Source organism: Apostichopus japonicus, chromosome 5 (genome assembly GCF_037975245.1).
Source record: "Apostichopus japonicus isolate 1M-3 chromosome 5, ASM3797524v1, whole genome shotgun sequence".
Classification (NCBI taxonomy): Eukaryota; Metazoa; Echinodermata; class Holothuroidea; order Aspidochirotida; family Stichopodidae; genus Apostichopus; species Apostichopus japonicus.
This window is the reverse complement of record NC_092565.1, coordinates 7,905,009-8,020,281: the sequence shown is the minus strand read 5'-3', so window position 1 is coordinate 8,020,281 and position 115,273 is coordinate 7,905,009. Positions and strand designations below refer to the sequence as shown.

The 115,273-nt window shown below is 36.9% G+C and overlaps 4 protein-coding genes and 2 long non-coding RNA genes across 9 annotated transcripts; 2 read left to right on the top strand and 4 right to left on the bottom strand.

Moving 5' to 3' along the window:
* The first annotated feature begins 963 nt into the window (after nucleotides 1-963).
* LOC139967503 (uncharacterized) lies at nucleotides 964-3,926 on the top strand. The gene is made up of 2 exons (XR_011793021.1): nucleotides 964-1,853; nucleotides 2,309-3,926. It is a non-coding gene; the product is annotated as an uncharacterized lncRNA (long non-coding RNA).
* LOC139967502 (ornithine aminotransferase, mitochondrial-like) lies at nucleotides 3,635-18,667 on the bottom strand. 2 transcript variants are annotated; one of them, XM_071971382.1, is made up of 9 exons: nucleotides 18,483-18,667; nucleotides 16,155-16,343; nucleotides 15,577-15,801; nucleotides 14,309-14,532; nucleotides 11,708-11,830; nucleotides 9,729-9,857; nucleotides 8,845-8,958; nucleotides 7,024-7,168; nucleotides 3,635-5,828 (listed from the first exon to the last, which is right to left on the bottom strand). In XM_071971382.1, exons 2-9 carry the CDS (start codon nucleotides 16,333-16,335, stop codon nucleotides 5,665-5,667), a joined length of 1,305 nt encoding a protein of 434 aa, XP_071827483.1. In that variant the 5' UTR covers nucleotides 16,336-16,343; nucleotides 18,483-18,667; the 3' UTR covers nucleotides 3,635-5,664. The 2 variants fall into 2 exon arrangements, with proteins under 2 accessions (XP_071827483.1, XP_071827482.1); XM_071971381.1 differs by having other exon boundaries at nucleotides 18,467-18,666.
* A 2,298-nt stretch (nucleotides 18,668-20,965) lies between these two features.
* LOC139967500 (uncharacterized) lies at nucleotides 20,966-34,882 on the top strand. The gene is made up of 19 exons (XM_071971380.1): nucleotides 20,966-21,123; nucleotides 22,045-22,234; nucleotides 22,579-22,667; nucleotides 23,360-23,469; nucleotides 23,950-24,176; nucleotides 24,636-24,852; nucleotides 25,185-25,310; nucleotides 25,821-25,965; nucleotides 26,312-26,472; nucleotides 26,797-26,907; nucleotides 27,319-27,409; nucleotides 27,537-27,691; nucleotides 27,885-27,986; nucleotides 28,260-28,376; nucleotides 28,913-29,007; nucleotides 29,676-29,835; nucleotides 29,983-30,124; nucleotides 30,499-30,620; nucleotides 31,086-34,882. Exons 1-19 carry the CDS (start codon nucleotides 21,102-21,104, stop codon nucleotides 31,275-31,277), a joined length of 2,574 nt encoding a protein of 857 aa, XP_071827481.1. The 5' UTR covers nucleotides 20,966-21,101; the 3' UTR covers nucleotides 31,278-34,882.
* Nucleotides 23,482-29,802, bottom strand: LOC139967501 (uncharacterized). The gene is made up of 3 exons (XR_011793019.1): nucleotides 29,667-29,802; nucleotides 24,268-24,291; nucleotides 23,482-24,016 (listed from the first exon to the last, which is right to left on the bottom strand). It is a non-coding gene; the product is annotated as an uncharacterized lncRNA (long non-coding RNA).
* LOC139967499 (cilia- and flagella-associated protein 43-like) lies at nucleotides 34,005-61,715 on the bottom strand. 2 transcript variants are annotated; one of them, XM_071971378.1, is made up of 35 exons: nucleotides 61,545-61,715; nucleotides 60,485-60,738; nucleotides 59,500-59,596; nucleotides 59,062-59,229; nucleotides 57,492-57,794; nucleotides 56,186-56,247; nucleotides 55,463-55,698; nucleotides 54,597-54,713; nucleotides 54,296-54,376; nucleotides 53,437-53,689; nucleotides 52,694-52,843; nucleotides 52,148-52,332; nucleotides 51,166-51,443; nucleotides 49,056-49,236; nucleotides 48,230-48,334; nucleotides 48,008-48,085; nucleotides 47,097-47,222; nucleotides 46,733-46,837; nucleotides 46,113-46,229; nucleotides 45,513-45,551; nucleotides 45,116-45,292; nucleotides 44,700-44,906; nucleotides 43,852-44,022; nucleotides 43,377-43,505; nucleotides 42,890-43,009; nucleotides 42,145-42,252; nucleotides 41,353-41,528; nucleotides 40,574-40,805; nucleotides 40,042-40,154; nucleotides 39,350-39,509; nucleotides 38,796-38,869; nucleotides 37,993-38,083; nucleotides 37,484-37,564; nucleotides 36,938-37,091; nucleotides 34,005-35,375 (listed from the first exon to the last, which is right to left on the bottom strand). In XM_071971378.1, the coding sequence occupies exons 1-35, from the start codon at nucleotides 61,580-61,582 to the stop codon at nucleotides 35,206-35,208; spliced, it is 5,136 nt and encodes a 1,711-aa protein (XP_071827479.1). In that variant the 5' UTR covers nucleotides 61,583-61,715; the 3' UTR covers nucleotides 34,005-35,205. The 2 variants fall into 2 exon arrangements, with proteins under 2 accessions (XP_071827479.1, XP_071827480.1); XM_071971379.1 differs by lacking the exons at nucleotides 57,492-57,794; nucleotides 59,062-59,229; nucleotides 59,500-59,596; nucleotides 60,485-60,738; nucleotides 61,545-61,715 and adding an exon at nucleotides 56,625-56,822.
* Nucleotides 61,716-63,346: 1,631 nt separating this feature from the next.
* Nucleotides 63,347-112,283, bottom strand: LOC139967498 (E3 ubiquitin-protein ligase RNF38-like). 2 transcript variants are annotated; one of them, XM_071971376.1, is made up of 11 exons: nucleotides 111,985-112,283; nucleotides 109,486-109,996; nucleotides 97,830-97,912; nucleotides 80,579-80,793; nucleotides 77,688-77,907; nucleotides 76,684-77,070; nucleotides 76,072-76,227; nucleotides 75,213-75,349; nucleotides 74,470-74,670; nucleotides 73,768-74,015; nucleotides 63,347-72,042 (listed from the first exon to the last, which is right to left on the bottom strand). In XM_071971376.1, the coding sequence occupies exons 2-10, from the start codon at nucleotides 109,916-109,918 to the stop codon at nucleotides 73,856-73,858; spliced, it is 1,992 nt and encodes a 663-aa protein (XP_071827477.1). In that variant the 5' UTR covers nucleotides 109,919-109,996; nucleotides 111,985-112,283; the 3' UTR covers nucleotides 63,347-72,042; nucleotides 73,768-73,855. The 2 variants fall into 2 exon arrangements, with proteins under 2 accessions (XP_071827477.1, XP_071827478.1); XM_071971377.1 differs by lacking the exons at nucleotides 109,486-109,996; nucleotides 111,985-112,283 and adding an exon at nucleotides 106,188-107,269.
* Nucleotides 112,284-115,273: the final 2,990 nt, after the last annotated feature.

Here is a 115,273-nt window from a genome sequence, read left to right as displayed (position 1 = left end):
TAAAATGAGTCGTGGGGTAGAAGACACCCTTGTCTTTGTTATACACCAATTTCGTGTAATTATCTGACCGGGAAAGGCCTTTTTCGCTCAGTTTGCAACTTAAGAGGAACAATAGAAAAGCGAAAAACTTTTCTGGACAACAAAAGGTTTAAGCCCTTTGTTCGTCGTAAAAGTTTTTCGCTCTTCATTTTTCTTGATCGAGGTGAAAAAAATTGTTGTCGCAAAAGCGATAAATGTGTATATTTTCTGGTAGTTCGCGACATGCTGATTACGAATCTGAAGTTTATTTTGGAATTGGGTGTTGTGTGGAGGCGTAGGAGGCAAAAAACCTGATTTTGACCTTTTTTTTGCCAAACCTGTTTTTGCCAAAATTTACCCAAAATCGACCGAAAATCGATTTCGCCCAAAATGACGTGACCGGGGATAAACGATGCTCAGGAGCCCAAATCTGCAACTCCCAGGTCCATATCTACTTCCGTTAGGGAGATACGTGGTTCCAAAGGACCCGATAGAAATACGTGTTCTTTATAAGTGCAAAATTTGGAAAACCCCCTCTTTTCAGCCCCCTCTCATGTTCTCTCTGAAACACCCATCGACATTAAAATGAGTCGTGGGGTAGAAGACACCCTTGTCTTTGTTATCCACCAATTTCGTGTAATTATCTGACCGGGAAAGGCTTTTTTCGCTCAGTTTGCAACTTAAGAGGAACAATAGAAAAGCGAAAAACTTTTCTGGACAACAAAAGGTTTAAGCCCTTTGTTCGTCGTAAAAGTTTTTCGCTCTTCATTTTTCTTGATCGAGGTGAAAAAAATTGTTGTCGCAAAAGCGATAAATGTATATATTTTCTGGTAGTTCGCGACATGCTGATTACGAATCTGAAGTTTATTTTGGAATTGGGTGTTGTGTGGAGGCGTAGGAGGCAAAAAACCTGATTTTGACCTTTTTTTTGCCAAACCTGTTTTTGCCAAAATTTACCCAAAATCGACCGAAAATCAATTTCGCCCAAATGACGTGACCGGGGGAAACCGATGCTCAGGAGCCCAAATATGCAACTTTCAGGTCCATATCTACTTCCGTTAGTGAGATACGTGGTCCCAAAGGACCCGATAGAAATACGTGTTCTTTATAAGTGCAAAATTTGGAAAACCCCCTCTTTTCAGCCCCCTCTCATGTTCTCTCTGAAACACCCATCGACATTAAAATGAGACGTGGAGTAGAAGACACTCTTGTCTTTGTAATACACCAATTTCGTGTAATTATCTTACCGGAAAAGGCTTTTTGTTTATATGATTTCTATGTTTTTTATAGTTCAGAGGAACAATAGAAAACCAAAAAACTTTTCGGGACAACAAACGGTTTTAAACCCTTGTTCGTCGTATAAGTTTTTCGGTCCTAATTTTTTTGAGATGAGAAAACTTTTTTGTCGCTGTCAGGGGGTCGATCAAAATAGCACTCTTAGTTGTACTACTTAAGGAATCTCTAATTATGTAACCGCAGTATCTCATTTGCATAAATGTGTGTGTAACAATAGACTTAATACTAGTAGTCATACCTTTAAATTCTTTGGGCGGTTTTTGGAATGTTGCCTCTGTGGAAAATTAGGCATAGAGATACTCACTTCGCTCACTGACGTCCCGCTGTAGAGATTGGGAGACGATTTGGTCGGAGACCAGCACAGTGAAAATGTTGTAATTTTTGAAAGTGAAGTCAACGTATTGTGAAAGTCAACGTATTGTGAAAGTCAACGTATTGTGAAAGTCAACTTATTGTGAAAGTCAACGTATTGTGAACGTCAACGTATTGTAAAAGACAACGTATTGCGTGAAGCAGGTTTTGGATTGGAGCCGTGACCTGTAAGTTTGTTTAAAAGATTATTATACTAAGTCACGGGGAATTAGAATTCGTGGATATCAATTTGCCGGGGATTAAATATTTCGGGTTTATTAATTCAAGGGAAATTAAAATTTGCGTTAATTGCTTTATGAGAAAATAAATTTGTGTACGAAAAGTACGGGACAAATTTACAAGTAATTGGCTTCTTTCACATAAAATGTGTATAATGTTATTTAAATTCTTGACATGTGTAAATTCAAGTTATTAGAAATTAACGAGTTTAAAATCTGTCGTTAAACAGGTGATTTAATTTTGGGAAGTCATTCGGCAACAGAAATTTTGCGATATGTATTTATGTTTCAATCATCTCCAAAAAGAATGTGCTGTAATGCGTATTACTATATGAAAATGTTAATACTGGAATATGGTTCAAAGGAATTAGATATTAGACAAATTCTTTCTTTTTAATTCATAGGGTGGTAGCTTGTAACCTGAGAATTAGGTCAGACATTGGCTGAGAGGCGACATGCGATGTTCCTTTCGACTGCTTGAGAGGCATAGATAGCTTTGAGACTTTATCCTGGAACTGGAGAGAAAGCCGTGTCGAGCCTAACCTGTATTATTCGTATTATTATTCATTTGTATTCTAAGTAGGCTATTATTGTAGGAGGCCTAAAGTAACTGATGGTTTCGTTTAATAAAGTAAATTTTTGTGTTTAAAACTCGTATCGCTTCTTTAATCGATTTTATGTGTCAGACCTGCACCTGTTCCAAGGACCTTGTAACAGTCGCAAAGGCGACAAATGTGTATCTTTTCTGGTAGTTCGCGACACGCTGATTACGAATCTGAAGTTTATTTTGGAATTGGGTGTTTTGTGGGGGGCAAAAAACCTGATTTGCAGTTTTTGCCAAACTTGGCCCCAAATCGATTTCGCCCAAATGACGTAACAGGGAGTAATCGATGCTCAGGAGCACAAATCTGCAGCTCCCACATATATATCTGCTTCCGTTTGGGAGATGCGTGGTCCCAAAGGACCCGATGGAAATAAGTCTACAATTTGGAAAACCCCCTCTTTTCAGCCCCTCTTGTCCTCTCTGAAACACCCATCGACAATAAAATTAGAAGAAACCCTTGTTTTTGTTATACACCAATTTCGTCTAATTATCTGACCGGGGAAGGCTCTTTGTCTATGTGATTTCTAATTTTTTCATTAATCATAAATCAGGTTTTTGCCCCCCCCCCCCACACCCCACCCAACACCCTATTCCAAAATTCCCAATTCTAAAACGTTATTTTGCTGCCCAGCTTTCTTCTGCCATATGGATGATGTATTTCCAATCAATGCATTGATAGTCACATACAGACTGCAGTATTAGATGTATCTTACACAGATCATTATATTGATTTTTGTTTCTTGTTTTTAATTCATTCATAAATTCACATCCATTGTTGTTTGTTGATCTACTTCAATAATTAAAAGATCTTTTTAAAGAGTTAGAACAGAATGACGGGGCCGTTTTCTATGCATCTTTATTCGTGTGCTGCTGTCAATATTAAACATGTTGGTCTTTTTTATCCAGATATGATGCATTTGCTTTTAAATTTTTTTATATACAAAACTGTATCAACATAGGCAAGTTACAACATTTTCAGGAACACTGTCATAAGTTTGAGATGCATGCCATGGCAGGAATGGGAGTAGAGGGTGGGGTGGGGGGATGGGTGGGGGGAGGAGGAGATAGATATATGTGTCATAAAGACACATCCCAGACATGGACAACAAACATAAGAAAGCAAAACTTGTTTGAAGTAAATCACTGTATTTCAAGACAAAGCTAAGCTGTTATATCAGGAAGGATGAACAAATATTTAAGGTATTGGAAGACAAAAGAACCCCCCACACAATTAATCATGATAATCATGCCTGTGATATGCTCAATAAAGAGTCCAATAAAGCATACGCTCACTGTAAAATTACTCAAAGCCCTGCAAAGTTGTATCCGACAATGTGTTCCACAACCTTCTGCTGCAAAGACTGTCAGCTGTCATTTTAGCAAGTCTATGCATCAATTTGATAAGAGAATAAAACAAATATGCTCCAAGGAAAACAAACCAAAAGGAATAGCATGTTTGCAAAAAGATAGGAAAATGGTGAAACAAGGTATGTTTTAATCCAATGATTGGGTAATAACGATGAAGAACAAAACATTACACTTAAAAGAAATATCAGTTTTAGTTTTCAGCCTCATATAAATGCATAAGCAGTTTCCATTCTCTCCCCCCCCCCCCACTTTCATTTCTATAGCGACATACTAAAATGTTGTCTAGATGAGCTCTACTTATGACACTTCAATTTGTTTTTATTGACACTTGTTATTTCGACAGGTTATAGTTGAATTAGCGAACAACATTATTAGTCTACTTCAGAAGGCAAAGATTGTTTGGCGCGAGGAATAATATTACATGAAAGTAAAAGTTATTTTGACATTGGTGCATGTAAATATAGTAACTGGCTTAAAAACACATTCATAGAATGTAATTTACATAAAGAACTTAGCATGCTATTATGATGAACTTATTATGATGAACTTATTATGATGAACTTATTATGATGAAGCTTAACAAATCACACCGACGTAGTTCCATTCCTTTTGCTAATAATTTCGACTGCAGGCATCACTACGACTCATCGATATGCTAACAGCCAGGTAATCTCAAAGTCGGTGATTTCCTTCACAATCTGAAACTTCGCTTCACCAGTTGTTTAATTTAGAAGAGGCTTTTCCAGATCAAGATAAATTCGTGCAGATTGCTAAACCAACAACAGATCAAGTTTAGATGTGTATACCTTATTATTATTATTTTTTTTTGGTCAAAATTACCAAGCCACTACAGAGAGCAGATATCAGATGTTGAAATTTTTTATAGAAACACAGTGATTTTCCTTCATCTTTACGAAAGCAAATTTAAATGGTATCCAGAAAGAAAAATGATTATTTCAGGATAAAGTTCTTTACAGGTGTTGCTATGGGACCAATTAACAGTGCTGCAAAGCATTATTTTTCTGTCCGTGCTCTGATGACATTCAAAAGGGGGAGAGTGCACCCTAATCTCAAATTACGTGATCCAAGAGATGTATTTCTCTTGCACAACTGTCAGTCAAATGGTTCGAACTGCTGTACTTTCAGGTCTCATAGCAGAAGTTCACCTACACTTACGAATGTATTATCTTTTTATAGATCTGAATAAAAAAATAAAATAAAGAAAACTGCAATTCAAGTCCGTAAGAACAATTCTGATCCAGAGTTATTGAGTTCATAAACAATGTAGATCGCCTGTTCTGTGAGAAGAATAAAAGCTGACCTAGATAAATTCAAGGCTATCGGTATATTAGTAGGGTATTTAGAATTAAAAATTTTTTAAATTCCATGGTTACTATAAACCACATGAGCAAGTTTGTAAAGATATCACAGCATCACTATTTTGCCAGACACCGAAGTTGACCCTCCAATGAAAGTTAAAGTTAAACTGCTTTAAAGCAATACTGATCTTGACATAAAAATCACCTGCTACTTAACAGTTGACAAAATAACTTGCATGCAATCTATTAACGATCACAGCAAGAGTAATTCATCACAGATACTTGCTCATGCGTATCAATCGCCTCACAAGGATCTTACGTTTACATTACAATGCCTGGCCGGGACTAGAGAGAATTTATTACTTGGGAATTTACCCGCGCATCCGATAGCAGACGTCCAATTAGAAGGAAAGCAGCCGAGACTTACATTAAACCCCATTATGTGACCTTGCATGCTTCGCAAACTCGCTCAAAGGAATGACTCCACTGATCTCTTGATGATGTCTGCGCTCTCGTATATTTCTTCCTCGGTGATGCACAGCGGTGGCGCAAATCTAATGATGTCACCGTGAGTAGGCTTGGCTAGCAGGCCGTTGTCCCTTAACTTCATACACATCTTCCAAGCATCGTAATCTGTTCAATAGAGAGGGAGAAGCAGCCAAACTTTATACACATCTCTTACCTAAAGATATATAGGGCTGGATGATCTAGAAAGGACACTCCCATGTGAACATTTTTATTTACTGCCTGATGAAAGTGGAACAAAATTCTAGGCATTCCTGTGAGATAATCCAACAATGATTTGATAAGGGGAAAAAGAAATCATTTGATCTCAGTATCTAACTTAAATGACAGACATCACACCTGTTTGCTCAAGTTCACTTATGACCAGTAACATTTCAATTAACTCAAACAAGTTGATGTAAAAATTGCATCCAAAATCTCACCGAGATGATTTAGTGTATGCTCTCCTTTTCATTCAGTTCTTTTAACCATACTTTTAAGGACTGAACCAGTGCTTATAAAGTATGTCAATTGCAATATGTGACCTTAGTTGATGGAAAAATTGGTAAATGTTTCAGTTTACTGCAAAAGCTACATGGTCAATTTTTATTTCAGCGAGTCTACTGGTTGAGCCTGCGACAACCTGGACTTTAAAGCAGCTTTAATGTCTGTGGCTTAAGTTTCCAATTTCTGTAATCATTTGAGTAAAGTATTAAAACAAGATTGCAAACAATCAAAGTAGGATGACCTGACATTAGGCCTTTTGTGCTTCCACCACCTATTATTTCCATCTACAGATATTTCCATCTACAAATATTTCCATCTACAAAATAGAACTGACAACTGTTAAGGAAGCTTGTATTACCCAGAACAACTGCAACTGCAAGTACAAATGCAATGTCCCATGGTATGAGTACCAGTAACACAGCTCCAAGCCCGAGTACTAGAATTTATATAGCACTGTTGTCTCTACAGTAGATTTACAAAATGCCCAAGTATGCATACAAGTACCAATCCATGATTGTGACAGGTAAATGTAACTATGCTAGAATATGGCTACCAGTATGGGACTCAATACAAGCCTGCTGCCTTATGGTATGAGTACACATACGAGTACCACACAGTGTGAGTACCATAACTACATATATAGCATTATAATCTCTAGATTTAAAGAAATGCCCAAGGACACATACAATTACAGATCCACGACCACAAGGTACCAATACCACTAACTATACTAGAGCAAGGGTACGAGGACTTGCGTTAAGTCGGTTGTTAAGTATGGCTCATGTTACTGACAGCGTTGATGCAAGTAGATCTTTACCTTTGGTTTCCTTGATGACAATCGCATTTAGTAAACCTTTTCCTCTGACCAATGTAACAATATCTTTATCCAGCTTCAGTAATTCACTTCTCAATATCTCTCCCATCTTCTGGGCATTCTCTGTCATATTTTCTTCAAGTAAGACCTGTCCAAGGAAGTAAAAAAAATATATATATATATATATATAGAAACACTTATATTAATCTGAATATTTTTGAAGTACTGCAGTTATGAAAACCCTAAACTTAATGGTAGCAATTGGTACTGACCAATAGGGAACAATAAAAGTGTCCATCAAAAAAATCGGATAATAAGATTACAAGCATTGCACAACAACATGACACGATCCGATATATATATATATATATATATATATGCAACATATACTGTGGGTGAATAGAACTTGACTTGTAGAATTTCTGGTGATTAAATTACTTGGTTCAAAAGGCACCAGGTGAAGAAAAATCCCAAAATGCACATATCCAGTATGTAGTACAGAAATATGAAATTTAACCAAATCTGGAAACAGCGAGGAGATACTTGATTTAAAAAATAAACAAAAGCTGTCACAACTTTATAGGGGATAGTTAAAGGCCATCAGCTTTGTTCTTTCTCAAAATTGCTTTAGTGACTTTTATTAAAGAGAGTAAAATTAATTACAATATTAGAACAAGTGAATGAAATTAACGTTCTACCTGAAAGTTACCAATACGACCAATTAATTGTTAGTTATCAATTAAATAATCAGGTCTTCTGTTGTTCCACTTCACTGTGCTTGCAAGAGCACATAACTAAAGAACAGATTTAACATACACAGAATGAGAAATGACAGAGCAACAAACACACACAAAAGGAATAAATAATTTACACCTTACAGAACAGGGTACAGCTGGAATGTATATCAAAGTACAGCAATGAGATAATACCTACCACACATGGCCAAAAATAACTAGTCTTAATGTCCACAAGGCAAGAGACATGTTAAGGAAAGTCTCGGCATAAAAAAAAAAACTGTCTATAAGACAGGATACTTTTAAAGAAAAGGCATCCAAGATAAAGCCTGGAAGAAAAACCAAAACAACAGACAAGGTACCTCAATTAACTGTACAGTCACTAATTAATAGGCTTCCAGTACACAGAGAATACATGCTTTCTCTAAGAAGGTATTCAAAAGACAAAGTTTAACAATCACAATTAACAACAGGTGTAAGAGCACAGAGAAAATCACAGCCACAAAGTCTGGCTATCAAAAGTCTATTGATATTCAATGAACTCTCAATGCAAGGAATGTATGAATAGTCATTAGCTGTCATGCCTACCTATGAATAGTCATGAACAATCACCAGTAATCGCCTTATTATCAGTTATCTGTGCATAAGGCTATATCCTACAAAATGTGCATGCCATGAACAAAATAACACACTTCATACACATATGTCCTTCACAAAAAGGAACATTTCCGATGGATCCTGCCAAAAAGGATGTGGTTAATCGAGTGAACTATTCACTCAAAATTGGGACAATTTTCTATAAATTGAACGTTCGTATCCTGCTTCAAAGCAATTGTACAGGCAGTATGTACAATATGAATATCATGTGTTCTATCAGACAAATTATACTAACCTGTTCATGCTGTCAGAAGGAGTGCTTTGAAGCAAGTTTACAGTACTTGTGAGATATATGTTTCCACCATTGACAGACTCATTTAGTACTCATAAATGGTCCAAATTTAAGAATGACAAGTACTCAACATGACATATAAAAAATATATGGTTCTAAGTTTAATTTATCTCCTTTATTGATGCCCCTACATAACTTTACCTCTAAGGCCACCTTTGCAACTCTACACGCGATGGGATTACCACCGTACGTGGATCCATGCTCTCCTGGTTTAATGGTTAACATCACCTCATCATTGGCTAGTACTGCTGAAACCTACAAACAGAAGAATAATAAATGTCACATTCAAATCTCAACAGGAAAACAATGAAGTATCAAGCTGAGCTTTCAAAATTTGGTGCAGCTTTCATGATTATTTGCAATGAGAGCTTAGCCCTCATTGTATTGTATAAAAACCTACAATATTGTTCTAGATATTAGCAAACGGTGTTTCACAAGAGTCCCAGAATGATACAAAAATGTTGAAAGAGGAAGGCCTGTTGGTTCGACGCGGAACCACACTGGTGACCTCTCAATATACATGCTTCGGGCTGTAACAACGGAGATATTATTTATGTATGTATGTATGTATTTCAGATCCTCCTGCAAGCAGGAACCCGCGAAGAAGCCTCACTGGCTTATCAAAGCTGCAAGCTGACCGAAGTCAGTCTCTTAAATTCATATTTAACGTCCATGATTATGAATTTTCAATTGTCAACAACTCTGTAATTGGATGACATACATTAATCTTGGAGTGACTCGAACTGATTAAGCCCTACTAGTTGAGTGGCAATCTTTATCAACAATTTCAAGTAACATAATAACCAGAAGCAAAAGTACCTTCCATAACATGTGTCCAGCAAACGGACCAGTTTGATTTGATACAATGCAGAAATTTATAAACCAAAAATATTTACGTTTAACAGGCACACTAACAAATGGATTCACACAGTAACTGTTAAGAGCATTTATGCCACAGCTGGGAGCAAATATGCATATTTTCATAATTTCAAAAATAAATATTAGTGGCTTAACTAGAGACGTACCGGGTACATGCCTCCGGAAAGGGCTTTTCCCAGGATCAACATATCTGGCTTGACATTCTCGTGGTCCACGCAAAGGAACTTTCCTGTCCTTGCTAGCCCAGTCTGTATCTCGTCAGCGATAAATAAAACCTGTGCAAGCAAGAATTAAGATGAACAAAAAATGAAGATAAAAAAAAGATGAAATTTGAGGTAGCTGGTTGCTTTCATGACAAATTTCACCTCCCAAAAGTTTGTAGTGTAATCATTTAAAAAAAAAATCTATGCAGTTTGTAGTGCAGTAATTTATACAACCTTTATCAACAGTTTCCCTTCTCTTCCCAAAAAGGTGCACCAGCAGCATTGTTATGAATGCAGGATTCTGCGCCCAGGATGCAGTGATTAAGCCAGGGACGAAATATATTCAAGCTGCTAGCGTCCGATGGAAGCAACCATATGTTTTTGAGAAACAAACCACAAGTGACCACACTCACAACTAGGCCTATGCCAATCGGAACTAAACACATTGTGAATGAACATCTTTCTTTCTTTTCAACAAACAACCACTTCTTCTAAAAAAAAAATGAAATTTCTTCCAACCCTACAGATAATTGTTTAAAAACAAATAAAATCATAATGAATCAACTGCGCGTTGGTTCGGTGCAGTGCTAACATTTTCTATTACTGAGATTTCATGCTAAAATAACCCAATGATGGTTTTCCATATTTCTCGTGAATTGATTGGCTTATAGTCCCTTACCCATTGTCGTGTGTAAACTACTGGATTCCATGCATCGTCAAAAGTAGCCATTGAAGTTTGAGATATCGACAGTGCGTAAAGAGTTTTTCATTCATACTTAGTAAAGATTCCTAAATCCTATTGGTCCATTCAGGTCAGCTGACCGTGGTTAATCCTGTGAGTAACGCACGGTAAAATTACGGGGCACCACTTTAATAAAATCTTTGGTTATATGTAACCAAAACTGTTTTGTTTTAAGATTTTTCCTCCACACAAATGGTAGTGTATGAATGAATGGGGTTAATCAATGGTGTAGCATGCGTTACTCACATGATTAATGCACTCCGGGTGTTAATGCTATCGCTGGATGCACTCGGGCTCCGCCCTCGTGCATCGCTTGCATTATCCCCCGATCGTACATTAATCCTGTGAGTAACGCACGCTAGACCGTTGATTAACCCCTTATTCACATACTATAATTTATAATTTAGTTGGTTGTTTGGAAATACTGCAAAGCATCCAGGGTGAATGATGGTTCTACTTGAATACCGACATTCACAGCGTATATGCACACAGCATTTGAAGGGCTCAGTTAAATTAGTTAAAAATTTAATTTATTAGTATGCTGGCATTTTTTGACTAGACACTGGTTTAATTTGATTCCCGACAATCACAGCCTACAACATAACCATAGACTCTTTGCATTGGAGTTGTATACCGTACAGCAGTGTGCATTGCATGCCATCCAGGCCTGCACATATGGTATCTAGTCTACAGCCAAAATTTGTACTCACATGCCCGCGTATTATCAGGGTCATAATAACTAAGTATTGTGTGTTCCTACAGAGGTATTTTAAGGGTATGTTTTCATGGAGGACATCAGGCCTAGACGCAAGTTTTCACTGAGCCTACCCAAACAATTTTAAGATGCCTCATCTCGTGGACGCAGGTATTAAAATCCCAGTGACAAATACTGCACTAGACTTCAAAATGAAACAGATCATACAAACATGATTATCTCTGTTCAACATTTGTTGAGACATCAATGCAACAAACTGAAGTTACATTGTGAATTGTCTAAGCTGGAAGGGAGACACAAACCAACCATCCCTACTGGTCTATGTGCGAGATAACAGTCACAAACTCCTCCCATCCCCCCACCCCTCCCTTGCTGAATAAAAACTATTGAACCTCCTAACATGAACCAATGATAGCGTTGGTTTCGGTAGCAACACTGTTGACCGATAAACAGTTGTATACTTACATTATGCTTGGTGCAGATGTCCCTGACGCCCTTCATGTACCCCTCATGGGGAACGTAAACTCCAGCCTCTCCCTGTATGGGCTCTATCATAAAAGCTACAACATTTGGGTCTTGGCACGCTTTCTAGAAATAGAAACATTTCAAACCAAACATATTATTGTTAACAACAAGTAGCAATGCTCAAGGGATGGTCCACATTCTCTAAATTGATACATGGTACCAACTTGCAGAAAAAAAGAAAATATCACATGCCAAGGCAAATTTTTAAACGGTGGTCATCCAAGACATCCATACTTTTATTCAGAGGACCAAAGTTCCTTTCGAGGCCGTCCCTCGAACAAGTGGCCATGTCTTTTGTTAGAATGTGAATTTTGGTGTGAAATATCTAAATTTACACGGCTTGTTTGAACAAGACATTTGGGCACAATGTTTGACCAACTACACATAAATATTTTAATTAACATGGTGCAGATTGAACACAGTTATCTGACAATTTGTGCTATTTCTTTTGGGCTTCATGGGTCAGTGTTAAGTCAAACTAGTTTCAGTTCATTCTTATGTAATTGCAAAGTCGAAAGAAATGAGAATAGAACAGTTATTGGTACTTAATTACTCAGGGTTGGGTAGTAAAAAACCTTTAGGTGTGGTCACTGTTCTGCAAGGCATCTTTGCAATCAAGTCGTATAGCCATTAGTAGTAGGTATATAGTAGTTTTAAAACGCAGTTACTGAAGTTAACCATGGGGGTCAATGATCTCTTTACTGTACTCTTAGGGGGTTTATAGAATACTTCTTTGTTCAATCCACACAACTGCATCGGGAGTGTGTCTCCATTTGGATGCTGCTGGTTTGAGAGAGGTGGGCAATACTTCAGCATTACTGGGCTTGTCAGACAGACAACAAGCTTTTCAGACAGTCAACCATGCATATTCACTTGGATGAGTTTAACATGTTAATTATTATAAAGTTGGAGAAGCATAAATTAAAGAGATGTCAACTTCAAGTTAAACAGTCAGACATTTGAACACAATAAAACAGGTACTACCCATATTACAACTGAACGTCATAATATATTTGTGATATCATACGGACTGGGATTTCAACATACTAGTAAAAAGGAAATGTCGAACATTCTAAAGTGAGTTTACCATATAAGATAAGAGGGCCCCAAATTACACTCCACAAATGGTTTGTGAGCAAATACTAAACAGGATGGCTATTTGGAACAAGTTCTCCTGCTAAATGCTAAATGTTTCATTAATTAGATGACCTGCTAATTCCTTACCAATGTGCTCTGCAGCCTGTAATAAATTTTAAATTTGGATCATAGTAACCTCTTTGTGCAAACGGAACAACAACAAAAATGAGGGTATATTCATTTAACCGTTCAAAAGTGATGCAGTTTCCTGATAAATACTAGAATTGCTTATTACATTTATTGCAAATTAAATTTCATACAGTTATGAATAAACAGGGTTGGTTGTCATGTACACTCTAGTCGCATCTTATGTAGAAAATCATAATTATTTTCTGTTCTTTTTCTGTTAATGTGCCATACAATTCTTAACCAGTCAATATGATACATGGTAACTGCTAATTACTCATTGTCATTGAGGTTTTCATTAGACAATATTTGATGTGATATCATATATGTTTATTTTTTTATGTTCAAACCATTGCATTTCATGTATTAAAGATGTAAAATTGATAGACCAATATTACAGACTGGTTGTACAATATGTTACCTTACCTGTCATTATTTTTTTGTTGTCCAAAGTTTGGTGGATGCAACCTAAAAAACTTTTGGGCCTATGTGCCATTATTAACTATTAACTAATTATTAAATATTAACTATTAACTATTTACTATTAATTATAAATTATTAACTATTAACTAATTAACTATTAACTAATTATTAACTATTTACATTCTTGCACATGTGTGTTTCTACTTTACACAGTACAGGACACAACCTATAAGTCAATTCTTTTTAAGGAAACTCATTCAGTTTTATTCCAAACCTACCAGGTCATATAAGATTGGTATTCATTTTCAAAGGCTAAACTTAGTAAGCAAGCAACTGTATAGACTGGCTGCTATATGAATGTTACTGTGGTAACAGGGAGTGCCACATGTTACCAATTTTGAGATTGTGATTACAGAGGGACAAACTACTTGACTTTTTACATAAGTTTACTATCATACCAGGTCAGAGTCAAAGTACTATCACCTGAGAAAAAGTTCACATGCCATAACTATGTTCATTTTGTTTAACAAAGGAGAAAAACAAACTTACTTGGGAGCTATATTAAGCAGTAAACTCACCCACCTTTACAATTGTTTATTAAACTCAGACATGTTACATTGGAGGGATTGTAAAAGGATCAGCTCTTTGTTATATGTAATAGACTACTCCCTGCCTGAAGAGGAGAGTGGTTTATGCTTGAAGCTTCCCCTGTGCATACATTATATGTTTGTGTTTGTATTGTAAATGGCATGTGGAGACAACCTAAGGATGGATCAAAGTAAGATATTTAACTTCCCTCTCCCCATGCCACTTTTACTCCTCCTCCTTCCTCCATTTATCTTTTAAGATACTCACTTCCAAGGCATTGAGATCGCTGTATGGAATAATTTCAAAGCCAGGAATGAATGGACCGAACCCCTCATAACAATCTGGATCGGTCGAGCTGGAACAAGCGGCAAGAGTACGACCCCAGAAGTTCCCCTCTGCAACGATGATCTTCGCTTGATTTTTGGGAACACCCTTAACATTATATCCCCACTTCCTGGCCAGTTTACAAGCAGTCTCCCCGCCTTCAACACCTGACAAAATAAACAACAGATATATACTTTTGGTTACCCTGTTTGTGAAATAATTCGGCAAAAATTATTACCATCAGATGGAACAAAGTATGAGTTTTTATTTGTACTCTCATTTATTGTATATAGTTTACCTGTGTTTCACAAAATAGTTTGTCCAGTGTCCAACTATCCATTCTTATGTACTTACATGCAGTAATATGATGATAATGTCGAAGTTCAACCACACTCATCCTCAGTGCTCAACCATTACCCTCTCTTTTTAAACTTGAAGGGTTGCCCTATTCCAATATCATGGAATAGTGGGGAACCCCCAATTTCTGTTTGTGTACGGATTACAAGTTTAATCCATGTGCGAATGTGTTAATCTAATATTGTACGTCAAGTATGAATAAAGGATGGTGTGGGATGCTTTTTTCAAAGGTTTGTGCTTTTCTTTTTTAAAGTGTACGTTAAAAAACAAAAGCCCTAATATAGCGTGTTATATTTTTATATATTTTTTATAACCGTGCGTGTAAGAGTATGTACATAGCCTAGGCTATGCATATTGAATGTATGACATTGACAGTCTTGTAACTAAGTGCTTTTAACAGTAGATGAAAGTTGAGGAAAATCCCGGTTGTAGTTAAGATACCAGGATTCATGTTGCAACACTACCGGTTGTGTGAAATTGCACTACAGCACAACACTAGTTGCATTAGATACTTTAAATAAAGTGTTTACTATGTTAAAGATCTTGATATACATGCCTTTTATCTTATTGTGATATAGCCCCATCGTAACTTTTAGTTCGCAATGTCAGAGCTGTATGTCTCACCCTGACGATATCTACAAAAACTTCTCCACAAGTCACAAAAGATCTGATGCACAAATGCAAACAGAGCTGGCATCTCCATTTTGGACAGTTTTGCAATTTTCAATATTAACAGTCCATGAACAATTTTGATGGGGTTATAAGTTAGAGACACAGACAAAGCGATGCTCATTTCCTTAAATGGAAAGTAGGTCAGTACAAAATTTGAAATATCCATGGCAACTAATACTTACCCGTGTTCATTGGAAGAAGCTTATCAAAGCCACACAGCTTGGTGACATACTCTTCATATTCTCCAAGCTGGTCATTGTAGAATGCCCTTGAGGTAAGACAGAGTGTCTCTGCCTGATCCTGTAACGCTTGGACAATCTTTGGATGGCAATGACCTTGGTTGACAGCACTGTATGCACTGAGAAAGTCAAAATACCTCTTGCCCTCAACATCCCATAGAAAAACACCTACAGAAACAAAACAAAAAAAACAGGAAACTACAACATTTGTATTTAAGTCTAGTAATCTGCTCCGGACTCTGGAAGGATAAAAATAATGAGCTGGAAATCAAAGGAGGGGAACAGGAGGGGGATGGGAGGGTGAGGAGGGGGGGTAGAGGTATCATCAAAGGTCTACTAAAACTTGGTTGATACTGCTAGTAGATGAAATAGTGTTATTGTAGAGGGAGACATTTAACAGAGGAGAGTAATATAATATCAAGTTTTATGACTGAAAGGCTTTCTAGAAATGTTATGCAATATCACCTTCTTCATTTCATGTCCCTTTCGGATCAATGTAAGCTGTTGGTTATGGTATTTACCTTTTCCTTTGGCCAGTGCTACAGGCAGGGGGTGGTAGTTATGCGCACCGTATTTGTCCTCACGTGCATAAATCTGATCAGGGGTCAGTTTCAGTGAGGGCGCTGCAGCAGTTGCAGTACTGCGATGGCGAGCAGATGAGCTTCCCCACCTTACAAGTTGTGTTGAGAATCTTGATAACATGATTTCACCTGGAGAAAATAACATACAATAAAACATTGTAGGATTGTTGAAACCTCCCTATCAACATCACTTTGAGTATCCAGACAGTCTTTTGTAAACATTTACGGTTAAAGTAAACACTCTTCTCTGAGTTCTGTTTAATACCCTTTGGCTATGTAAATGTATGTCTAAAGTCAACAAAATCTTAAAATATGACATGAAATATTGCAATAGACTAAAAATTATTGTTATTGAGGGGATTGTCACATACAAGAGAGATGGAAAAGATAACTAAATGTTCCACACTGTCTGGTTGTATATTTGAACAAAGATATGAGCGCATCAGGGTCATAGAAATGATAAATCAATTGAAGTAATTTGTTATCAACCAAACAGATGCAAACTGCTGGTTAAGTATCAGAAATAATTTAAGACAATAACAATTCTGCTTCAATAAGCAAGTTTGCAGTTTGCACCATGGAGGAGTATTGTACAATAGGTCAAAAGGTCAATCCGTATCAGTACAAAACTATTAATCAATGGTTATCCTATACTCTCTATACCGCTCTGGATGAACCTGCTACTCAGGTTGCCAGGGCGATTTCAAAATGCAAATCAATCAATGAGCATGATCTAGAATCAGTTTAGCAAAGCTTACTGGAGGCTTTTTAGTACAGACAGGTCTTAATAGGTCATCAGTATTGATCCAAACAAAGCTAAAATTTACAAAAAAAGGTCACTCATGTCAAACCTAATCTTCCTAACATACCCATCCCTCTCTGAGACATTTCATCATCTAAGTTTGAACTACTAAATGACAAGACCAAATACAGAGAGTCAGAAAGTTTCAGAGAAATCCATCCCTGCAATCTTTATGCTGTAGGTACTGTACAATACAGTAGCATAATAAGAAATGGATTCACTGTTGAATGACCTTTAACATTTTGATGTTCAAACAATAAAGAACACAATGTATGCAACAGGGATATAGGTAACGCCACAGTTGTCTGTATACTTTAGACACAGCCGAACTGAACATCACAGGAGATGAAACTGCCACGATCAATAAAGGATTTAAATTTGTTAAATATTTATTACTTAACATCTTGGATTGCATTAGAAAAAAAGCTTCCTTTCAGTTACCACTTAAATTAATGGTGTTTGAAAGTATTTGAAGGCATTCCCTATTGCCTCCAACCTTTATGAGACTGAAAGGTTCTGACGATACTTTGAAGTTTGCACCTCATTTTATTCATATAACATTATTCAACTGATTAATAGTAAAGTGATAAAATATCAATATCAATAAAGAAGGGCACCTTTAGTGACATGAGTAGTACGTATTAATGGGGAATAGAATCATACTTAGTCATTAAACTACAGCTCAAAAACAAATTGTGACTTTCCAGTAAAGATAAGATCAGTGGCGAGTGTAAGTTCCAAGGAAAAGCTTGTATTTCCAGTAGGATATGTTTAACAAAGATGAGAGATGTCAAATCAACATCTTTATCTCAGGGAGGTACGTGGAAAAGTGGTTTAGAATTCCCTTTCTCGGAAATCCTAAAAACAAAGGCCTGGTTATTCATGACTCAGACTGAGGAGTACACTGGAAGTACCACGAAAAGTGAGGGCTCACTATTGAAAGAGCGAAAACTATCGTGATTGTATTGCATGCATCACTACATACCCAAGACAGTTGAAGAGTGCTGTGGACTTGGCAGATAAACCTTCTTGAATTTCAAATGACATACAATAACAGGATTTGGAATTAGAGGGCCAAAGAGTTAGGACTTAACTTCCCTACAGTAAAAATGGACCCCAAAGACCCAACACCTGAGAGATACCACATAATCAAATATTGTTGATGTAGGGGCAGTGGGGGGGGGGAGTTGATCATTGAAGGTTGAATTTGATGTGGAACAGTCCAAGGCTATGCTAGCCTAAGGCCTAAGCTATGCCAATACATTCAGCTACAACTTACTAACATTCATTAGGCCTAGGTTTTTACTAGGTTAGGCGTAGGTTCTGAATTATGACTTGGCTTAAAGGTCAGGCTTAGCCTAATTCGACTATGCCTGCCAACTGTAGTCTAGCCTATGGTCTGGATTGCATACAGGCCTAGGCTAGGCCTAGTTTTTAAATATGTTCTTACCTCAATTCGCATTCACCTCAAGTTACTATCAGCTTGATATTGCAGCACTTTCTGTTTGCAACTTCCAGATCGCTGATATGAATATGGCGACGAATAAAATATTGACAGCGAAGCAAGCTTTGATTCAGGTCACCTCTTCAGCGCGGATAACAACAGTTATTGCATGATATGAGTTGACATGTGTGATATGCATTATGCTGTGTGCTTGCATCATGGATGAATTTGATTGGAGGATAAGGACACACCGACAATCATGCAACAAAATACCGGCACATTTTTTGGCCCAGAGCCAGATGGCTCATCAACTGTTTGGCCATATCAAAGAATGGAACAATAGATTTATTCCGGAAGACAATCACTGGCGGATCCAGTGCCTTTGTTTGGGAGAGGCCAAAGTGGCATTAGAGTGATATGGGGGAGGGGTCTAAGGGGAGGGGTTTCCCCCTCCCCTTTGGAAAATTTTCTATTGCTGAATGCCCTCAGATGCAATTTGGTGCGACAAAAGTGTACAATGGTGATGTTAATTTACTTCTAAAAAAAATGTTTCCCAGGTGTAATTTTCTAAAATATTTATAAAACAAAGTTGGGATCATGCATCTTTCTCAAGAAATTTTATTTCTCATAGGTTATACATTTCTTACAACCAGCCTGTAACTGCAAAATGGTGTTAAATTGTAAATCCTCATGCTCATACATTAAAATAGCTCACAACTCTTGAGAAGGCAAATGCTGGTCCATGCCTACGAATCGCCGTCCTGGGGGAGGGGTATAAGGGGAGGGGGTGTCCCCCTCCCCATTTGAATTTTTTTGAATCCTGGTGATGCCTACATGTAAAATGGTGGCACTTAGAAAGGCTTTTTCTGAGAAATATGCATTTTTTTTGTGTGTAACATCAATAAATTGAATAGTAGGTGATAATTCATTCTTTCCCGTGGCATGAAAATGTTCGCTGCTCGCCCCAATGAAAGAATTATAGGCTAATTTGAGGTTCAAATGATGATGTAAAGGAGGTTTTATACTCTATTATGCCGCTAAATGCTAAAGAAATGATGGTTGCTAAGTCAAAATTTGATGCAAATTTTTTATGTATACTTGACAATTACAATGCGGTTTTTTCGGACGCTTGTGCGGGTCAGCGGGTTTGTGTGTTAGAATGCGGGTCTAATTCCCGCGAATTGCGGGTCAGTTGGGAGCTCTGCATTTAATTTTAAACCAGAAAACGAAAAGGTTTAGACTAGTCTACCACTGCTATTCCTCTCGATTTTTTTAATTTCCAATCATATGATTTAGCGGATGTTCGGAAACACTTTTTGGCTCACCTTTGGGGGGGGGGCCTGGCCCCCCTTGGCCCCCCTTGGATCCGCCAGTGCCGGAAGTCATAGTTCCATAACTGTCCATAACAACTCCAAGGTTCCATGCTGATGATGATCACACAGTCAGTATCGATACAACTTACAAGGGGGCTGCCATGGGGTTGAGAGCGGATCAGCCTCAGTTGGTTGTTTGGTTTTTCGTACCCATGGGTTCTTTCCTGGGTGACTTTAAGTTTCTTAAAATATACCATGCTACCCGGGCCAGTCAGTGGCAGCTCCCTGCATGGTTCAAGGTGTACTATTCTCTTTTTTTTCAGAAAACTGTTATGCATGTTTTTGTCAGAGAATCATTCAAGCTGACATTCAACACCAACGTAAAGTGGGAAACTCATATGCCTTGTAACTTGTAACGATTTTCAAGTTTGCGCACATGATGTGGTGGCACAGTTGGGGAGGGGTGCTGTATATAGTCTGTATGAGAGGGAGATACGGCCCTGTGCCCCACCATACGGGCCTGCACTTAACTATATACTGCCCTAAAATCCAGTTATGTGCAGTGCGGCTGCTGAAAGACGTCTGATGGAGGACCTCTGACTTTTCCTTTATCATAGTAATTGTAATGGGTATAGTGGGTACATATTTCGGTGGGGAAGACGTTTAATATCTCAAAGTACGAAGGTACCATATCATAGTGTATCACCAATCTAAGGAGGGGCATGCATCACATCCCTACAATCCCTATGCCGGTACGGTGTTACGTTTCTTTTCCCGGCTTCGTTTATTGGAAAGGTGGTTGGGTGGGAGAGGTTTATTTCGTCAAAGTACAAAGGTAGTGGTATATGATCGGTAAGAGATTCTCAAAGCAGACTTCAAGCTGGTATATGCTATAGGTTACACCAGGTGATGATTCGTCTGTTTCTAAGTTGTGTTGTTTCACAATCAGAGAAAGCAAAATATGGACAGGGTGCTATCATGTAAAAATTATTCAAAGGCTGTAGGCGACTGAGTACAAGAAGGGATATTATGTGTGAAATAATTGGGTGGGGTGGAGGATATGGCCCCCGTCCCCGCACAGTTTCGGGTTGGGTTCTGGAAAAGAGTGACAACTGTTTGTATGGTTACCTGCCTAAATGTGCAAATTGCTATACACATACAATCAAATATATTCTTTGATAGCAGATACGCTAGACTATTTCTGGTCATCTCTATAATGGTTGGACGGGAATCTTAATGCTAGATTTTCTGCGAAACGTTCCTTAAATAGTCAAATATAAATCTGCAAAGTTACAGACCAAATATTGAATCTGATTATGTGACGAATCATGGCGACAGATCCTTTGACTGGTAAGTCTGTAAAATAAAGTCACTGCCTTGCAGTTCGTTTTATGTTAGGCCGAGGTTTGGTCTACTAAGTTACATCTCCGAACGGTGAACGTCATACTGCATTCTACTTCTACTTTCTAGGCTAGTCTAACGTTATTAGTATTTCGCACAATAGGGTCAAATACTGCTGACATATTTAAACTCAGATACTTCAAAAAATAGAGAACATTATTAGCGCACATCAGTGTGTACAGTAATTTAACACTATTTCTTAGAATGACTAGGGCTACTCTGTGTTTATACCACAGGCGTAGCAGTAGCATGTCATCTGATCATTTTAAGCCTAATATTAAAAATGCTTATTCTGACTCATCAACTACTTACTACTACTGGTACTGGGTATCCAGTCAAAACGTCCCTTTACCAAAACGTCCCCGCTTTTTTAAGACCAAAACGTCCCCGCTTTTTACCAAAATGTCCCTGCAGTCAAAACGTCCCCATGAGTCCGAAACGTTTCCGCTTTTATAATCAGTTGGAATGCAAGTGTGGATGTTTTTCGTTCAATTCAAAGAGTAAGGATAAGTATAGTTTAGGTTGAAAACACAGTTTTTTTTTTGTTTTCCTTAATTCGTTAATTCACTGAAAAACAAAATATAATTAAACGATATAGTCCTTCATGATTTATTTAGCGCCTGTAATCCAACTTGCATGCCGATAACTTAGCCAAATTATATAAAACTTAAAATTAATATATATTCACAACTGTGAATGAATGTGATAGACGGGGACGTTTTGACTTACGAGGACGTTTTGACCAACATTAGGCCAATATATAATACATCATATTTGAAGCAATTTTAAAAGTAAAACTGTCCTAAAGAATTATGTTCCTTTACTTATTTCCATAACCTCAATTTTCTACGTTTTTATATCTCCACATAGAAACGTCAGTGTTTGGTATCAGTCTTAAGGCTGAGACTCTTCCAGGTTCACCATCACCAAAGCAAGATACAATACTTGGCTCTGTTGTAATACCTTTTCACACTGGGAAACCTGTAGTTGTTCTAAGAGATCGACTGCAGGAGCAAATTGACACATTACCCACTTCATACAGATTTTTAACAAAACAAAGGTAAGTGTTTTAAATGTTGAAAAAGTTTGTGAAGCATGCCCTCTTTATGTATCTCAGGCCCTGTTGTTTACTTTCTAAAGCACAGTTCATCTACATACTGTATACATCCTATAAACAATTTGACTATGTTTTAGAAGTTTCAGAGCTGTGCATGACTTACCTAACCATTCAAATATTACATGACATGTAGTAGTGTTAAATTAAACTAAGTCAAGTAATTAATGAAGTGAATTTTGTTAAGGCTTGCATTTCCTGTGTAAAATTGTCCATATTGTGGAATTGATATTTGAACTTTTCTTTTCACTGACAATATGGTGACAAGTGATTCCTTTATATCATCATAGGTGGCCATTACAGCTGAATCAGGAGGAATACCTCCCATTCAAGCATTTGATCAACAATGAAGGGGTGATATGCATCCAACATCACCACGGTATATAAACCCATTTCAAGTTTGTTTTTTAAAAGTTGTTAATAAGCAGAAATCAAGGGTTGGTTTAATGTTGCAAACCAAGCTAAGTAAGTGTATGCAACAATAGCAGTATCAATCAACACTTTTGTGAAGACCAAAAAATTGCAAAATGAGTGAAAAAGTTGAGAAAAACAGAGCTATTCAATGAAATATCCATTATGAAGGCAGAGGTTGTAGTTTCTCTCTTCAAACAGTTCTTTGAAATGTACCAATTCTGTTGAATGATACATTTCATGAATGTTAGATGGTCTTTAATGTCACTAATGAGCTACTCATGTGTGATCTTACATCTAATCATTTGACAATATTTTGGTTCTTTTGTTTTTGATGCAGACTTAATTGTGTGTTACTGTAAAGTTTGATGAAGTTGATAAGTTGGATTACACGCAGCATTCACAAATGTGTTAACCTTCATACTGTAGAGAGCTAGCTGTTTTGCTGTTTTAAAAGCAAAACTTTCACTGTATGATCTTTGTGGATGAATGGAAACAATCCAAGTATTGTCTTGCCTCTCATGAGATACTAACAAACTGACCACATGTGGCACACAATAAATGATTTCAAACTAATGTTGTCTGCATCATTGAAATTTCTTTTATTTCAAATTCAATAAAAGTTTATCACCAATATTATTTCTTCTCTCTCTCGCCTAGATAACAAGAGAGTCGGGATCATTACAACAGAGGGCAGGGCTTTGGGATTTGTATTCTTGTCAGATCTGAATCTTAAAGTCAGCCATTTGCGAAAAGCAATCAACTTCCAGGTACACAAGTTTCATCTGCAAACAGAATATGTACTGCTTCCTTTCATTTTCGATATTTCTTTTTCTTTCTTAAAGACCTTGTTCATTTCATTCCAAAAAAACAAGTCAGTTGATTTATGTCACATGATATATGATGTAAAGTACATTTTGCACAGTAGTTTCTTTTAATGTAGTCCTTTTTTATGCTGGTGGGGTGGGGGAGGGGGGATGACCTAGGGTAGAAGCGGTGTCGCAATGCTAAACTTATGTGTGAGGCTGACAGTCTGGATACCGCATCATCATAATGTGTAGCAACTGAAACTGACACTCCTCCCATTGTCAAACTGTGGCCTTCTTTGTCAAGCAAGAATGGTCATGTGAAACGTAGGACCCCTTCCCCTGCCAAGACTTTCCTTGACCACTTCACATAACATCTCCAGTCTTGCAGTACCAGTTTCAACCATTCCCGATAATCAAATTCATTCCATTGTTGTCTCATAGCTTACTGATGTTCAGGAGTTTTGGAACAACTCGTGGGTCTTTCTGGACAACAATTCATGGCCGCTGTCTACCAAACAAGAGGAAGATATCACAGTATTAGAGGTCCTCTACAACTCTCAAGTACAGGTACAATTTGGAAGACGGGGAGGCTCACCAAAACACAAAGTTGCAACTCACATCTTGAAGAAGGACAACAGTTTCTCCCCTCCAGCCAAGATACAAAAAGTGTACGTTTGACCAAAATGCCCACAGAATTTGTCGTTAATGATACATTTCTTCATTCTTTCTTAATGAATGAAGAAGATGGGTAGGACTTACCTACATATAATAATTTCAGTAGTCCTGAGAGGGAGAGAGAGACAGACATGACACAATAGTGCTTGGCATAGTGATTGCATACATGACGTAGTTCAGAAAATGCCTCATGTACAGTTAGGAATGGAATGGTTTGGTTTCATTCAAAACATAACAAATGGGACACCATTAGTTTGGTTCAAATGTTTCATACGCTTCATCTTTGCAAATGGGCCAAACTTTTGGCAAAAAGAGTACACCGTCATGATTTTTATTTTAGTAAACAAAACCAAATGGAGATTGTTTGTACTGTCAAGATTGAATGCATAATGAGGGTACAAGTTATTGTTGTTTTCCTGATTGGTAATGGTGGCAGTATTCATTAATTATAGGCAATCATCAGGTTCTTCAAGTAGCGAAGATGCCATCTGCTATACCCAACCTCACACGATGGCGCCATTACAATCCATCACCGAAGCAGACTCTCCGACCAAGACTAATTCTCAAAGCGCCAAACAGATCCTGATCAGCTATGTTAGAGCTGAAGCTTCGGAATACGCCTTAGATCTCAAGGCTGAGCTGGAGAATCTTAACCTCAGTGTTTATCTGGTGAGTGGCTTAGTTTACTAGTTGTACTACAATTAATATGATAAGTCACAAGTTGTTACATGACAGGATAGCTTGAGCTATTAATGTTGAGAACACTAATTGTATGTAAAACAAACAACCATTGGATTGAACAATAAATCCATCTGAAATTGATCCAGAGGGGTGGAAAAGAAGGAAGGAGGGTACAGAAGTGGGTAAAGGGAATGGTGGAGCAGGGGGGGGGGGGTGTAGGCAGATGAGGTGACCTGTCTTGGTATGCAACAGTAACCGGTTGTGGGTTGAAGATTGAATTTTCCTGTTTCTTGATTTTCTTTGCCTTTGTCTCTTTACAGGACGTCCATGAGATATTTTGTGGCAGTGACTGGCAGGACAGCTTAAATTACGCTGTCAGTAATTGTGAGGTCTTTGTGCCATTGGTGACTCCGAGATACGGAGAGACACAGTGGACCAATAGAGAGGTATGAGATACAGAAGTAAGGTGTTAGGAATAATATCCCAGTTAGCAGTAACTAGTTTCATATCATTTGTTAATTGCAATTATCCAGTGCTATGCGAATCACACCGAACTGTCTCACGGAGGATTTGAAGCATAATTGAGGGCAGGTAGTAGCACCACTCAACATCCGCATGTCTGTTGGTCTGTGCATTAGTCGGTTACAAATGTCAACATTTTCCAAAGTTCTATTTAGGTACTCAGTTTTGTAGGTTTATGTTAAATAATAACAGGGCTGATACCCAAGGCAAGAAACAACAGGTATAGTCAATTTTGAACAAAAAATGCATATTTTGGTTAAAAGTAAGAAATAAACTGCTGTAGTTTGTTTTGTATCATATTTTGACTTCATGTTCCATTGTTAAGCTTGAACTGTATTTTTGTTTTCAGTGCTCAAGTATTATCTCCTATTGTGTACCAGATTTCAATGTTGACATTGCCATCCTACTACTCTTATAATATTTGTTCTTTGCAGATAAAGTTGGCCGATGTTCTTAATAAGTATATTGTTCCTGTGTCATTCCTCAAGTACTGGCCACCTAGATGTCTTGCCATTCAGTTCGCTACAACGCAGTTTATTAATTGGAAGCTGGCCTCTTCCACGTCCTATGCTGCTCATGGTAACTTTATCTCATTGCTTCAAAGCATATATATGTATTTTTCTCCCAAAAATATTATCCAAACCTCTGGGAGCATTTTTATTCCATCCTCAAAGCTGTTTTCCTCATGTTTTGAGTCATAAAACAGTCAAGTTGAATGCTTGCCATGGCTCTAATTTTGGAGCTTTGGAACCCTCCAGGAGAATGGGGTAGAATCTTCAAGAGAGAAATTCCAAGGTTTAGATACCTACGATTACATATGATATCCATCCAGAGTATATTTACAAAACCATTATAACACAGCAGAGAAATGGAGGTCGGCAACTATTTTCATCTCTCCGCTTGTTTTAATTGTGTCCTGCTTTAGGTGCCAGTGACATGATCAACGGATTGGACAGTGTTGATGGCTGCTTCTCGTGGGACAGACCTGATGTGGCAGCGGTTTCCAAAGAGATCGTTAAGCGTTGCAAGAGGGAAGCAAAGAGAAACAAGAAGAATGCCAATGTGAAGGCAGTGCAGATTAGCATGGTAAGGTATATTAACATACAATGTGAGAGCAGTAAAGATGAGTGTGGTAGGAACTGTGCACACCAATACAAAAGTGTAGCAAAAGTGCATGCCAGTGTGAAGAAGCTGTGCAGGGGAATTGGGTAAGAGGCTGATAAGCAATGTGTCATGCCATTGTGAATGCAATGCAGACGAACATGGGGATAAAAGTTCACGCCAGCTTGAAGGGCAGTGCCTGTACAAGTGGAATATAATCAGGGGACTACCTGGGTATGGTTGCTGTGGAGGATTACAAGGAGAAGACAGTTTTTTTCAATTTATGATTTAATTTTGTCATCCTCACAGATGCGCCGAGGCTTCTCCACCCGCTTAGCCATCAGCGGTGACCAATCAGATGGTTTAAGACAGAGACCTTCGCTAGTCATCATCTCTGTCCACCCAGATCAGGAAAAGTTTGTAAGTCAGGATCTTGTGACTTCAAAAACTATTGGGAGGAAGTGGGACTAGTTGGAAGCAATCGTTTGCCAAATGTGTATTTATGTTCAAATTCTTCGTTGTAATTTGTGCTATTATTGTGTAATGTAGTTAAAGATTGGCTTGATGATTTTGTCTTTTGAAGATTTCAGGTTGTTTGTGAATATGCATTAGCATTTGAATATTTCATCTGTAAATGTTTTCTTTGCTTTCATTGTGTTTTTCCATGATGGGAGGTATACAAATTCGAAAAAATTTGTTCATATTATGAAACTGACCACTGCTTTATATTCCAAAGTTGCAATAAAATATATATACCCTTTGTATCCTCTTTGTATGAATATGCTGGTCAATATGTTTTAGTGTCACCAGGAATGTTTACCTTTTTTCTAGGCCAACGAGCTGCAAGTGATGTTTGAGAAAGAAGATCTTCATGTTTGGACAACATTAGAGCTGAATACAATGAATGGTCATGATGCATCTGGTGAGTTTAAGACTAATTTTGTAGAGGGGTTTAATATTTTAGCTCACACTGGATAACTCGGATTCTGATGTTCTCATTAGTATCCTATTTGTACTGAGAAGTTAAACTTGTTTTGTTGGTTTTCCAGACGATACTGATATATTGGACAGTGAACAAGATATTATCGGAACCTCATCTCAGTATAACAGAGAACTGACTTTCCAGCAAAAAGTAGAAGACGCCGGGGTCATCGTCTTTGTTTTGTCAAAAGCATTCGCAGAGTCTGGAACTTGTAAACAACAGGTAAATCAACATATCTTGTCATCAACTTTTTTTTTTATTTTAAAGTGATTTTTTGAACGATCATTTGAATTTGATTAATGGTTACTTTTGTTGTGTGTGGTCAAAGAAGTTGAAAAATAACTATTGTAAATTACATTGTTGATTTTAAGAGATAATTTAACATTGTTTTTTAATAATCCTTTCCCTTCTTCAGGTGTACTACTGTGAACAGAGGAAGCTGGTGGTTCCATTAAAGTATGAGGCTTTTGAAATGCCAGGATGGATGAGCTTGCTCATTGGAACTAATACTTTTGAGGTTAGGAGATACAAACATATGATTAATTCAGTTTTTAATGGGTAATGGAAGCTCAAGATAAATTTTGATATATTGCTTGCTTTGAAATGTACATTTGACCTTTTGTTGACCTTGACCATGATTTTAACCACACCTTTTGGAAGTATTGGACATATCTATCGTACCTGTGAAGGTTGAAAATCACTTCAAGGTTTCTCCTTGGTATTATAATAAAAAAAATCACTGGGACTGGACAATTGAATTCATGTGTTGATTTCCTCATCATACCTACAGGATGTGCAGAGAGCCAACTATCAAAGTACACTGTTAAACAGAGTCACGAGAGCTGTTAAGTCAGACACTGTTGAGGACACCTCAGAGTATGCCAAGGAAGCTCAGATTGGTGCTTGTGTGAGTATATATGAATATTCAGATAGTTGTAATTGAATATGCATGTCTAGAACATATATTGCCCCATATTATCAGTTTTGCCTAAAACTGAGTGTTAATCGAAAGGAAAAGTGCCTTTGTAGAAACAAGGGAATGTGTTCCGTTGATACATATCATGTACAAACGAGAACATTTCATATAGGTACTGTTAGCAATGATGAGGAATCTTGGATGGATGTTGGTACTACTTTGTTGGTTGTCCAGGAGACAATATAGATCTAATTTAAAGGTTTTCTGGAGAGCAAAGTCTGTGATCTAATAAGGTTAATGTATCAATTGAATTTATGGTTCAGTGCTTCTACAGTGAAATAAACAAATCATGTGACTATTTTTTATATCAGCAGTCCTTATCTCAGACCATTTTCAATATTTCTTTAACGATTTCACAACAATTCTCTTGAATGGTAAGCAGCGGAAGATTTGTCATGGTCAGATATTTTCAGATCTTGCAGTGTAATGCTAAAATTATCCGGTAATGATTTTTTTTCTTTCACCAGGTGCAATTTGTGTGCCAGAAGTTACCCTCTGCTGGATGTGTCTATATTGCCGGAGGCACCAAATTCTTCTATGAAAAATCTGAAGAAATATGCAAGTAAGAAGCCATTGCAAACTTGTGTTATTTGATGAGACTTTCTGTATCCCTCACCAACTGGATTGTTAATTTTAAGCATAAACCGAGGTGTGATATGAACGAAACTTTGTGTGGTAACCAATCCTACAGAAATATACTACATTTGTTGCCATATATATAATGGAAAAGAAGAAAATGTCTTCATAACAACACAAAATCTCATAAATATAAACATGTAATTTGTATGAGATGAAATTGGAAGGTTAGAGGATGGATTAGTGAGAAGAAGAGGCAGGGATTTTGCCTCTGAACTCTCATGACATTAATGCAAGTGATGCAAAAATACTAAGAGATAGGTTTCAGAGCAGCTGGTAAATTTAAGACCTCATACAATTGAAACAGATTGTCTTAATATGGGAGAGGTTTTAACCACAGCACCAATTCCAATTTAATAGTTGGCATGGTTACTTACCTTTGATTAAAATATTTCAATACAGCTTCGAAATAAAAATTTGGAAAGCAGGCTTTGTGACTGCAAATTTTTTTTTCGACTGCTGAAAACTAAAACACTGGGGTAATGATGGAATAATAAATCTTTAAATATTACGTTCAGAAACAAAGTGAGATCAATAACAAATCTTCTAATAAAAAAATTATGTTACAGCAATCTGTGATTTTACCTTTTGCAGGGCTATAGGTCATTCTCTAGCAGATTTGAGTAATGTAGCGGTAGTCACCGGGGGCTTCTTTGGCGTCGGTGAGACCATTTCCTACAGCTTCTATGAAACTCGGAAAAGCAAACGCTTGGAACCCAATGTGTGGCACATTTTACCCATACGAGATGAACAGGTACGTCAGACTTCACTCATGTTATCTGAACAGTCCATCAAAAGAGGTGAAGATGTTGAATGTGAGAAAAACAGAGGGGAAAAAAACAAAAATTATCTTGCATGTTTTGATTTAAAAAGAATTTTTTTTTACTTTACAATTTTCTAGGACCGCAGTGCCCAGACTCGTCAAAACTCTGACAAGACTTTTCCTCAGGTTCCGTTTGGACAGACCATCTACTGTGGAGAGTCGGTCAGACAGAGGGAGACTATCGTGTCAAGGGTCTTTGACATCTGCATCTTAGTCGAAGGTTACTACTGATACTTTTTGTCATTCAACACGTGTAGCTTATTTTTACAATTACAAGTCTTTTCATCTTTTCCATTTCAACTGGTTTTGTACAGAGATCTCTTACTCTGAGTGATGTTTTCCAAACTTCCAACAAAGTTAGAAACTTATTCTGGTCAGTCTTATTCTGGGTTATTTTGTTCATACTATGTATTCATTTCATACTCACCTGCCTACTTTCATACTTACCTTTGTTTCCACTCACAGACATATGTGTGTGTGGAGTTAAGGATGGAGGCACATAAAAATTGTATTCAAGTAAAATAGGGCCAGTATTATTCACTAAGTATTCTGGTATTTTATCAGTCCTTTCTCTTCACTGTTCCTCGTTTTTAGGTGGTCCTGGGGCTGCCCATGAGGCGGAGGAATTTACCTGGAGTGACCACACAGTAGTCCCTATAATGTGCACAGGGGGTGCAGCTGGGGGAAAGTTTAAAGTTCCAGAGAAAATATTTGAGGTAGGTATAGGATTCTCAAGAGATGGAAGTGAGTAGGGCTTGTAGTATATTTATACAATTAAATGCTCATTTCGAAAAAAAGACATGAAAAGCTTTGGCGAAATGCAACTTTTATAATGCAAGAAATACAAGCTGTTCAGTTCCAGTTTCTTGAACTAGATTATAATAGTTTATCTTGTCATTAGCCTCAGAAAGTAGATATTTCAGCTAGTTTCAGTATGACGTGCATCGTCATTGAAAGTTGCTGGAAAATAGGCATGATTTATGTTGTTCTGTGCTTTGGACTCGGATTACAATGACTGTAGACAATCCACCTTGGGACTGGGTTAAGGTGGACTCGACTACAACCAGGCTACAACACTGCATGTTGATTAGCTGTATTTATTCTTCTGTGTAAGTCAAATGTTTTGAGTCTTATGTTCCAGCATTGTGTATTCAAATTAACATTCTGTAAATTCTCTTCAGGTTCCTCCTGGGGTGGACCCATCCGATTGGACCTGTCTCGGAGACAAGGAAACCTCCCCTCGGGAGATTGGTAAAGCCGTCAGAAACATCACCGCATCTCTACTCAAAGGCGCTGCTTCGCAAGTCACTTGCCAAACGTCATTCTACAAGAGGCCATCTATTGCCAGGACTCGTAGCTTGTCAACATCTTAAATGCTGACAAATGTTAAAGACAACAAATGGTTGAATATTGTAATGTTTTAACCTCTAAATTGAAGTAACTGGTAACTAATCAAAATTTAAAATTTAATTAATAAAATCATTGAAGTATCTGGCAAACTCCTACAAGTAAGAAAGAAATTAATTGTTCCAGGAATACTTTCCTTTTCCTTTCAGTAGTAACCATTGTCTACAGATTGTCAGTCTGACAACGATGGTGTCATAGTCGATAGCCATTACATTCAAACCAACATCACAATAAGTGCACAAATAATAATGTGCTCAGTGCACAGTAATAATGTGCACAAATAATAATAATGTTGGTATCTACTTGTTCTTTTCCCCTTGTAGGCCATTGGTTAGGTACTAAGAAGCAGATATTGTGTTCTTTCAGTCTTTATTGTTTTTTTTTCATTTGTTTTTTTTAACCTTGTCGTTGTTTGCTCTGTCTAAACCCTTTCTTGATAATCTTCCTCATACTAAGGTATGGTAGGCGAGTGCAATGTGATGCTTTTAGAATTTCATGTATGTTACAATATGCTTGTCTATTTTGATGTGGCAAATGTAGACCGGGTTACACTTCTGCTATTCATTTGTATCACCATAATGGGTTAAATTTAGCCTAGCTGATACCTTTACCTATGTCTGAGTTTCTCCATGAGGCATGCTATCATGTACAACTGTCAATTGTATTGAAATCATAGTCTTGAATCTTCCAATTGTATTCTCAGCTATAAGTTGGTTTTTCAGTCTTCTCAGCTGATAACCTCCTCTTACCTGTTTTATACCTCAAATGATATCTTGTCAAGTGTTTGTGTAGTTTGCCAAAATATTTTAGTATTGTGTGTTTTCATCTCACTTTTATGTTATTGCTGCTTGCCTTTAATATTTACAGACTTCACTGCTGTAATGATGAGTGTTTGCCAAAAGCATCGTTACAACTAAATTGCCACTTTTTGCCACAAAGAAAGACACATTAATGTTGTCAAGCATTTGTGTAGTCTGTCAAAAACTTTAAGTATGTGTTTTGTCATATTACATGATGCTGCTTGCTTTTAATATACCAAAATATAAAGTTAATTTGTCATTTGTAGAGGTGTTAGATAACTTCTAACTTTAAGTCAGTGTTTAAGCTTTCCTTGTCACTTATATGTGGGAATTAGTTCCCATCAGACATTGTGTGTGCTCATAACAGTTGGCAGAGATTCAGTGTTTTTAAAACAGCAAATGAAAGCTTTTTATTATACATGGAAAAATGCTAGCAACTGATGAAATGATTTACTTTCTTTAGAGGAGGGAGAACATTGCTGATAAGATGTCTTGATTGTTATGATGATGGTGAGTCGGCTGGTAGCCAGGGTCTTTCGTTGACAGTTTGAAGGTATTTGTTTATTACACAATCAGACATCTAACTAAACTTGTTAGCAGTAAGGCAGCATTTATGACTGTTTATAGATGAAAGTAGTGTCAAAATCAATTCCTTAATTTTATTCTTTTAAAGTATTTTTTTTTATTACAGATTATAAATGAATCATATTATCAGTTAAATGTGTGCCCACATATTCCTGACATGTATTATGCGGTATTTAGCACAATATTCCTTGCTCATTTCTTTCTTCCTTCCATTTTTACTGCCAACATGAAACCGTTTTTGTTACCTTGAGTGTAAATCTATGCAAGTACTGTAAGACCTGTTTTCTGTTGCTTTTATTTTAAAAATTTACTTTCCATTTTGTCATTTTTCTTTAACCTTTACAAGAGTCATATCTTGGGCTGTCACATAAGAACTTCAGTTCAGACAGTCACATTAGAACTGCCATGTTAGAAGAAACTCATTTAGAAGTATTCATAGGACGGTTAAAAAAGTACAAAATAAGGCAGTAACTTTAGTAGAAAGGTGTCTGGAATTGAAAGAATAGAATTGTGTATAGTTTAGGTGCCATGTGTTAATTTTTTATCTAATATATTACATTCTCAAATAATTATAATGTAAAGATGAGTGGGTTGGTGGAGCAGGTCTGTGTGAAGGGGCTTTTTGAGTGAAGTCTTGCTCTAAACAATTCCCTCTGCAATGTTTAACAACTTGAAAATGGATACAAAATTATTATGACCTGTAACGATTTGTTTTTGCTGCAAAGACATTCATCAGCAAAAATAGTGAATGAATATTGGTGAAGTGCTTAAAACAGTAATAATTTCCCCCCCATACTCATAGGCCATGTTCGATTCGTCCAATATTACAAATACCTCCAAAATAAAGTAAATTAGAAACTCTTAATTGAATCTGATCTTGTATGAAAATATAAAGTTCCTAGTGCTGCTGCACAGTTGGTTTGCAAGTCATCTGTCTTTTTGTTCCAATCAGAAGAAACTGTGTCAGTCAGGCTTTGTACTCGAGAAATTTTGTATATATATTGTTTACAATTGTGTATGATATAATAGTCAAATATAATAGTTAAATTTTCAATATTTGATATGATGTGCAGTATTAATAAATCGTCTGTGATTAGTGAATATTAATGTAAAAATTAGAAATCTGTCCATCCCGTGCTGCATTGAAGGAAGACTTTGCTGCATTAAAAAGTATTTCTTGCGTTAGAAATCGAACAAAACCATGTACGAAAAAATAAACTTTAAATCAACTCGCTGAGTTGCACAAAATGCAGAAAACTGAGAAAGAAAAAAAAACAGGAAAAGAAAACAAACAAAAAAACAAAACAATTTGTTTACAGATTTGGAATCATTTTTCAGGCATTGAGAAAGGGACAAATTTGAACATAGCATACTTTATGGAAAAATTCAGAGAAAGTGACAAAAATATTAATTAATGATTTACAAGCAGAGTACTTTCATGAAACATTGCCAGATCTTGAGAATGACCAACCGTCTTCTCGTGTTCATGCTATAATCCCACCTTGCCGCCATTTTGTCTGTATTTTACCGACGGGCTTCTCTTTATCACAGAGTATATAATGTTTAAAACAATTTTGTTAGGGTGTTTTCCTTCTTTTGTAATCTCAGGGCATTTACATGAGCTTACCAGAGTGGTTGCGCTTAACATGAATTACAAAGGCATTTTTTTTCATGTTTGTGGTTATCCGTGAGAATGTATAGTACTAACAAATTTCAACACTAAAAGTTTGTCGTGAGAATATTTGAACGACTGGTCATTCAAGAAACTTTGTTTTTAAATTTTTAGTGGTTCAGCTAAGAGTCCAAACGCTAGGATAGGTTATGTTAAAATGAACGTCGCCTGTCAATAACCAGTGGGTATTATGACAATAATATCCTGTAGTAGTCTTTAGTATCTTTCATGCATTATCATGGGTTTCGAATTTCTGACATCGTTGAATGAATTATTTTCCAGCTAAGTCGCTGAGAACATCTGAGCATATATGCATATATAGGAATGTAAACAATGGTGGCAAAGTTTGCTGTTGGTGTTTGTGCTAATTGCTTAGCAACAATAGATTACTATGCTCATCAGCTGATGATGATAGTGATTCTATATAGTAATTAATAATGAAGCCCATTGTCTATCTGTGGATTTAGTGACAGCAAGCAAGCTGTGCATAAATGTAAACGAGTTTGAAATCGAACATCCAGCTGTCTTTGTTTTCTCTTACATTGTCCCAGTGATATTAATACAAACTGATTTGTATTATCACTGAAAGCATTACCTTTTAAAAGAACTGCAGAAAGTCATATATAAATAGAATTATTGCCTGATGCCAGCAAACTATACATAAGTGGAACATTACTTTACATCCTGGATTTCAATATTTACAAGATACTCTTCGAAGGCAGTGAGGGTTGGACGGTAGTTACGTCAAGGTGATAATTAATTGTCTACGTCAAGGTGATATTCAAGGTTTTTTCCCTACTATATGACATTAACGATACCCCTGCACGGTTGGTGTGGTTAGTGCTCTACTTGGACCAACGCTGGGAATGTTCTCATTCTCAGTCTCTCAACTTCTGCTCTCAAAACTGCAATCTCCTGGGCCTGCGCTTTTGCCAGGTCAACAAGCTTCCTTCTTTGGACAATATTTTGCATTCTCTTCTCTGCCCCAGTTTCATTCCTCATGGAGGCTGGAGGAAGAAAGTTATGATGCCATGTAAACTTTGAAAAACTCTGACATCATCGACATAAATCACTTTATTTCCAGATCAAGCTCTTGGAAAAATGACATAGATGATAGTTCAGTCAGTTTCAACAGGAACAAGAATTTGACAATTTCATATATTTCAACAATACAAGAAACACATCCGATCTGAAATGCACATCATTAACTGGGTGTAAAATTGCATTCTTCATAGAGGCTAGAATACCAAAGATACAAAATTATCAATATTGATGGAAGTCCTTACAATGCAATATCAACATATTTGGAAGTCAAGATATATACTAGTCCTTACTTAATTGTCCTCAACCAGTGATTAATTGTTAACTGACCAACCTTAATCATAATGAGTTAACCACAATTGATTGGACAATCTTAATGAATGATACACTTTTGACTGACCCAACATGATGATGACCCACCATGATGATGACCCACCATGATGATGGCCCAACAAGGATCTCAATGAGTCAATCACAGTTGATTGGACAATCACTTTGACTCACCATGATGATGACCCACCATGATGATGACCCATTATGATGACCCACCATGATGATGACCCAACAAATGAGTCAATCACAGTTGATTGGACAATCACTTTGACTCACCATGATGATAACCCACCATGATGATGGCCAACAATGATTTCAATGAGTCAATCACAGTTGATTGGACAATCACTTTGACTCACCATGATGACCCACCATGATGATGACCCACCATGATGATAACCCACCATGATGATGGCCAACAATGATTTCAATGAGTCAATCACAGTTGATTGGACAATCACTGACTCACCATGATGACCCACCATGATGATGACCCACCATGATGATGACCCACCATGATGATGGCCAACAATGATTTCAATGAGTCAATCACAGTTGATTGGACAATCACTTTGACTCACCATGATGACGCACTATGATAATGGCCCACCATGATGATGACCCACCATGATGATGACCCAACAAGGATCTCAATGAGTCAATCACAGTTGATTGGACAATCACTTTGACTCACCATGATAACCCACCATGATAATGACCCACCATGATGATGGCCAACAAGGATCTCAATGAGTCAATCACAGTTGATTGGACAATCACTTTGACTCACCATGATGATGACCCACCATGATGATGACCCACCATGATAATGACCCACCATGATGATGACCAACAAGGATCTCAATGAGTCAATCACAGTTGATTGGACAATCACTTTGACTCACCATGATGACCCACCATGATAATGGCCCATTATGATGATGGCCTACCATGATGATGACCCACCATGATGTTGACTCACCATGATAGTGACCCACCAGTGATCTCACTGTGTGTCTTACCAATAACCACACAACCCTTGGTCCGAGCGAGTGATTCACAATTAGATATGACACACCATTGATCTCAGTGAGTGGTTCAGGATTTGATCTCATACAGTATTTGAACACACTTCATTACATCATCGAGTATGTTGAGGACCTCCACTGGTTGTTGACCTCTCTTGGTTACTTACCATTCACTTCATTGATGTGTTTCCTTTCAGCTACACATACATTCATCTCCTCCAGTTCTCTATCCAGCTGGGCATTCTCCAATTGCTTGCTTCTGATGCTCTGTCTCATCTTGTTGTATATCTTCTTACGGTCCTCGATGTGTCTGCTGTGATGCTGAAGTAATAACATACCAAACCTTTTAGTTGTAGATGTATTATGAAGAGACTGATGGATAGGGTTATCTCTACAATATCATCACTACTAAAATCAAGAAAGAAGGATTAATTTGTTACCTTACTGAACTTCATTTATAAAACAAATTACATACAAACATTGTCATAACTTTCTCAGTATGTGTGTCCATCGAGAAGCAGATATCACACTGCTGACATATAGGCAAGTCTGTAATGTTTTGTTTTTTGTTACAATGGAAATGAACTGTCAGCCAAACTGTTGTTTCTACAGTTTAAGCAGTCTATTCCCTACCACTTTAATCTTAGCTGCACAACCTGTCCTTATTTCGAATACACTGATTATTATCACATCTAAGCTGGGATAGGACCTACCATTCTCTGGTTCTCCAGTGTCTGTTCTAAAGTCTGCATCTCCTGAGCTCTCCTGGATTCTTGGTCTTCATCATGAAGATACTAGAAGGAAATAAAAAAATAAACAGCTTGAATGAAAGCAAAAGTTTTGATCAAGTTATCCAGGTCATGCATGGTGGCTAAAATCTCTTCTTCAAAATAAGATTGTGAAATTATCGGAAGATATGTCAATGTTCTTCTCCTTTCAAGTCACTGTAATCTGCTTCATGTAAACATGACAATGAAATTGGCGACGACAAAAACAAAAGCTAACGTTCTTTCTCCAAAGATACTATAAAACTATTTCATTCCAGCGATTAGAAATCTCAATATCTATGCCAAAAATGCCAAATATTTCTACTCTTCAAAGTTATGTAACACTTGAACATATGGTGTCATTTCTTCAGATAATTAAATAATTATACATATTAGGTTTAACATTTATTTGGAATAATTGTAGGGCTTCAAATTAAATTAATAACCCATTTTACCAGTTGTAAATCTCTGGAAACTTTCAACATCTGTATCTCTTTGAGCTTATTTAATAAATCTTCAATCTCCATGATCATCTTCTTGTATTCCCTGTTGAATTAAACGAAATATCATTTCTAATTTTTCAGTCGGTTTTCGGGTTATGGTTTGCATATCAGATACAAAAGAAAGTAGAAAAAAATCAGTAAGAAAGCAATTAGACAAACATCTAGTAATTAAACCAGCCAGCTCATGTTCATATCAATTCTGTTGATTTATGGAACACCTGGTAAAAACCAAGGTAAGTGTATATATTCTGGTGAACGGGGAAATTATAAAATGCTAAGAAAAAATTCTACACTAAATCACAGCCTTACAAGTGACCATCATCTTGCAGATCTGACTTGCACCTTAAAAATCAAAACCTTGCTGATTCCATTCATGTTGGACAAACTACCTAACTTATGTGGCACTCATTAGATTATTTAAATTGTTCAACTAACATAGCATCACTAAATATGGAATACTAATCCAATAATCTGCAACCTTAGTTTTGAATAGGTATTTTACACTCCAAAGTCAAAATTCAGGGGATTGGAAGGCTTGTTTGGTAAGGGGGTAACCCTTCTACAAGATGCATTCCACAAGTGTGATCAGTGTCTTCCTAGAGACATCTTGTGACCTTTCCATAGCAAAAATAAAAAATATAGACATAGCATTTATCTGCTTTTGAATTATATTTCACATATATGAAAACAATTTCAGGAGCTAGTGGTTGTCAAAGATTAGAAATTAAATAAAAATTGCAAAATATTTTACTCACCATTCCAAGCTGTGGATTCCTTTGCGGAAATCCTTACTGCGAATCATTTTGGACAGCTTTTGATCACCAAGTTGCTGGGGAAAAAATAACAGATGACAAAAGTAATCCTTTACAGTAGTACTGACACAACAAAGTAAGTTATTTAAATGTTATAGATTTCAAGTCCTTATAGCACTAACAATACCGTCTTGTTAATTGAATGTCTGATAGTACAAGAAACTCCACTTAAGTCATTTCAAATGGAAGGAAGAACTGTATTGTTAACAGTTTGTCTGATAGTACAAGAAACTCCACTTAAGTCATTTCAAATGGAAGGAAGAACTGTATTGTTAACAGTTTGTCTGATAGTACAAGAAACTCCACTTAAGTCATTTCAAATGGAAGGAAGTCCATACAGCTCTAACAATACCGTATAGTTAATGGTTTGTCTGATAGTACAAGAAACTCCACTTAAGTCATTTCAAATGGAAGGAAGTCCATACAGCTCTAACAATACCGTATAGTTAATGGTTTGTCTGATAGTACAAGAAAGCTGCCCGTTCATTGTCTCTTACCCTAATGCTTGCATTCAAGTCCTCGATGACACTTCTATGTAAGAGCACGCAGTCATCAAACATCTGAATGAAGTCATCACTCTCGACCTCCACCTGACCTTGCTTTAGGACCAACTGAATCTCCAAGTTACATGTAAACCTCATTCTGTCCTCACGTAATCTATATTAAAACAAATAAAACAAGCAATTATAACAATTACAATGACAATGATTATTACTCATACACAAACTCATCAAAACTAAAAATATTTATTTTTGTGTCTGCTTATTGAACCAACCCACAATATCCCATAGGCAACTATGACCAAACAGTAGGTAACGGTAACAACCAAAACGTAAGTAGGTTGCAAATGGAATGAATGTCATTAGGTGCTAAATGCATTTCTGTATTTTAAAACCATCTTTTTACACTGCAAACTTTCTCTTTAGTTAGACTGTATTGCATTTGTATTGAAGGGAGTGATATATTTAATAGTGAGATAATAAACTGAACCTTGCTAAACTAGAACATTTTGCATCATTCATACATTGTATTACCATGACTAAAAACTAGGACAACATCAGCTGTTTAAGTAAGAATATGATAGCAGTAATAATGGAGAACCACTACTATATCTTCCAATATGGTTTGGAAAAGTCATATATCATAAGAGCTAATATGCTGGCTGGTCAATATTCAGCAAATCACTGACCTGTTGAGCGCTGACAGAATCTCATCCATTTTATTCTTCACTGCTGTGTCTTCTTCCTGCCTGTGTTGCAGAAAGGCATTCATGTCAGCCAATGTTAAGGCCTGTGCTTTCACCTGGCAGCAGCAAAATATGAAAAGGGGCAAATGTTACAATTTATATATAAAATGCTTGGACTCAGGCTTCAATTATTCTCCTAAATTTGTTATCCTGTTTCTCTTACAGGATACAACTTTTCCTTTTGACTAATAGGGGATTAATGTTTTTCATTAATGGATAACATTTCATCTCTTATTAGAGAGTATTCTCTCTAAGGGATAACATGTATCATCTTCTTAGGGGATACTTTCTCTAAGGGAAAATATTATATGCCTTAATAAGGGATATTCTCCTAAGGATACCATATTCCATTTGTTTAGGAATACTCTTTCTCAAAAGGGTTTACCATAAGCTCTTTGGAGATAATATTCTTACTACAGGATATCACGTTTACTCTCTTGTTATGGAAATAATCTCTAAGGGATGCTTATTTTACCTCTTGTTCACTGATGAGTTTCTCTCTACGTATTTTGCACATATGTTTCCAGGTGGGAAGTTCAATGCCCTCTGGCATGTGAGAATCTGCATCCAACTCTTCAAGAGCTTTTAACAGCAATTCTGTCGTGCTTGGTTGTCTTGCTGATAGAGGGCGCTCTCCATAAGGATTGCCAGTCTTTGCAGGTGGTGGGCCATCTGAGATAGAAGCTCTTAGTTCCTTCCTTGGTCCTCTGAGCAGAAATGCAAGAAATATATACAAATATACAAATGTCTTTCACATATTTAACATCTCATAATACATAGTTTACTTCACTGAATAGCCCCTTCAACAATATAAAAAAAACGTTATTCATCTATATCCATATGGCTTGACATTTTCATAGGTTAAATCTATGATGTAAAAACCCACACTTTTGAAATAGCTACAACTCTCTTCCATTTATCAGTATTTCCACAAACAGGAGGAAACACCAAACTGGCCAGCAACAATCAAACCCTTGTAAACTTCCTTTTACAGCCACTATGAGAGCATCTTCACACCATGGGTGATAAGTTAATCTTTAAACCGACTTTACTTGGAACATATTGAAAGAGTTTAAGCCTTTAGCAATCTACTTTCAGAAACTTTCAAACACCTTTCAGCAGCTTACATATTGTTGGAGGCCGTACAGATTATCTTTAAGAGCATACAGGGTGCTTATTGTTTCTTATACTAAGCTTATACAATTTTCATGTACAATACCAACTTTGAAGAAGAAAAAGAAGAAGTGTTCATACCGAGGTCTTCTCCTGAATAGTTTATATAACTGATCTACCAGGATAGGATGGATATCGGGAAACTCTTTCTTGAAACTCTTGTCCAGTATTTTATCCTCCGCTATCTTGATGTCGTAGGTGTCTCGGAACCCGTCCACAATCTTCTTCGCATTCACAACAGCGTGAGATCTGTTTACCTGGAAGGGTCAATATTTCATGAGGAGAGGTTTCATTACTAAAGCAGATAAGCATACTAAAGCAGATCTATATGTTGTTCAACTGTATCCTCAAAGGGACTCTTTCTTTGAGGGGTGGGAGTGGGGGTAAGGGTAGGCTGAACTCAATAGTTGAAAATAGTTTGATGCAATTTTTATGCATTACTTGTTGAAACAAACATATTGATATACTATAATCATTCATCTAATGTAGACAACAAAAAAGTCCTTTCTGAAAATTTTACAATTGATTTGATGAAGTCTGCCGAGTCAGCAAGTCAGTTAATGTTTCAAACAAAAGTGGTCTTCTTGCCCCTAATCATACCACAGACTACCCACTAAGCTCCTTTGTTGGAGTCACTGCAGGGTTTCCTAGCTAGACTGCGTGATCTTCACACGACCATATCTTGGCTTAAGAATTGGTCATTGATATGTCATATCACATTACAGTATGGAGTATTTCTGTCTTCGACTGAGAGTCACATTGTCTACCACTGGCAACTCTTGAGAGAATCCTCTGTTATTAAGACTCCATTCTGCAATCAGATGAATGTTTTTTCTTTTTTCTATAAGGAGTTATCTCAAAGACATCCCTCACCTTTAATGATCTCTGCATCTCTAGTTGTCTTGTCAGTTCTTCCTCTCTACAGTTCAACTCTTCTTCAATCAGCAGTGATCGCTTCAGACGTAATGCTTTTAGCTCCTCCTGCAATATGTTTAAGAGAGGGAGGAGGGTTTTTGATAGATAAATTGCAAGCAGATGGGCGGTCTTGGATTGTCTGCCCTTAACACTATGTGACTGATAAACTTAAAGCCCATAGACAACATAAGTTTGTTTTTCAATGAATATTAACTTGACAACTTAAAGACACCCCAAACTTTTTTGGTTTTTAGATTGTGACTTCACATTGACTAGCTTCTACATTTCTAAATTTAGCCAACTACAGACAAGAATCACACTGTTGTGTTTCCAGAGACTGTGAGAAAAACTTAAGATCATTCTACCATATTACATAATACACACTAGGTATCATCCATATGCCTAGAAAGCTGCTTGCATTGATGCTCCTGCACTTGTCTCTGTGGTATCTTGCCTGCAGATTGCAAGTTTAATAGTATAATAGTCTCATTGAAAAATATGGAAGAGAAAAACTACAGGATAAAGTTTACTGGGATGTAGTATAAATAACTATTTGCTAGAAAATTTCAAGGGCTTGTCTGCAACACCACCCCCTCCCCCCCCCCCACTCCTCGCCCAATAACGTGTTTAAGATATTGTAAATCCTGTTACAGCAATCGCCCTTGTTTTCCTCATTCAAAGAGCAATTGAAACTTCTCCTTACCTGAAAGAGCACCATCTCTGTCTTAATTTTCTTGTCCAACAAGTTGAGCAGTTTGTCATCGAAATTTGATGTTGTGTCAGCAATGATGGTCTGCAGTTTCTTCAGTTCAGCATCCAAAGTCTGTAATTTTTTAAAGAAATAATAACCTTTAATTAACATCTATGATTTAATTGTTTAGAATGCATTTTTAATAATGAGAAAACATGTGACAGAATTTCAACAAGAGAAGGTTACATGATCAACAAGACACCGTGTTTTCAAAGTCATTTGATGTGCAACAATTTGTACATTTCAACTAACAAATGAATGCACTATATCTATAAAACAATACAATGCAACACACCATGCAATAACATACAATAGAAAGCAATGCCAAACAAAGCCATGAAATATACAATGCAATACAAAGCAGAACAACCAACTGAAATAGTACAACAAAACCAAATTACTTGATTTGAATGATTTAATTAAGGGAATTTCAACGAACCTTTCTGTATTTCTCTCTTTCATCATTCAGTTCCTTTACTTTACGTTCATATTCCTTGGCAGCCTTCTGCTCCTCTTCACTCCATTCGTCCTGAGGTTTGTTGGTCATGAACGAGGGAACAGTAACATCCTGACAGAAATTAAACAAATACACCATATGTCAACAAAGGTAAACCAGTAAGGTATACAAAGCTTGAAGTAGTCTGTAATAGCCAGTAATTAAACTGTAACTAACACAGGAAAATTTCCATCAGATCGACTAGTCTTCTGACATGGAAGTAGAATAACGTTAGAAGCTAAAACTTAAAACTTTTCTTTTTGCGCAAGACTTGGGCAACTAGCAGGTAATATAGCATAATCTCTTGATGACGATGGCCATTTCTCCCTTATTTTGTGCAAATTGCCAGGAGAATTTACAGTATTTATAAACAGTACCAGCAGCTTTCATAAACAGAGAAAGGAATATTTGATTATACCTTCTTGAGTTCATCTTCTTTCTTGATTTCCAAGACTCCCCCCATCATCATGTTCAGAGCTCTATCTCTGACATTATCTCCCTTCTCCTTCAGTTTCTTCTCAGCCTCTACCTTGGCTTCTTCATCCAGCTTGGCCTGTTGATCTGGAGTGATGAACTTTTCTACCTTCACCTGTAAAAATACATCAACGTAGAAATCACCTGATATTGAAAATTGCCATGCACGTTATATAATAGTGGTAGGTAAGCTGCAGACTGAATACTATGTACATATTGAAATAGTATAACAGCATACCATGGCTTATGTTCAGACAGATATTGCACAGAACAACAGCCACTAACATAACATCCACACAATAGAAAAGTAGTAACAACAGTAGTATTGGGTAACTTCATATCCCAAAGAATTTGCATTTGCATACATGCTGGTCTTACCAACTGCCCTCCCCCCCCCCACCCCACTCCCACCTCTCCATCCTTTTACCCACTATCAATAGCTCTTTATTACTCCCATACCTTCAAACCAGTTGGTAGATATGAAATCAAATTACAACCAATTCTTGACAGCAAACATCCTAAAAAAAGCTTTACTTACTGTAGTGAACTTTGATCCCTGGGATGTGTGCATTCATAAAATTCTTCAGTTAATAAGAAGGGCACAGTTTTTTCCTTTTTCATTCCCATATTTTACACCCTTTCTACCCCATATGCTGTCTGACAACTACCCCTATACATCCCCTACAATGGTACTTGATATATCCCCTGCATTACCACCTAACATATCCTAAAGACTACTACTCCTACATATCCTCTTCACTGCTCCCATCTTCCAGATATAAATGCCCTTACCTCACTGTCATCCACTGTCAGTAACTTTTCAGGTTTTTCATCTGAATCCATTTGAGGTTGCCAGATATCTTCTGATGTTTTCAAATCTTCCAGAATTTTTCGGATCCTCTGGTTCTTATCTTCGATCCTAGCAATCTCCTGTTCCCTCTGCTTGTAAGTGTCGCTGAATTCTTTGTTAAATTGCTGCTTAATCCTGTAAATGGCATCCTGTTTTACGAGAAATGCACAAAGAGACAAAATCATTGCAAGAAATATACACCAGAAAATAATCAGAGGGGTTCCACACACAAGCCATTCACACACCAGCAATAAGGCATTCCACAAACAAGAAACAAGATGTTCCACACATATAAGCCTCCATGATTGCAAATTCATTTTTGAAATTAATGACAATATCAGCAACTATAGACACACACCTGAATCAGTATGATCTGGTTCCTCTTCTGGGGTCGAGTGTTGAGGTCAAACTGACTGTAAAACAGTTCGCTAGCTCCACCGTATTGGGCGCCAAGACTACCGGTGGTAGAGGGATTCTCCCCGGTGTCACCTCCTTCCTCTGATTCCTCATCTCCTTCCCGGACTCCATCCTTCTCCTGTCGAAAGAAAGTAAAACTACCACTTATAGCATTAATCTCCAAGAAAATGATAAAAGATATGCCTATCACTACAGAAAGTTCTGTATGATGCATACTGGAGATGCCTGGTATATATTCATTTATCTTTTCCCCTTGATTGGCTGTGTAGAAATTTTGACTGAGGGAACAAAAATGAACACAAAATGGTTTTTATCAAGACTATTTGAAATAAACATACCGTTTGCTGGGCTGGTACATCCAAGATTTCCTTTCTTGCCTAGATTAAGAACAGAAGATAGTGATTAAGGTGAGCAGTTATTTCAGGAATTATCGTGAATATATTCCAAAAATTGTGATTTCGGTTGTCTATTCCACTATGCTAGTCACAATCTGGTGGCACCATACTTTGTAATATTAAAGGAAAGATGCCTGAAATGGTACTTGGTAATGTAACATAACATCATACCCATTAGTATTTTATTCCATTAAATTCAAACTACCAGTAGCAGAACAATTAAACAAATAATATATCAATTGAAAGACACAAAATGTTCAAGGTTGCATCAGATGCTCAATAATTCCTTTTATAGTAGCTGCCCAATACTTACACGTTTTAGTGGTATTAAGAATATGTGTGTATATAGCATTGCTTGGTCAGAATTATGCACAGGTGAAAGTCAAACCAAATAGAGCTTTAAAGCAGGGCCTTGCATTGAGTCTGAAGGTTTCTCCATGTTATGGTCTTATTAGAATACAGCTTTGTAAGCTTAACGATTCATATTCTTATTATTATGATATGGTAACACCAATCACAAACACTGAGTGCTAGATAACTCACAGCAATCTCTGCTCTTTCTATCTCCCTCAGTTTGGTGACAAATGCCAGTTCTTCCAACTCTGTCTTACTTCTCTCTCTCATGGGATAGTTGCTGACCTCCATGGTAGAGTGGAATGCCTGGAGGAGAATACAAGAACAGAATCAGCTATGCACACGTGAACTGAATTCAGGAATGGCATGAATACTACAGTAGTTTAGGCAATCAACCTCATACTGCACCCTCTGTATGTTCCTCATTACATAGCAGTGTATTTAGTTACCATTGCATAGGAAGAACACACCATGGTTTCTAAACCACTAACATCACTGAATGTCACTAACAAGTGATTTTCAAATTTCAAAATTAAGTTGACTTTAAGGTACTTTTGCTCTCTGAATATTCTGTCAAATGTCAAATGAACATTTTACTACCAAAATATTGCATCCTTCATCATAATTGACTTAATTTACTGTATTACTGAAGCACATACCAGTAGTACTTGCCCAGAGACTATTGACAGTAACTTCCATACTGCATCATTTCATATCATGTAATACAGATCTGTTTAGTTGGTTACCTCTATTCTTTCATGTCTACATCCTTCAGTATCGTATAAGACCTAACTTTACACTCAGTTTACCTTTATACTGCGTCCTTTGGTAACCATCGATTCCCAACATTCCTTCATGATCACATCTCTCAGGTACATTTTAGCGAGATCTTCTAATTCCATCTCTTCCCTGATCTGAAAGTTAACAAAGTGACAAAGAACATATAACTAATCGATAGAAAGTTAGTCATTAACATCAAACAATTATTGTCTGTCTTCGTACAGCAATCTGGCCAGACAAGCTCAAATCTAATATTTAATTTATTTAGGCTTATATACTTGTCAGTATACTATTACTATACCGGGAAGTCATTTCATGCGACCCTGTGCCTCATACAAAGAGACAAATAAGTCTGCATGTTTGTCTTAACTTAAAAATTGTCTGGTTTATTACCTGTTGGACCTCCCCGTCTCCATCCTCCTGCAGTCTCTGTTGTTCCTCAGTATCCAGGTTAAACTCATGCTGTCCAAGCTGCTCAATCTCTGGCAGTTCCTCATTAGTCTTCATCATGGTCTGGATCTAATCATCAAACAGATATAAGGAAGAAGAGTTAGGTAAGGAATATACCTCATTTAAAATAGAAGGTTTGTCAGAAATAGTGCAAAAACTGTAATTATTTTCAACTTCCAACCTCCAACTTTCCTTGTCCATCTGGCCTAGCGAGTTAATTTTTTTTCTGTTTTTCTTTCGTTTCTTCAGGATAGTTGTTCGTACTGCTACCGCTTGCTATTTGAAACATCTCAACACAGCTACGAAGGTACACACTTGCCTTTCACTTTGTTAAACCAGAAACATGGGTACAGAATACTTATAATCATCTCTCCACTGCTCACCTGTCACGAGGAGTGGTACCTTCATGAAATACACACGGAGATAAAAGTAAGTCTACGCCAACTGTGTGTCCCATTGAGAGTGCAGAAATGTATAAGTTAGAAGGTATACTATGATATAATTATTACATCTCTTGAGCGATTGCACTGAACTTTAGACGACAATTCTAATCTAGGAACCGTGTCTCCTATTAAAAGTGAAGAAATGTATAAGTAAGTAGGTACACCATGATATTATTATTACATCTCCTGAGTGATTTGCACTTAACTTGAGACGACAGTTCTAATCTAGGAACACACACTGATAAGACACCACTCAACTTAATACGACATGATTCATTTCATCGCCAGCATTCTTCTTTGTCAAAACCATAGTCCAACACTGGATTTGATCCTATCATGACTTTGGGCATCACAAGGAGAGAGCAATCACCACTGCAGCAATCTAACTGCAAATTTATCGCTTAAACTCACCGTCCGACGGAGATCTCTAATCTCACTTCTAAGTCCTTTCTTCACTTCTGCGTATTCCATGTCTTCTTTTCTAATAGCCTACAAAAGAATAGAATTTTTTTTTTTTACCAGAATGTTATTGTTTTGCTTAATTGTGAAGAAGAAATGGTCATTCTTGAAAGTATGAGTATGAAAATGTTTCTGCTACTTTTCATAGCAACTTAAAAATATGAAGATAAATACCTCTAGTTCCTTCATTTCCATCCAGGTGGGGTCAGATCCAAGACTAGGGGTAGGTGTTGAGTAGATGTCATCACTCTCCAGGGCATTCTCTAAAGCCGTTCTGGCCTGAAAGAACAAATCAGCAGTGAGTACTATCAATTATTGTCGTCTGACCACGTTACCACCTGACATGAGTAAATAAACCTGTCATTAAGCTACGTCTAAATTAATGCACCAAAGCCAATGTGTTCCCCAAAACTTTCAGTAATTTTATTTTTGGTGTTCCCATGGGGGAGACATTAGTTTCTCAAAACGTTAGTGCTTCATGTGCGTAAATCCCTAGGTATGATTAAAGTACAAAAGTGAAACCAGTGAAAACATGAACAAAGTAGAATCAGTACACTGAGGCAATTGCCATATCAGTTGAACCAATCTTGTTATCCCACTGGCCAAGTAAGAAGGTCACAAAGTTTTCCCACTCTGCATAACATTGCAGAAGGTAATACTCTTCCATGATGAAAGCTAATGTTGTAAACCTGTTGCACATTTTACTGAGGAAGCAAGCAATACTATGCAATGAAGTTAATGCTGCCAGTTTCCATTTTATTTTACGTGTTGCTAAAACAAACAACAAAGCACCTTCCACAAATGATTCACACCTTCACATAACAAATTCTGCAACAGTTATTTCTCCTGTAGGTTCCCTGACTGACAACTTAAACAACAACACTGTACACTAACGGTGACCAACACCTCAATGGATCTATCTATCATCCATTTTGTTGCTAAAAGCTAAAACTGACTAGACACCACTGATGTAAGAATTCTTTTTGTGATCTAATATTACCTTCTCTGAATTTTTCAGATTGGCTTCATCATTATCTGGACTCTGTCTATGAGAGCGTTGCCATTCTTTCATACCAGCCAGAACTTCATTTTCTCTCTTGCGGCCGGCTTGTAACATAGCCTTGTGAGACCTAGCAGCTTCTATGGCCTTTGCTGCCTTGGTCTTACCTGCTGGTGTGAAGCTGTGTGTAGAACATAGTAACCAGTACGTTGTCACACAAACGCAAACAAACCTTATGACAGGTCATAAAAACCTTTCAAGCTTCACAAATTATTCTGCAATGTTGGAGATACAAGGATATTATACATCTAATCTTGGATGAAAGATGACAAAGCAGGATAGCTTCATACTACATCACTTGAGCTATTATACCCAGCACTTGAAACAACATATTGTACAACAGCTTTTCTTGTATTTTTTGTGTCCATTACTAAACGTATTTAGTATTACTCAAAGTAAGATTTACTTAACAAACGAAAGTTAATCACATGACTACCTCGTGAATATGATTCCATCCTCCCGACTTCTTTGCCAAGATAATTTTTCATCCTAGTGTAGTGCATCCCACAGGGAGCCATGTGTTGGTTGCACATGTCCCTTTCGGCGTTCGTTGCTGTACCCATTGACACATTATCATTACAACGAACACCAAACAAATATTACGCTCTTTAGAAATGTAGAGTTTATTGCTGAAGATGTCGCTTTTTAAGAAGTAATCGAGGTAATTATATGTATATTATATTTAAGCTTTGGCTCATGTTAGGATAGGGAAGTATAAGTGAGTTTGTGACTCACCATTTTTATTATTAGTTTTTACAACGTGGACCTATTCTCAGCGTGGGTTAGCCTATCGTTAGATAGTGTGGTAGGCCTAGGTTTATTGTTTTCAAGAATGCATCACGATGGTATTCAACTTCATTATTCAAGGGCTTAGTTAAGTTTTGTACTCTTAAAATATATTATTATAAGTTCACATGCCTTGTTATTGTTGTATTCGAGGGAATCGTGTTATTCGTGTGTTTCATTGTCTAGGCTAAGCGTGCCTTACGGTGAATTGCTAAGTGTGTATAAAGTATTTTCGTACTATATTCCAATAGAGCGCCCTCTCATAACAAACAAGATGGCTGCGCCCATGTTATCGTTGAATATATGTGTACGTAATAGGCAAGCCACCCAAGTGAGCTTGAGTAACATTATCTAATTATTCATTAAGGTATTTTCTCTCTATATTCACCACTTTATGTGTTAACCAGCACTGATTAAGATTAAATTCACCTCTGTTGATATTGGTTTTGGACAAAATGCCTCTTGCTGCTGTATTAACCACAATTAGTTGTTAAACGATGTACTCTGTAATAAGTTACACGTTCTGTGTACGGGCAACTGGTTGAGATGTAATTGACTAGATAAGTTGTGTTATTGTTTTATAAGTGTAATGCCCTGCCCATAAATGGACAGAGAGATTGTAAGGCAGACGTGCCGAGATTTAAATGTCGCAATCTCATTATTACTATTATGTGTTAAGTCTAGTGGTACTCCCAGTTCAACCCTTGTCATTGTAGTTATTCAGACAGTGTAAAAACCAGTCTAATTGGGTCACAGAAAGTAGGGTTAGTCTGGTACACAATTTAAAGTGACTTTATTTTTATGTTTTGTTTCTCTTTTTATTATCTTTCAGGAAAGCCACCTGAAGGTGCTGCACCGTCCTTTTCTGTTTATGTAATCATATAAGATAATCTCAAACATACTATGTGAGAGAAGAAGTAATAAACCCCTCAGCCACCAGAACAAGCGGTGGTAGAAATTAGCACTCTCTCCTGCCTATTTATTCCTGCGTATCCTCACACTAGTATAAACCACATATTAAAAACAACTTGGCATATTTTCAAAATAACCCTTATCCGCACCAATGTTTAAAATGAAACATGAATATTTAAGTGAGTAATCTATATTGTGATGAAATTTTACTGCAGCATTGACTTGGTCGATATCAATGCAGCTTAAATAGGTGATTTCAAATGCACTTTCTTTGAATAAAACAAGACCTATGTTTACATATCACGCAATAATACTCAAACTTAAAATCACAAAAGCTACAAAAAAAACTTACTCCCATGAAAAGCAAGCCAAAGAAGCATCCTGAGCACCACACGAGAGGAGGTGTAAGGCATCTGTGGAGAAATTCATCTGGTAGACACCAAACAGTTGATGACTGTGAGCTGTGACAGCGATGACCTCATCCAAAGAATCTACATCTCGAACGAGGATGCGTCCATCGGGAGATGAGGTTGCGATCCATTTCTGGTGGTGAGACATGACAACTGATCCACCGTGGAGGTCATGACCGGGATATTCTCCTTCTGGGGTTAAGATGCTGGCATTATCTCTCTGTAGTGCCAATGAATATTCATTAATGTTATTTTAAAGTCAATTATTATAAACTTTTTTAAATATTGAAAAAAACAATTAGATAAGTCAATAATTTGTTTGCTCTTTCATAAACAGTTTTCAAACCAGGAAAAGATGTTGAATGTCACAATTCAAATGGCTCAACATTTTGCCTAAGATCATGTGTATGGTCATCTGTTTTTTTTTTTTGTTTTTTTTTGGGGGGGGGGGGTTCAGCTCAGGTACACAGGACACAGTAGACAGCTGAGATACCTTTAATCGAGGGCATGCTTAGTATCCATTCACTTTCTAAGAGACTTCCTCACTGGACGTTGGCATGATCGCACAGTTACAGTTTCCATGTAAGGGAGTCAATGGGTTGAGAAATTTGGTTTTCCATCTCCATGATTTATCTTGGGTGACATGTCACTAAAAGTAGCAATTCAAGTTTCTACATTTGCAATTGTCTTTGGTTTGTAAAAGTTTAAATATTGTCCAATTCAAGGGCCCCATATTCTATGATAACTTTACAAGATTTATTTATTCCATCTATGATGGTCATTATTATTCATTTAGTATCTACATATAAAGAGACATAATATTTTGCAAATCAAGAATTCTTCCTTGAATCTTAGCTTGTATACAATTTTTTAATGTTGAAATACATTATGTCATAAACACAGAATACTTAGTAGCAAGATTACCTTTGATGGTTTAACGTTGGGCAGGGCAAACTTGGTCAGCTTCTTCTGGTTGCTAGACAAGGCATATATGACACCACCCGAGGAGATGGCTGCGGTATAGACTGGGCTGGAAAAACTTAAAACCATTCGGTTCACAACATCCTCCTTGAACTCACACATGGTGCCTGATACAAGCTCATCAATGTCTGAGGAGAAAAAAGAAACAAGAGTAAGATGGTAAACCTTAATCATTTTTCAAAACTGACAAGATTTATAATCTGGCAAAGAAATAAGAGATGGTTAAGAATGATGGAACTTCAACAAACTAAATCAGTCAGCTCCAAGTTGTTAAAGGTTGCACACTAATCAACTTTTGAACACAACAAATTATCAGCCATTCCATTTATTTAGCAACTTTATGAAACAATGTAGATATATAAAGCACAAGATAAACACTGATCATCACTGATTTATACATATTATATATATACTTACAGAATATTTTATGATATATTTTATTTCATAAAATTACATTTTCATTAATTATTACAAACATTCTTCACTTACTTTGATCAGCAGCATCGGGTATTTCAAAATAGAGACACACATCTGAAGTATCTTCTTCGGTTGGTCGGGAATTCCCTATTGCAAGTACCTTCGCTGGACCATGCTTTTCCTCAGTAACAGTGGACAAGGACGTTACAAGCCCTTGGAGAGCTATTAAAAGTGACCAAAAGGCATGGTTTCACTGGTATACTACAGAATATATCACATGACATTGCATTGTAACAACTCTCTTCAGGTTAGGTTGAATTCAAGCCGTAATTTTTCTCGCTCATAAAGGCCATTATATTACTTCTATGGGGCAAAAAGGGATAAGGGTTGGGATGGATTTCTTGGGAGAAAAGGTGGCTTGGATGTTGACTTAACATTTTCACTACCTCAATTCCTGCTCCCATCTCTTATCCAACCCTGTTTCTGATAATGTAGTGTAGTAGTTAGAGTGTCACTACCACTGGCATCAAATCACAGATTCTAAACCAGGAACTAGTCTCTCAAACTGTTTATGACATACATTTTGTTCTTCGTAGTTGAAGATATTTATGAATTTTATCTGGACTAAAATCATTTAGCCATACTGGAATTAAAATTTCCAGCCTTCAAATACATTTGGGTTTTAGACAATCACTCTAACTCTAACAAACCACAAAATATTTTAGGATCTCATTTGAAACTGTTTTTTTATTTTCATTTTGTGAGAAAAAACAATATTGACACCATATCTTTATGTGAGATAATGGAGGACTCACGAGTTTGGCCGAGGATCTTGAACCCAGCTGATGGTCTAGCATCGATGGTGAAGATGTTGCCATCATCAGAACCTGAAATTAGGTAACGTCCCTCCTGGTCAAAGGTCAACTCAAGAATGGCATTCTTATGAACATGAAGACGCTGCACAACTCTTGGTTTTTCAGGATTTGATGCATCAATAAGGTACATGTGTCCTGAGAGACTACCAACAGCTACCAGAGATGATGAAGGACTGGATGCCATGCAAGAGACCTGTGATGGGAGGAGAGAATGAATGTTTGTTTTTATAACTCACTATTTCCTGCTGTCTTTTATATAATTCTACAAGCAGGCTACTCTTAGTGATTCCTTGTGAAATTTTATGTAAGATTATGTAACAGCTTCAAGTTTTGACCATAGCAACATATCAAGTATGAAATTAATCCAACTTTAACTTTTGGAATTGCAGAGCTGTACAACCTATCATGCTCTTTAAATAAATTTTAGATATGCCTTAAAGTAGCTAGCAAGACATTCAAACAATCAGAATTTAGAAGTTTCAAGCTTATTATAATCCCAGAATAGGTAAATACAACTCCTAATAAAACCATACTACATCAAAGGTATAATTAGTCAACAGAACACCCACTCTACAAAGATTAAGAAAAATAATGGATAATTAGACAGCAACACTGAAGAATTTCTAGACTTTTCAGTTACAACTGAAATGGAGAAACTAAGTTTTACCATACAAGATTGTAAGTGGTTTATTTTTGTGTCTCACTGAAATCCGATCTACTTAATAGTCTCGCATGGATTGATTAATTTGAAGGTATTTACAGTCATTGAAGTATACACAAATGAGACAGTTGTACTTACCGGGGCACCAATCATGCAACTCCCTAGTAATTTGGATTCTTCCATAGACCAGGTTTGAACCATACCGTCTTCTCGAACAGACTGCACAGAAACAAAAAATTACGGAAGTGTCTTTTCCTTCAATATAATGTTCTTTGCAGAAATCGTGCTTATCTCAACTTACAGCATCAGAAGCATGTCAAATGTAATGAACAAACACCTGCATAAGTTAAAAAACGAACAAGAAACTAAAATAGAGGCACATACTTTTTCACTGCATGAGAGCAGTTCGCATGCAGATAAAAACCACATAATATCTTACCACACACTGGGTAGTTCCTGGGCTCAGGACAGCAATGCCCACAAAATTTCCAAAATGAGTCTCAAAGAGTGGTTCCACTGGACTAGACCTTGCAACGTCAAATATATGGACTGAACCCTATTGGGAGATACATTTGATTATGAGTTTAGTATACAATATAGCCATGTAGCATTCCAAGTGTCAAGCCTTTAAAACACTATATCTTAACTGACAAGATACAGATCTATGAGGAAATAAAAAGATCTGGGTTAATGCAGAGGTTATAGTGGCAAGGTGCAAGGTTTGGAAGTTGGTAAGTCATTGACCAAACACTGTTTATGGTATTATATATCAGCATATTTAGTGTAAATGTACAATGACAAGACATCACAAATTAGTAAGTTGCATTGAGGTTCCAACATCCAGGTGAAACTGTAATGATCACTGTAGCCAGAGGTAAGTTACCCTGTAACAGCAAATTATTTACAGCTTCATTCTACAGCATTATCGAAAGATGAACAAAATTGCAACTGCTCAAAATTTACAGAGCAAAACTGACTTTTGTCTATGGTATGTTTTGTAGTACTTAAAATTACACTGTAAAACTGGTCTCATCTCAAAACTAAGTTCCTTAGGGCTTCACAGCAGTCCATACAATATGATATCATCAGATATTAAAGAAGGGTCATTTAACTTTGCAAGTAAACAATCATTTGGTTAGTAATGGTAATAAGAGCATTGCATAAAAACATTTATTTCTCCCCAGAAATTGAAGAAACAAACTATCTTCTGCTATTGCAGACAACCATCTATGGAACCCTGATAACCAGGGAAACACTTATAGAATTATTATAAACGGACTGGTATAGCAACAAAGCATTTGGTACCTTTGAGCTCCCGATAGCCAGTACATTGAAGAACAGTGACCAGTCCAGGGACGATATAGGTGCCCCGACAAGGAACGACTCCACCACTTGGACTGTACTGCTGGTGACATCAAGGCATCGCAACACACCATCATCACCTCCCACGAATAAGCCATCTTGATGAAGAGCAATGCACTGAAGGTTGCCTTCTCCAACTTCACTGCTCTTATTCACAGCCTTCGTTGGCATCTCTGAGTCTGTTTTAAATTGAAAAGAACGGTTAAAAGTTATTCAGGACTGTTTGTTTTTTTCTTTTTTTCTTTGTAAAACCATTTGACATACCAATTTTAGAAACATCATGGACTACCACTAATGTCCTAAAAAATGGAGGAAAATGCTCAATTTCTATCCTATTCAATACATCATATGAAATTCTATAAGGCTAGTTTAAATTTATTTTACAGTCTAGTTGTCTTTGCTGTCATAACAGAGTCGCCAAAGAGATCTGTACTGATTTTATGTATGTTAAATGTAAAAACAGTTAACCATTATAATTATGAGAAAGCTGGTTAAAGTAATACAGCAACTTAAAAGAAAAATCCATTTGTTTTCAACCATTAAAACCACTCTTGCAATGAGCACAACAAGGAGTAAACAAAGACCAAAATAAGATAATATTAACTGTTTTCATCAGAATAAAATCATTATCACATATGATCATTTATTGAGTACAAAGTAGTTTACCTTCTGGCATGGATGCCATCCTGTTATTGTCCCTTTCCAGAGATTCTGATTGACTTTGAGGACTGTATTTTAAGAAAGGTATGATAAATATCAGACAGATGTTGTATGATGATTAAAGCAAACTAGTGGTGGTGATTTGTGACAGTTTAACAAGGTAAAATTTATCAGGCTTAGTGTTCCTTGCAACATTTATATGAAGAACTATATACAAAATATGAAGATCATCCAAGCTATACTTTGGATTGATCATATTTAGAAGATTCTAAGAACTTGATCTCTGTGGACATTAAGAGACCTTTGACCTTACACATACCAAGTAAGACGTTCATCTGAGGTTTACTACTGGACATATTGTGTTTACAAGTATTCAGAATCTGACCTCTATTGACCTCAAATGAACTTTCACCTCTTCAAAATGCAAACCAGTCCTAATACTTACAAAGTTGGAACACCTACGATGTATGACATCCTTCCAAGCTTTATTATTGTAATTATTGCTTACAAGGCTTTCATACTTTGACCTCTATTGACCTCCAATGATCTTTGAACTCCACAAAGAACAATAGGGTTCTTGAACTCACTATAGTGGACCCATATACCTAGTATAGCTTTCATCCAAGTGTTACTTTTGTTGACGCACCCATGTTTACAAGCAGTTGCCACATACACACTTTATCACTATGACATTAGATTCCTTTTCTCTCTGTAACAAATCACAATAAGATGAGGGTTTTTTTTCCATATCTTAATTGTTTTGTTAAGAAACACAATATCAATGGCTTAGGTATCATGCCTGGGTAAGCTAATGAAAGGCAAACCTGGTGATAATGTGTCAGCTTCCTGATTCACATCCATATATAACATGATTCCAGCTCTTCTATTAGATATTATTTTATCACAAAAAACATTTCTTAGTTTCAGTTTCATACTAATGTTATGGCCTCAAGCAGTGAAATACAAAGCCATTTGTCTTAATATGAATTTAATTCTTTGCCTGCAGTATGTAACTAGGGTATTGGGAGTGCACTTCAGTTCAAACACTACTTTAGACACTTCAATGATTATTTTCATGTAACAATTGTTTTACCCTGGGAGAATCTCTCCTAGTCCATTCTAATATAAACAGGAACTGTGAAAACAAGTCGATGCCTACATCCTTAGTTAAATAATTAGAACTTGTATCTTAGATGCTTGGTTTAACACTGTGTGGGTTACTCTTCTTTGAGGAAATAATTCCCGCACTAGTAAGTATATTCTGAGGCACTTTTAATCATTAGGGACATATTAAGATCTTTACATCTCATACCTCAAAATTGTGTTCACTTGGTGCTTTTCAGTGTCAACTTTAAGAAGCTGTCCTCCCTGGCAACCACAATAAACATCTCCAGTTGGTGTCCAGCAATGGGAAACAGGCTCCAATTTCTTCACGTTTTCATCAAAGTTTGCTTCAAAGTTCTCTGCCTCTGTACCCACAATCCCTGCCACGGCAGCATCATCAACAAACACATCGTGAGAAGGATTTCCTCCTCTTCCAGAGGATGGTTGGAATATAGCTGCATCTGGAGATGGTGCTGTCACAGTTCCACCTTCAAACGGAAGCTTGAATGTACTGTCAAGCAAAACGCAATCAAGATAACATAAATTACTGCAATGGTTACGTCACAAATTTCACTGAATTTAGGTAAATGTGTCCTACTCAAAGTAGTGTCTGCCAGATGATCGGCTTGTCAGTTTGAACATAGGGACAATGGTACAGTTGTTAAACAACTGACAATTGTTAAAACTTTGATAAATAAGCAAGTATGAAATCCAAATTATGTAACACTGCATGCTCTTAACTCTAGTATCTTAATTTTCCTCCTTAAGTTAAGAAGGGATGAATATAAATGAAACAAATATTACTGAATGAAGAATAAACATTATAGCTATGTGTAAAGAAATCTTTGCTTTAATGCTCAAAACTGAGCACTATAAGTTCAATAAGTTAAGTTCAATAATATCTTAGTTATGCAACAGTCACTGAAATGGTTTTCATACTACTATTTACACAGCTGGTACAACAGATATTCACTCAGGTTTTCTATAACTTTCATTTTGATCAAACAGAACTTGAAAAGGACCCTTCTACAAAGGCTGTGTAAAATCATTTCATTACAATATAATTTATCCATGTAGTTTAGGACAAAGGTTCCAGATATAGCATTCATCTCTGATTGTTTGTCCTAGAGAGATGGCAGCACGACTCAAAATGTGTACATGTATCACAGAAAATGTCTTTTCTTTATCTTTGATAGGGGTAACTCCAAACAATGTGTTCTATACACACGACTGCACGACTTCTTACTTGCAACTGTGAAGTTTGTAAAAAATTGATGATCACACAGTACAAACTACATGGCTTAAATTGTTCTGAATGGTGAAGGCCTACCCTTGAATACTTTGTTGTACAGTTATAAGAATGAGGAGTTTATAACATTAGGAATTAATGTTAGAGCTAGAGTATCTCCTAGAAGTGATCATGTCCACCAAGTAACCTTAATTAGCCTACTACATCTCTTAAATCTTGGGTATTTGGGGGAGTTTTAAGCTTGATGGTATTTCATAAAAGAGGCTTGCCTGTATGTGTTGCTTTCGATTGTGCTGTAATGATAGTGTTATATGTAATGTAACAATTGGTATCAGTAAGCAGAGTTTAGAAAACAGTCAACAATAAACAATAGTGATTAAACTGGAAGCCATAAGATAACCAGCCACTTCAATTGAGTGTTCACTTACTGAATTTGGCTGAACATTGGAATCAATCCCTACCCTTCCTTTCCCTTCCCCTCAAAATAAGAAGTCATGATAAAACAAAGGTATAATACTACCATACTTACTGTTTTGTTAGCTTGTACAGCTCATCAGCTTGCTCTACCGTCCATACCTGAAGCTGTTCAGGGCCAGTTATGCATATTTTGTGCCAATCTGTTGGATTAAAGCTAACCTGTGTGGCACTTAATCCAGACATACTCTCTGAGCAGAGAAGAGCACCGGTGTCCACATGCCTGGAGGAGAGATATCGATTAAAACTGATCAGCATCCCCAAACAGCTTATGCTTTGTCATGATATCCCTTAATACAAAGAAAGGGTGGAAGTGGTGGGGACAAAATTTATATAATATAAAATTGGCATTTTTTTAACTGCATAGTTGATATGTACATAAAAATGTATGTATTGTTCTTTTCTTTTCTTTGTGAGGGGAGGGGTGTCTGATATGGGTCCCACCTCTCTTCAGTGGTTACATTATTGCACATGAATACTTAACTTCACTCACCATAAATATACAGAGAAGTCTGGCAAGGCAGAGCAACTGATCATGTATGAATGCGTCTGGGATATAGCAATGGAAGAATATTGAAGCTTCGCTCCACCTGAGAAAAAAAAAAGTTAATGAGGAGATGTTTGTGAGATTTTATGTTATTTCTTAAACTTTGTAGCAAAAACAACAATTCTTTATACTATAAATCAAAGTGCAATACTACACCTAATATCTACATTTGTTTAAGGTAACTGTCAAAAATCTAGATTAAAAACAGTATTTATATAATGATATTACTATGTCCATCCTTAACTTACATTCAAAGAGCATTTCCTATGGGTAAATAAGAATACTGCTAGTGAAGGCATTTACTATATATATCTACATGTACCACAGGTTAAAGGGTGTAAAGACTCGGGCAACGTCTAATGCCGGTTATCTGACCTAGTTCGAATGAGGTGTAACAGAAGTGTTAGACCCCACCATCGATCCCAGAAAATACACACACAGCTTGATACCGTCGGTAATTAGACACTAGTGTACAGTCAGTACATACAGCTGCAGTCAATACCCACAGCACAGTGTACAAACAATACAGCGATGGACATCTTAGGTCCAGCTAATGATAACAAGGTATCATATTTTCATTACTGTCTGCATTTTGTAGCGACAAGAAGAAAACTTCACTTGCAAGCAACAAAAACTTTTTCAGAGCGTGGCACATGGTTTGGGGCGAGTCTTCAATGCCTTTAAGTAACATTACATCAATGAAATCTCAAACTTTGCAATCTTGCTAACTATAGGCACAATGCCTTATGTTCTGAAAGCCAAATTTTTTATAACATCATTAAATATCACTGAACTAAAGACATACTGGGAAGAGAAAAGAAATAGGAGTCACAACTGTTGTTCCATGAACCTTACTTTTTGACTTTGTATAAGTGGGAAAGAATGATATGATGACATTATGTTGCCATAGACTACTTCAGTATGACAGTACCTTGACATACAGTTTTCTCAGTAAATCCAACGAAGGAATGCACAAATATCCTTGGATTCATGGCCAACTCAGAGAACGCCACTAGACCTTGAGAAGCACTGACTGTTAGTACTCCAATCCCATCTGCTGCAGATGCATGCACAACTTCTGTATTATTGGAAATGTCAATGAACTTTACATTGCTTCCACAAGCATGACAGAGAATGTTCCTTTTGACAAACGCAGCTGTTGAACCATTATATCCATGAGCCCATCTTTGGTTACAAAAGAAAGGATAAGAAAAGACGATGAAACTGTAGGTGTCACAAAGGCATGGTGCAGTAATTAAGCATAAGTTCCAAAAAAATCAAGAAAAAATATTAAAGATGAAAACAGAAAATCTTTTGAAATCCACTCAATCACGAAAATATTTCTGAACAGCTCTGACTTCTGAGTCCCAAGAGTTGATTTTGGCAATGCTTAATTTCAGTTTGCTAAATCTAGGTTATCCAACTTGTGTGACATAGCCTTTAAGTTTAACACAAATAATTTTTAAGTTGCCATCGTAGCACATCGAATCCTGTAACCTAGGCCTACATCAAATATCAAAATAAGGATATATTCAGCCCACTGCATCAATCAATGTTAAAAATGGTTGTTTGGGCTAAATGGATGTTTTCAGTTGTTCTAAATCAAAAAATGTAAAAACATCCATTCAGCCAACTTCACAAACAATCCACAAAAGTTTTGCTCTTCTTGGCAAGTTTAAGTCTCAAGGCAAAACATTTCTAACTTAGTCACCGGATTGAACTTGTCAATAAGTTGTGTGCTAGGCTAGGAGCATCAAGGTTACAATTTCAGTCGAAATTCAGTGTGTTGAATTTCCGGCCGACCAATGGGATAATTCAAATTTGCAAAGCATCAGCAAGTTTTTGGTTTGTTGTATCTATCCAGCTAGTGTAAGCTTATTAACTTAGGCCTAACGTCTGTTCTACTTAGTCTTACTCTTGGCCAACTTAGTCTAGGCCTATGCCTAGCCATTCTGTCGGAGACAAGAAAGTAACTTCTTTTCCGTTCTTACTTAACACTGAGGTTGCCCATCGACCCCATGGTTTTCATCTTAATTTCGGGTATTTGATAATGAAAATTCAATAATCTTGTCACTCAGAGTTGTTTTTCTTCCGTCAGATACTAGCCTAACATAATTTAGTTGGCCGACTATACTTCAAGCTTCTTGTTGCTAAGATTCTACGCGCATGCGCACAAGTAGCCAGAACGAGGGTGCACGATGAAATACAAGTAGTTCGGTAACCCCAATCTCTGCAAACACAAGAAAATCTCCATCATATCATGGAGAATTGCCTTCGAGAGTTTTTAGAAAAAGTGTTCAATAGGTCGAATAGCCTCAAGAACGGGGAAACACTTTATCCACAGTACAATTCTCAAAGACACAACTTCCATGCTCTGCTACACTTTTGATGGGCAATCAGCAAATTTATATTTATTTTACAAGAGAGTAGTTACTGGAACTCTTCTAAAAACCATAGTAGCTTTACCTACAAAGCTCTGCCCCTTATATTTTACAAAGCTGCAAAGTACTTAACTCTGCTACCAATAAAATACACTTGATATGAAAGTGGAATGGGTGGGGGGGGGGGTGATGCTGTTGAATAATGTATGTATTTTATTTTTAGATCCTCCTGCAAGCAGGAACTTGTGAAGAAGCCATCATTGGCTTATCAAAGCCGCAAGCTGACCGAAGTCAGTCTCTTAGATTCATTTTTTAACGTCCATGATAATGAATTGTCAATTGTCAAAAATTCTGTAACTGGACGACATACATTAATCTTGAGTGATTTGAACTAGGGTCCTTAGAACGCACCAGCGTTAACCACTGAGCTAACACTCCGTGTAGGTATATCAATAATAGTAGGTATATCATGCTAAGCACGAATCATATGTGCTAAGATTCATATGGTATCTTATCAAAGTACTGGATCGCTACTCCTGGCCTTACTGTATCAATTCAGACTTGATGTTGCACTGAGAAATTCTTCTGCGGAATTGGCAATTTCTGGTTCTGGATAGGAAGATGGGATTTGGTTCTCTCAATGGCTTGAAAACATCTAGTTTGTTAAAAAAAATCATAATTCAATTTTTTTCTTATGATCCAGACTACTTACTTCATGAATAGAAATTATAACATGAATCTATTGTGGTGCTTTATCTTGCAGGTCCCATCCTACCATGCCCCTCCCTCCCCCAACCCCAAGTTTATAGACCATGGTAAGGCACATACCTTCTTCATTTAAAGGGCAAAGCAATTTTCCAAGGCAGGCATGGGATAGGGCAGGGAAGGGGGTGCAGAGCAGTAACTAGGGGATCTTGCAGTAAAACATAGTATCTTAAATACAAAGTTTATACATAAGCTGGTTGGGAGATATTCTTGGAAGCGGTTAGGATGGGGGCGGGATGTGTGGGTCAAGATGTGGGTTGGGATGGATGAAATGTTGGCAAGAGAGAAAATATGTCTTCAAACAAGTTTCAGATGGGTGGAACTATAAATATACTCAAATATATACTATTTCATATACAAATTACAGCCTTCAGCTTGGAAGTTCTATACATCAGTTTCCGGGGCTCCTTAGTAGTGGGGCTTGAACTCATTGTAAAGAGTCCCCCAAGAGCTTTCCTGACCCTTTTTTTCCTTCTATTTCCAAGGTGTTAAGAACATCATATGCAGATCAATGTAACAATTTGTGGTAAACATCTGAAGATCTGTTCTAGATATGGATAAACAGAATGGTTGGGTTGGGCAGTTATACCCAGTACGGTGACTTTTATTCAAGTAACAAGAGAAAGAGATGGAGAAAGACAAAAATGTTAATTCTATACTGCAGCCACAGTGTGTATTATGAGGTTACCTCTAGGCCCGCTTTCACAAAAAAAACAAAAAAAGAATTTTTCAATCAATTTCGTTTGAAGTAAGTCAGTACTGACAAACACATACCCAAAAACACTCTATTGTAAATATTAATAGCCAACTAAATCTATTTGTCCGAAAACATGAAAAAAAAAAAAGTAACAACTTGGTTACATGCAAAATACATGGCAGTTTAAAGCACGCTCTTAACACTGAACTTTGCACACATTTTGACTTATTGGTTGCAATTTGTTTCATAAACCTTCTACCTGTTTAAACAATCTCAAACCATACCACTCAAGAAAGAAAGAAAAAAAAAATGAACACCAAGAAAGTGATCTAAATTCTGCCTAAAATGTTGTGCTTTGTATATATTTGTGTCTTTGTATTATCTTTTACAGTGAGGAATTTTTAAGTAAGATTGGCTTTTTATAGAAAATAACTTTCTTTTTGTCTTTTTTTTTTGTAATAAACCAAATCAAAATTTTAGTAACAATGCAACCAATTTTTTGGAGTTCTTCAAATTAATTCCATTACGATCATACAGGCAAATAAAATGGTAATACTTTTAGCTTAACACACACTAACAATGAAAAATACAATTACTAAAAAGACCCAACCTACCCTAATATAAAAATATTTAGAAGCAAAATTTACAAGATTATTTCTTTACTTTACCTCAATTTAGTAGGAAAACACCATTCACACCCAACCACCTTTCCCCATGGAAAGATATTTTTCTCTTTCGTTTCAAGTGCTACTTAACATTCCATAATTAAAGTTTTCCATTTCAAAATTTGTATTCTTCCCTATCCAAATTTTACAATTTGAAGTATTTTTTTTTAATATTCCACCAAAAGCTCCAAGTATTGTTGGTCAATGTTGTAAGAAGAAACAACCAGAAGGCTGAACAAATTAGGACTTGTTTCCCAGATATGGCAAACTGAATGTCTTCCAAAAAATAAAACCCATATGGTTTAAGTGTTAAACTCCATTCAGAACCAGGAGAATTGTCCATTCCTTCAATGATGTGACATAGTTCAGTATAGGCAGAATTCTTGCATACAGTTGCTGTATTAGTATACCATGCAATGAAAAGGCGTACCATACTATCAACTGTGGAAGTGCAATACAGGTGTTCCTTGTGTTTCGCTACCGAAATTTCAAATGCAAATTATGAATTCACCTCTAGCTCCAAATGGTCCACAAAAAATGTCAAACTTAAACATAGCAATCAAACTTTCATAGCCAGATATGAGCACAAAATGGAAATATCTTTCAACCTTTACATCCCTGATGAACTTTGACCGTTACCCGAATCTTTTATACACCACACACTCTTCTTCAGAATAAAATGCCCCAAAGAAACAGAAGAAATGGTAAGATCTTAATGAAATCAAATGAATGTGTAATTCCTTGCAAACTCTGTTCAATGCAATACATAAGCATGGTTCTGGTTTATCCCTTTGAACTTAATGGAGAAGAAAACCCAATCAGTATCTTTAGCTTACAAGATCAAGATCTTTGTGAAGTGTTTGGGCAAGCATCTCAAGTAAATATGCCAATAGATAAATGGTTTCACTGATCATCTCTTAGTAACCCTCACCATGTTAAACAGCTAACATGCAAACAAGCACTTTGAAGAATCTTCCTTCAAAATATTTCATGCCACCCACCCCCACAAAACCACTTATGTAAAAAATTATTTTACATGAATAAAATATTAGCAGAAAAAGAAGCATGATTCTACAATTAAGTACATTAGTTAATCAAAGCACCTTAATATAATTGAAGAAAACACTTTTTTTGTTTTACCTGATTTGAGAATATATAATCTTTTTGACCATTTAGTTTTAAACAATAAAAGGAAAAAAAAATAGAAAATTCATGATACACCGCATTATTTGGTAAAACCTATTGAGCATTGGGTTAGAGAATTGTCAAACCATCCACAGCATATCTGGAAGAAATCATTCACCACAGCAATTTCTTTGCTGAAAGCAATTCTGAATTTACATAATCTTTATTAGCTTCTTCTTATAACATTTTTCTTCTTTTCATTTTATCACTTTAGAGGCATTTGTTAACCGCAATATAAATCATTCATAATTATAAGCGAGCCAACAGTGGGAGGCAAAATATATGCAAGAGACCAAATATCCCCCTGGAAAACTTGGTAGATACGCAGTGACCCTGGGTCTGTCAATGAAGTTAACGAGAGGAAAGGTAACATGACCTGTTAATCTGAAAATGTTATCAAAATCTCAGGTTGCAGTGATTTTAATACCCTCTGATCCGCTCCTACCCTCCCCGCACCCCTTTCCTTGGATATGTAAAGTTGATACAACATTTTGGTAACAACATCTCCAAACTTATTCTGTTACAAACAATCAAATGTTGCATTTCTGTTGGCTTTTCACGTAACATTTTTGGCGCTGCTGTATACAACAAATAGTGGAATCAAAGGGTGGAACGCTTACAAATTCCCCCAACTTCCTAAGGCCAGGGCCTACATTCCCCTTCCCTCTCCCTCTGTACACTGAAGTTTCAGTTTAGAAACTTAGCAAGGGGCAGCAAAGTTGTACTGAATCACAATACTTTCCTTGACAGAAATGTAACTTTTAGGTCGTTGGGTTGTACTGAGCATTTTGGACAAAATATGATTAAAATTCACATTTGAACATTGTTTCATCAAAGGGCAGCAGTAAATTTCTTTTGACAGCATGTTCATCTTACACTTCAAAGAAGCCTTCAAAAAAAATGATCCCCCTCCCAACCCCCCACCACTACCCAATACTAAACAAAACCCCCAAAATGATCACCTTTTTAAAGATATATTCCTAAGCCATCCATGTGTGAAGATGCATATGAACAATACTATGCATTAGTAAGCACAATACAAAAAAAAAAAAAACATATATGAAATTAAACAAATTAAAAAAAATATGGAAAGCAATAAAGTAAGGATATATTTGCACATTCTACAGTAATTGCAACAAAAACACAAAAAAGTGCTAAATTAATGTAACCTGAGTATATAAATGTAATTTTTTTTTTGTCATTTTTTTTTGTTTTGTTTTCACAAGTTTTGTTTAATATGTGTCTTTTTTGTTTTGTTTACAGCAATAATGCAACTAACCATGGCAATACACAAAACCGATACAAAAAGTGAGGAAACCCAACATAGGACAACACTGTCCTCTTAAACGAATCAAAACTTTGGCACATCACACAATAAGGCCAACTACTGAGGAGTATTAATATAGAGCAGAATCCAACCTTGTTTTTTATTGAGAGCGAAAGAAAACATGAAGAAGCCTGTTGAAGAAATGCTTGCAAATTGTAGGATTTCTTTTTCCCCTTTTTTGCATTTTTTTGCAAAAAAAAAGCTTACTCCTTTGATTTTCACTTCTTTTCATTGATTAAATGGTGTTTAACTAATAACCAACAGATAATTTGCAAACTTCAAGGCCGCCCCCCCCCCACCCCCAAAAAAAGAAACGTCCATATGAATATATATAACAAAATCAAGTTTAGTTTTTGTCATAAAAGATGGACGATCAAATAGTGGAGGAGGAGGAGGAGGTGGTGGGAGAGGGAGGGGGAGGTCAACAGTGTTTAAGTTAAGAAGACAGTGTAACGTAAATGGCGAGTAGCTGAAAATGTGCATGTAGAAAGGTTTGGGCTAAATTTCTGACAATCAGCCAAGTTATGCTGGAGAAAACAAGAAAATGAAACTCATATTTAGTTTGAATCAAATTACTTTTGAATTTCCTTCTTATGGCAAGGAGGCTAAAAGAAATAACTACAAAGAACACACACAATCATCTCTTCTGATCAAAATCTCTATCTATAAGCCTTACAAAATGACATCAAGAGGAAAAAGACTTAAAATAGGAAGAAGTTTGTTTGTTTTGTTTTTGTTTGTGTCAAGAAAACTGAATGAGTGAGGTATGAAGAAGCAAAAAAGGTATGAAACAACAGCAAATTAAACAGAAAATGTCAGCACATATCTATCTCCTTAAAAAATGCAAACTGGAAGGAAAAGAAAAACTGCTTTCTGCTGTTTGATAAAGAAAGGCAGTCTTGTTAATTACCAAAGTATGTAAAAAAAAAAAAAGGAAAAAAAGTGATGAGTAAAAAGTGATATTTGAGGTAGATTAACAAAAGGCCAAGCGATAGGAAAGTAAAGCCAACGATTAAACGTTTTTTTTTTTTTTTAGTTTTGTCTGTCTGTAAGCCAATGCCGACAGAAGATTACAACCGTTAACAGATTATCTAATAGATTACTTGAGTTGACATGTATGATGAACGACCAAAAAAAAGTGAAAAGAAGAGAAGGCGTTCCTGGGTGTTAAACGTAGAAACCAAACGTCGACGTTGTTGTGAGAATATAACAAAGTTCCATGAATGGTTCATATAAAGTGAAATTAAATTATAGATTGTGGATACTGGCATTGTGGTGACCCACAGATATTGCAGAACATATGATAAAATTACGGTGTCGCAGTGTGAAGCAAAAAATTCTATTTAGATTTTAAAGAAAGCTCAGTTGGCTTAAGAGGCAGAACAAAATTCTCCTAAGCAACATGAAAGTTGGGATAAGAGTTTTATATAAAGTGGAGGTGAACAAATTGAAATGGTACGACATTCCATCTCACCTTCACTCAGTCGTCGTCATATCGATTGTAACTTTATTCTCTGTAGTAGGACTGTACATACATATGCACCATAATCCAATCCACATCAAACAAAAACGATTCCTTTTTACTGTTTCAAACTCGTCAAAAATGCTGTTCTTTTCTTCATGCAGGCAAATGCATTGTACAAATCTGAGCAGTTAAAGTGTGTTCTTTTTGTTATTCTTTTGCTAATTCAACCCATCTAGGTCTAAATATCCCTAAATTAGTTTTTTTTTTTTTAAATAAAGAAATGAAGCTATCATTTTCAAACCACTATATCAGAATTGTTGTTGAAATTTTATTTGTTTCCTATTTCACTACAGCAGAGACCTCTCACCTACAGAAGCTATGTAAAGTTCATGTTTGTTAATTTGTTAATTTTCAACAAAGGCTAGCCGGTGAGAAATAGCCTTTCCAGATATTCCCAGTCAACGATATAAGTTAAATAATTCAAGTACAATGCAAACTCTATAGCAACTCTTGAGCATTAAAGAAGGAGTCTGTACATAGTGGATCTTTTAGAACAGCCCAAAATACTGAAAAACCAATCAAAAGGTGCAAACCATTTTTCTACAAACTTTTTAGAATTATTTGCAAGCTTATCTTTTTTGTATTTTCCATTCTATATTTCTTCTTTTGTCTTTGAAAACAATTCAATAAAGAAAGCTGGTAGTAAGGTTTCGATGAACTTGCTCCTTATACCATATTATTTTTTGCGATGATGAAGTAAAAACATGGAGTAAATTAGTCAACAACAAAAAACTGCAAAAACCCAATACCGAGTGGTGAATGAATTACAGATCATAACTCTAGATCATTTTAATTCCTACTTAAAAAGTTACAAGACAACTCGTATTAGTTTCGTAAACCAGAGGGGAAAAGGAAAAGCCAAGGTTAGTAAAATATATGTCTATTTTTTTGGGGAACTTCTTTTTTAATTTTTTTTTACATTTTTCTTTTTGTTTTCCTACGATTGTATATTGACTATGTGACGCAAACATTGGTTAAAAGAGGAAAGGAATGCATGTTGTAATAATATAAGGATGCCGTCTACTTTAAGTTGCATTATTTCATTTAAGATATACATGAACACTAACACGCACACACACACGCAAACATACACACACAAACGCACAACCAGGATGCTCTTAGATACCCACTAGACCTACCAACAAGGAACCTTTGTACAGTAAGGATTTTTTCCTATGTAAGAAGAAACCAACCAGGGATAAAACTCGCCTAAGAATTATTTTTCATTTTTAGATACAAAGAAATATATTAATGTGCAATAAATGTGTAAGTCAGTGACGCAGCAAACACTGATTATCTAACTATAGAACCCACGGACCCATCTGTCTTGTGAAAGGCTAGTCTGTTTGACTGCTCAGACAGCATTGAGATCAATTAATTAGAAAAACAACAATATCTGCTCATTTCTTTGTCAACACTACAATGGCTGATTTTCCCTCTTTATCAAATTCAATACAGTGTACTGGAACAATAACAGGTCTAAAATGAAAAACAACTTCTTACTAGCCACACCGTGACACACCATTGAATTATGAAACTTCATACAAAATACATCTGACTCGGTTCTAAAGATTCTTGACTAAGGTCCAAGGAGTTGGACCTTGACTAAGGTCCAACGAGTTGGACCATGACTCAGCCAATTATTGAGGGTAGTCTGCTGACAGATTAGAGTGTAAGTTCACATGCATATTTTGAGACGTTTTTTTCTTTTCTTTTTTAAGTTGCTCAACGAACAAATATCACTTTGAAAAAATTCTAAGCACAAGAACGCACCCCACGAAAAATACATATATATACTGTTAAAGACAGTTTGTTCACCCTAAATAGCACCACACTTTGAAGTATAAATATATATATATATATATTGCAAATCTAGTATACCAAAAAATCACTAAATTTCATTACAAAATCAACCCTACTTTCTAGAAACAATTTCTTTTTTTTCTTTTCATTTATTTATTTAATTATTAATTTTTCTGTCTAATCAAAGTGGTGAAGAAATTATATCAAATAGAAAAGAAACATGGTTGGCAGACATTTGTGTTAATAACAAGAACAATTGATAAATTGCAAAATTTCACTGGAATCAAGGGAATTAAGAAAATGTAGAAAAACAAGCAAAAGAATCCGTTTTGGGGGGGAGCTTAAAAAAAATTAATCTGACACACAAAAAAAAAAAATTGAACCAAATAAACAAAACAAAAAACCAAAAAAAAGAATAACACAAGGCAAATATTATCAAAGTAAAAGGGAATTATGTCCATCCATATTTCAAGTGAATACTAAATTTTACCAAACAAAAACATAATTGAGCTGGCATGGAATCTGTAAAAACAAAAATATAAAAATTGAAAGGAAAAATACTGAAAGGCCTCTTTAAAAAAAAAAAAAAAAAAGGAAAAAGCAAGCTGGTTTTCAATTATTTTCCTAGTCAAATCACTGGAAGGTTGAATAAATTAGTATGAATACTGAAGCGAGCTATGTGAAACAGAACATTAAAATGTCAAGGCATATCCAAGAAGCAATAACAATCAGAGAAGAGAGAATATTTTGTTGACCCAGATATGTAAGGCACAACAAGACAACCAACAGAACTATGTTCCTTTTTTTTTTTTAATGCTACAATCGGGTGAGACCACATCCATCAAAGATCACCTACAATGCATCTTGCTTACACCAAGAAAAACTTGATAGAAAAAAAAAAAAAAGTGAAAGAAAGATAAAGTCACTATTAAAGGACTTTTCTGACCAGAAGACTTCATCATGTTTAAAAGGGACTGTACATGAAAGCTAACATCATGAGCTAATCTACCAATTTATATTATTTTTATGGGTTTTTGTTGTTGTTGTTGTTGTAAAGTCATGTTTTTTTTTCTTCTTTTTTTTTTTTTTTAATCTGCCAGCTAGGTTAATATTTCTCAAGTGTCAATCACAGCACAGTCTCTCTATTTCTACACGTCTAGTAACAATGATCTGTTTTGAGAATGATAAAAAACAAACTCTTGGTCTTTAATCATGAAAAACTCTACTCACTGTAAATATGAACATTCCTTTCTCTACACTCTACACATACTAGGCAAAACACATCAAGACTTGCGATAACTTAACGTCGCCGGCTGTCTGTCCGTCCGTGCGTCGGTACAACAGCCGGTGATATATCCACTCCGCACGCCTCTGCCTTTCTAGGGAACAAGTCTTTCACACCTGTTGGTTTTTAGTCTAAACATTTGTACATGAAAAGGTGAACCAACACAAAATGTTAAAGTTTGCTTTAAAATGCAAGCAATCTTTCACTAACCTTGGACAAGCTCAAACAAGTGAGTGACAATCTACTTCTAGTGTGGGAACAAACGTTGCCAAGATTAAAATACTTTTGCATTATGTTCCATATGTAGCCACTATGAAAAATTTCCTTCAAAGTCAAACACCACATTATACTTTCAAACAGCAAAATCTGTACACTTGTTACATATGGACAGATAATAAAAATAAAGCCACATTTGTTGTAAAGTTTCCCTGAAAGCATATCCCACAAAAGTGTCAACGTTTGACCCGGTTTCAAATTGTGAAAAGTGTTAGACAGTTAGACACAGGGTGCAATTGTTAAAAGGCTCACATTATGTTAATCTACAACAGTTAACATCTTATTGATCCATACAGCGGATATTGATTGATACACTAGAAGTAACACCATTTAAACACCGTCTCTCCATCTACGTAGCATGATATACATGAGATTAACACCATTTATACACCCATCTCTCCAATGAGGAGTATGAGTGCCTGTTTTACTTTTTAGTAAAGACACATCATTCACCTCTGAAAAAAAAATGGAAAAAAAAAAAACATGACATGACATTGAAACTCTTCTTTCATCTTATTAAACTGACACCACAGTGCGGTCCACATCGACCAGTCCACTACTAAGGACACACCGTTGGAACTAGTGTTCGACCGATAATCGGTTAGACAATCGGCATCGGGCCGATTATCAGACAATCGGTAAATAATCGGCATCGGCAAAATCCATTGCGCTACCGATTAGTTGGAACCGATTATTACGTTCCACATAAAGGATTGTATTTTCCGCGCTTTTGAAACACCACAACTAACAGCGGGAGAAATTTTTTTGAGCATTCGATTCAATGCTATTCATAGCCGGGGAAGGTGCGCTAATCTACCGTGTAACGGTATCGTAAGTTCCTCGCGCGAGTTTGCACAAATGCTGTTCGATACACTATCCAGTTTTGTCAGTTAACATCATGCTGTATACCCGCGTAACAACACACAGTATACCCGCGATAAGCTTAGGGGAACGACTTATTTTTTTACTTCGCTTGTTGCATCTAACAGAACCACCTGTCATCATGTTAAACGATTGATACGAAAGAAAAATTGTCTATACTAAATATAATCACCAAATCAGTATACTTTTGAACCACTTTGGCCGTTTCACCGTAGGTGAAAACTGGAAAGTGAAAACAATAACATTAGGCTTTGTTCATTGTGAGAACTACGTACATTAGGCTAGTCTGGCTGAAGAACGGTTGAGCTTCAGAACTGTTAAGTTTGAAAATGCGCCCAAGATTTTACAAATGGCATAAAATGATGAAATCAAGGCTCCAAATACACCTAAAAGTCCATAAACACGTTGGGCGACATTCCTCAGAAGTTCTACTGCATAACAGTATTTTGTGATTAGGCAAACATTCTTACGCATATTTTTACGAAAAACCCGATGAACTTTTTTTCCTATGCCGCATCTACCACCATACGTGCTAACAGTAACTAAACTCCTTACCGCAACCGACTAAAAGCAAGTCTGATTTCCAGTGACACGCCGCGACAAAGTCAATGGGACTTTAGTGTGTGATTTCTCCCACATGTAGTTAAGTCAATGGAGAAGCGCCATTGACTTACTGTGTATGATCGTTTGAAACAACGTTCGTTCGATCGTAAGTTTTACCGCGCAGATGGTAATTGAAAACTTGAAGCAAACGTTCGGGATTGTTTTATTTTTCATAATAAAATAAAACTGCTTATCCACTAAAGAGCCCTTGTAAGAATATGTTATAAGTAATGTGGCGTTACATTTCGATCCTGCTAGGATCGAAACGTCAGGCCAACTTACTCTTAGGCCTAAACATTATTTTTCATATCAGATCATATATTTCGATATCAGCTAACGAAATAACGAATATTTTATTTACGTGCGATATACTTTTCACTTTATTTACGTTTGAGTTGCAACACTGATAATGGTTTTCGTAGCAGTTGTAAAACCTGTCCCTAACTTTTTTGTTTTTCATTTCGTAGCCAATGGCTACTATTTCCCCCCTTCTGTAGTCTGTACAGTACTGTGTTGTGGCGAGATTGCAATATTGCGACTCCTCGTTATAATCGTACATCGCCCCATGTATGTATTACAGTGTTCTTTTCTTGCTCCATTAATCTTTACTGTGAAAAGTTAAGTGGTTCATTTACATCTTTGATTGTATTGGCCTAGAAGTTGGTAATCATGCATAACACTTAATCATACATTAGGCCAGTTCCACGAAAATTTTGAAATAATCGGTAATCGGTAATCGGCAATCGGCCGATTGTCACAGGAAATAATCGGTAATCGGTAAAACCGATTGTCATACAATCGGTCGAACACTAGTTGGAACACCTGACATTAACTCGGTTGGTGGATCAAATACTTCCTGAATTTCTTATCATCCAGTCCCCGGACTTCCAAAGGGGAGAGATTCTCATCTAAGACTGTTTGTTGAATTCTGAGGCATCTGCCCGGCAGATGGGGCAAGTGCGGTTGGTCTTCAGCCACTTGTCGACGCAGCGGGCGTGAAATTCATGACTACATGGAAGGACTCGCAGAAGTTGCTTGATCTCAAAGTCGCTCATGCACACCACACAACTGCAAAGGAATGTGAAATAGGGTTACATCAAAAATTACTTTCAATAAATCAATGGTTATATGTAGAATATTGCAGGGAAAAAAGAAGACAAATGTATAAACAAATTTGTAGCATGAATCAAATTAATGAATTGGGAGAGACTACACACTTGTAAAAGATGCTTCTAATTAAGGAACAAAATATGATGGGCATAATGGTAGTTCATGACTCTAGTTAACATAGCACATTTTATTTCGTTCCTAACATGCATCTGACAACAAGATTGATTCTACAGTAGAGTCTGATTTGCTCACAAAGAGAAATTTTTTGTAAAGAATCAATTCACCATCTTCCTCCGTGTGACAGGCAGTCACACAGAACTGTTATAACATGATCCTCTTTTACGCAATAAATTGATCCTCTGTGTCAGTGTCAAATTCATCCAAAAATTATGAATGGACTTTCCATGCTTACCAAGTCTGGTCATTGATGGACTGGTGAGTATCTGGGTTATACCGATACGATGGCAGCTGGTCGATCACAGACTTACTCAAGCCCCTGGGTTTGGCCTCTCCGAGCCGCTCCGCCAGATTTAACAGAGCTTCGTAGTTTTCTTCCACAGGTGCACTGTCCAATTCCATTTGAAGACCAGATGCCACAGGTGGAGTTGGAAATCTGAAAAGAAGGAATAAAGAAGGAAATTCATTAGTTCAGGAATTTTTACACTCATCATAATTCATCCATTTGATGGGAGCACTTAACTATAAGTACAACCTACACACAGATGTGTTTTGAAAATGTGATGAAGACGTTTTGCTAGAAATCTGGGAGTGGAATAGAGGACAGGTAGCATTGCTAGAGAAGAGGGGGTTTCTGTTTTTTTCCTGTGGTATGAAAATTTAAATCCAACTTTATCTTTTAAGATTGTATGCAATTCCAATTATCATTGGGTTACAATCAGGGACAACAAATAGTCTGGCAAAGACAAACTCTAGTTTAATTACACCCACAGAGAAGGTGCAAACCAACGTCTCAAAATTAGTTCATCGCTTTTGTCAGTTCCTTTGTTTCATTAATCAATTTCCCCACAAACGGGAAGGAGACCCTCTATGATCACAGTGAACAGCTGTCAGAAATACAACATAAAAATGCCGATGCAATAAATCGTTGTGACGACATCTTTTTGCTCTCTTTGTCTCAGCTTCTGTCTGACTCACATGTATCTTAAGAACCAGCCAGTAGAGTAAGAGGGTTGCAGCGTAGTCGATGCAGGGGCTAACGGTGTCCTCCAGTGGGGTATGGTCGGTTGTCTCTGTCTTGTGTACGCACTGAACCTGTGATAAGCTTGTTGAGGCTGCATTACAAAAGGAAATCAACAGAATATTTTTTAGTCCTTTTTCGAAATGTAACCTTTTTGCTTCACAAGCAAATATGACTTCTGTCCTCCTTTCATCTAACCTGAGTTTAAATAACATCAACTTGAAGCGGTAGATTTATAACATCATCAATCGTGTGCTACCACCAGAACTACACAAGAAGCCAGTACCGTGTCAGTACAAAATCCTGTAGAGAGTAATACTACTTCAACTAAACCTGTCTGTGCATTGAGCTGTCGATGAACCTTAACTGTGACTCAAGTTGTTGAGACCTGTGGCGAATCTCGCTGGCAGGACTAGGACCAGGACTAGCTACATCTACATTCAAAGTAATGTGTGCCAAGGGAAAAAAATCCTTACTTCTTGAGGTTTGATTTCGCGACAATAACAGCAACAAACTATCAATATTGAACATATACGAGTCACTTAAAATGTTTTCAATAAAATCAAGAAAAATTCTAGCCAACGGGCCTCTGTCATGTTAGGTTTAGGCTTGTGTGCAAGTCTTCACCCTTTCACGAGAAAGAAAGATAAAATGTCTGGTTTCTCCCAAAAGAAAGTTTTACCTCACTATCTGGTAATAATGATCTTCAATGGCAAACTTGATGACATGATGGTTCATTATGGTGGTTATTTTCTTCTTTAAAACTAAACTGTCTTCCATGCCAAAGTATTATTAAACAGACTAGGATCTACTTACCATATGAGCTAACTCTCTAGGAGCTGTCCTGAAGTATGGATCCTGGACGACCTGCAATGGGGCTGAGTTAAATAGAGGGGTCTGATGCGTAGTGGAAGGCACATGGAAAGCTGGGGGAACTCGTTCCTGAAGAAATTCCATTTCATGGTTTCTGGTCTGTAGATGATAGATCGATGATGAGAAAATACAGTCAAGATCAACTCTATGAATTTATTCTCACAAATAACTGGCTGCTTAAGGGACCAAAGAACGAATTTTTGAAACATAAACAGTCATTCATTCTTACAGCAGTAGCTACCAATGAAGTTGACAGGGTACCGGTGGAGCGATATTCCCATGGTATACAAAACTATTTCAGGACACAACCAAGAATGGAGAAGAAAGTTTCGAGTTGACCAACACAAGTACCATTTCAGTGTTTTTACATGGTTCTGAATGCTTGCTAACTAACGTCACATGATAATTAAGAGTTACTCATAACAACTGATCAAATTTAAAAAATGTTAACTTTATTTTATTTACTGTAAAGGTGATACCACTGTTAAGGTCATACCACACAAAAAGGAAATGTTTGTTGCCCTTTTTTTGACACCAACAAGTTGTCGTACTCACGTGTGTGTGATGGGCTGTGGGAAGATACGTAGGATGGTGTCCTGGGTGCTGCTGTTGGTGGTGTTGCTGTTGCACCTGTGGGTGTATGTGGCCCAACAATGAGTGTGACTCCTGCTGGAACACCGGTAAAGTCTGCTGTCGCATGGCAACATGCTGGACACTGCAACCTGGGATGTGCATCCCACAGAGTGGGAGGTGTCCAACGCCGCACACTGGAATAGGGTTGGTGTGGCTGGCAGGGTGTGGACCTACCCCAAGGTGGTGTAGGGATGGGTTGAAAGGGTTGTGATGGGTATTACAAGGAGGGATGGTGGTGTGACCGGTGCAAATAGGCACTGCATAGGTGGGAACTGAGACAGGTAGAGAGTAAGGTACTGAAGATGCCCCCTGTAACAAAATAGAAAAGAAGGGGTTGAATTAAAACCTCATGGCATAATAATCAAAAGTATACTTGTAAATGAAGCAATGCCAAGACCAACAGCTAAACATAACAAATTGCACTGTTCATACATGGCATATATTTTAACTGGATTTCTCTTCCAGTGCATGATTTACTGTTCTCAAAAATCAAACAACCTATAACGACATCAATGCAATTCTACCAGATTAAATAGTACTATATGTAAAGAAAACACAGCTGTATTCAAATGCTGTAAAATAGTTTGTCTAACCAGAATATGACACAATTAGCAGTTCCTTTATAATAACAATAAAAAAAAAACTTTCCCCACTTCTTACATGAAAATAAGGCTTTGTTAACGTGCATCCGCTGTGTACGTGTGTTGCAGAGTGTATAGGTTTCTTGGAAAAAAGCATTATAATAGGAAAACATAGCAAATACTACCTTTGGCCAATGGGAAATTAAACAGTGCAAACACTGCAATGTTTGAACTCAAAAGCAATCAAATGTTTTTAAACTGTATATTACCTGAACATTAACAAAGGTAACACTGATGACTTCAAATGGTAAATTTTGATATGCAGTTAAAAGACAAAGGTCGTACCTCATTATTTAAATCAATTATCAGGTGAGGATGAAAGGGTACAGGATTACTGGGCCCTGCCGTGACAGGGCCTTGTTGGCCCAGAGTACTAGATGGTTGTTGGAATGCTCGTCTATCTGGTGCGTTACTTTGGCCAGAGCTGTGGGCGCTATTTATGGTGTGATTCCAACTACGAATCTGCCGTTCTCTCTGACGTTGGCTGTGCCTACGAAGTGAAGCACTGTAACAAAATGAGAAAACAAGAACAAAGGTCAACAGCGTTGTTTACAAATATGCTAGACAGTTAACTGAAATGGTCACTGATGACCTTGCAACCTTGAAACACTCATTCTACTGACACACTGAATAGTATTCTCACCGAGACCTTTAATTTTAAAGATTGGTGAAAACTTGAACACCTTTTTGTTAAACAATTTGAACAAATGTTTGAATTAGTATTCTCACTGACACCTTTAATTTTAAACAATTGGTGAAAACTTGAACACTTTTTTGTTAAACAATTTGAACAAACGTTTGAATTGTTAAGGGATTGTTTGAATAGCTAGACAATTGTTTAATGGGACATTCTTTAAACTATCCTGAAGCACCATGGAAGGTCAAAACCTTGTAGACCAAGTAATCTCAGCAAAGTTTCAGCCATTTTAATAGCAAGTTGAACTTTTGGGGGCTAATAATGGTGACCTTTCAAGCACTCATTCAATGGGTGTTTTCCAAGGACTAAAAAAAACACAGTTAAAACTATGTTCTCTGACAATGCTGCTCAATCAGCTCTCTCTAATGTAGATCGTTCTCCACGTAAAATGAGATAATACTCTGCTGAAGGTCTGACACTAATATATTTCGCTCTGCTGTTAGTGTAAGCTTCTTTTGGGAACACAAATAACTTAAGCATCACTAAATTTGAGAGAAAAGGGTATTCCTGCAACTTTCAGGGGCATTACGATCAAACATGATTCCCTATACCCTTAATATGAGTTGCAGATTTAAAATTATTTCAAATGTGTTTGGCTAATTTTGGCATCTGTTGGCAGAAAATGTACTTGTTAGATGGTTTTATTACATCAATTTCTGTGGCTAGGTCAGATTGATTGACATAAATAAAAAGCATATGAACCCTAGAGGTTGTCGTTTCTGCTATATTGCACAAATTTATTTAACCCAATCAATGAGCATCACATTTCCACAGAATTTCCTTTCCATGATGCAGAAAAATTTCAAGGACAAAGCCACCAGGGTAAATTAAATCCAAACAAGTCAATCTTTTGCCCTGAAAACATGCTTGTTTTCTCCTCAATTTCTTAGCTCTTGGCAAATCTTCTATTTTACAGTGTGATACTGTTACAGGGTTCCCTGTCTAGCTATATTGAATATTTTGAAATTATAGCGTACGACCAAGTATTACTTCAAAATAAGATTTCCATTGGACAAAATAATAAAACCCTCCAAAATTGACGCTTAATAATTTACAAGTAACTAGAGATCTTTGATCCATTATCAACATTTCATCACCTAGATACCTTTCAATTGTAGTATTACAGCTTGTTAGTAATGCCCCAAAAATATGCTAGAAGGTCAGAAAATGGTCACCTCTGCTCAAATTTCAACTGGCATTTTACTGCCACTCTAAAAGTTATTAATCCACACTTAGACATTTAATTTATTATTTATTTTAAATCATCTTCCAAAGCTGGGAATAAATTTGAGAACCAGAAACTCAAGCAAAAGTACTTTGAAAATGCTAGCAGTTTTAGTGCACTAAAATGTGGATACCGATGATCTTCAAACACATTTCTAAAAATGCAAACTTTGGCTTTTTAGTTAAATACCTGAAATGAAACTTGACTAATCAAGCTTATTGTTCAGTATGTTGGACTTTAGAATAAGGGGTATTATTAGTTGTTTTCTTATACATTAACTGTGTTCTTGGAGGCACCTTATAGTGCCAGAAAGGAAAAGTTAAAAGGAGGCTTCAGTTCTCTTCAAGGACTTTATAAATGGTGAGTTGTCTTAAAACAGGGTCACAGTGAAGCACTGTTCACTGCAATATCTAGGAAAAGATACACAACATGACTCTTTCTTCCTAGATATTGCAGTTTTCCACAAGCTTCTTGAAGGACTCAGCCATCACATGGTCCAGCGCAGTTAATACAACATGAATATTCATGTCATGTCATGCCTTCAAGGTATCGAGAGTATTCTGTATTGAGAGGCTTCAAGTAAGAAAGAGGTCACTAGGAATGTAAATCAGCAATCAGTTAATCAACAGTACCATTTGCAATGTGGAGGAATGGAACAGAAGGGGAGAAATTTTTTGGTTGTTCTTTAAAGCTGAAGAGAAAATAAAGTGAACGTAGACACTAGGCCAAGGAAGGATTTAACCGATTAGCTGTGATGAGGCTCAGTGTTTTTCAAGGCCTTATAAGAGACATTTGTTTCATATCACCTTGGACATCAAATTGATACACCCTCCTCATTGTGTTATATTGTTTATTATTTCTTTTTGTTTTTTACAAAATTATGCTAATTAGAGATGTCTTAACGATTCAGTTTGAATTAATATAACCACTCTCTGATGTCAATATTAATCAAGGGGAACAAACTCAAATCCAGTAATTTTCAAACTTTTTTACCTTTGGCTTTGTTATTTAGAATGCAAGTTGACTGGTCAGACATCAGGGTATCTTAGCATGCAAACTTTTACCAAATCCAATCCCTGTAAACAAGACTTGTTTTTAATATTCATACTCATGTTTTGAGCTTTTCATTGTTCTGATTGTGACAACTGCGTGGGGAATGACACAAGACATTGTAGTCGCAGGCGAATTACAAAAGCAATAATGTCTGATTGAGGTCTCCGTATTTAGACCCGTAGCAACTAGAATATAACCCACCTCCTTCCAACAGGTCTCCTACTGGTTGTACACAACTCTGGTACTACATCGGGTGGTCTTTGAGTGGCTGCGGTGGCCATACTGTTGTTGATAGGTTCCTGATTTGATGATGTGTTCTGCCAAGGGCGGACCAGCTGGTGGTGATGACTCGATGTACTTGCGTGGCCCACAGCACTCTGGGACATCCTCCGGCGTTTACGACTCGGACTTTCACTCTGGAAAATACAAACGAGGGAAGGAAAGAAATGAGTATCGTCCTATCCATGCATATTAATTAACATTTGCCTGGACCTGGATAGAAGAAGTGGAAAAATATCCCACTGCAAAATGCTTGGCAAGTTGTTCCCTGTTTAAAAGCTGTACTTGTGTTCAATACCTTAGCATTCTGTGTGGCCGACAAGAAATGAGAGGATATTATACAGTCGCTAACACATAGACACTGGCACATTGAATTTTCCATGTCAACACACAGTCACACACACAGACACCTTCACACAATGTACTACTCTCTTCTAACATTTTATACAATGACACTGAGTAGGCCTGCCAGACTTGTTCATCTTCAATGTGTGTACAAGCAACAATATCTAGAACACATGCTATCCCCCATTGGCTTCATACCAATTTTTTGTTACCACTGCTTGTCCTCCATCTTTTTTTTCATCTTCTTTTTTTTTGTCAGCCTTACTGGCCATCCTGCTCTCAATCTTTGACTGAAGCTACTACTCCTCAGCAGGTTTCTAGCCCAGAAGCCAGGTCAAACCTAGTCTGCTGGTTATCTGCCATGGGACGAATGCGTGGAATTCTCTCTGTTGCATCTCAGCCTTTGCTATCCTCACGGAGAGATGACCCAGTGGGAAGCAGCACACAATCGAACAGGGATCAATCTCAGAGCAGCCCAAGAGTGAATGAAGGCAAATTTAATTTGTTTGGGGATACAGCATCTCCTTAGCATATGATGCCATTAAAACGGCAGGGAAGTTTAAAATTGTTGTGGTATACAGTGTGATGGAAGGAGCAGGGGCAATGGGACTCGGTGATGATTACTGGAGTACATAAGTATGCTTTATGGGTTATAAATTTACGAATGCACTGCCATTACAATGCCACTCGATGGGCTTTTCTTTATCAGTAAACTGTGCTGCGGAAAAAAAGTTTTATTTGTTGGGTTGAATGATACATTGTTTTCTTGTTTGTTTGTTTGTTTTGTTTTTGTTTTCCTTATCTTTTTAATGGGATTGATGGGGAAGAGCAAGAGAGAGGTGAATCTTCAAAATGTAATGATGTTGAGAAGCTTACAGTACTTGGCTGCCTCAATATAGACAGTTATGACTTGATATAATAATAATAATTCAATAATAATTAATAATTATGATATTTAATATATGAAGTACAACTGAACACACAGCACATGTATCAGAAAATACACTATAAAGAACAGCTAACAGTTAATGTAATAATTTTGCTTTACTGAGGGAGAGAACACAGTCATCTACTGTACTATGTACCAAATATGCACAACTAATGGAGATGCTAGATAAGTGACCACATCTAAGCCCATTGAAACAAGCATACAGCATCTTAAGATACTTAACAAACCAACATATATTCAGTTCTTATCTTCCCATAAAGAATTCATTATCCTTCACTCCCATTCCTCCTCTCCCCTCCCCCACTTCCTCCCACTAAAATAGAAGTTAAGCACCAACTTCAGTAGTTAATAATAACTGCATTTGTACAGCCAAACTTGCCCATTTTATACAGAATTTTGCTATACCATTTACCAGATAAGTCATTCCTTTTTTATATATTTCCACAAGTCCCCACCCCCCCCCCCCCCACCATCAATGTCTTCCTCCGACCTCCATACCCATTTCTAGGAGGCTATTACCATCAAAAAGGGCAGAATTCCTTCCAGTATTCTAGGAAATCAACATAACACAGTTGATTGGAATTTTATTACTTTAGGTCAGTCTATGGGTAAAGGAAAGAGAAAAGGTTGGAAACAAGCGTACACATCTGTTGTCTAGTTTGTGGTTCCGTAGTCCAATAAACAGGTGCCAGGCCACCTTCTCTGAGATCAGAAACTCAAACAGGAAAGGGATATTAGATGGAACCGTTTTCCTCTTGAGTAAATAGGACAAAATGAAAGGGATTATGACTAGCACTAAAGCAAGTACAGTTTGTGGTCTCCTGATGAGACAGACAAAAGAAGCTATCTTCCTTTTTTCTTTTTTTGGGGGGGGGGGGTGGGAAGGAAAGAGGTCTTAGGATTTCAAAAAACTCTAGCTGCTACAATTCTCTTATGCGTGGATATTGAGGCATGAAGTCGAAGCTGCTTTTCACCTATATTTCAAGTACACTTTATTTGACCCTATTTCAAATTAATCAATACCTCATACCAGATTAGCAGAATTTGCCAATGGCCAACTGAAGTTTTTCGAAGGGTAAACTTTTCAACTGAACAAACGCTCTCCTTAGTTAGATCGTAATCTCCTACCACTGTTTCTTTTTTCTGGACCCCAACAAAGATCAAGCCACTAACAATGCCACAAGAATTTTGTTTAAAGCTATGTCCATGGAAGCATAAGTCCCAGGAAACATAAGTCTAATTCCCAGGAAGCATAATTCTCAGGAAGTATCATTCCCATTAAGTCCCAGGAAGAGACCACTATTGCAATAAACTGTGTAAAGGAATCAAGGCTTCCAGAGTGAACTCTACGGATACTTCAAAACTTACTGGTATCCAGGTATTTACATTCTGAGGATACAGACGCTCACAATGAAAACAGAACGAGCCAACATGGTGAGAAATAATAGAAACATATACGTTTATGTTGGACCTCCAAATGGTACATCACATAATAAAGGATAAAGACACTGACAATGAACAAAGAATCATGGGTCAACATGAGGAGAATTAATAGAAACATATGGGATGTCCCAGTGATTACAAAAACTTCAAAGAGATGGGGGAGGTGGTCAGCTCTTAAGTTACCAAAATTGTTCACCAAGAGCAGAAGACAAAAAGACAACTTCGAGCATCGGGAGGAGAATCTGGAGAAAACATCAAAACTTGATCCATAATTGACATAAATTAGTGTGTTTGTGAGTCAGTGTATGTGTCAAGAAAAACAAAACGACAATAAAATGCAAACGATTCATCAAGCCCATTGTTTCAATTAACAAACTAATTCACTGAGCAATTCGAGATTTTAATAACAAACAGCTTTTCCAGACCCTTTCGGCTGTAGAATGCTGATGATGGTAGACCATGACACCATGCTTGGGTTATAACAGTTTGAGAGTTAGCAGCACTTGTGTGGAGACAGGTTGGTGAGGTATTTAATATATTACGAAGGCAGCATTCAGTTTGTTAATCAGGTTCAAGTTCAAGTATCATTGAGTGGCAATCACTGCACCACCAGTCACCAGAGAGAATGTAATCCATGTTCTAATGATGAAATCTTACTAATATTGTTTACTAAGTACAAAGTATATCCACTAACTACAAGTGTGTTGTAACACACTTAAGATACAAAACTGTGTCCAAGTGTGTTTACATGTCTAGCATGTCATGTCTAGTTTATTGTGCTGGCTGCTTAAAGTCCTTAATACTGCATGAACAAAACTCATTTCCAGATATAATGGTAAGCTTATTTTATATACCTGCAATATACCCACCCACCCCACCCTTCTGATAAACCAAATGTATATCTCTTCCACACAGTACCCACAAACTGTGATAAACTAACACAGATTTTATTGTTCCACCTGAGATGCTTATTCAGCCCCTTCACTCTTAAAAATTGTATGCAAATGAAAGGCACAGGAAAAGACACAAAGAACCATATAGTTAATTCCCTGGCAAGATATATATCACCCCTGAGCCCTTTTTTTAAACCTGCCTGCCCTTAGAAGATAAATTTGTGGTTTGTTTGGTTTATAACACTGGCAATGACATTGGTAAGGGTCATAGGTCAGTGGGAAAATGTAATTTGAGGTAGCACTGCTGAGAGGGGGCCAAGAGCCAGACAAATCGTTATCACATTCCTAATGTTCCCTGCACTGAACAAACATAGCAGAACAGCAGAGAATGTACTAATACTTCTTCTGCAACATGAAAGCGCACCAAAACAAAAAAAAAAAGAATGAATCGTAAAGAACATCATGAGAATGCATTAACTTGGCAAACTTTCAACTGAACTATGAATACTTTGAACCAATAACTTGTGTGATACTACCACATTTATCAAAGTTACATTTTCTTTTTGGAAGATTCATTTTAAAAGAGCAGTTGGGTACCTAAACATGGGTCTGGGGGAGGGGGGGGGTTGTCAACTGAATAACCATGATGGCAGAAAAACCTAAAAATCATCCAGTTTCCTTAGATGTTTATGAGTTTAATTCTCTTAATGTTGTATTTTTGGAGCCACAGGAAAGCTTTTATCCTTTAACTTTACGCTTAATCACAGTTTCTATAGAAACAACGAAGGCCACCAATAACAACTTAAATCCTGGAAGGCCTGACCTGACAATGCACAAAAGCAGAAAACACATTGTTTTTTCCAGAAATTACCAAAGCTTTGGAGAAAAAAGAAAGTCTCAGAAAGGCACCAAACTGTTCTACAGCAAATAGCACCTATGACCTTTGCACCTGTATTGTCTTTACTACACATTACAATTCAAACTAGAGCCTATGCTGACTTCAATACAGTAGTTACCAAAGGCCATACAGACACCTACTGTTTGGGAACAATAGATACAAAGGCCAAAAGAAAGCGAGCAAGGATCCTGATAGTTTATCAGAAGAGCATACACATTCAGTCTTAATTCCTACATCAGCGGTCCACATAGGTTACAGTGTTATCTACAATTTATAACCACCAATCTCCAACTCAGTGGTTAGTATTAAGTCAATAGACACAGCTATCCATACTATCTTTAAACGAGATCAGGTTTGCTGATATGTACCCGGATTGCAACAGTCCAGCATATTACACTGACCACAAACACAAAAACAATTTATGATAAACCTTAAAAGACAAAAAAGTAATGTAGGTGATCATTAGTAGTGGAAAGAAAATTTCTGAGGTTTTGGGGTTACTTTTGTATCTGAGGTTTTTTAATGAGGTGATTATGTATAGCAAAACACCAAATTATGTTGTACACAGTTTCTTCCCACAATACACATACTGTACTCTGGTGTTATCAGAATAATAAGGACGGGGAGGTATGACCCACTTCCATACATAATTTTGTATTGAAGTTTCAGTTCTTAATCTCTACCTGAACATTCAGACAACCAAATTTTTTTTACTGAGCAAGTGAATTTTCGAGGGCTTCGTTTTTGTGTTGGTTGTTTCTCCCTGATCTCATGATCATCATGATCATATATATCCACAGTATATAGTTACTTTAATACAAATTTATACCAATTTCCTATTTGGGGGGAGGGGACCATTGGGGGCAGAAGAAAAGGAGGATTGGGGAGAAAAAAACAAGAACAAAGCCTAGTATGGAGTACACTCTCCTCTGGGAGACAGCAAAGACATTTTACAAGGATTTGCTATAAGTATTGATCACTGTTTCTTATGGAGGGAGAGAAGCCAGGTTTGATTGTCGATGATGTACATGCCACACATTTAAAAGTCGGTGGTTGTCCTTCGTTGTCTTACCCACCTGCACTGACCTGTTGTTTGAACACCTGATAGCATATTTCCTGTTTGAGATCCCGGTAGACAGTCAACCATCTCTCTTGCCGATATATGCAGAGATCAGGGAGAAACAACCAACACAAAAACGAAGCCCTCGAAAATTCACTTGCTCGGTAAAAAAAAATGATGTATATACCCGTCAGTCGGACGAACGTAAGCAAGGCTTGTGGAAATGATTAGTTCTGTAGGAGCCAGTCAGGAAGCAGGATAGGGAACTGCTTCCCGCAAATAGAGATTAAGGGTGACCGACGATAACAAAATCAAAAGGAAAAATGCTTACATGCAACTGCAATCACTGCCAATTTTGACGTAAAAAACGGTACCACAAACTCTGCTATATACGCAGCAGAAAAGATAACACGTTTTCAGTGGGTTAAATTGTATTGAATACCTCTATATAGCTAACCTGGACGACTTCAGAGAACAGTTCAAGTCAAACCCACATTTTTCTATAAAATACATCATGAAATATGCCAAAGTGCAATTGCTGCCTTTAAATTATGTCAAGAGGTGAACGGTACTTTTCTGGGATAGCAAGCATCCTTCAGAGAATTTTGGTTTATAAAGAAGCAACAGTGGGGGTTTGAGCTATAAAGTACTATGTCTGAGCGACGTCATGCCAGAGTAACAGCAGCTACAGGTTAAATTAGCTCATGTTAAAACAATACGTTGGTCAAGGGACCACAAAATGACTCTGTCACTTACTGTAGCTGCTTTCAGTTTTCAGGGTTAACTATCATCAAGAAGAGGTAGTCCTTGGCTGCATGACAATTTGAATCTTGTATTTTCTGATTTTTCTGTTCTTTCTTGTTCCGTTCTTTATTTCATTTATAAAAAACACATGACCATCACCTGAATTGTGCAGCATCAGAGACATGATTTTGATGGTATTATTAAAGGCTTGTCCAAAGTGAAAACAGTTTTCCCTGCAAAGTTAATAGTTCAGCTGTACTCCTTTGTGACTTGATGGCCCTTACATGATCCTATTGTTATCTAAATCATAGATGTTATGCATATCAAATGGACAGCATGATTTACTATTAAATTACTAATTTGGCGAGGAATCAAAGCAGCTAGGGAAATGTTGACATTTTAAACCTTTATAGTTTTATTTAAAATGAAACTGAAGTTTTCGAGCTCACAACCTCTACTGTCATTAGGTTTAAGTATCCAATAACGCCATTAAATGATTGATCGAAATCAATATAGGTTTACTGCTAATTGACGTCTTAAACAAGAACATGACACAAATTTTAGCAGAGATGGAATGGACGATTAATAACGCTATCTTCCATTTTCTGTTCAAACAAGTCACATAAAAAGAACTCGTCCAGCTTCAAAGTCACCTAACTTTGGTACAACATCAAGCAATTATGAGGGATACTTGAGAAGGGTGAAAGGGCAAACTGACAGCCAGAGGTGCATGTTTACCCTCTTAGTAGAGCTACAGTATATGTATGTATCTAGAGGTGCTTAGCAAGTTCGTACATTATGGACGTCCCACTGTAGCTCAACACTCAGCAGCATTATGAGCCGTTTAAACTCCAGTGACTCAATTCGGCTTAACAGAGCTTAAGAAATATCTTGTTTGTGATAGGGAGTAGGGAAGGGTTGAGAGAGAATGGGGTGGGAAGGGAAGGGAAGTGCTTGGAATATGCCTGCCCAGGTGTCAAGGTAACCAAGAAGTCCTGGTATATCTTACATGGCCTATAAATGATCTGACCTAGAAAACTTTGTGACTGTCAACTCTTGTTGAATGAACAGTTATAAAGAAATGTGTCAGGGGTCTGAGATACTTATTTTATTTTATTTAACTACTAGGTCCACAGGTTGCACTGCCAGGGCAAGCTTCCCTATCCTTTTGACAAACTAACACACATTAACTTTTCTAAACCAAGTCTCTTCTTCTGGCCCCCCCCCATCACTATACCCATGACTGACTCTCCCACCCCTCCCCCTCCTCCCCTGCCACCCATTCTTCATTCAGCCAATTCTTTCATGTTTAACTCAGTGTTCCTTACTTTATACATTAACAGATATATCAGCCTTTAATTCACAGGTGCAACAATTACCATAATGTGTGCCAATTATTGCTAGCAAGAAAAAAGTAATGAAACAGGTGTTTCGTAATGGTGCCAAGAAACCAGAAGTTTGACGATTGATATCAACCTGTCAGCCTTTCTACAGACACATCTGGAAATTTACAGAGAGAGGTTAAAACACATACACAGTGTAAGAGGGACTCTTACAACATGAAAGCCAGAAGTGTGAATTTGGCAACCTCCTGCAAGTTGCAATACCTTAAAAGCCTGATACGTGAGAAATGGTCAACACTTTCACAGCTCTCTCTTTCAATTTGAATATTAAAACGTTAGAATCGTGAGGATACTGACAGCTAAATCGATGTCATTGTAGAAAATAATTACTGAATATTAAACTCCCTCTCAAACTGGAACTTTTGAAAATTCCAAAATCAGCCAATTAGCTGGATTCTCCACCAAAACTCAAGCCAAATTGGAAATTTATCATAAAAAGGTTACGCCATATTTCATACTGGCTTCCAGTTTTCAATTGCATAGTGCTTAAAGGTGATTGTTAGTATTTTTAGGTAGATATCAGAACCTTTACTCCAGTTTGCATTGGCAATTAAAAAGTATCAAGGCACCTATGCCACCAACCTACAGGTTAAAAGCACAGTATGCTCAGCTGTGAATTGTTAATTATATATATCGTATTTGATTATCAGATATATTGCTGTACGTTGTACGTGCTGTCGAGAGTGTGCTGCAAACACACTGTAAGCTGCTCTGACAAGCTTGGTGCTGTATAGAGTACAGTGATATTGCATGTCATTTACCAATGAAAATGATGATATATATATATGAGCCATGTTGTCACAAATTTCAATTCTTGTGATGAGAGGATAGGGACTTGGAATCATTGATACCACATTACTTTTGGTAAGATAGTAATGACTTCAAACAGTCTCTTTATATTTTTTTTAATTTAAAGCTGTTTGGTGAATTATCAGGCAAGGAATGTTAATGCAAGGAAGATTCAGTCAAGAGAAATTATAATGTTAGTCGTGTGATCAAACACCGGATAGACCTAGGTTCAGTTCGTTAGAACTGATCGACAATGAGATACCAAAATATGCTGTTAAGAACAAATCTATTCACAAATAATAAACAGTCTCAACTCATTGAGACTTATGGTTGCCTTGACCCACCTCAATTTCTGGAAGGAATTTGGGAATTGAGAACAATCTATAGACTATTTAGTAACTGTAAAAGCCTGCTCAGATGTGGGTACGATACAGATTACCAAAGTTACATACCGCACCAGGACACTTGGACCAATGTACATAAGGCAATGGTTGTTAGCCAGACATATAGTCTGGCTAACAACCATATAGACGTGTAGGAAAGCTCAGTTTCATCAACTTGGGCTTCATTCACCGGCCACTAAAAACTGTCTGTCCAGCGCCAAAGCCCATCGGTTTTATTATATTAATCGGCTTGAATCTGTATAGTACGTGATATATAATGCTGCAGCAACCAAGTAGCAATATCGGCTTAACTTCAGATGGTCGATATAATGATGGTATAAGTTATAACGTCAACCACTACTTTGCCATTTTCATCCAATATTTTTTCTTTCCCACCAATGTCATTTGGGGGGGGCGGAAGTGGGGGAACAAGACATTTGACTAAGGACTAACGCGCCCCCCTGCCTCTCTGCTGGTTACACCACTGTGATCTACCTATCCTCCCAGTAATCACATACTCTCAAGAATGGAAACTGAGAACCTTTTATTCCTCAAAGTTTTTTTTATTTTTATATTTAAAATGCCTGCATAATAATTTTGGAAAGAAGACTATTACAGACTGTACACAGTATAAAAAATAAGTGACTATAAGTATCAGTAATGAGAGAAGTTGCATCTCCTATCTTTCAATATGTGACTACATGTGTTACACTTAGGCCTGTCAGCTACCTGTCTTATAAAATGAGGTGGTTTATCCTTTACACATGAAAAGGAATCTAAGACTACAGTTAAGGTGGTCTTCCCTGACTCTGTATTCAATGAGATCAGATTTCGCTGTTTGTGATTGTTACACTAATATTAGTATTACACTCACCTTCCTTTGTTATGATCACCACATGTGTAGACAGTATGCACCATCTGACTCCCCGTAAAAATCCAAGCACACAATCTACAGGACTGTATAGTATTTCAAAGTGTGTCTATCTTTGATAGACAGTCCGAGGCAAGTGATGATATCTCTCCGCAAGGACTGATCATTTGAATGCATGAAAGCTGTAATAATCAACTACTCTTCTTCTTTTTCTTCTCTTGATTACTAAGTCCCTGGCATATCTGCTACTAACCAACCGTGTAACAACAACTGCTGCTGCCACTACTAAATAGAGCAACCTGCACCATACACTCCTATCCAAGCAAGGTTTGTAAAAATTTTGTCACAACAAAGAAAAGCAGCTAACCACTGATCATGAGCCACTGCTACCAGGCTTGTACAGTCAAACTACTTCCCGCCACTGAGTTCAACATGGGGCCAGTTGCAGTTGCCTATCTGAATACACAAAAGAATTCTTTCACTCTCTCAAATAATTCCAAAGCTGAAGATTAAAATCCCTTCACAGCCAGGACCATGTGGGGGCTAGTAAATGCACTGTTTTCACCCTCTTAGGTTTATTGTTATCCTCCTTCATAGTCGCTCAAAAGCAAGCAGGCATGCTTGGTCAGGGGATTAGCACTGAGTAAGCATTGGACTGTTCCATTTATGTTTAGAGGGTAATCCTGTGTCTTAGCTTCCTAGAAAAATCTCCAAGGTTGCCTTTGTATTGAGGGGGCGTAAATCAGGAGTGAATGTAGCTGTAGTCATACTAGTGTGTGTGTGTGTGTATGTGTGTTGGCAGTATACTAGGAATTTCAAGGAACAAAGACTAACTCCTAAGGAATGTGCTTTGTCCACTATGAGTTAAGTTGACTGTCTTCCCGGTAATAATCCTGGACAGGAAGTTCACTACCTAACCAGCTGGAAATTGGTTACCAATGGTACAATATTTGTGACAATTTGAGTTTTCTTTTTACTTGCTTCCTTTACTCTCTCACATGTGAACATCACAAGGGATGGAACGATTTAAAAAAAAAAGACTGGTTCATTTCGACGGATAATGATAGTATCATTAAAACTGACCGACACATGATACTGGACCGGTCATCAACGGTTTCCTTAAAACTGTCATCAGACATATCAGATCACAATACACAGGTCTGTCCATCACTGAGTATGCTCAGTAAAGTAATCTCATTCCATGTCACACCAACCATTGGAGGGTAGGGGGGGGTGGGAGGTCCTCTGCTTACCCTATCAGATTAAGAGTGAATTATATGTGAAACCTTCATAAGGTTATGAAATTTGGTCAATGTGCATATATCACTCAAAATAACCAAACAAGGACAAACTTATATCACAAAATTATGCAAAATTGATCGGTACTCAAAGTGGTGCCTTTAATGTCATGTATATTATTAAAATAGGCCCTTAATTTCATGTATGTTTAAAATAGGCCCTCAATTTCATGTGTATTATTAAACTAAGCCCTCAATCTCATGTATATTATTAAAATGAGCCCTCAATTTAATGTATACCATTAAAATAGACCCCCAATTTCATGTGTATTATTAAAACAGGAACTGGTGTCAATTTGATTGCAATGATTTTTTTATGAGTTGCCTGACTAAAAGTACGGCAACAATTTGCCACCATGTCATCATTTTTGCACTTTTTTTCCATGTTTGTTTTATTTTGAAAGTACCACAGGTTAAAGGTCATCAATGTAGCCTTCAAACTTTAGCAAGCTAGCAAAAAAGAAATATGATTTCACTTCTGGCATGCATACATTTTGGGATTGAAAATTCTCTGAAACTAAAGCTGTCCAAAAGGAAATGGTTTATATCTAATTTCCAAATAGGCTTTAGTTAAAGTGAAAACGATTACCTACTGTATTCTGTTTTTGTGATAAGATGCTCTTGTTTACTGTGGGTCTATTTTATTTCTACGGCATGAAACATTGTGTGGTAAGACTGTATCAATTGCTAGGTAAGAAATTCATGTGGTGAACAATTATGTCTTTGGTAAAAAGAATTTACAATTTATTAGACAATTGGTCACATGACCCAAACTTAAAGTGACAAAATGGGAGAGTGGAGTGGAATAGCTGTGAGCTTAGACGGGCAGGAGAAGAGTGCAGCAAATATTGGAAATTAAAAAGTAATAAAATAAATGTATGAAAGATGTTGTACATTTGCAGTTTGCTTAATTGGCAAAATGCCAACAAACACCAAACTTGTATTACTATACTAAGTGGAGGCTAGGATTAATACATACCAAGTTCACCAACAATACATGTAAACATACAACAATTAACATACAACACATAAACATACATACACCAACATACCACAACAAACAATACATTGCAGTACGGTTTTGTTTGGTTCCCTAGACACTCACCTGGCAAAATTAAGTTACAAATAATTCACAAAATGAAAGGCTGTAAGTTTTTTTGGGCATAATCACTAAACCTTCATAGCTTGCCAATTGCATCAGAAAATTTATGGGTTTGTTAGATGAAAGTTCATTTATAGAGTTATACCATTTGCTAAAAATGAGTTATAAATTTATTATCATTTTAGCTTCCCCTTCATCCAACCTCCCCACCCACACTATCCCAATCCTTCCCTTCATGTCCCCTTCCCCTTCTCCCCCTCTCCCTGCAATGTATGAATAACAAATAGCTATCATAGTGGTGTAAACTTAATAAAGGATACCAACATTTACATATAAAAGAACCTCCAGCAGTAAGAGATTCCTCCTTGATCGTATAACAGATAACTACTTAAACAGTTTTAAGTGTGCACATTGCTGACATCGAAAGTTCTCTATATAAAGTGAATACACCATCGGTCTGTCAAACTTAGCAGAGGTAGTCACAGTCTGATTCAGCAACTGCCAACACCTCGAACATTATCAACTTCATAATCTGCGCAACTTAGGTTGAGCAGTGAGAAGGACAAGCCTTTTGAAATCATACCTTACTCTTACAGTATCTCTTTACCTCACATGACTTTTAACACCTCATTCATGTTATCTGACTTTCATGCCACAAGAAAACAAAAGTGTTTGGGTATTTTTAGAATCATTTCATTCATTCCAATCAAGTGCGTTCTGTTTTTCAAGGATCAAAGGTCACAAATCAGAACCATAGTAATGATTGTTTGAAAACATCTTGTGACCGAGGCTTGAATGATGGCAGCATACATGTTTAAGTGTTATTGATGTTTATGTTCACCAGTGGTTTATAGACCTATGTACAAGAGGTAATCAGAACACTTCTAAATTCATTAATTCACAACCAGCCTGCTTCCAGGGGGGTAAGGGTGTACCCCCCCCCCCAATCCCCCAACATTTCAACCTCACACAATAATTCAAAAGTAGAATTAGTACATCCCAAGTTAGACACATAAGAAACATAAGTTACAATCTTAATGTAACTCAGATTATACTAACTTGCACATCAAAAATATTCCTCTCTTTTTTTTTGTAGTGGAAGATGCCCAGGACCCCAACTTGTAATTTGGTTTCAAGAATCACATGACCAACACCCTCCCCCACCCCCCTCCCCACCTCATTTTAAAAATCCTGGGTCTGCCGATGCACAAGTTCATTTGCCATAGAATGTCTGATCACTGTTGGTGCTAGAATTTGGCTACAGGTTGGAAGCAAAAAGGTAATCAAATTTCCAAATAAGTGATTGCCATAAATATAAATTTCTGCTTCAAGAAAATTGATTTAAGAAGATTTCTTTTCACACAATCACACTTTTGCCATAAAAAATATTTGGAAAAGAACTGTTTATCCTAATCCACATCTCTCTCTCTCTCTCTCAATCTCCTATGCAATAACAACACAAGAAATTAGCAAACTTAAGAACTGAAGTACAGAGAAAGAGAGAGAAGGGGAGAAACTGATATGATTATTAATGACTAACTCAATCGATTAATTAGTAAATACTATGATGGAATTGATATCATTAGGCTCTGTTATTAATTAAACAACGGAACATGCAAGTTAAATCAGACTTAGCCTGTTACTGTGATATTAAAACATATATATATATATATATAGATATATATATATATATATGCATCACTTAATATTAATATGTGAACTTATATAGCAGAACCTATCTACTGCAGCAGCTGCACAAATAACTGCTATCAAATCATCTGCATAAGAAAGGTCAATGCAATTCCAAGTTCAATGGAAACTAAAAACAAAACAAGAAAGAAGATCCATAAACAAAGTGATTTACAGTCCGTAGTAGAATCGTCATTAACATGTTAATATTTTACACTGTGCATGATTACTGGTTGCACAATAATTTGAATCAAATTTGTTCAACTGCCACTAAATGCAAGAATTATTCTTACATTTTTGTTCTTTCCCGTTTCTGATCTTTTCTCATTTTCTCCATATTTATTTCCAAAATGCTCTTGCCATATCTTAATTGTATGACCACTGGCTCAACTTTCAGATATCACTGATCCTGTAAAACCTCTTCTAAATTGTTAATGACACCAACAAACATTATGTTCATTGTATTCACATGCAAACGAAAGATTAAACCTTATCAATATTGCCTCAAAATTTAGTCTGCAAAGACTTTTCAAAAGTACTTTCGTCAAGGTATGTACCATGTCAACTATTCTCAGACATAGAAGAGATGGTTCATACTGGGTTCACGTTCACAAATGTTAAATTTAACGGTAATATGCCTGGAGGGTGGTAGTAAAAGCCTGAATATGAATGGCCACTATGAGACATTCTAGCATAATTAAAAAGGTCAAGATTTACCATTTGTAAACAAAACCACACTGTATCAAAAGTTTTTTGTTTTGATGAAGATAACTCCAATAACATTCCTCTTTCCAATGCAAAGATCCTAATAATTTACAAATCATTTTCTTCCTAAAACACACTCAATCTTTCAAGTGAATCAGCTCAACATCATACAAACGTTTTGCTTTGACCAGAATACAAAACCCCTCCACCCAAAATGGTATGAGCTCATGAATCATGCATTTACTGACCTCATCTTCAATACTTTTCATTGACAATGAATAAACAGAAGCTTGTTCTATGCTGCAATGCATTCTAGCTCAGTTCAGCACACACAAACAATTTCTAGGCTGGAAGTAGGCTATTGGCTTTGTTTGTGCAGTTTCTCCTGTGAGAGGAGCTGCTGGCCTTGAACCGAGAGAGGAACAGATTGAATTGATGACAACGATGATCATGAGAACTGTAAAGGCAGCGGGAATGAGTCAGTTCAGAGTAGATGCGGCGAGCTGGCTGTGAGTGCTGATGATTATTTCTGGATGAGTAAGGTGGTGTACTGTTCGGCTAGAACACGCAGTAGGCAAGCATGTAGGAATAAACAGTTCTGGTTTATTAACATGCCGCATATTTTAACTTTGTTCAGAAACAAAGACCGCAAGTGACTCTGTGACTCTAACAGTATTTCAATTTCATAACATTTATAAAGTCTCCAGAAATAGATAAAAAAGATCAGAAAACATAAATTACTGACTGCTTTCAAGTTTAAAAACAAAAAGTGCCAAAGACGTCGGCAAAACTTGAATCTACAGGTATGAGCCACCATTTTCATGATTTCGTTAATAATTCTATAAATAAATTTTGTCAAACAGGTTTATGCTACAAATGTTTTTGACAAGCTACATGTGCTTTGAATTTGTTTGTTATGAAACTGTCCTTATTTAACAAACAGAGAGATATTCAGAAATTGGGTGGAATATTAAAGTTTGCAAGACTGACTGCAGAAGTACTACAGAGTAATCTCTGCCTGAAAATTCTTACTGAGTAGCGTACAAGATATCCAATGAATTGGACCAGTTCTACTTGCACTTTTATCTAATGTTGATTGTTTTATAAAGTTAGGAAAATTTTAGGCCATAGCTATCCGTTCTGGTATCCAACAAAATCTTAGTCACAACAAAAAATGGGGAACAAAGGAGGATTTGTCTCAATATTTCACTCCGTAAAGGATGTGATGCTTTTCCCTACCTCTTATTTTGTTATGGCTTTTTTCATCAGTTTGTTAGAAAGTACAGCTGTATAGCAAAACATGGTTTCTGGAGAAAAGAACAATGTTGAGAAAACGCTTTCTTGTTCCCATATGATATCTAATGCACTACAACTGTGACACACCCAACCGTGAATAGAGACATGAATATTCATGACCAGTGTTGCCTCTATAAAGTTTGTCTCCGTGTAAAGATACAGTGAGAAATTGCTGGTTCTCTTTTCATGAACCTTCATCATATACAGGACGTTGCTTGCTTCCATGTGGCATTCTACTTCCGTGATATAAAAAATCAATAGCACAAGGTTTATTAATGTTCAACTTTGTCATAATACTGAAGACGAGAAACTAAACTAACTCTCTATCAAACCGATCAGCTGCTCAGTCAAAAAGGAGCCAGAGAACTAGCTAAATGCATTTAGCCGCCTCTGCCTTGGGACAAATTATTATGTCTTTATGATTACACATTGCTCAGCACAACAACAAAAAATTCCCTCATCACAGAGAGGAGAGGCAACAGAAGGATGAGATTAAGGATCCTAGAAATTCTGGAGCTCACCCCTAGGGACCCCTAACGACTTGAAGATTAAAGGGGTAGACAACCCCACCGACCTCATCTATCCGAAACATTGCAAGATATGGCGGAATATGATAGACCACATTTCTTAATTTTGCGAGGCTTTGGGCCTGTCAACACAGCTTGTTTAATGGGGGGCCATTTAACTAAGTGTGTGCCACTTTTGCATGGCATTTGTATGTTTTTATTATTTTTTCTTGATTTACCCCTTTAAGATATCTTCTACTGAGGCTTTCAGCTTTGTCCTAGATCTGTACATTATATGACTCACATAAGAGTTCATGATGGCAGCAGAGAGACCAACCAATCAAAGGAAGAAACCAGTGAGATGACTATTGATATGTAGAGAGGAGAAGCAGGGATCTATCAGCAATTTACGTTTAATAACCATGATGTGTCATCCCTCTCACAAACATTCTGCTCCCCCCCCCTCCGCCCCTCCCTTGTCACCCATCCCTAACCATGTATATTTTATAGACTTAAGACGTTTTCTCATGACACTCACACTAGAACAAGAAGCTTGACAAATCCGAAAGGATACACACAATGTGTCATCTGGTAAGGTCAGTGTGTAACACTATGGAAACAAAAAGAGAGTGCAGTTGTAGTGTGTAGACAGGACAATGATTAATACAATGTTAATTGTAATTAATGAATACTTGTGTGCAGGTATCATTATGGTAACTTTGAACGACGTATCTTCAAGACTGCAACTCCTAAGTAGCAGAGGGAACAGGTGGGTAGCGATTAGTCTTATCGATCTTACCTTTCTTCCTCTTTCGTCAGTAACCTCTGAGGAGAGACGAACTGATGACGCCTGCATCGGGCAGCTCACGCCGTCAGGATTACCTACAATGACAAAAAAAGAAATGAAAATGGTAATATAACCATCCAGGTGATAGCTTCAAATATTATTGTCAGTTGACTGTTTTTTGTTCAAAATATGATCAGGGTCATTTTAACACTATTCCATCAGAATTTCACACCAGACACTGCATTAAAAGAAACAAGATTGAAGGAAACTGGAAAGGTTGTCCACCACTGTTATAATGTATCCAAAAATCATAGAAATTTCAATGGGTACTCATACAATGCTTGTAGTCATCGACATTAGATCAATCTCAGAGATTCCTGTCTTTCTGAAACCTCAAGAAGTCCCAAACATACTCGTTTGGCAATTTACGAATTAACGTAACTTACCTGTTTCCTAAACATATATGCAAACTCTGCTCTACCTTAGCCTATTGCAAATGGTAACATTCTTGCACTGGGCCCTCCTTCACAACCTTCTACAGGGGTGGGGGGATTGGGGGCACTGACCTCTCCCTTCCGATGGAATGAAGTAAGTCCTCAAGTAAGGAACTAGATTTGAGCGGATATGAAAATCTCAACGGGAATCACTTAATCTGATTTGTGACGGTAGATTCAGAAGGATGAGGACATTTACCACGAATGGTCAGTGGGGGCGCTGTGTAAAAACAATGTTACCAGTAATTGTAAGCTGGTTAGAGTAAAACTATACAAACAGGAGACAAGTTAGCTACGAGTGAAGTACATTTGACACTTTGAAGGCGTATGTAACGATTATACTGCTTAAAGTGCAATCGACAGTAGTCCGGTTGAGTCGCAAATTATCTGGCAATTTTTTTATTTAATATTCCAAATCAGGTCACAATTGATCATTAAATATGTACTTCCTTGGGAGATGTTTGCATCAAACAACCCTAAACTAGTCAGTACTTATTATTACAAAGTCAATCTTCAAACTGTCTTTGGTCAGACAAGATTGCATATCAGCATACTACATACTGTAGCCACATGCAAAAACATTTGTAAATAACTTGAATTTAATGAAACAGTTAACAAACTGAGCTGTCATGGGATTTTTAGTCCAAAATATCACCAACAATTTAGGACAATTGACCTTAAATGTTGAAGAAATTATTGGGTCTATCAGTGTACCTAGTCTTTAAGGCTAAACTTTATCAATTTATTTTTTGACTCTGGAGACCCACTTTATCTTGTTTCACCATCAACATTACCAACTCACAAATCTCCTTGGCCAAATTGTTTTCTTTCATTATCCTGAACAAAGACTGTACATGGAAGTAGTTCTACCATTTTCGGAAAAATTGTCATGATTCTGTGGGAAGATTTGACAGGTCAAAATACTATCAAACACATAGAGAAGCAGATTACTGTTAGGTTGTGTGGCTAGACGTTATATACCAATTATCTTCCGGTTTGGTTCCCACTATACCTTTCCTTTTTCCTGTTTTTCACAGACATTATATCTTCACTTCTCTGCAGATGGAAACTTCATCAGAGTTTTTGATAGAAAAGCAATGCCTACATATGGTGGCAACAAACTCGACCACTGTAAAACAATACTAAGTCATGAATAAGGTAAATGCACTAGATGAAGAAAAGGACATATTAGGACAGATGCTTAACTGGTCTAAATTCCCTTTTCATGTTTACACAGACATTATGTTCACTTCTTTGAAGATGGAAACTTCATCAGGAGTTTTGAAGAAAAGCAATGCTTACATACATACGGTGACAACAAACTCGTAAAAAAATACTCAAGTCAAGAATAAGGTAAATGCACTACATGAAGAAAAGGACATAATAGGACAGATCCTTAGCTGGGCTAAATGATCTCCCAATAGGAACTTCCTTCAACAAAGAAAAAAATCATTTTTAAGATTGGATTATAAAGAAATTAATATCCACATAACTGATTGCTTTGGATAGATTGGAGTGCAGATGTTGAGTTGAGGCAGGTAAGCAACTCAAATTAATGTCAAAGATAGATTTCATGATAGACAGAGTACATAATAACCAAATGGCTACAGTGTTTGGTAGTTTTTTTCTATTGTACTTCTCATACCCTGAAATCCCTGATAATGTAGACTCCAAGTAGATTCCTAAAATGAAGAAGCATTTTTCTATGTCCAATATTTTCATGGTCAAGTAACTCTAGACCAATGAGTACCAATTCTGGAGTTGTACCCTGTAATTGTAAAGACATTGAGAAATTGGGGAATAGGGGATGGGGAAGGAGGCTCAAAATATAAAACTAAGAAATGATATGTAACATTATAAAAAAAAAAAAAGTTAACGTATCCATCGTCATTGGTCTATAAACAACAGAGAAACAGCTTCCCTTCATCCCACCACATATGCTTGAATTTTTAAATGCTTCATATTTTTGTAAAGTCTATTTTCCGTTATAAAATAGAAATTATGGGGTGTTGTAAATGCTGAATCTTTCTTAACATTGACCTAATAATTAGTGGCATTGAATTTGTCTTTTCTCTCAGACAAAATATAATAGTTCAATTTTGGAATATTCAACAAGAAAAATTAAGTCTTAAACTGTAAACTGGTCTCTTCTATTATTTTGTTGGGATAATGATTCAGTCATGGACAGTTCACTACAAACCGGTACGAATTACCCATTTTGCTATTGAGCTAGATCAATCTTTTATTGAGAGAACAAAAAGTGTAGCTCACTGTGAAAAGCCCGACAAGTGATCACAAAACTCACGGTGAATCCCCCACACGTATCACCTCAACAGAAGGAAGTTGCTGTAAACAGTGCATACTATTTTCGCCCCCTTTCTCTTTTAACCGTTTTCTACAAACTGTAACCTTGACAGTCACATAAAGACCCAAGTAAAACTGTGAGCATCAAGCTAAATTGTCAGGAACTTAATATGCCATTTTGATAACATAAAAAAAAAGTTTAAAATGCAAAGCAAGTTACTGTTTTACAGTCCAATGTGTGACTAGGTTTACTTGTAGTCACATAGCCAAATAACTCTGATACAAAGTTAAAGAACCTCTAAGTTGTGTGTATACAAAAGCTGTGGGGAAAATATGGAATATTTTGTTACATTGAAAGCACACATGAGGTGCAGTAGGTATTACAAATCTTTCTTGTGGAAAAATTGGTTACAGTAGGAGATTTAATATTTATTTATTTCAAGCCGTTGATTTGGAGCTACTTCAGAACACTGCTTTTAATTTAGTTGCTATAAACTTGCTAATACTGGCTTTCCCAAGGAAGCACTCTCTGCCAACATTATGCAACTGTCTGTGTTCAAGATCACAGCTTAGGAGGACATGCACAAAGATTAGCATGAACTGTATTTTACAAACCTAACCTGATGAAATTACAGAAGTTTTCATAATAACCATTATAACATTTTCCACAAAGCACTGTACAAACACAAGGATACTATCAAGCAACAAATTTAAACAATAGGCCAAAATGTTTAAAACACAATAAAACACCATACTCCCAACCAGTAGCTATAAAAGTTAAATATAAACCCTTAAAGATATATATGGGTCTTCAGATCCCTTAAATGAACAGCGTGTTTTTGAGGATAAATATTCTGCTGGCAAACTTTTAGCGACCAGAAGAGATAGCCAAGAGACGGATGAAATAAACACTGCATTTTGCACTCCGGTGTAAATCCAAACACTTACTGGTTTGGATATTTACAAGTAACAAGCATTACCTGTCTCCCCACCATTGTACTGTGCCTAGAATAAATTAGGAACCTTTTAAGATTGTGCGCCCTCTATGACCGGCTCCTCCGGTCAAGGCCCTTCCTTCTCGTTCTACCATCCAAAGTGCCAGCATCTTGCTTTGTTTTGTCTGGATTTTTTTCTAAGTATGGTTATTACTATGAACTTCTGAACAAGCAAATCATATTTTAATGTAAAGTCTGCTGCACACCCGCCACTGTTAGTAAGCTCCAGGCTTAAATACAGTTTTACAGGCCTTAAGTTAGCTGCTCAAGGTTTAAGTTAGCTAGCTCAAAAGTAGTAAGTTATGTTTTAATCACATACAGCAAAGTTTGTGTCCCACAAATATCATGTACTGACTGCATCATGGGTCATTTAAGAAACCTTCACATTCCTGCTGGATGTCCTTTGTTCCTACTATGGATCACGCTTACCAAGCCATATATATTTAGTCTTTGAGAACCCTCACTCCACCTGACCTACATGGTTACAACCCTTTAGCTGCTAAAACTTAGTAATTTATTAACTATTCAACCACAAATACTGTAAAGTTTATGTCTCATAGGCTCACTGCACTGTATTAATGGTGAATTTACCAAAGCAAAGTTTTTCTTTCATTTCATCATTACTGATTCAATTTTGCTGGACTTTCAGCAACAGACTATGGTTTCAGACACCTAATATCTTTCCTTTAACAGTGAACTGTATTCCCAACAAATTGAAAACACAAAAATATTCAACAAAAGTTGGATCTTTAACACAATAAAATCAGTCCTTGAACCTTCACTAGCTATTTGGGAAAGGTGTCTCCTAAAAACTGCACATGGCATTAAGCCACACATCTTCTTCACAAGTTAGAAATTAAAACAGCTATATATATTCTAATCCAAATATTGATTTCCACTTACCCGCAATAATCTAACACATCTGCATTTTTCTCACTTTCAATCGTTACTCATCTCATATAGGATTTTCTTTGTCTCCCAAAATGATTGCACAAAGCCTTGTGTCCTATCTTTTGTAATAATGTATTCATCGTTTGTATCGTATTTAATGGTTAAAAAAAATCGTTTGGTTTTCAGGATCATGTACAGAGGCTAAATAATCACACTCTTTTGTCTTTCTTAACTGTTACCAATATATTTGGGGGGAGGGGGGGTGGAAAGAGGGAGAGAGGTAGATTGGAGTTTATTTGAAATGGAGGCAAGTAAGGGAGAATTTATACAGATAAAGACTAATTTATTTCATTTTTCTCATTTTTTTTGTCAAGTTTCTTTGCTTTCAAGTATTGCGGCTTTGTGTATTTGGTCGGCAGTTTTTATTATTTAAGAATCAAAACCAAGTAGTACTCAAAATACAATTTGTAATTAATCAAGCAATTTTTTTTCACCAAATGAAGGTAAACAAGAGATTAAGTCTCCACAATTCATCACCCAGACATTGTTCCATGTTGGTATGAATCGCAAGTTAAAGACAGAGGGGATAATATCAGCATTTTTAAATCAATAGTTGACGTAAGATGATCGAAATAAACTGTGGAATACCCCACAACATACAATAGTCATGCTTCCATGCAACCAGTACGCACAAACATGATAAACAGAAAATGAGCGTACCTGAGTAAAGAACTGGACAAATTTCAAGGATACTGTACCAATGAAGTGCTCATAGCAAGTGAGAAAGGTAAACTTAGGAATTCTTCAGACTTCAGAAACCCTTACACAGGAAGGCTTAAGCTGAAGATTGTTGATACGGATGGTTGAAAATGCAGTCGGAAATAAAATGTTACGTATATGAATAGGTACAACTGGAAGGAAGGGGGCAGTGACCCAAAGAGGGCAATTGGGGGCCAAGTGTGAGAAGTTCACCAGTTGTTATATATCGGCTAAGTAGATGATAGTGCATGTGTATAGGAGATAGGTAATATCGTTAACAGTAAATACATGATATTTCCGTATCAAATAGCTTTTGAAAAGCTGAATAAAGCTTCTTTAATGCCAAAAGGCTGAGGAACAGAGAATAGTTTGCAATTTACAATGCTTGTTGTGCTGAACTTGAAAGGGTTGATTCAATATTTCAAATGGAATGAGTGAGTGATTGAGTGAATGATCCTCCTTCAAAAACAATCAAAGCTATTCATAATGAACAATAAAAACCTATCAACACAAGGAAGTTAAACCAGAAGGCCAGTTAACTCTGTGATTGAACTGGCTTTCTGGTTTCCTTACTATACAATTTGCTCAAACTTCCACATAACAACCGGACCAATGTAGATCAAGTGAGTTAAATTTGTCCAAGAGTTATGTGATAACCAGGAAAGATCAGAGATTTCCAGCTCTTTATGTGTAGCACTCCCCTGTGGGTATTAACCATTTAATTCACTGGTATGGATTTACAATACCAAATTTTTATTCCAAAATGTTTCAATATCCAGAAAGAACAGTCTTCCTATGTGAAATATAGATACATAGATGCATGAACAAAAGGACATTTTCATTAACCAATTTTGAGCTAGCAAATCAGCTCTGCCACCAACCATCCCTTTTAATACATGTATGTTATTGATGAATGAGAGTTACATGACATTCTTTATACACTGTGAAATATTTTCACAGGGCCTGGTGAGTGCGTTTTAAAGTAACATTATCAACTCCTTGAAGCAGATTTCATTTCCTGGAAGACTTAAAGAACCCCTTCACAAAACTAAACTGACCTGAATTTGATGAAACTGTGTTCACCAAAAGATGATCATAGCATTGGAGAATTCAAAGATAAATTGCTTTAATATTGGAGTTATCATGTTGAAAATGTTTTCAGACTTTTAACACCCATTGACCTCATTTGACCTTTGGCCTCTACAAATTTCAATAAGGTTCTTGACCTCACCAAGCTGGATCTACAACAACGATGTACTTCTTGAGTTATCTTGTTCACAAGAGTTTCAGACTTTGACTTAAATTGTTCACCACAAATGACTCACCAAACTGGATCTGCATACCAGGTATGAGGTTCAATAAAGACATACTGTTTGAGTTATCGTATTTACAGTTTTCAGACTTTGACCCTTGTTGACCCCAAAATGACCATTGAACTTCACGCAAAAGAATAGAGTTCTTCAACTCAACTCAGACATAGATCTTGCAGGCCACAGTGAAATTTTGTATCTTACCGGAGGGCCACAATCCCTAACGTTGTATCTTTGAGATGGGAATGTTACAATATATGGTAAGTTAAAAAGGTTTGTAATGTTCTACATTCACTATGTTCATATGTTATGATTCATATCCTATCACATGTAGATCCTTAGCCTACACAAAACTGCCCAAAGTATACATATTTCATGTCTTTCATTGTCATAAGGTTCTCTGGCTTGCTTTAATAGGAAGCGTTTTGAGAAGCATCTCAAGAGTTGCAAAAATTTTAACTCAATGGACGCATGAGGCTTTCGGGCCACACTTTGGCCACCTCTGATCTACTGCAGTGTAATGGTACTATTCACAATGCACTTATTGATACTGGTTTGATGTGTAAAATACTGGCTGTAAGCTTATTGGGTTAGGTCTGTAATTTGTTATAGGGTATCTAATATTGGCATTGGTCTGTACATTGCAATACTGTAGCTTGTTGGTATTGGTTTGTAGTTGTATACTCTTACACTAACTTATTTTCATTGGTCTGTAGTTTGTAATACCTATGGTACTAGCCTATTTACTTTGGTCTGTACATTTTAATACCACGCCAATGTAGTTTGATATGTTATTTGGCTTTGTTTTGTAAGTTTCAAATTAGTTTAGAAGATTAGCTTAATATTGATAAAAGAAATTTAATTCGATCACATTATCACTTTTTCTCCATTTGCATCACAAATGGGAGGTTCGCATAGTTTCGTTTTTTTTTTAATATATCTGTACGGACAAAAACCATTATGTGATAGGCAATCATCTATGTACTTACACATTGGGTAACAATTTGCAGATACATTTCTTATGTTAATCCAGAAAGCTTATTCTTTGGTTTATTAAATTCAAATTGTACTTAAAAACAGTGGCATCAATACAAGAAATCACATGACTAAATTAAAAGACAACTCACCAGAGAATAAAATATTCAATCTAGGATTATATTAAGCAATTTATGTGTATAAGTTGTAGGTCAGTATTAAACATACATTTAGCAAACTCTACATTTAAATTTATATATATATTTCTCTTAATGTTTCGTGATGAGTCTTTAGCTTATTATAAAACAGCTCTCCAATGGCAATGACAATGAAACTGCAGAGACCTAACACCAAAACACAACATGTTCAGCACAATATATTCAACAACAATGAAATGTATATCTGATAAAATATGCTTTGCTAATGTTACTTTATTTGCTCTGTATCAAACTTAACACTTTCATTGGTTCAAACACCTATTTATTGGCATATGACTGTATTAAATGTATCCTTCCATATCACAATTGTGAAAGTTGTGTCAGAATTTTATTGGCACTGTTAGCTTTCCAAAGAACACATCAGTGGACACTATTTTGTACAGTACATCATATATAACCTACTGTGTCAGTTCTCAGTACTTACAGATCGAGAATGCGAGACAGCCACGGATTTCCATCCTCTTCCTCCCTGTTCAGCAGAAATGCACAATGTAGGCCTCCAGCCCAAGATCTGCCTAACCACTAATCTATGCACACACACACACTATACTGTATACAGAATGTATGTACACAGTAAACTGCCCTAGCTGTGTGGCTCCTCAGTCTCTCTTAATACCATGTAGACTGCTAAATATACCAGCAAAATATATGTTTGCAAAAGACATGTGGTCTAAATCCCACAACCAAAGAGCCTAACAGTACACATAAGATAGACCAGATGTTCTGTTAACCTACAGGCCAAACTCTGTTATGATAGCCGCCTGCCAGTGGAGGTTTCCAAGCATGCAATCATTTTGGGAGTTTAGACTTGCCTGTTTTTTGTCTGTTTTCCTGATGGCAGTGAGTTTCACAATGGGTATACTACACACTAGTTTAAGGAGAGAGTGCAGGCAGGATGGTTGGCTTTGGGAAGAGTGTAAGGCTCCGTCAAAATATCCATTCAGGATGAAAACTGTCTCTTTGAGCTTTGTTACTTGCATTTGCATTCAAGAAAAGCTTCTTTTCAAAGTTGTATGCATTTTGTATCACAACGCAAAACTGCATTTACAATACATCTCTTACACATCTCAATACACCACAATAGTCCAATACTGACAGAAAGTGAGACCAGAGCAGCATACAACCCTACAGCTCAGTTGAAATTCCATCACGGAAATAACTTGTTCTGGATGTCTCACAAATCCGGGCAAAATCATCATTGATCACCATGAACTGCCATATGGTGAAAAAAGTCATTCTACCCTGTTTTGAAAAGCCAACTATGTTCCTATAGCAACAAACATTTTTAAAGCCATGGTAAGCTTCCAGCTTATGTCAATATCAACAATTTTTCCATGGGAAAAAAAATGGGAAGAAAACATATAAACACACAAACTCCAAATCTCATCGACGAAGCTCTTCAAACAATACTTTCTACAATATGATGAAGTTGAACTATATGCAGTAGCCTCAGGAAGAGGTACATTCATGACCAAATAGGTGTCACCATCAAAAGGAAAATTCTTCCTCCCCTCTCCCTGCCTGGCTCCCCCCCTCTCTCTCCCCCATCTTCCTCAATGAAATTAAGAATTTGTTTTAGTCATCAGATTTGAAGTCTCCTTTTACTCAAAGACTCCCGTTTGATAAACTTAATAGCAGATCTGCGAGAATACCTGGAAAAATGTTCTTACAATTCCCTCTGCCATTAATCCCTCCTACACCCCTTTTCTCCCAACAACGGAAGAAAAAGAGAAAGTACTTTTCTCAGCAGAAAGGGTTAGTGTGGGAACTGGGTAATCAGTAAGAACTTATATGGCATTATCAGAGCACACTGCAATAAAATTCAACAAATTAATTAAAAGTATGTTGTAATTACAGGTCTCACTTCTCATGCAGAAACAAATCACTCACAAGAATCCTGACAGATTTTTTTTAGGATAGCAGCATTAACTGGCAAACAAGATGAAATCGTGCTATTGGTCTCTTACCAAGTGATCCTGAGAATACAAGAAGTGAAACAGTACCCACTTCATGTAAGAAAATTGTTTGTCACAAACAAGTCCAGAACTAGGGCTGAGATCTATTGTAACCACTCAATCCCTACCAGTAAGGAGAACGTGAGAAACCACAGTTCCTGTAGAAAGTATTCATCAGGCTGTGAACTTGTCCAATTTTAACAATGAGGCTACCTATACACTGGAAAGGTGGTTAAATGACAGGGTACTCCTGTACTTGGGTGAGAATTTGGATACCTTTGATCACGACGTCACATACCCCAGTTATAAACTATAACATATTTTCTTGTGCAGTACCAGTATAACAAATCCTTATAGACCCTCACAGAACAAAAACATGACTGAAGACAGTGCTTTTCACTAGTTTGATATCAGTATCACAGACCTGTGGAATGAGACTCTAATTGGACTATCTGCTATATCCATGTGAAGGATACATGTACATGTTCCTTTAGCAAATAAGCTACACAAATTATTTTCAAGAAAAGCAATACAAAAAGTTTCTAAAATGTCAATACAAAAGAAGTACAAAAACCATTCACAATATAAGACTTTTCCTTACTTTGTCATGATACAAGACTTAACTGTTTTTCAGAACACCTAAAGAAACAGGTCACGAAACAGACTTTTTCCAAGAATCAGAAATTTTCCACGAAGAAGGAAAGTACAAGTAGATTTGGGAGGATGAAAATCCAACACAAGAAAATGAGATGTAGGACTTCTGTATGGTAGGTTCCAAAGGAAGAGTTCAATGACCTCATTGAGGGTCATTGGGGGGATAAGCTATAAGCAGGATCAACGCAACACTTGGCATGTAAAGTGAGTCAGAGGTACCACGTCCAATCGGGAAACTGGTACCAAAGGTAGATTGCACAACAACCTGGAACATTAAAATTCCAGGTGGTTGCGTGTCATAAAGAGTGGCCAGCCTCAATAAACTTTGTAAAAACTCCTTTCAAGTCATACTAACAACAGAAATTTACCAATTATGACAAATACATTGCTACTGTCCACTTGACTGTTTCCCATTTTAACCTCTGGTGATCTCAAGTTCTAAGAACCTTTTGCCTCCACAAGAACCATATGAGATTCTTTATATTTATAAGGAAGTTATACTTCACAAATGAGACCAATCATTCTATATTCCTCAAGAAATCTTGCTAAACAGGGTTCCGAGTTGTGACCTTTATGGAAGTCAACTAACTGTGACCTTCACAAAAGTTTAATACTCCTTGCATATCATAACAGAGGCATGAACACAATTTACTCCCTTTATGATTTTAGGAGACAATATTTCAAATCAGACTTTCTGAGATGACCTTTGATCTCCCTCAAATATACGTTTTGAACATGGCTGACAGCATTTCACCTTAAGATTCACTAAAGTCTAAATGTTTGAATTTTTGTGAAGCACAAGAGCAATCCACTAAAACTGCCCCAGTTACCTTACCAAGAGAATCACTTCTGTTATTATCACCATTGAGTTCTCTGAACCTCAAATGACCTTTGACTACTCCCAAAACAATAGGAACCTTTCACAAACAAAGCCACAGGTCAAGTATGACAACTATTGTGGTTATGACAAAATAATCACACCAGGCAACAGATTACAGAGTGGACACATCAGCAAAATTTAATTTTACTACTAATTTTCAAGTTGGTCTTCATTAACCATTTCAATCACCATTTGAAGAGAAGAGAGGTTCATTTTGAAAACTGCAAAGTTACCTGTATTGTTCCCTGCTTGCTGTCTCCTGGAGTGAGTTGTCTCGTACCTTGAAGAAAAAGGCCTCGATCGTGACTCTGTCCGTTCAACAGCCGAATGCTGCACGCGGGACGACTGTGTTTCTCCACCCTGATTGAAATTTTGAGAGCTTGAACTTGACGAGGAAGACTGAAGTGAATAATGTTGCCAAGGTGATCTTTGTCTCGTCAGGCCTCTACTACAGGCCAATGTGCTCCTTCCCTCAGGCTCTCTCACTACACTACCCTCGAGTTCTACTTCACTTGAACTTTGAATAGCCAAAGTATTTTCCAATTCAAAATTTTCACGTAGTGTCCTTTTCACACCTCTCTGCTGCTTTCTCTTGCCAATTCTTCTCAAGTAAAGTTGATGATGGCGTGGATTTCCATCAATTCTGCCATTTGGGGCAATCCGCATACTCAGCCGCAGAAGTAGTTCGTCCAACGCTTATATTCACAATCTTCACACTACTGCCCTCCGCACGTTACAAATCACCTGCAAAGAATTGAATGCAAAGAGGATAGTCTATTTAAGCCCCTCCATGCTAACATAGGTTGCGTCCACATTTGTCGGCAGTTCATACATGCCATACGTGTAAGTGTTTTACAGCTATAGGTGCTTCTAGGAATATCCAGCCTCTCCTAAGGTAACATACTACACTATGTATTTGACAAGTACTTAGGATGTTGGCCCTTCATCATGCTCAGAATTTAGGCCTAACATAGCTTCCGTTGAATGGGAAGTCAAATAATGCACAATAGAAATCTTGTTGACAACTTGATCTACATGAAATTTGCTCTGATGCTTGGATAAATTGATGAACAATTTTTGTTCTGTAAAGCTACAAACCCTAGTTGCTAATCAAGTCATACATACATGTATAGCAGTCATTTTATGGCATATGGTTTGTCCTCTGTTATGAATCCCACTCCCATTTAACCAATGAGACTGGGAATAACAACAAGTTTAGAGAAGACTTCTCTAGCCTAGACCTGTAATATATTGTCCTTATTGACTCCATACTTATATACCAACTTGTCCAAGTTCTGAAAGTATGTTAATTTTCATGTACATGGAAAGTACAGTTGTGTAAGTAGGGTTCCCATATGTCTATGGTGGAAAAGCGGGATGCCACGTCCTCTGGGAGAAGCCTAAGGGTATGAAACTTGGCAATTATGAAGAGATCTTCATACCAAGCATTGGCATATTTATACACCGATTTAGTATGTCCAGTGTAAAATATTGCTTATATTGCATTAAGTTGGTACTTGCGGCAAAGCTTACAGTTCTTATATGCGGCAATGAATAATTAATGTTTATGAGTTGAGAATGACTGATATTATGCTTCGGAATCAGTCGAATGTATGGTGATACCTACTACATGTGGTTTAAAACTTTATTGTTAGTTTGTATTTTGGCAATTTTGTCTGCAGTGGAAAAAAAATGAAATTTAATGGCAAAAACTGGTAAAACCCTGATTAAACAAGATGAATGGTAACCCTAGTGATAAAAGTATGCTGTATTGACCCCAAATATGCTAGATATTCAAATATGGTCATCTTTGGCCAAAATTCTCAAACTGTTTTTAAGACAACCTTCGAGGAAATTGTCCTCACATTGACATTCAGTCATCCTGTGTGTTCCTTAGCAATGTCTGAGAACAATTTGGAGGGTTAAGATCTCACCTCCAGGAAAATACATTTTGAAAACTTCTAGCAATTATAGCGAGCTATAATTTGGGGCCTATACTGACTACCTTTCATGTGTGCTGGTGTAGGAATGCACTTTGCACAAAATGTTCATCAAACATGAGGGTGGGCATTGGAGGTATTTTGAGAGATGAACTGTTGGCTTAGGTTAATCAGTAATGATACTTTCAAATACTAATTTGTGGTCATGTGCCTATGTTTAACTTGGGCCTTACTACTAGTACTAGTGTTAGGCCTAGGAGTCGTAGGACTAGTATAGGAGGTGTAGCCTATGTGTGCTTTCCCTTTACTGTTAGTGTTACTGTTAGACCAGAGGTCAGCGGTTCATCGTTTCAAATGAAACTTCATAACATTTACACATAAGGTTTACCTATTTTACAGTAACAGCCAGTGATATGTGTAGCCAGTAGGCCCTACCTAAGTTTTAACTGAGTTAACCAACTAACGTTTGTGTTGGTATTTGGCTAGCCCTAGCATAGGTCCATTCAACAATAATCGAAGGCCTAAACTATTCACTTAGGCTAGTGGGCCTTTTAGACTAACTTAAACATGGCTATTTCAGTTAAGGTGTTAGGCCTAGGCCTAGATAATAAATTCATGTTAATGGTGATAATGATAGTTGATAAACACAGAGATAACTGAAGCCCTACGTACTAGACTAGCTACCCATTAACGTTAGGCTATGCATACAGAAAATTTCAGATAACACTACACTACAAACACTAACTTACAATTATGAGTCAAAATAAGATATAGAACCGGTGAAACACCAACCTTTTGCACATTATAATATAGATGTTCTGTCCGATGCTTTATCCACTGTTGAGTCCAAACAAACAACTTACAGGGTATGGGGTTCCAACCTTGGGTTACTCTCGATTCCAGCCTATTATTATGAGTACTGTGCTGACTGCTTACACTTTTACTGCTAGTGACTGACATTCATTTTATGATATAGGCTTGCCTGTGTTTTCATATGCATAGTATATACTCTACCACACAAATCGCGGAGATATTGGAGCCCAGTCAATATGTACGAAGGCGGTTTAGTGTGTATATTCGTGTTATGTATAGCCACAGTACGCAGAATCGTTCTTTGCGGTCGATTCGTACCGTAGATTGTGCCTCCATGCATATAGGGTCAGGATACTATACCATCTGCAGAATATGCAGAGGGCCATGAGCAACAAGGGTTCATATTCAGCTGGTGGAATTCAAGAGAACCACATCTTACCAGGAAGTTGTTGCAGTTCCCACATTGTACGGAATTAGGCCTTAGCAGACAAGTAACCACAGGGTGGCTGAAGAAGGAGGGAAGTTTGGGGCAAGCCTCCCCGACAAATATCTGTCAATTCCCCTTAAAAACAGAAGTCGAGATACACCCTGGGCCTTAGTCTAATATTAGCATCAACTTAATGATGGACTAGATCACTTGTGGGAAAATTGTGGCCAGCATGTAATGGGCAAACTATGTGACGCTTGCACATTTTTACTTACATTGAATAAGATATTTTTACATAAATTGCGGACAAAGTGCATGTTGAACACCTTTACATACATGCACATTGTCCCCAAGTCTTTCACTATGCAAGGTTAGATTTCCATTCCTGTCAAAAGAGAAGGTACATCCTCAATTACTTGAAATAAGGGAAATAGAAAAAGAAAACCAATGCCAAGTCCCGTGACGTCACAGAATAACTGGCCGTAGACGATAACTTGAACAGGCCTGGCTGAAAATGGCATTTACTATTTCAATGCCTGACATTACCTAGGTTACCCTTCAACGAATTAAACAATTTTCAATAATATTATCTAACCTGCCCTTGTAAAGGATCAACAGTAACAGCAATGTGGTGTGTGTATAACGCGTAACTTTACTATCCAGAATAATCACCCATTGTATGCATAGTTCAAAGCACTGCTATAAGAATTCACAGCTTCCGTGTGGACTAAATTCAACATGCATTACCACGCCATCGATTTTATGAGGAGTTTACGTTCACATAAATTACAATCAATGGCAAAAATTACTACCTTCGGCCCATATATTGAACAAGAATAGAAAGAAATAGCAAATAAACGTGTACCCTATAAGAAATACAAACATGAGTTGCATTTTTGCCAGACAAAAAAGTCCCAAACTCGTAAGCAGGTTTTCCAGTAAACGCCCATGGTGATCGGGTGAGGAAGGAGTGGGACCGATAGGGGACGGGTAAAATTGTCAGGCTTGTGTCAGTATAGGCCCCAAATTAGAGCACGCTATAATTGCTAGATGTTTTCAAAAATACTTTCCTGTAGAGGTCTCCAAATTGTTCTCAGACATTTTTAAGGAACACATAAGTGGACTAAATGTCCCAGTGAGGAAAGTTTCCTCGAAGGTTGTAATAAAACAGTTTAATAATTTGGACCAAAGGTGACCATATTTGAATATCTAGCATATTTGGGGCCCAAATAGCACACCTTAAACTTTTGTATGACAGACTTCTGCCAGAAATTTTAGGTTCGGTAATATTTTCATTCAGAGAAATAAATCACATTCCTGTCATAGCTAAGCCTTCAAAGTAATCTCTTCTTTTTCTTTTTTTTTCTTTTGCTTTTCTTTTCTTTTCTTTGTTTTGTTTTTTTTCTTTTGCTTTTCTTTTCTTTGTTTTGTTTTCTTTTGTTTTCTTTACTCCTCTGTCTTTTCTTCTCTTTTGTTTTGGGGGATATAGGGTGTAAGATAAGATAGTTGATTCATTTTGTGTCATTTTTTTTAAACGAAGCTAAAATAGCATGTAAGTTCGAGAAAATCAAAAAACAATAGTTTAGTGTAGTAGACAAAAAGGATCAGGAGGGACACTCAAGTCCCCACCAAATACCCAATATGAGAGGGGGGGGGGGGACTGAAGACACACAAAAAATCAGGCTCGATTACAATGCTTAAAGTGCTTGTCCAAAGCATTCTTAAACCCATTCACACTACTTGCATACAACTTTCTCAGGCTAACCGTTCCACTCATTCACAACCCTTAGAGAAAAGTTATGCCGAATATTAATCCTACATTGTAACTTCTGGAGTTTAAGACAATGACCTCTGGTACATCTACTATTACGTATTAGCAAACATGAAAAAGTCAGTGAAGGATAAATTGTAAAACAATACACAATCTTGAAAACCTGAATCGAGTCACCTCGTAACCTCCTAAGCTCCAGTATGGTGAGATTCAGCAGCTGTAACCGCTTATAATAAAGGAACACCTCATCCTAGAAGCCCTCCTCTGATGAATGAAATGAATCATAATAAATAATTATGCCTGCAAGTAGACTGAGCTTGAAATGACTTTACTATGAAATTCCTGTTTATGGAACAGTCTCGAACATCGCCAGATGACCATGCTCTCAAATTGATGCCTAATCCTGTAGCACAATGACACATCAATGTGACCACAAATCAACTCATATAGGATATCCCACATGTAAATAGGGCCTCATTACTTGATGTGAAAATTGGGGCGAAACTTAAACCAGGTTCGGTGCTTTAAAGTTTGAAAAGAACCGTCCTGGGTCAGTGAAAAGGCTGTGATTCAGAGACTAAACCGTTCACCGCTAAAATGTTCAATTTCTATACAAAGCCAATGACATGGAAGCTTCGGAACAACAAAACTGTCAGCGATCTGTGGAGTACATGTAGGATATAGAACGTGGACACGTCTACAAAATAATATGGTGAAGTGGAGTAGGAAGTTGGTAACTAACTGTTGAGTCCTTGCTCTGCACCTCGACATGATTATCTGCTCTTCTCGATGGCTCTTCTCGATGGAAAGGTAAACTGCGCCCTCACTTTATGCGCTTTCTCTTGGTCGAAGTAAAGGGCTAACATGGATCATGGAGGTAAAAACAAACATGAGTAGAGTATTAAGGTAAACAACGTTATGTTCCGAATGATGTGAAACAACATTTATGTCATCCGAGTAGGATCTCGAGGCCCCTGGCGTGTATATATAACAGAAATGAGGCCAGTAGGACGAAAACATACATTTCTATTGTTTGACTCACTATTCCTCGATCGGTGAGTTAACTGAAT

Excerpts from the sequence above, each read along its gene's own strand:
- LOC139967499 (XM_071971378.1), bottom strand. The coding sequence starts at position 61,582 with ATGAAAACCATGGGGTCGATGGGCAACCTCAGTGTTAA. Across the intron at positions 52,844-53,436 it reads CAAGATCCTCGGCCAAACTC|CTCTCCAAGGGCTTGTAACG; the intron begins GTGAGTCCTCCA and ends CACTTTTAATAG. Across the intron at positions 41,529-42,144 it reads AGATGCAGAGATCATTAAAG|GTAAACAGATCTCACGCTGT; the intron begins GTGAGGGATGTC and ends TGACCCTTCCAG.
- LOC139967500 (XM_071971380.1), top strand. The coding sequence starts at position 21,102 with ATGGCGACAGATCCTTTGACTG. Across the intron at positions 24,853-25,184 it reads TTAACCTCAGTGTTTATCTG|GACGTCCATGAGATATTTTG; the intron begins GTGAGTGGCTTA and ends GTCTCTTTACAG. Across the intron at positions 26,908-27,318 it reads ACCCAGATCAGGAAAAGTTT|GCCAACGAGCTGCAAGTGAT; the intron begins GTAAGTCAGGAT and ends CCTTTTTTCTAG.
- LOC139967502 (XM_071971382.1), bottom strand. The coding sequence starts at position 16,335 with ATGTTATCAAGATTCTCAACACAACTTGTAAGGTGGGGAAGCTCATCT. Across the intron at positions 15,802-16,154 it reads AGCACTGGCCAAAGGAAAAG|GTGTTTTTCTATGGGATGTT; the intron begins GTAAATACCATA and ends TTGTTTCTGTAG. Across the intron at positions 7,169-8,844 it reads TTGCAAAGGTGGCCTTAGAG|GTCTTACTTGAAGAAAATAT; the intron begins GTAAAGTTATGT and ends TTCCTTGGACAG.
- LOC139967498 (XM_071971376.1), bottom strand. The coding sequence starts at position 109,918 with ATGCGGATTGCCCCAAATGGCAGAATTGATGGAAATCCACGCCATCAT. Across the intron at positions 76,228-76,683 it reads CCACAGCCCATCACACACAC|ACCAGAAACCATGAAATGGA; the intron begins GTGAGTACGACA and ends TATCATCTACAG. Across the intron at positions 74,671-75,212 it reads GGCTGGTTCTTAAGATACAT|ATTTCCAACTCCACCTGTGG; the intron begins GTGAGTCAGACA and ends CCTTCTTTTCAG.